Source organism: Beta vulgaris, chromosome 6 (assembly GCF_026745355.1).
Source record: "Beta vulgaris subsp. vulgaris cultivar EL10 chromosome 6, EL10.2, whole genome shotgun sequence".
In the NCBI taxonomy this organism is placed as follows: domain Eukaryota; kingdom Viridiplantae; phylum Streptophyta; class Magnoliopsida; order Caryophyllales; family Amaranthaceae; genus Beta; species Beta vulgaris.
This window is the reverse complement of record NC_079207.1, coordinates 7,679,056-7,819,846: the sequence shown is the minus strand read 5'-3', so window position 1 is coordinate 7,819,846 and position 140,791 is coordinate 7,679,056. Positions and strand designations below refer to the sequence as shown.

The following is a 140,791-nucleotide window of genomic DNA, read 5'->3' as shown; positions in this document are numbered from 1 at the left end:
CAGTTTGGAGATCCAAGGTAAACTTCGAAACCTCTCCACGTACTCCAGTAACCTGAAAACTTAAAAATGTCGATGAGAATTTGAAATCTCATACAAACTCAATTTTCTTCAGAACATTAGGATATATCTGTATACCAATGTCAAACATCTTGTACCAAACTAATCTACTGCAAATGAATATCACATCAGTGCCTCACACTCCAATTTAGAACTCAACATCACTGTCTGTCTTGCTACTATAATAATACTCCCTCAGTCCCATAATATAAGTCCCGATTCTATTTTTACACGGAAAATAAGGTAAAGTGGAATCTCGTCTTATTTCGATAAAAATATTCATTTTTATTGGAAAACACTTACATTATTATTTCTTTTTAACAAAAAATAAAAACTGAACATTAATGTTGCATGTTTTAATGTGTAGAGGAGTTTAATGGGGTAGAAGATTCCATTTTGTCATTAATAATAGTGCATTAGAAGCTGAAATTATGAGGACATTTTGAGAATTAAATTATTTTCATGAGGGTATTTTGGGCATAATTATTGATTGAAAATAGAAATAGGACTTATATATTGGGACACTTTATAAGGAAACAGGACTTATAGTATGAGACGGAGGGAGTAGCAAGCACATTACTATAATGGCAAAAATCGTCAAGCCATAAAAAACAAGGTATACTCGTCTGCTGCACCACCTCCCCTTTCCTTCTCAAGGGTTGCTAAGTTGTAACACAATCATCTGTCAAGCTTCAACTTATTTCTTCTTAATAACAATATCCCTCTTCTCATTATAGCTAGAGTTTACTAATAGGTGTTAGTCATACACTTGTAGGGAATGCTCGGCCATGGTGACAAAGAAGTATCATATTCAACACAGTTGAAGTAGCATAATATACCGAAAGAAAAGGTGCAGGGCATATATTCACTTATGATTGACTACCAAGCTAAGAGAGCTGCACAAGATGAAGCTTACTGAAAAGCATACAAGATGAACCAATGAAGGTACGGTCAGAAAATAAAATAAAATGCGTTGCTCCCATAATGCTAGTTTACAGATCCTTGGGTAAAGGCACCAAGGATCCCAAATATTTTGAGATGTGAGTCACAAATTCTTAGGTGGACATAATAAAGGCGACAGAGGGTGTAGTTATTAAGGGCCACCAGATCATCAAAGAAGACAATTGACCATGTAAAGTCACCAGCTTTTATGTTTCCAAACAATGCCTAGGAAGGGGTACATGTTCACCAATTTTAGATCAAAACAGCACTGGTACTCCAATGCTGTCCCTTAACTGAGACATAAGTACTCTATGATTTCAGAACTTCGGGATACCAGCTTTTATGTTTCCAAACAACTCCTAAGAAAAACAAATGCCACTATTATTTTTCAAGAGGGGTTTCAAGACATACCTCATCCTTCGTAGTACTACTGCATGCAACTATGTCACCAAATTTATTACTTGAATCGTCAAGTTTGGAAGATATTTCGTTTCTGGTAACCTGCAGTAATGGAGAATGGAAGTGACCTTATAAAACATCTAACACTCAGTATGATACACAATATAACCTGGCATTTACATTAGATCAGAGAATTCTGCAACAACAAAATTAGGGTCAAAGGAAATCTAAAACCCAAAATCTCATGAAGCATACAAGTTCAAACATTCAAGAGGAAAGATGGGAATGCCAAAAGTATTGAAGATATATATCCCTGCATAACTGACAAATACCGCCTCTACTAAAAACAAATTGCAATATCCAATTCATATTCCAAATTCTAGAAAATGACCCTGCGAGAGAACTTCAGATGGACAACTCAAAGACAAATAGACAACTATAGCACCATGGGAGGATAAATAATATAGATAATCAAAGGTGATTTTACTCAATATCGGCAGAATCCCAACAAGGGAGAAACACAAGCCTATAATTCCATCCAAATAAAAAAATGAGAGGTGATAACATGTGAAACTTGCCCTGAGTGAAAGAAAAACTTCATCAAGCTGCTTAGCGACAGAATTGCAGGCATCTGATAAGCCGCGCTTGGTGGCAAACATGAAATTAGGAATTTTCCAACCCTGTCAATGTTAAAATAAGAAATTAATGCTGAATGAGCAACTTCCTCGTCCTTACCTGTAAGATCAGTCAAGTAGCTGGCAGCACATGAGGTAACACATATAAACAAGTAAACAGGCTAAAGAGGGGAAATTTAAACATGTTGCAGATTATGATAATCCTCAAACACAATATAGCTTCATTAATTAATGCACCGTGTATAAGTGGAGCAGCAAACACACACAGAAGAGAGGACTGCCATGTTTAGTTGAGATGAGAGAAAAGGAAAAAGAGAACCTCAGGTAATGAACTGTGAATCAATTCATTCTACGTAGACAGAAGACCGGTTTCATTTCATATATACAAAGGAGTGCTAAGATGCAAGCACAAATTAACTCTCGTAGAGCAGGATGTGCCAACATATAATATACCATGACAAAAAAACACAATGTTACAGTAACAGATCTATGTTGCTTAGAGAGAGGACTACGGCAAGTGGCGAGTCACCAGTGGAGTAGATTATATGGCCATAGGATTGAGATTTTGCAAATCAACCATTAGAGTCTGAGGAGTTTCAGGAGCTTGCAAGGCAGAATTCCTAGTGATTCAAGCTCCTACAATCTTTGACATGCTATCAAATATCGTGATCTCAAGATTTGGACTTTGGAGTAAGGCTGGAACATCGGACCTCCCCAAGGCAGGAAATCATAATGGGTACCAGTTGTTGTGATTGACATTGTTGAGCAAAAACATTTTTAGAACAGGAACTCTTATCAATGTCATCATAATCATGAATGCAAAGCAGTACCCACCAAGCGGTGCTCAATTAGAGCTTTTCAAGATAATAAAGACATTACAAACGACGCTACTGATCAAAGTAGCAAAGAAACCAGATTTTTCTCAACAAATATAAAGATAAATCACAAAATCAAATAGATAAATCCGTGAAGTCTAAGGACACTAAATATTTGCAATGGGAGGAGAATATAATTTGCTTTGTACACACATAAAATTAGTCAAACGGATGGACAAGTCAAACTACTAAAAAAAAATCAAATATTCCTCAACCTAAATCAGGCTAAAAGAGGGTATCAAAACTCAGAGGGGTTCAGCCAATTCCTGAGGTATGCTGACTGCTTGTTCACCAAGAAATAACAAAACTGCTCTAGTGAAAAAATGAAACCTACATAGAGAAGAAGTGCTGCTTTGCCAAGAGTAAGATAGAACATTGACAGCTTGCTTCCGCAAAGCAGCTAATCTATCATTTGCAATATGCTTGATTTAATTTACTAATTCTATAACTTAACAAATTTCTGAACATGCAAATGGCAATAATTAGATCACTTATGCATAAATCTAGACAATACATAAACAGAACAAGAAGAAATCATCTGAAACAAAGAAATAAGAGATTATTCAGTTGCTCAAGTTATTTGGGCATATTGGCATTGGCTTTTGCTGAGGAGGAAACTCAATCAGTGGTCAAAAAACAGGCTCTTCCAGCAACAATCACACTATATTTTACCTTCCACCACACATATCCATAGCCAACAGCTACAATCACAATGATTACACCATATCGACGGCCACCTAAAACATAAAAGAATAAAATCATCAGCATAGACTAGTAAGAAAAGGACGTAACATGTACCATAACAGCCACCATTTGCCATATACAAATATTATTAAAAAAAAATTATGAGGAGACATGTTAAATGGCTAGATTTTGGTGCAGCCAGACAAGAATGCTGATTCCTCTCCTTTCAAGTAGGCCACCAAATAGTCAAAGGAAATGGCTTACAAAAGTGCCTTACAGATACATGAAAAGGTGGATTAATTCTCGAGCATAACCGTTCTTTTCTCTAAAGATGGGATTATATTTCTCACCATAAACTGAAGATAAATTCAATACGACAATAAAAAAAGGACCCTGAATCTACAAGAAAATTTATCAAGCCCAACTTGCATGTTACCACCCTAGGGCAAAGATAGGCTTGGAATGCCTTCCTCCAAAAAGAAAGGGGGCCTCATGCCCTTATCCTCAATCATTCATCAACGACTCTCAATCTCGCCATATCTGCATGTCAGATACTATACTCACAATTCCCAATAACATAGATCCCCTTTCTTGTTAGCTTGGCTCTCACCCACACCAGGCAACAAAATTGTGTTTATCTGCAGCTTCATGGAATTTAGGATATTCAGATGCTCATACTGCACATTACCGGTTTGTACACAGAGGATATTCAATGTTAATTCTCAATATTAACTTTAAATTTCTGTTCTCTCTCCACCCCCCCCCTCCCCCCCCCCCCTTAACCCCCTTCAGTGCTAGCAAAAAACCACATATAATTCATTAATTATACTCGAGCTAAACAAGCAATAACATGTTCTTTTTTCTGAACGGCACAGTAAAGAAGAGCTACCTGTTGCATTTGAAGTCACGATTGTCATCGTTCTGCTTGATGCAAGGAGCTGCAGCTCTTGTCTTAAACTATTTACCTGAAAAAACACAGAAAGTTGGACCATAATTCCAAACTTAATATTTCAGCTGACACCAAAAGGTATTAATTCTATCACATGAGAATATCACCAGCTGAGGATACAATAATCATAAGGGGATAAGATGCTAACTATTGGAGACACGAACAGGAATGGGGAGAAGGCAGTAGCAAATTCATTCACAAGAATAGTGAGTTAGTGACTAGTGAGGAAGCACAATCACAGTAAACAAAAAGATGGCACAATTACCATCCAGCATGGAATTCCTTCGAAGGAACCACAATGCAAATATTCCTTTAAATATAACTTCCCACAAATGAAGATTCAAAATGAAAATATGTTATAGCTATGCATTAAACATTAAGTGGTTTTCATTTTCTTCTTTTTTACTAAAACTAATTGTTATTGTCATACTCTTTTGTAAATTCACACCCACCAAAAGCCAGCAAAGTTATCTGGAAAGTCAGACAAACAACTAAGTGAAATAAAAAATAAGCAGATGAGGGGGTAAAGAAATATAAGAGTCCAGGGATTTGATATCCACCAGACATTCTTCAACTAGCAGTTGAGCACTTAGAAAACTAAACCTCGGAGAAAGACGGTAATTTATCTCGTACACATAGTCATTCAGTCAAGGCATTGTATTTTTAAAGAGGAGGATTTCAGAAAAAGCAGAAAGCAAATCTTCAAAAGTGCTTCAAACAGTAGGTAGCAAGGATAATAATCAGATCAAGGTACTGAATGTTTAGTTGTCAACCAGCCAAGAAAGCGAACCAGTCTAAGATAATTAATAAGGAAAGTGGTTTTATACTCTATATAACAGTAGCTTGCATCTTTATTCACTATGAGAAAACTTTATCCTTATTATATAGTATTAAAATTTTGAAAAAGAGGTATAAGCAAATACCTGAGCTATCAAAGCATCATTTCTTGGCTTGCTTGTTGAGGAGGCTGAATCACTTTGCTTTATTGGCTTCGTAGCAACCTGTGATAGATCAGAACACATCTACTTTATAACTCTCTAGCCTCTATAGACATACATGATTTTAAGATCTCTTGATGAATCATAAATGCTATGTGATGGTGGGGTGGACCATTCTGACCAGCTATATTCTACAGGAGTACAGGTACATAACAAGATAGTAATACAGAAGCAGAAAGCCCACATAATAGCAGAACAAGATGCAAACTTAAAAAAATACTATATGAAAAATAAATATAGAAGTAGCCTACAGCTGGAGCAGTCTCAGAGGTTTTAGAGTTATTAAGATTTAGAAAGGAAATATAAAAAAACGGCTTGATTAAAGATAAGCCACCTTTATGGCCCCTGAGATGACATCAGAGACACTGGGCATGCGCCCCTCTTTAGCTAGAATTGAACCCAGGATGCCTGCAAAGCGGAAGGTAAAATTATTAACCATGAACAGTTCATATTCAGAAACATCATTTTCTCACAGCCAAGCATTTCAAAAGGACAGAAGCAACAGAATATAGACAAATGTCATGCAACATTTTAAGGGACTTCCTGCAACTGTTTTCAGTCAAAAGATTTGACAGAGGAACTACAGAAATTGCAACGGTGACAGGCATATTAATTCCTAATTAAAACATGTAGTGGAAATTAGTACATATCTGTATAAGGGAGAAGCATGCGAATTGTTTCACATAAGAAGGGCTTGAATGAATACACACACAAGAGAAAGATATTCGAAAGACACCAAAAGGGTGTCACCCGTGTAAAAAAGTTGGGTACAGGACAAAAAATTCATGTCCTCTCACTAACATGGAGAGTTTACCTACAAATTAAAAAATAGTCAAGTATCGCTCATGATCTAAAGCTTGGCTACTGCTATACTTAAGCGTCAAAAAAAGGAACTTCAACCTTGATATATCATACAACCAACAGAAATCAGAAGAAAGACAGGGATGCAGTATTTTGCAAATATGATGGATAAAAATGCAGATAGTATTTTGTGAAATGAGATATCAAACTTAAGGAACAAACTAGCTCACGATAGTCAAGTACAGGACACTATTTAAGACTTAAGAGACTATCCACCCTCTTAGCATATATTATGCACTTAAGGAACAAACTAGCTCAAGATAGTCAAGTACAGGACACTATTTTAGACTTAAGAGACTATCCACCCTCTTAGCATATATTATGCCTCGTCAGTTGGCACCACGCACGATAGCTAAGATCTTCTTAACCAAAGAAACAATCCTACAAGCAAAATATACAAGAATTTTTCCATCACTAATCATCCCTTTAGAGAGCTCTATAACTATTATACCTTCAATTCTAATAACTCGACTCTAACGTCTAAAATACACGAATCAAGAGACTCCTACAGCTAGCAATACACACTCCATCCAGCAACATTTTGATTCACATTAGTCAGTAAATAACAGTTTACTCGTCATTACGATTTCACTGTCAAAACTAATGTAAAAAATGTATATAAACCTTCCAATGGACATAGATATATACACAGGTATGATCTGATCCTTCAAATAAATAAAAACCCGATTTTCATTTCTGCAAAATTCAAGGTTTCCAATAATATATACCATTATCAGCTAAGAAACAATCCTATGAAATACTACAATAGACTAGATATAACTAAATTATACATCCAATACCCAATTTTACTACTCAATAAAACAATTCAATTACTAGTTACTACCCATATCAGTATTTCTTACCAAATTGAGAAAACATCAAAAACCCTCTTCTAATAACAACTAAAATCAAGAATAAAACACAAAATTCATACAAAATGCCAACATTTTAGACTCACAAAGAGGATAGAGAGAAACCTGCACCAACAAGGAGAGTGAGCTTTCCCAGAGGGAGAGCCATTGCTGCTAAAACCCCACCAAAACCCCTAAAGAGTGATAATTGTCAACACTTGAGAAGAAAAAAAACGAGCTATTTTTTTCTTCTTTCACTTTGCAGAAAAACCCACGATCAAATTAAGAATTTTTAACTGCTAAAAACAGTCAAAGTTGCATTTTTTTTATACATAATTCTTTTCTGACTCTCTTTCTGATTGGATTTTAGCGAAAAAGTGTAGTGACTTGGAGAAGAGATGTTCATTTCCCTCTCCTTTTTGTCGCAGTATATAGGTTGGGACGTTGGAGGGGGGAATTTGCAAAATTAGGGAGAGAAAAATGATATAGTAATAATAGCGTTATATGTACGTTATGCGTGTAATGTATGTTAAGTTAAATGATGAATTATAATTGTTTTGTAGTTTATAAGCTCGAATTTTTTCTTTTTATTTTTAAATTTAAATCTCTATTTTATATGGGAAGAGGGGTAGGACACCAAAATATTAGAAACCCCATTTTACTCTCATAACATCTCTATTATAACTACTTCCTTTATTGAAAAAATAAAAAGAAAACTACCTAATTAATTAAAAATAAAAAATATTACAAAAAGAAAACCATCAAGAATTCAAATATTCTTAATTTATTAGAAATAATTAATAATTAATTTAATTTTTTTCATCTCCCAAAAAAAATAATTTTGTACGTATGTTCGCACGCATCGCGTGCATATAAAAACTAGTTTAAACAATGTTAAGTATTGTTTTTTAGGTAGGGGTATATTGGTCAAAAAAGACGGATCAAAGTCCTTAAGAGTTCTCATATATAATAGAGATATGGGCAAATAATAATTAATAAGTCAAAAACAAGCTATGACAATATAGTAATGCAAGTATGTAAGAAGTCAAAAAAACATTTAGCAAAGGATTATTATTATTAATAATAATAATAATAATAATAATAATAGTTGATAGGTGATTTTGTCATAGATTTTTAAAATAACACTTCTACCGTATTTTCAGTTATACTATATTGACTTTTGAGTTTGACACTATTTACAAATTTCACTCTAACTTTGTATTATTATTTTTACATAAGAAAAAAATGCATCCTTTTATTTACTTAGCCTTTTAATTTCACTTTAAAATAATTTTATCCTCCTCCTATATCCAAAGAAAATTATAATAGCAAGAACATGGGTTTTATAGACTAAAGTATACAAATCAATGAGTGCAGTTGTATCTTGTCTTTAATGGATGATGATTTTGATCTACATGAACTTGAATCAAAAGTAAGATTGTCAAAACAAAATTTAAGAAATTTGTTAGTTTTGTGCGATTGAAAGGAAAGTTTATTCCATATTTCATGCAATCAAACATAAAGTAGCATGTATTGTTTCATACAAAATGGACAAAACAAGAACAATTGTTTATTATAATTTGAGCGAAACACGTATCAATATTTCACGTGTTGACGGGAAATTTCGAGAGAAAATTGGGTTAAATTTTGGATGGAAAAATTCCCTGTGGCCCCCTTGCAATCTAAAAGCCAAGGAAATATTTCAAAGCACCTAAATCCTACATTTTGAAATATTTGCCAAGGTAAGCTTTGAAGTTCAGTAAAGCTTTTTGATCATTTCCTACAATAATCACGTCAGTTACATAGATGAGAACATTCAGCTGAATATTATTCCTAGTGAACGTAAACAAGGAATAATCAGAGTAAGACTGCTTAAACCCATATGTTTTCAAAGCAGTGGTCAATTTTTCAAACCAACATCTAGGTGCCTGCTTCAATCCATATAATGATTTTTCATCCTGCACACTAGATTAGAATTATTTCCCTGAAAACCAGGTGGAATTTTCATGTACACTTCTTTCTCCAAATCACCATGTAAGAAGGCATTGTGGACGTCCATCTGATGAATGTCCCATTTCTTTACTGCTGCAACGGTCAGGAAAGTACGTACAGTAGTCATTTTTGCTACAGGGGCAAAAGTTTCGTTATAATCAATCCCTTCAACCTGATGATGGCCAAATATAACCAATCGTGCCTTCAGTCTCTGAAGGTTTCCTTTCTCATCATACTTTTCTGTATATACCCACTTACTCCCCAAGGCCTTTTTTCCTGGAGGAAGTGGTTGTAACTCCCATGTGCCCTGATTTTCCAGAGCTTGTATCTCAACTCCCATGGCCTCACGCCACCCTTCATGTTTCATGGCCTCTTTAAATGATTTCGGAAGGCGCCCTGTAGTGATAGCTGCTAGAAACCTGCGATGGTTAGGAGAAAACTTTTCACAGCTAACATAACGTGTAATAGGATATGGGGAACCTGAGGACGTTGTCGAAGCAGGTGCCTGAGTTGATGAACTTTTTTTTCACTACTGTATGAGTAACAAAATCCTGCAACTTTTTACTCTGTATTTTGGTTCGTTTTCCTCTCCCCAAATCCTCAACATTTCCTGTTCTACACCCTCCTGGATAGGCAGTGACGGATCTTTACCAATTATTTTACAGGGGCCAGTAGACAAATTGAAAGTTAAATTGTAAAATTTTAAATAATGAATAAAAATACTAATAGAAACACATCAAAGTTTAAATATACTATTATCACAGGCTACAAAGAAGTAGTAGCTAATGTAATTATTCTACATCTCAATCCTTCAATTTTTAAGCAGTTTTGCTTATTTATCTGTTTGAACATTGTCAAATCTTCAAGGAATCAAAAACTAGCTTATATGTAAGTAGATTTTTAAGAATTGAAGGAAGGGTTCATTAGCAACTAATATCAATAACCAAATTGATTTCTTAAAATACAGCAAAAAGAAAAGGTGAGGTACACTTAAGCTTTATAATTGTTAGGGATAATTTGAGGGGAAAAAGTACTTATTATAGCTTGGAAAAAGGAGGAAAAGATAATAGAAATAAATGGTTAAATATATAGGGAGAAATAAAAGAAAAGAAAAAGGCCTTTAAAACAAAGAAAGAAAGAAGAGAATTTGAGAAGTACAAAACAAAGCTATTAGGGAGCAGGTTCGAACACGAATCATTGCAATGTTGCTGTACATTCCATCCATTTGCCGCCACCGTGCTAACTTATTATTGTGCAATGGTTACAATTGTGTTTTTTTTATCTGATATAGTTAAGGGGGGCCAGGCCCCGGCCCGCCCTAACCATAATCCCCCACTGTGGATAGGAGTCGGGTCATCTCCCACGTGAGGCGCCGTCTCCGGCGTCCCACCGTCCGCCAGGGGTTCCCCCACTGCCTGCGTCGCCCCACCCGCCTGATCTCCAAGAGGACCAACCACCGGTCCTGGGGTGTCAACTAGAGGCATACTCATCTCCTCCTCATAATAACGCACATTTTGAGGAACTTCAGGTGACACAGGTAAGGTGCAAGCTCACTAAAAGGGAATTTATGTTCAATAAATTTCACGTCGCGGGAAACAAAATATTTCTTGGTTTCTAAATCATATAATTTCCAGCCCTTTTGAGTGTAAGAATAACCAAGAAACACACACCTCCTGCTTCGACTAGCAAATTTATCACCCCCATGAGAAATATTATAGGCATAACCCAAACACCCAAAAATCTTGATATCTGTCATGTTAGGGGGCTCATCAAACAAGCACTCATATGGGGTTTTATAATTAAGCACGACGGAGGGAGTTCGATTTATCAAATGACAGGCTGCCTGCACACAATCCCCTAAAATCTTAAAGGAAGATTAGCCTGGAATCTCAATGCCCTGGCAACATTTAAAATATGGCCATGTTTTCGCTCCACTCTACCATTCTGTTGGGGGTTTTAACACATGATGTTTCAAACATAATGCCTTGTTGCAAAGAATATGGTTTGAGGCAATTAAATTCTGTGCCATTTTCACTGCGCACGTATTTAATTTTCTGGTCAAATTGTCGATCAATCAAAGCCACAACATGCAAAAACATAGTTTCAACCTCCAATTTATTATATTGCAAATAGGTCCAAACAGAACGAGAATAATCATCAACTAATGTCAAAAAATAAGACGCTCCACAAGTAGACTTCGTTCTATAAGGGCCCATAAATCACAATGAACTAATTCAAACATCCGACTAGCTCTACTATTACTCCTAGAAAAACTCGTTCTAGGTTGATGAGCACGAAAACACACATCGCACCCATCTTTATTGCAACTACTAACATCAGAGGAACTCACACACGGTAAATGTCGCAATACTTTCTCCGAAGGGTGACCCAAACGCTTATGCCAGATATCAATAGATGTCATGCCATCCACAACATTGATCTTCACCTTTGGAACTCCCCGGAAAAAGAAAAGTCCATCTTCCCGCTCACCCGCTCCAATCAACGTCCTCGTCCTGCGGTCCTGTAATACACACAATATTTTAGTGAACTGAACGATACAATTTTCCAAATCTACCAACTGCGGAATTGAAATCAAATTACAATCCAGGTTAGGGACAAATAAAACATTATATAGTTTCATATTTCCAGGAAGTATAACGTTTCCCTCATGGGTAGCTTATGCAGAACTACCATTTGACAAACCAACTGGACATCCAGGAATTTTCCGTGCAGCACATAACTGCGAAAACTTGCCTGTCACATGATGTGTAGCACCCGTATCAATAATCCACAAACACTCACCAGTCATACGATCTTTCGATTTAGGCATATTCAGCAAGTCCAAAAGGTTCTACCACTAGTCAGGTGAGATTCTTGCCAATCCTACACCTGCAGGGTCGCGCGATTGGGATGCAACAACCCCCCCACCGCCGATTTTTTCTTGAGAAGGACCGCCACCCGCCACGGTTTTATTGGCGCGGGCTGGTGGTATGCCACGACCCCCACGACCCCTACTCGTCCGGCCTCCCCGATGCGCCAAGCCACCTCGCCTGTCGCGTGGGAGATCTCCCCACCATTCGGGGTAACCAATTAATTCAAAACAACCCGTGATCTCATGGCCTTCAAGGTGACAATGAGTACAAAACATCGAATCCGTGGGTGAGCGTGATTTTGAGCGAGCATCAATTTTAAAGGCCCGCAAGCGCTCCTCCTGGGCGATTATCTGATAGGCACGAGCCACCGTGGGCAAAGGGGCCTGCGCGAGAAGATGAGAACGAAGAGGCCCATAATAATCATCTAGGCAAATCAAGAAACGATGCAGACGATCATCTACACGTTGTTGTTCAAGGAACCGAACAACCTCACATTGAGCACCCCCCTTAGTGCAGTGAGGCGCCACCTCCTGGGAGGACAACTCGTCCCACAGGAGAGTCAAGCGGCCAAAATATTCGGCCAAAGTTTCCGTCTTTTGCTGCTTACAGTCACTAATCTGCGATTTGAGGTGCCAGATCTGAGTGCCATCCAAAACGCAATAACGTTCCTGCAGATGAGCCCATAATTCATGTGTCGTTTCATAGAAAGAAACTGAGTTGCGAATAGAAGGGGAAATCGTGTTGAGGAGCCACGACACAATTAAGCATGGAGTGAACAATGCTCCAGTCAGCCAATTTTTCGGAAGTCGAAGGCTTCGGAATAGTGCCCTGCAAGAAGCCCAATTTACATTTAGCATTCAGAGACATGCGAATTGCACGTGCCCATTCATTAAAGTTGTCATCTTTCAACTGAATCGGAGTGATTAAGTTGCCTGGATTATCATTGGAGCCAAGAAAATAGGTTGGATTCGGTTTAGGGATATTAGGTTTGTTAGATTCCGTCATTACGACACGTCGAGGACGTGGGAATACGTGCGTAGAGTGGACGCAATGATCAATGAAGGAGGAGACTCGAAAAAAAAATTCGAGTACTCACGTTTTTTTTCCTCTTCTTCGTCGATGGTGGTGTGCAGATTACACGACCTGGGTTCGGGTTTGTTCTTCGATCTGATGATCGTGTTTTGTTTTTGGTTCGGGTTTTGAGGTTTTTTTTTCTCGACGATCTGTTGATCGATTTCGTGGGTGGAGAGAATTTTTCTCAAAGCTTTGGCTCTTGATAACATGTAAAGTTTAGGTTAATGTTATGTGTGATCATCTCATTCATCAATCAAGTATATATATACATCCTGCAGCTAAAGTCCTATTAGGAATAATACTTTATTCCTAAAATCTATCTTAAACATATAGATAGATATAATTCCTAACAAATTGGTTTAAAATAAAATTGTGAAATTGAATAAGAACCGGGGATGAACTTAGCTGAATTAATTTGGCTTGCAATTATATGAAATGAAAAAAAATTGGCCAATGAGAAAGGAAGGGTATAAAGGAAATGAAAAAAGGGAGAAAGAGGGTTATATGAATAGACTAATAGAGGGGTATACTGAGTATTTTAGGGTTAAGTAAATAAAGGTTACATGTAGCGAACTAGTGACCATAAAAAAAAAACCTCAGCTACAAATTTCCCCCATTTTCTTTTGATCTTTCTCTTGTCATCCGTAAGGATGTTTTAGGCTGGCCTCCTGATTAGGGGCTTGTTCCTAGTTTTTCTTTCCGTTACCAAAAAAAAAAAAAGATAGCGCTACCATTTATCTATATTTTCTTAAACAGTGACTATAATGACAATATTTCTTATCTCAAATGCTTCATCCTTTTTAAAATCCTTCATCCTTGACTATGCTTTTGTCGTTATTAATTTTATTACACGACTTGTCCAAAACATATATTCCTTTCGTTTCTTTTTAATCAACATATTTTCGTTTTTGGTTTGTTTCTTTTTAATTTGTACGCGGTTGCCTTTTCTATTATTTGTTACATGTCCCATCTACTTTAATATATCATCTTTTTCCATCCATGTTATCGCACATCTTAACATTTTAATCCACTTTTTCACTTTTTCTTTCATATTTAGTTCTTCTTCTTTGATTCTCCTCCAAATCAAAAGTTAGTAAACTAAAAATAAACAGAGTGAGAAGTATTTAGTAATTTAATTATTCCCTTCGTTTCAGAATAGAAATAATTATTTGTTTTTTGTACTAATCACATACCCCATATTAAACCTCATACTTACTAACATGCTAAATCAAATGTCAGTAAATAAGATCATATCGGAGTTGTTTTATTATATATTTTCAAAATATCAACTTTTTATATGTTTTACTAATTAATAATTAAAATTATAAATTGTATATTTGCAAGTGTGATAACCAACCTATTACACTCGGTCATAGACCAAGGGAGTATAAAAGCAATATAAACACTCTTAATATCACTATAAACGATGTAGTTTCCACGTGTCAAAAAGAATTAGTTTCATTATAAATTTGTATTCACTTCTCATGTAAGTGTGATTATGACAATAACATAATTATGTTGGGGAATTGCAGATGCTAGATTCACCCATATAATTGTGACTTTTGGAACCAAGAATTTAGGTGTAGCATGTTGTTTTTAATGTATTATTAGTACTTTCTTTGTTTCGTTTTAAATACAACAAATGAATATTTTATATCTTACAAATAATAATAACTCTTTATTGCATTTAAAACGAAATGGAGGAAGTACATGATCAACTAATTGCTTGTAGGTAAAATAATTAGCTTATCCTAAAAAAAACCCTAGTCCTCTCTCATTTTTCTCTCTAAAACCCTAGCCTCCTCTACCTCTTCTTCATCAGTTAGGGCGTGCATGATGATTTCATCATGTAAGCCTTTCGCTGTTTTATTTTTTTCATTTTCTTGCTTTATTGAAAAATTAGTATCTTTATGATGATTCTTCAAATCCTGTTAGGGGTTTTTAGTCTTGTCGTGGAGATCTCCTTCTCCCCTATGGAGTTGTGAGTGTAGTTTTTTGTTTTTAGTATAGAAATTGTTTTTATTGGTTGAAGTTCGAGACTCAACATGAAGGTATTGGAATCTCAGATGCGGTTAACATGGTTCGATCAAGAATGCTCTTCCCAAACTATGTCAGAATGATAGACTTCCTCATCAATAGCTGTTTGATTCAGAAATACAAGGGGCTGCGCTGTATTGCTCGATTTGGTTCATTAAGTTTCTTCGAAGACGTATTTAATCTTGTTTAATTGTATCTTGTTTTTCTTTAAATTGCTTCAATTAATGAAATTTCTCTTTAAAAAAAAAAAAAATTGCTTGTAGGTTTTCAATACTTTGTGTCTTTGCTAGAACCTTAAACTATTTATTTGTTGAGTGCGTCTATAACTAATACCACTACTTATACATTGCATATATATATACTTCTACGACAAATTCAAAGTTCTTTCAAGCAACTAAAGATATTCGGTATTCGTGATTTGAATGAACATTGCAAGACTATAATTTAAGCTAATGAATGAGATATATATCCATAGATAAGTAGTACTAGCACATAGAGTAAATTCAGTAAAATCAAATTAAACACACCTCTCTTAGCTTGTTGGAAGTCCATCTATTTAATTTTATTTGAGCTAAAAGAAATGATATGCTTAATATGATCAAGACCCTTATCGAAACAAAAAACTTCAAAAGGAAAATAATAAAGGAGTATTGCCAAAGATTTTTTTGCCCACTCTTTTATTTTCAGTTTTCCGGATAGTCTTATCCTAGAAAGCGGCCAAGCGCTGTATAATGACTCAAAATTTTTGAGCGCACAATTTGAAACCATTTGCATGATTGCATGAAGCCACAATTTATTTTAAATTTTAAAACACATTATAATTACTCAACCTATAAGAAAAAAATAATTCCACACAAATTATGAGAAAGGATAATTATAGTTTTTAATTACTAAGCATAAATACTTACTATAGAATAACGTATAAATAGCATACAAAATTGTAAAGATCGGCACAACATGTATTCATAATTAAAGGTTACAATTAAGATAATACTCCTCAACCCATAAAATCAAAAATATATATGTTACATTGAAGATCTTTCCAAACTCATTACATACATGGAATAAAAGTCATGAAATACATATACCAAAATGAAAAAACCAACAATTATGGAGTAATTACACATGATATTCCTCCAATTGTATGTTTTTAGAATTCAAAGGAATGTATTCCCCAAGATACCCTTCTAGATGATCAGCCAATGAAGACTTGTCAATATTCTCATGGTGATATGATTTACACACAAAATATATGACAGTTTGAACAACAAGTCCAAAAAGAAAAAGTAAAGTCAACAACAACAAACACAAAATTCCATAACCTAATTTCACTAAAACTCCATTAATCCTCCAATCAATCACCTCTGATTGCTGAAACAACATTTCAATACCCACTAAGCATATAGTGAAGATCAAGAACATAGCACTTGAAATTCCCATTTTGCCCTTGATTAAATCTTTGCTTTTGGTCATTGCTTGAATTCCATAAGTGTCTTCTAACACAGAAACAACACTAGCTAATTGCCATATTATGCTAATATAAGTAAATCCAACTAGGTATAATAGCAACATTATGCATGAACCTACATTTCCAACAACCTCACCATTTGGAAAAAATAAAATCAACCATATGAGAATAGCTATCATTGAAATTATGAACCAAACAAAATTGTATGCAAACATTATGGCAAAATTCCATAGCAAAGTGACCATTAGCCTCTTCCATACCTTAGGAACCACACTCATGATCTTTTTGAAGGTAATTTCCTTACCAGTATATATACAAGCAACTGTGTAGACGATTGCAGAGGTGCACAAGAGAGAAAATATTAGGAGGAACATGAAGTATGCAAGTTTGATGAGCCAAAATGCAGTCCATTCAGAGGTGATTAAATTTGAAATCTTGTTATAAGCCGCGCTTCCTTGAGGGATGTAATCTAAGGTAGTCGCATTGGTGATGATCTTGTTAGTAATGAAGGTGGAAAAGCCTTGATTAGCTAGAAAAATGCAAGAAAGGGGAATGATTAAGGTGAAGGTTATCTTGGTGAAAATTTTGGACCATTTAAAGATGATATTTGTTGATTCTTTGCATATGCCAAAGAAGTTTAAGAATTGTAGCTCTTCTTGTTCTCTATCCATGGATAATAATGTGTATGAAGCTTTCTTTTTGGCAAATTTAGGATATGGGATTCTTTTTGAACATTATATTGAAACTTGAAAGAGGAGTTTTATTGCATAAATGGTTAAATTCCTTGTTCGTTATTCAAAGTCAATGGCCAAAACGTATTGAAGAAAAGGTCTAGCATTGACTTTATTAGGTATAAACTTTTACTAGTCCTGTACCAAAACATGGACTTAGGCAAAGATGTAGGAATTATCAACGAAGAATCATGTTTGGTTTAACTAGGAGACACCAATACCTCTCCAAATTGTAATTATTTCCACTAAAACAGGAATAATATAATTATACAAGTATTATTATTCTTATACTCGTTACCGTTAAAATACATTAAAAAAAAGTTTATCAATGATTAGGCAGGCAACATGTTCGGGATGTACTTAAAAGCTTGGGAGAAAGTTGGAACATGATTATACAGAGTACATGGATAACATTAAAGTAGATGTGATCATGGGTCGGGGCAGGTTCGGGTCAGACCGCGCCTAAAGCAATTACCCATTGGTCGGGCCGTGCCAAAATTTTGTGCCCAAAACCCGCTGTTTCGGGCCAAAACGAATGAGCTTTTCGGACCAAAATCAGGCTAGGTCTGACCGCGGGCCAAAAAAATCTGTCCAAAATCCTGGCCGGACCGAGTTGAGCTGATCAGGTCTACTTTAAAGGCTTAATTAGTTAGCTAAATTTGTAACTTTATATGAATTTACTTTTGCTCAAACTTATTTAAATAAAAAAAAAGGAAACCTAGCTTGCTACTAATGAGGAGCACCAAATTAAGAAGGAATTATGTCATCCAAGGAAAACATATCATGGAAGTAAATTTATGCGACTAAAAATTAACAAAATAGTGTTCGTAAATTTAACCCTTAATTGATTGGCAAATTAAGATATTGAATAAACAAACAAAATAATCTCAAAGGATATCGGAAGACAATATTATAGAATTTTGTTTGCCAATTGCTATGTTTGATTCGTGTTTAGTTAATTTAGTTAGTTTTGTCGGATGTCCAACTCCTTTGAATCTAAAAACAAAAAAAAAGGCCGGTTTTCAATCATCAACATTATGCACCAAAAACTATCTATCGACGGTAGAAGCAAAAGGCTTATCGACATACCACTCATAAGTCCTAAGTTAACTTAGATAATCACTTAGGCTCCGTTTGGTAGGGCGTAAAACGTTTTCCCGTAAAATTGTTTTCCTCTATTTTCAGTTTTACATTGTTTGGTTGGCAAAAGAGTGTAATCATTTTCCCTTGGGGTAAAATTACTCTCCAATGATGGAAAACCATTTTCCTTTCAAAATGAAGGGAAAACTATTTTCCTTATCTCTTTTGTACACTCCTCTCACTACCTCCTTACTTTCCCTTCATTTTCCTTCATTTCATCATTTTTCTTACATCGAACCAAACAACGGAAAACTAATTTTGGAATTGTGTTTTCCATTGTAAATTGTTTTCCATGAAAATCATTTTACACTGAAATTATTTTACGTCCTACCAAACGGAGCCTTAATCAGACATCATCTTATTGTACTTGCCAATTAAGTTTGGACATTCACGTGCATGATAATGCATTTTCAAAACTAATTGTAATCCCTCAATTTACGGATATGAAAAACAAAAAAGACCAATTTACAAGTGAGTAATACGGCAACAGTCAACATAGAAAATAGAAATATAGAAGTATCATATTCATATTCATATGTGGAGGGGAAGGTAAGTTAGTGGGAAAGTGGTTGTTGCATTGCAAATTTGCAACTACGTAATAGAGATCTACGTGGTCCCTCGTTAATCTTGCACGCCCTTTTCCACCATCGATTTTATTCGACATTTCTTTCTTAGCTTGTAGAATGGGTTCCTCGTTGTAGAAACATAAAAGAGTATATTGAAAGACACATAAGAGTAGGAGGGTAAGGATAGGAGTTAGCTCATTTACAGGCCCGGTCCTGAGGGGTGTTTAGAGGGGCAAGGGCCTAGGGTCTAAGGATAAAAGGGGTCTAATCCTCTATATTTTAAAATAGCAGTAAGGGAAGAAAAAAAAAATTTAATTTCACATTGGGAAGTTAAGCCTGTAATTACGCTTGAACTTCACGCCTTCACGAACGGCTTCTCGCTTTCTCCTCTCTCTCACTCTGCTTCCAAGATCTAAATTAAACTCTTCTTCTAATTCCCAAAAATTTTCCCTAACCACCCTCGTTTAAACTTTCATATTTTCCAAAAATTAAGCTATTACTGTAAAACCACCTTGATCTTCGACTTCTCTTAATTATGGCAACGAAGATTTTTTTTACAATTTGAATTGGGATAAACTCATAAGTTTGAGTTTCAATAGTTATTAAGAGATTATGAAATTAAGAATATAAGTGTTTTCTTTCTGGGAAATTTTGTTGACGGGTGTCGAGGTTGGGGTTGCTCCGCCTCTATCGATGGGGTTTATTAGTTGTCGCCTTCTCGGATTCGTGGACGTCTTCAATTTTCCAATTGGTTGCTGCCTGTCGAACTTCTTAGCACATTAGTCAAGGTGTTGTATGGTAAAGGTTAACCATCGTTAACTATCATGCTGATTGTTATCTAATTGTTGTAAGTATATTACGTATCTTGCTGTAACTCATTCTGATTTCTGGATGAAGTTATCCTCCTTTTGTTGTTATTATAGTCACTTGTAATCAGCTATATATATTGCAGTGCTTGCTGTCAATATAGTACTTAAGATATTCTCTCATACTCTTATATTTTTCATCCTTTAATATTTTTGTAATATGATTTGAGTGTTTGATTTATTTCCTATGTGCAAATTATAATGCTGTTTAAAAAATATTTAAAGGGAAAATAAGGACAAAGAGAATTTGTTGAAGAGTTACTAATATGACAACCAGGTCTTATTGACAAATTTGTTGTTAGAAATATAGTTTATGAAAATTTAGATAATCCAAATGAGTTGTTTGAACAATTCCTTTTTTTTTGGTAAATGAGTTGATTTGAGTGTGCAGTAGAACCCATTTTTTAGTATCTTGTATTAAATGATTACATATGAGTTGCTTGAAAAAATTTTTTGGCAAATTTATTAGTAAAATTGCATCCGAAAAAATGGACTAATTATTTTGATAAAACTATTGTCATTCCCTTCAGAACAAAAAAATTATTGTCATATATATGTTATTATTTTACTCTATTATAAATTGCATATTATTTTTAAAGGGCCCCAATTTACTATTCTGCCTAGAGCCCCAAATAGTTCAGAACCGGGCTTGTAGCTCAAGTGGATAGAGCACTCCCTCTTGGCTTTTGAGGTCAGGGGTTCGGTCCTTACCCCCAGCATTATGCTGGGGTATTTCCTTTGCATGCTATGCATGCCTTACCAGCCAATGTACCCTTGGGCTGACTTAATTTCCTAATAAAAAAAAAATAGGCGTAGGAGGGTAGGAATGGCAAAAACTGGTCTAATTCGACAATCTGATTTGAACCTAATCCGAAATAAGCGGGGTATAGGATTTATATTTTTGACCCGTTTATATGATTAACCTATTTAATGAAACGGATTAAATTTAGATTGACATTTCCGACCTGAAAATGACTTGCTTTGAACTTATTAACTTAAACATATAGAAAATTCTCTAAAAAACATATCAATAAATTTAAAATTTGGTTAAGAAAAGTAAAATATCACTACAAAAGGTCGTAATCATTGCAAGAAATTCCAAACATGCATAGTTTCAATCGTGAACTTGCTCATTTAGCTTTTTAAGAAAATAATTATTTTTAATATAATGATAATTATAGTTAAATGGGTTATATGGGTAACCTGTTTATTAAATGGGTCAGATTAGCTAGGGTTGAGTTTTTCAACCTGATTATTAAATGGGTTAGATTTGGGTTGAGGGAATTCTGATCCATTTATTATCGATCCGAACACGAACACAACCCAACACGATCTGATTGTCATCCCTACATAGGACTATATATATCTTTTACTCCCTATGTTATTTTTTTTGTTTTGATATTTTTCCTTTTTTAGCATACATTTCAAACCATACTAGCTTTATTTTTAAAATAATACTAATAAACATGTTCTTTTTTTAGTCCACTTCATTTATCACTTTTTGAGTTTTCTCTCTCATCGAGTTGAAAAATCCGAATTCACTCTAATTTCACACCTTTTATTATTGGAAGACTCTAGTTTTCACTTAGGGCATATTCGACGCAAGCTTTTGAGATAACTTTTAGTGTTTATCTTTCAAAATGTTCAATCTCTCTCCTTTTTTTTTCTCCTCTCATGAATTCTAGTCTTCTTCGCCATTCTTCGCTAGATTGAATTAATTTGATAATCCTTAACGAAGATAACTTTTTTTTAGAAAAATGAATAAGAAATGGATCAATTATCCGTTTAAATGGGTAGGGAAGAAGGATATAATCTTCTTTAAATATGATTTTTCTCTTTTTTCATAAGTAAAATCTTTCATCCTCTTTAATTTTGCATTGATTTCTTCCCTAATTTCAAATAAAAAGAAAAAAAAAATCTGATGGAGTATTATTTTTAGAATTATAAATCTTTCATCATTTTTTTATGACGTTATTGTAATTTATCTTAACAAGTCAATATACAAGTAGTACTACTATTTGAATTGAAATTTAAAGTTTTTGTTTTTTGATCCATCAATACGTATTGTGTATTTTACTTCAAAAATTCAACTTCAGTGCTAGTTGTATAATCCCCTACCCTATACAAATTTGAACATTTATAAAGACCCAATGTTATAAGAAGTTGTTAATTAAATTCTTATGTTATTTTAATATTAGTCTTCTATGCACGCGATGCTTGAGTCGATTGTTTGGATTATTTATTCTTAATAAATTTCTTCAAATATAATTATAGAAGTGTGATTTATAATTATTGTTATACAAACTATTATAATTTATAAAGTGTTTAGAAATTGAGATAAAAATTTAGATGTAAAGTTTTGTAGTCAAATTAAATTTATATTTTTTTTATTAAGTAACCATTTTTCTCATTATATCAAGCTACTTTGTTAATGCTTATTTAGTTCATTATTGGCATCTTGACTCATCTATAAATTAGGAAAGAATATAATTGTACAAAATTTGAAATATTCAATTAAGTATATATTTAGCTAAGGACAAAAAAGACATTTCATTGGGTGACACCAAAGCTCCCCCTTGGCTTAATAGAGACAAAATTAGGCGTTATACTCCATCTGCTAGCTTTTTTTTTATTTTTTATCTACACATTTTTCTTTTTGGTTTGTTTTTTTTAATCTTCAAACTGTTGCCTTTTCTGTTCTCGGTAACATGTCTTACTACTTCCCCCTCTTCTTCCTTAGTTCTTCTTCGAAACAAAGTGAGTAAACTAAAAAGATAAGGTTCAACCCGCTTACCAATGAACCTGACACAAGTTTGACACGACTCAACCCGTTTATTAACTCCAATTTGAATCCTTCTATTTAATTATGACATTGAGACTACTTTCTCCCTCATTCAATTCCTCTCTTATTTGTACTACCTATGTTTCCTAAAGATCTTTCTTGTTACTGTTACTACAGATACCAATGGGAATCAAGTTGTGTGGGGTGTGGGGTGAGTAAAGTAGGAGAGAGAAAGTAGTTAAGATAAATAAACAAATAGAAAGTGGTTAAAGTAGGAGAAAGAAATGCAGTAAAATTGAATTAATAATGTAATGGTGGACCATATGACAGGGACATGAGAGGGTAAAAAAGGAAAAACAATTTCCAAATAAGAAATAAGGGTTTTCTGTCCCAAACTACCTTTAACTTTTATGTTTTTGCGAGAAACTACCTTATAAAAAAATTGTTGTCCCAAACTACCTTACTTTTACCATTTTGTTGTTGACAACTACCTTAGGCCGATTTCCGACGTTGACTTTTGTTTTTTCCGCTTTTTATTGTCACATTATATCACTTGACCTCTTCAAACCCTTTTTTTAGTTTTCCCCACCCTAATTTCCTCATTTTCCGGTGTGCGCGTGCTCTCTCCCTCATATCTATGTGACACTTTGTACCACCAATCCACCATTAAATTCCTCTTCTACTTAAACTAAAATTGAAACAATCACCCTCCTCAATTTTCACAAGGGTAATTTTGTTTTTCCCACAATTTTGAACTGAAAAAACAAAAGTCAATGCCGGAAACCGGCATAAGGTAGCTGTCAACAACAAAATTGTAAAGTAAGGTAGTTTAGGACAACAATTTTTTTATAAGGTAGTTTCTCGCAAAAACTTAAAAGTTAAAGGTAGTTTGGGACAAAAAACCCAAGATAAAGTAAAAGAGAGAAGATCTTTTAACAACACACTTAAACGGAAAGAGGGAAGATTTTTAGAAACGGAGGGAGTAATACATAAAGTTGGTTAGAGTGTCAGAGCCACTTTCTTTCTCATCCAACTGTTTATAATAAATTTAAGTCATGAGACTTATTTCTCTTTCATATATTTATTATTTTAGAAAATAGATTCCATAAATAATTTTTTTTGGTGTAAAATTACATAAATAACATACTTACTTACTATCAACCCATGTGTAGACAATTTATCTCTTTTCCATTCTTTTCTATCAACACATTTGTTGTTCTTTTATTGTTGGTAAAATATCTCATCTGCTTTCTCTTCTTTTTTCACCCATAACATCCACTTTTTAATATTGTAACCTAATTTTTAGTTTCTCTCTTATGCATTTGTACTTCATCTTTGATTTTCTCCCAACCCCAAAGTAAAGCGAGTAAATTAAAAAGAAATGTAAGAAGTATAAGGTAAGCAAACTAAAAAAAATAAAGAGGAAGTGTAATAGAAGGAGATTTTTATTAAATCATATTACATTCTTTATTATTTGGTACAAAAAATCCAAGCATAGACACATCTACTTATTAAGTGTGCCAACTATATAAGCAAATACAAAAAAATAATCACGATTCAGATATTTTTTCTTTGATTCATATGAGCCACAAAAGACAATACAAAAAAGAAGAGGAGGGGGATTCAAACCTATGACCTATCGTTCACAGCACCTCAATCTTAATCACTAGGCCGAGACATCCTTGATACGATTCAGATATATAAACACAAACCAAACAAGTAATTAAATTACCAATAAAGTGTTAAAATTACACAAGGCTCTGCTCTAGATTTGTGACTTCAGTATCCAAAGTAACATACTCACCAAGATCATTATCTAATGATAAGTCTTTAATACTCTCATAATTATTTGATTTGCACACCAAGTAAAACACTGTTTGGACAACCAGGACAAATAGGTTAAACAAACTCCACAAAACTAAACTTAATATTCCAAACAAAATTCTTGCCACAATTCCAAATCCAGCTAATTTCTGAATCAATATTAAAGTTGGAATTCCTAATAATAGGTTTAAAACCAACATAGCAAAGGCAATTCCCATTTTACCCTTGATCAATTCTTTGCTCTTTTTCAAGGCTTTGAAACCACAATTCTTCTCCATAACTGAAACAACATCACTCAATTGCCATGTCAAAAACATGTACAACATTCCCACAAGATATAATATAGCAATGATCAAAACTACTAATGATATCCCTATTTTTGGCACATTTCCTGAATTGTAAAAGAACATAATGGGTAAGATTACAAGTAACACAACAAACGTGTATGCTAGAATTATGCAATATCTACTTAGAAAAGTGATTATGAGTCGTTTCCACACCTTTGAAAATACGCTTATGGCCTTTCTAAAGGTGATTTGCTCGCGAGTATATATACAAGCAACTGTGTATGTAATAGCAGAGATGGAATTTAGAGATAATATCATGGATATCAGGCCCCAAAAAATGCCCCATATCGAAAATATTGAGTACGAAATATTGTTATAAGTTGGAGAAACGACTTGTTTGTTGATGTCTAAGGTAGACAAGCTAATATTGTTATTGTTTTGAGAAATGACTATTGATTGGTAGAGGAAGATGCAAGATTGAGGTAAGATAAAGGCAAGGATGATTTGGATGAAGATCTTAGGGCATGATATAATAATCTCAAGTGATTCGTTCAAGATGCCAAAAAAGCCTAGAAATTTAATGTCTTTTTGCTCACAATCAATAGGTTTATTTTGGAATGTCATTGTGTTTTGATGTAGTTGATGCAAATTGTTACAAGCTTTGTCATAGTATATAAATAGAGTTAGCTAAATAATACAATTAAGTCTATACGCGTATATCCTATACCTTGAAAAAACTATCCTAAGAAAGTTCCTCCTTGAGAGTATTGACAAGTCTTCAATCTTCTCTTCCATCCACATTAGACCATCAAATATGTGTAATATCAAGGACAAATAATAGAGTAGACAAAGTCCACAATATTACTGACCGACTAAAAATTCTGAAACAAATATTCTCCATCTAATTTAATTAATTATATATAGAGTCAAATATACTAATAGGAAAAGGCAAAAAGGTTTAAGAACGAGAAACAAGGAGAATAGACAGTGAAACCGTTTGATTGAAAATGTTGTTTGGTCGAGTCGTAGAGAATGCCTCTTTCTTTTTCCACCATTGTTAGAGATATGAGATATAATCAGCATCGGAAAATATACGTATGATATATTTTCCATATTGATATTACTAAGAGAAAGGTTTATTCATGTTAAAATATTATTTAGTGAAATAATTTATGGTTATGGTCCTATATCTTTTAGGAAGATTGTTTTCTATCTTATGTTTCTTATATGGTATGTCCAATGTTTTTTTGTTTTTTTTTGTAAGTTTCTTATTGTAAAAATAAGTTTCTTATTATAAGATACCCTTGCGTCTGAGGCTCTTAGCTTTTTCTATACGGTATGTCCAATGTTTTTTTTTTTTTGTAAGAAGAAGTGGCCCGAACCTCGCTCAAGTCTTAACGGGCCAGGCATTTGAGAGTATAAAAAAACTAATATGAACCCGGTGCACACTAATTAGTGTGCACCCGATCCATATCACGTGAGTTTATGATAGTGTATATTGATATGATATAGTGTATGCTAAAATGATATAGTGTATATTAAAATGATATAATGTATATTAAAGTGATATAGTGTATGTTAAAGTGATATAGTGTATGTTATAATGATGTAGTGTATGATAAAATGATATAGTGTATGTTAAAGTGATATAGTGTGTGTTAAAGTGATATAGTGTGTGTTAAAATGATATAGTGTATGTTAAAGTGATATAGTGTATGTTAAAGTGATTTAGTGTGTGTTAAAATAATATAGTGTATGTTACAATGATATAGTGTATGTTAAAGTGATATAGTGTATGTTAAAGTGATATAGTGTCACGTGCTTGGGCCTGGTCCACACTATTTTTAGTGTGAACCGGGTCCACGCAAGTCGGATTGTTAAGAGTAAGGGGGAAGGGTTAGGGAAATCCCTACACTCAAAGTGTCTCTAGTAGGAATTGAACCGAAAGGTTCTCTCCTTACGACTAGACTAAAATACTACTTGGTGTTTTTTCTTTCAAGTTGCACCCTTGAATTTTTAGTCGTTCTACTTTGTCCCCTTGATTACTTTTAGGTTCTATGTTCGTTTAGGGTACCCTCTTCGGAACACTGTCTCCAACTGCAGCTTTCGACTTCTTTCTGCTCACCCGTCACCACCATATCGGGCTAAACTCAGAAACTCAAAAATTATATGATTTCCTAAGAAAGACATAAAGAGTGGCACAAAGGAGATTTTATTCAACCATAACTTTGATACAAATCATTCCACACATACACTGATACACATAATTTTATGTACAACAATTATTTACTTTATCTTTGCTGTACAGATGACTTGTCATATTTTTTGAAAATAAAAATATCACATTATTACATATCAACATAACATAAATAGACTTTTTTCTACCCATAATTTTTTTTGAAATAGCATAAAAAAGTCGATAATCCCCACATTCTCCCTTAAATACCTTTTAATTTTCTTTAGCAAATGTTTTTTTATTTAAAAAGTGGTAGTCCGATCTTTACTTTTCTTATAAACTATCCACAATCTTTTAAGTAACATCTAATTGAAACACAGGAAGTATAAGCCAAAAAAATATATTTATATTATACAATATAATCGTCAAATAACTCGCTAATAACTCCTTTAAGTTACACATGGAGGCGCTCTAGCGGTATAAAATTCATCTTTCAATGAAACATATTCACCAAGATACACATCTTTACTTTCCTTATAAACTATCCACAATCTTTTAAGTAACATCTAAATTGAAACACAGAAAGTATAAGCCAAAAAAATATATTTATGTTATACAATACAACCCTCAAGTAAGTCGCTGATAACTCCTTCAAGTTACACATGGAGTCGCTCTAGCTGTATAGATTCATCTTTCAATGGAACATATTCACCAAGATACACATCAAGATGATCAGCCAATGAAGTCTTATCAATACTCTCATGGTGATAAGATTTGCACACCAAGTAAAACACTGTTTGGACAACAAGCCCAAATAGGGTAAAAAAAGTCCACAATACTAAACTGAAAATTCCAAAACAAAATCTCTCTACTATTCCAAATCTAGGTAATTCATCAATCAACATCATAGTTGGAATTACACAAAGATTTATGACCAAAAGAATAGCAAAGGCAATTCCCATTTTACCCTTGATTAATTCCTTGCTCTTTTTCAAGGCTTTAAATCCACATATCTTCTCCATTACTGAAATTACATTACTCAATTGCCATATCATAGTCATGTAGAAAATTCCCACAATGAATAATATAACATAGATAACAAGTATTAGTGCAAACCATACTTCAATCTCATATCCTGGCTTGTGAAAGAGCATGATGGATAGGATTATAATTAAGGTAAGAACAAATATGTATGCAAACATTATGCAAAAGTTGCATAGAAAAGTGATCATAAGTCGTTTCCACACCTTAGGAACCACGGTAATGACCTTTCGAAAGGCGATTTCTTTGCCTGTATATATGCAAGCAACTGTGTAGACGACAGCAGATATGGTAAGTAGAGACAGTATCATGGAAAATATGAAGTAGGCCGTTTTTATAAGCCAAAAAGTAGCCCATTCAGAATAAATAGAGTTGGAAATATCGTTATAAGTTGGAGAACCAACTCGATTCGTGTGTAAGGTGTACAAGTTATGGTTAATCTTGCTAAAGAGAAGTTTGGAGATCCAATTATTGGCAAGAAAGAGGCAAGATTGAGGAAGGATAAAGGCAAGGATTATTTGGATGAAGATTTTAGGCCATGTTAAGATAATCTTGAAGGATTCTTTGAATATGCCTAAAAAGTTTAGGAATTGAAGATCTTCTTGCTCATTATCTATGGATTTAATCTGGTATACCATTGTGTTTTGTAAAATTTGATGCAAATTAAGAAGTGAGGAAGTGAGGAAGTTTTGGAGTTTGATGCAAACTATGTATGAAGTATAATGGAGTTAGTTGAATACTAGTCAACCGTAGACTTGGAAAATCTTATCATGACTGAAATAAATTTGCTTGTTTCTTATTTGTGATTGTGATTTTTGACTTATTCAATTTCATTATGAATTTATGATGTACTATTATTATTTATTATTCTAGGTGTATACATCACCACTTGTTGGTATATCCAGCTACAATGATCCAGTTAAATTTGGCCTAATAGTAAAGAAAGAACCTTCCAACCTCAAGATTGGGGGTTCGGTCCCTATTAAGGATACTTTGGGAGAGGGTTTCCCCTAACCATCTCCCAATCTCAACGTATCGGCCCGAGTTGACTTACGAGAGGTGTCGATCTGACAGGGCTTTTCATCTTTACCATGAATCCCCAATCATCAAATAACAAGCTTTTCTTTTTCAAGTCGTTCATCTCTAATATCCTTCCGTTATATGCATGAATTCTTTATTATGAAGATTTTATTCTTTGCCTCGCTTTTATCATAATACTTGGAAACGAAGTGATATTTTTCACCACCAAAATGAATGATATATGTTGATATTCATATGAGGTTGAAATGGTGGGGTGGTGGTATCGCTTCCCACTTCATATTCCTGAGGTCTAAGGATCAAATCTCATGGGACTCTTATTTGAAGATTTTTCCCTATCTCCCTAAATGAGTCTCCTTCATCTTAATGAAAACTTTTGAATTTCGGTTGTTTGGTCCGTCCATGACCCTAATGTCAACTCAATATTTATGTAATAGAATTTAAGTCATTACAAAGTTAAAAACTTCTTTCATTTTTTTGTGATTTAAATTAATTGTAAATTGAATTAACTTTGAATTATATTTTCAATTTTTACTAAGATTTACTAAACATGAAAAGCAAAAAATTACCTAATATAATGGTAGCTCTATAACTAGTTAAAGGGCTTGTTCTCCCCATCTTATTTTCAGTTCAGTTCAGCTCTGGACAATATTTTTACTCTCACATATCAATATTCATTTTAGTTCAGTTCAGTTCAATTCAATTCAGTTCAGTTGCTTTATGTCGAAGAGAACATGCCCAAACTCGTAGTACTTCTAAAGAGAGACGAGTGCATCGTCTTGGACTAATCTCATGAACTTATGAGCCATGCCAAGTATTCAAGCGGTGTCAAGAAAAAACTGGCTAATTTTTCATAATTTCACACGAGCTCATGTTAGACATGAAACAAAGCTAAACTAAGCAGTCTTTTTCGTGCCCATTGGGCGGGCCATCATCGGACTTGTCCAACACTCTACCTTTACTTTAGGGCTTTGCTAAACACCGCCCTGATTTTTCCTATTTACGCCCTGTATTTTAGTACAAAAATACATGGTATTTTTTTTTAATACATGACATCCTTTCCTCTTTCCCTTTCTCCTTTCCTCTTTCCCTTTCTTTATTTAAACCCCCACATTTCCCATGTTTTCCACACATTTCACTTTTCACTTTCCAAACTTTGTTTATTGGCTTTCTTTTTCAAGAAATTTCCGGCATTGACCAAGGTATTTTGGCGGCGTTGACCAACATTGACCGGCGTTGACCAACATTGAGCAGCGTTGACCAATCAAGAAAAATTTCCTCCGGCGTAATGGCAAACAATGTGAGTTTTTTAGACCACGAAAGTGGTCAGGCGCCTAATTTAGGCGTCTTACCATATGGTCAGGCGCCTAATTTAAGCGTCTCACCATATGGTCAGGCGTCTAACTTAGGCGTCCAACCATGTGGCAAGGCGCCTAAGTTAGGCGTCCAACGGTATGGTGAGGCGCCTAATTTAGACGCCCAACCATATGGTGAGGCGCCAAATTTAGACGCCTGACCTTATGGTTAGACGCCTAAATTAGGCGCTTCACCAGTCCATATGGGTTGACAATTTTAGGCGCCTAACTTGTTTTAGAGTTAAGTCAAAGCATGATGTAGAATTTACATGTTGCTTAAAATATCCGTTTAGAATATGTAAAACAATAATATCTTTACATGGTAGAATATTTGTAAAAATTTACTATTTTTTGAGCTTAAATGTAGAATTTACATGAATATATGTAGATTTTTAGCATATTATAATACTTATACTTATATTTCACATGTATCACATGTAGATGTCTTATATGTAGATTTTTAGCATATATTAGAGTAGTTATATTTAAATTTCTCATTTGGTTTAACATAATAAATGTTCAATTACATTTAGATTTATACCTATAATAAGAGTTATATATAATTTTTAACATATTAGATGTAGAATTTACATAAAGTGATATATGTAGAATTAAATAATATTATAATAGTTATATTTTTATTTTTAACATGTTAGAGTAGTTATAATATAGTAGACATAAATTATTTAAATTATAATATTTTGCATATTATACTAGGTTAAAAGTTCATCCTAAATTATAAAAAACATGAAATATGAAGCAGTATTTTTTTTGGCTATGAATTGCTTACAGGCGTCCTAATTAGGCGCCTATACCGACGGTGAGGCGTCTAAGCAAGGCGCCTGCACCATAGGTCAAGCGTCTGCTCTAGGCGCCTGTACCACAGGTGAGACGTCTAATCTAGGCGCCTGCACCATTGGTCTGACGCCTCGTTTAGACGCCTGACGTATGGTGCAGGCGCCTTGATTAGACGACTCACCTTCGTACAGGCGCCTTGTGAGACGCCTCACCTTTGGTGCAGACGCCTTTATTGGACGCCTCTAATCTGGTTCAGGCGCCTAATCACCACTGCTGACTTGTATTTAGATATGTAATTTAACTATGTGATTTAGATATATAATTTATTAAATAGTTTCTATTACTTCTATGGTATTTACTAGGTTCCATATTCGAGCAATGATGGGGACGGGGTTAATTATCACGGTAGATTTCAGATAACTGATGCATTCTCAACGGTTAATGATGCGGTTAACCATCTTAATGAAATTGCAATTTCCATAGGGTTCGAATTGGTTATTGATTCGTATAAGCAGAATCCGACTGGTCCACTGCGTTGCTATTTGAAATGTTTTAGGGGGTCGAGATACTCGGGAAATAAGGTAGATCCGAATATTATGGTGCGACCTAATACATCGACAAAGTTTTGTGGATGTAATTTTATGATTAGGTTGGTTTTGGGGGACAAATGGCATGTGTCTATTCCGAATAGTGATTATGCTTTCCACAACCACGCATTCATAGTATATGCGGAGGGTCACAGACGGACTAGTGGGCTCAATGATGATGCTAGGCGGATGGTTAGACAGATGACTGATGCCGAGACCGCACCCAGAAACATTCAAGCTGCTGTAAATGAGGCATTCCCCCATCTTCACCAAACGATAAAGCATATATACAACGAGAGGTATTTTTACAAGATGGAAGGGCGTGAAGAACGGACTTCAGCTGAAAATTTTCTGTACCTTGCTGTTCGAAAAACTATGTGTATTGGTCATTACGGGATGATGATGGAGTGATCACTCATGCATTCATGTCTCATCCTGGTGGTACGAACGCATTTCGTACCTATCCAGGGTAGTTGGCATCGATTCAACATATAAAACGAATCGCTATGGTATGCCTTGCATTGAGATGATAGGGGTGGCACCGACAAATATGAACTTCCTTATCGCCTATGCCATAGTGAGGGATGAGAGTGCATACAGTTACCAGTGGGTGTTGCAGTGTCTGCGTATTCTAATTGGCGATGATGTGAGCCCGAGTGTCATATTTACAGATCGAGAATTGGGTTTGATTAGACCTATTAGGGAAGTTTTTCCAGCTGCTACTCATCTTCTTTGTACATGGCATATTAACAAAGATGTGGAGGCACGAGTTAGTAGATTATGTGGGGGGCGGAATTTGGAGAGCGATTTCGTGTTGGTCATTGGTGGAGTGTAGTAAATGCAAACACAGAACATAATTATGAGGTTGCATTGGGAAATTTGAAGTCTGCTTGGGCATGGAAGCCCTCCGTTATTAATTATGTTGAGACAACGTGGTTGAATCCACATAAGACCAAGTTTGCTAAAGCATGGACCAACAACGTGCTTCATTTTGGGAACACAACCACATGTAGGGTGGAGAGTGCACATGCAGCTCTGAAAGCGTGGCTACAAACTTCCACTTGTGCCTTGGATACGCTCTTCGCACGTGTTAATTTGTTCATAGATAGCCAGATGATCAAGATCAGGGATAGCTTAGAGAAATCTAGGGCAGAATTGGAAGACAACATATGATAGATCCTTTTCGTCATTTGGTTGGTCATGTCTCCCATTACTGTCTCAATATGCTGAAAATGGAAAACACTAAACGCCTAACCATGGGTAGGGAAGTGTTTGATTATTGTGGTTGTGTGCTTGTGTCTTCTTTTGGTATCCCATGTGCATGTGCCATACAACTTGCTATTAACGAAAACGGGGGATTGTATCTTGATGATATTCATCTTTTCTTCAAGAGTTTGGTGATCGGAGATGGTGTAAATGCATCGGATTACGCTAGTCAATGTGATCAGGATGTTGAATATCTTCAGGGATTACTTGATGAACTTTCTGAGGTTGATCCTGCGATTAGGAGGGGTATAGCAGCCCTTATTCGTCGGCAGTTACACCCAGAGGACGAGGGAGTTCAAGAGCCTCATGTAGTTACTTCTACGAGAGGTAGGCCTCCTGGTTCAACATCTACTAGACGTGACCCGAGTGGTTTCGAACATGCCCAGCACGAATTCCGGGATAGATCAAGGTCTCGTAGTCGTACTCGTACAACTACGACGACCCGATCTACTAGAGATGGAGGTACACATATTTACTGCAATTAACTTCTTTGATGACTTATTTAATACGTTTTTAATCAATCATATTTACTGTGTTAATTGTCTAACTCGTATTTATATAACAGATTCAAGTGCAGCAAATCCATCGACTCGTACTAGTGGAGATAGAGGTACACATATATGAACTGATTTGTTATGTTATTTATCAATTTGATATACAAAAATACTCGTAACTCTTATTTATGTAACAGATTCAAATGCGACAAGAACATTTGAACCGGAGAGATTTGAAAGAAGAGCAGATCCATTTCCTTACGCAGATAACGTACCCGATATCATCATCCCTTTTATAGTTGGGTGGAATGACGTCTTAGGTGATGGGAACTGCGGATTCAGGTGTGTTGCTGATGCTTTCAATGGTGGAGAAGATCGTTGGCCACACGCTCGTCAACACCTTTACAACGAAATTTCAATGAAAAAAATTTACGAGGATGTTTATGGAGGACGAGAGTACGTCGATAGAGCGAGAATTCGTATCATGCACACCAGAGGTCCTGCTCGTCGGGCACATTGGATGGAGTCTATTGCTGATTTGTATGCTGTTGCTACCTTGTACAATTGCGTTGTGATGTACTTTACAGTGGGGGAATCAGGTACTTTGTGGGGTTGCTGCACTATTCTACCATTGACTGCACCAGTCGAGGTCACACGACCATGTTATGAGTTTGTTATGGTACACCTTGGAGCACGTAATCAACACTACATCCGCTTATTCATGGCTCCTAATTTCCCGATGCCTCCAATTGCAGTACAATGGTTTGATTTGAGAGATGAAACTGTAGTTGGATGGGAGACTTATTATGCTAGCCGGATTAATTTATGGAATGTTCATCATAGCAATTAAAGTCGATATTATTATTGTAATTGAATATTAGAGTTAGTTCAAATGTAATTGTTATTGTAATATATATTAGAGTTAGTTGTAAGTTCATATTATTGTAATTAACATTGTACATACCTACTATTAAATGAAAGGACAGTTTATTAAAATCATGTTTGAGATTATTTTGCGTAGAAGTAAATAGATTTTAATCATAAACAAATTATACACAGTTATAATTAAACAATATTATTTTAAAAGTCATGTTAGTATATAAAAATTGTACAAATAATAGATAATTATATTGATATAAGATGCAAATGAAGCACTAAGTAGTTACATGAAATATCATAAAGTCATGAAATTACATTCAAATGGATAGAAACAATATATATAAAAAAAAAATACAGTAGAGGTCAAAATAGATTTAGAATAAAAGACGTCAACCTCATACAATAAGATTACTAATCATTGTTAAAATACATATAAAAAAATAATCACTTAAAACAATAAGTTCAAATAAAAATACAAATCTCATTAAATCGATAATTAGTTCAAATAAAAATACAAAATATGACTACGTTCTCCGACGTCGATCCACACCACGGGTACGGTTCCATGCCTCATACCATCCAAACAGTCCATCAAATAATGCTCGAATATCATCGGGCAGATCACTGGTGTCCCGTTCAATAAACGGGTCCATCATACCGAAGATCGAAGCTAATACCTGCATATAGTAGTATATAACAAAGTTAGTATTCAAAATATAATTTTATTAACACTTAATTTTAATAAGTAATACATTAAAAGATACCTGATCTGGAACCAAACCCTCAACATAATTTGATCCGGCTCCACCATCTGGCAACTCAGTCGGGTTAATGATGAAACGATGGGAGTACGCATCATACCACTGCATGTAAGCATCTGTCGCCATCGAAGGAAGTGGGGCCTTTGCAGACCACCCAACATAAGCTGTGAAGCACGTGGAAATAAATCCCATGTCTGTCGCTGTGCGATAAATGAGAAGTCTACCCTGTACCTATCCCAGCAGAAGGCCTATAGCAAGACTCCGGCTCCAAAATATGATGGGGAACCTCCTGAATGAATCCAAGCTGGCGTAAAGTACGATCTGGCATATACGGCTCAACGATATCCAAGTATCGCAGCCACCCGTAGTACGTGCTACGAGGATAAGCAGATACCGGACATATACCATAAGGTAACCAATCAGGCTGCATGTCGTTCGTCTGATCCAATGCCTGTCGAATACTCAGTAGTCGGTCAATCCCCCTGTTCTCATGCCGAACCTCCCAACTCAGTGCCGAAGCAGATCCTATAGGTCTCATCCTCCTAGTGCGGTTAGGCCGAAACATGGGAAAATACTCGTAAATCCATGCCTGCAATAGCGTGAGGCAACCACAAATCTGGGCTGAATCAGCACGACTAGCTATGCCAAGCTGCCTGTATAAATAGGCTAGTGTAGCCGCACCCCAAGAATACCGGCTCACATCCTGTGGGCTACAAGACAAAAACGACAGTGGCCAAGGACGGACTCGGTTACCACTCTTATCAACGAATAGAGTGGCACCAAGGAGGGTCAGCATATATCCTCGAAACTGGTGGGTCGGACTCCGATCCGGAGCAGAACATCTCTCTATCAAAGAATCAATGAATACACCACCACCGGACCAATGCGCCTTCAAAAAGGCGCTTCTCTCCATCCCAAATAGCTCTGCACATGAACTCTTCACGTCATCCCATGAACCAAAGTCACCTGTAATCCATCCATCTGATGGGATATGGAGGATAGAACTGACATCGTGTAGCAAGATACTAATCTCTCCAAAAGGGAGGTGGAAAGAGTTCGTATCGGGCTGCCACCTCTCGACAAACGCACAGATCAACGGCTGATCCAAATGCTCAAACATGATCTCAGGCAAGTGCCTCAATCCAGTAGCATCTACCATCCCCTGAACCTCGGGTGTCATGCTAGCGTACCACGCCTGAAGCTTACTGCACGTCCTCTCCCGGTTATGACACTTCAACATAGTCCTCTCATCCTCCCCAGCCCAAACGCGTGCCGCTATGTGGCCTCCAAAACTAGGTATGACACTACCGTCCAACGGCCCACCTGGCCTAGCGTCACGTACTAGCCATGAAGTGTCCTCCTCCGCCCCTTCCTCTTGCCCGGCCTACTACTCCCGGATCCCGGAGCATTGCACGATGCTCCATCTGAAGAACGTGCAAAACGACCACGAGAGGTACGTGGTTTGCATCCCCGAGACGGACGACCTTCCTCTGCGTCCGTTGATGGATGCTCCGGCTGACTATCGTAATAAGCACCCGCCTCCTGATCGTCCCCGCCATCGGGTTGCCTCTCCATGGTGAGTGAGGTCTCCACGGCTCAATGTCCATAATACTAGTAGGCAATGCAACAGACAAGGAAGAATCTCTGGTACTTCCTCCGTTTCTGCACCTGATGAAGACTGAGTGCTCCTGAAAAGCAACTCTCTAGCCTTCCTCGATGAGATTGTCACCCCTCTATCATGAGGATGACGATGACCCGAATCTGTAGGCAAACACTTTGCTTTGCCTTTGTCTCGCCCACTCATCTTTGATTAAACGTATAACATTTAATTAAATATGAATAATCAATTACATTCAATAATTAAAATTGTTCTCATATAAATATATTTCTACGCTTCATTAACTATATTTTCTATTATTTAATTCATTTTTCGCAATAATACATTTTCCAATTTTAATACACCATAATTAATATAATTTTGTAATTATTTTCTAAAAAAAAAATTAAAATTAACAGCAATTCAGGCCCCTAAATTAAACTCCCAAACAGTGGTACAGGCGCCTAAATTAGGCGCCTGCGCCACTGGTGGGGCGCCTAAATAAGGCGCCTGTACCATTGGTGGGGCGCCTAAATTAGGCGCCTGTACCATTGGTGGGGCGCCTAAATTAGGCGCCTGTACCATTGGTGGGGCGCCTAATTGAGGCGCCTGCACCAATGGTGGGGCGCCTAAATAAGGCGCCTGTACCACTGATCAGGCGCCCAACAAAGGCGCTTCCTCCATTGGTTAGACGCCTAAATTAGGCGCCCCACCAAAGGTGCAACCGCCTTAATTAGGCGCCTTTCCAGTGGTTCAGGCGCCTATTCAAGGCGCCAGCCTCAATTTTACCAGATTTCATACATTTTCGATGATTTCAAGCCTCTAAATACTCTAAACTACCAAGAAATTATCAAATACTGGAAGATTTTAATCAAACACCAAGAAATTTTAATCCTCTAAACTACCATACTTTCAATTTTAAAGGGTTTCAAACACATGCGATATATCAAATTCTACAAATACGATTTTTTTTAAAAAAATTATAATTTCAAATTAACTAACCTTTATGTCGCCGGAAATTCGAAGTTTTGTTGCCGGAGGATCTTGTCGCCGCCGCAACCTCGCCGGAAGTCTGCTCGCCTAGCCGGAAATTTGCTCGCCTAGCCGGAAATATGCTCGCCGCCCCGCAATAGTCCTCGCCGGAAAATTTCTCTTCTCGCCGGAAAAACTCGCCGGATGTTTTCTTCTTGGTGTTGATGAGAGAGATGGAGTAAGAGAGTGGAGAGAGAGTGAGAAGTGAGGGAGGGTCAAGAGAGTGAGAAGGTGATGAGAGTGGGAGAGTGGGAGAGTGGGAGTATAAAAATACTCAAATACATACATTTTTTTTTTATACAGGGCGTAAATATGAAAATTTAGGGCGGTGTTTAGCAAATGAGTTACTTTACCGTGTGAAACTTGTAACCCTATAGATGAGGTCTTAAATAGATGTCTTTGATTCATATAGACATATAGTCCGTCAAGTTAGTGATCCTTGAACTTTGAATATAAAATACTAGCATTTGCACGCGACGCGTATTTAGATTTTATTTAGACAGAAACTTGGCTTTTTTCGACATCAGTAAAAGTCAAAATTTGAACGTTAGACATACAAAGTATAATTGTTTTTAGTTGCAAAATTTCATTGGTTTAGTCTCTATCACTTAGTCTCTCACCAGTCTTTTTTTTTTTTTTTTTACTTTTTAAAGTTAAATTCTATGAAGAAAATAGAAATTTTATTGAATTTATTTTGATTTCTACTATTATAATTTTTTAATTGATTTTTAAATTAAGTACACTACTTCATAGATTGTGAAGAAAGTAGACATTTTGATTTAAAGTCGAAATTTTTGTAAGTATTGACATTGTAGTGATTGTAGTTTACAAGTGATTTTAGTTGACTTGTGAGTGATTGTTATAATTTTATTTTCGGTATTTTTGTTTGGAACCCCCTTTGGTTTGTAAGTGAATTTGTAATTTATAAAGGGAAAGGGGGTAAAAAAAAATCTCTTCATTCGGAGACACCATAGCTCCCCCCCTTCCCTTATATAATAGAGATTTTATGCTCACGAGTATGAAGTTTCACTCTTTGCCGGATTATACCTTTCACTCTAATGAGAAGTATAATGAAGATAAAATCCAAAATCCAATCTCAATTTATATACTAAATCCCCCATTATGAAATAAATGAATTGCTTCCCTCAAAAAGATCTCACATAAAATAGAGAAGTGGAAGTATTAAAACGTAGCTTTTGAATTGAATTGGTCAATTGGAGATGGAGTGTTGGAGTCTTAAAACCCGAATAAACAAGAGTACAAGACTAAGACTATATATATGCTCAAACTTCTAATACACGTGTTTATCAAAAAAATTACCAAGCTAAGCAGTGACGATAACAATAAACTTCATGTTATACAATACAAATTACAAACCTCAAGTAAATTACCAATAACTCTTCCAATTAAGTTACACATTGAGATGCTCTAGCTGTATAGATTCATCCTTCAATGCAACATATTCACCAAGATATTCATCAAGATGATCACCCAATGAAGACTTATCAATACTTTCATGGTGATAAGATTTACACACCAAGTAAAACACTGTATGAACAACCAACCCAAAAAGAATAATCAAAGTCCACAACACTAAACTTGAAATTCCAAAACAAATTCTCTCCACTATTCCAAATCCAGCAAATTTTTGCTGCAATACTGAAATTGGCAATGCACAAATGTTCATCACCAAAAATAAAGCAAAGGCAGTTCCCATTTTTCCCTTGATTAATTCCTTGCTCTTTATCAAGGCTTTAAACCCACATATCTTCTCCAAAACTGATACAATATTAGCCAATTGCCATATCATAGTCATGTAGAAAAACCCTATTGTGAATGGTATAGCTATGATCAAGCCTATTATTGGGATTACTATCCCTAATTGCACATCTTGGCCTTTTTTGTAAAACAACATAAGGATCAATATGAAAAAAACAAATGAAAAAACAAATGAGTATGCAAATATTATGCAAAATTGGCATAAAAATGTGATCATGACTTGTTTCCACACCTTTGGAACCACACGCATGACCTTTTTAAACGTTACGTCTTTGCCAGTATATATACAAGCAACTGTGTAAACGACTGCAGATATAGTAAATAGAGACAAGATCATGGTACATATTAAATAGACGATGTTTATAAGCCAATAAATGGTTTGTTCTGAGTTCGAAATATTGTTGTAAGATGGAGAATCGACTTGGTTGATGGATGAGGCGGATATGGGATGGTTAAGCGTGGAAATCCATTTGTTAGCTACGTTGAGGCAAGCTTGAGGGAGAATAAAAGCAAGGGTTATGTGGATGAAGATTTTGGGGCATGTCAAGATAATCTTATAGGATTCTTTGAAGATGCCAAAAGAGCTTAAAACTTCAAGATTGGTTTGTAAAACCATTGTGTTTTTGGATGGAATAATGGAGGAGATTGTTTTTTTCTTGGAGGTGAAATGGCCTTGACACAATGAATATATATAATGGTGTTCATGGAATATTTTTTGAACAATATTTTTCTTTGCTTCTCCAATAGTCTTACCCTATTTATTTTTTTGTTAACTATTCTACATTTCAACTACAATATGTAGTATATATTCAATGAAAGATTGTAGACTATATGTTAGTCAAGAGAAGATATCTTAAAATACATGTGTGGGAGGACTTGAACCTTGAACACTAATTTTATAAGAGATTAATTAATGGGGATGTTTGTCATGCTAGAAGAAAAATCCTTGATAAGGGGTGCAAGGTGCCATTTGGCATTTGGTTAAGTTTAGATAATTTTAAAAAATTATTATTGAATGTGACTTATTATGCTTTTTTATGTGAAGATGAAAATTTATGGATTATTAATTCTATTAAAAAATTTAGAGGCCTCTTTGGGAAATTAATTAGGCTTTTATTTGTGATTTATGTTGACTTGATCAAGTTATGTAGGGTCAAAGTACAACATATAACTTTTGAGAAGGTTGTTTTTCCTAGAATTTAAATTTACTAATTAATGAAAAACTTATACGACATTTATAATAAAATTAGCATTTATATAACAATTTTATTAAATAATAAAATTCTAATCTTGCCAACTACAATTATTGTAAATGAGATTTAATACTTAAGTATATAAGTCACATTGATATTTGATACATGCATACATCCTTACACGCTTATCTTATGATCCATTGTAGTTTTAAAATAAAACTAAATTCATACTAGCATCCAAAAAGTTAATTATGCATAAGCCTCATAAGTCATAAAAGGTTGCCCATACCCTTTACTTTGTCTATTTTCCCTCTTTGATGTTTCTTATTCTCATCTCATTTGTAGAAATGTCTTAGTTTCTCCCTCGATAACATTATGTCATAAGTTTTCTCCTAATAAAAGAAATATAGAGTTAAAAATTTGTCTATTTTCCCCTTTTCATATTTCTTGTTCTCTTCTCATTTGTAGAAATGTCTTAGGTTTCTCCCTAGATAACACTATGTCATAATTTTTCTCCTAATAAAAGAAATATAGAGTTACAGAAACTACATTCGATGAAATTTATGACTTAAACGGGTCAAGAATCAAATTAATTTAACTATGCGAGAAAGATGAAAAAATTATTATCTCGTGTTTCAAAATAAAATACAAGCACTATCAATTAAGACAGATGAAATATAAGGCAAAAATGTAGTGTATTTACACTAGTGCTCCATGCTACTCTACTGTTAGAGGTGATCACAAGTCGGGTCGGACTTTGGCCAAATAAAAGTAGCCATTTCGAGCCAAAGTCCCACGCTAAAACCCGCTAATTCAGAAAAACCCATGTTGATTATTTTTTTTGACGAGTAAGATGAAAGACCCCTTTAACTTATACCTCGCTCAGATTTAACCAGTCATATTTACCCGTCATAAGAGCCCATGATGATGATCTGTATAGATTTCCCACTTTCCATCTTCTCTCTCTTCTTCACTTGTTTCTCTACTTTGGAGTTGTTTGTAATTGTACCCCTCTAATCTTCATCTCCATACCATGTAAACCGCACCATTTTTCCTCTTTTTCTCTCTCCAAAACCACCAATTAAATCCCAAAATTCCCATCTTTCATCACAACCCATTTCATAATTCATATGGAAGATGAAAAACCATTACTGAGTACAATATTTAACCCTACAACCTTAATTAAACGACCAACATGGGCGTTTCTTTTATTATCTTTCACAACTCTTGCCGTTTTTTTCCTCCCTTTCACCACAAAAACGTTTTCTTCTCCTCCTTCTTCATGGGCCCATTCACGGCCCGACCCGAAAACTTGTTCTGGGTTCTTCCATGTGGGTCCCCCAAGGAAGTTTTTCATGTCCATCACTGAATTCGGCGGTGTCGGTGATGGAGAAACGTCGAATACATTTGCGTTTCGAAACGCTGTTGAGTTTATGAAACGTTTTGAGAATAAAGGTGGGTCCCAGTTAAATGTTCCTAAAGGAAGATGGGTTACTGGAAGCTTCAATCTTACTAGCAATTTCACACTTTTTCTTGAAGAGGGTGCTGTTATTTTGGGCTCTCAGGCATGTTAATTTTTTATTTTTTTTTATGAAATGTTGATTATTTGGGTACTTTAATTTTGAGATTTTTTTTGATTGATCCATGTTTGTTTAGATTTTGATGAGATGGGATTTTGTTGGTTTTGCTAATAAATGTGTTAAAGTTGTGTGCTTTATATTCAAAGTGATTTTAGTGTTTGGAAGTTATGATTGAAGGTTAAGTGATTGTTGAGTTTAATTGATCTAGTCTGAAAATAATGAAGATGAAGTCATACTGTTATAGCTGTAGTTCTTTTGCTGATAAAGGTGTCAAATTTATCTGCTTTATTCAAAGTGATTTTAGTGATTGGAATTTGTGAGTGAAGTTTAGTGATTGTTTAGTTCAATTGATCTAATATGAAATGAAGATGAAGTCATTGCTGTAGTTCTTTTTTTAAAGGTGTCAAAGTTATCTGCTTTATGTTCATAATGATTTTAGTGTTTGGAATTTGGGAGTAAAGTTTAGTGATTGTTAGATTAATTGATCTAGTCTGAAAATAATGAAGATGAAGTCATAGAAGTAATTCTTTTGTTAATAAAGGTGTCAAAGTTATCTGCTTTATGTTCATAATGATTTTAGTGTTTAGAAGTTATGATTGATGATTAAGTAATTGTTGAGTTCAATTGATTTAATGTGAAAATAATGAAGATAAAGTCATAGTTGTAATTCTCTAGACTAGATGTTATTCTTCTGCTTGATTTTTTTTTTTTCCAAAAAGGTATTTATATCAAAGGTTTTGGTTTTGAAATGTATAATTATACCTAGTGGTTGAGTTTGATTAGAAATTTCATATTTGGTAAGTTGATGATCTTGAATTTCAATGTTTGTCTAGATAAGAGTGTGAATTTACTTCAATTGTAAGATATTGATTTTCGGTTTCTTCTCAATCTTGTCCTGGAAATTACTATTTTATTCTTGTTAATTTAAGGGTTTGATGATATGATATTGTATTTTTCAAGTGGGAAATAAGTGTTGTATAATAATGCTATGAATAGCAATTAGATGTAATGATAAGGGGGCACTGCTTACATTGCATACATTTGAGGGTATACAGTGTAGTTGCCAAAATGTCAGTATAATATGGCTCACCATGTGAGTAGTTCATTTTTAAACTATTGTTTAGGATCTCGAGCTCCCCCTTTGTAACCTCTCTAATCTTTATTTGGATTTCTTTAATCTATGATATGGTTTTTGTTATGTATGAGCTCTCATGTCGTACCATACATGGAGGGGTATGTTTGTAACTTCCCATGAAGTTCGGGTTCACCATGTGATGATGATCCGTGTTTGTCTAATATTCTGACATATGTGGTCAAGCTTTTTGTTGAATTTATTTCACTTTTATTAAGGTGTGTTTTGTTTAGGAGTATTCTTTGGAACTCGGACTATAAAGTGAATATATGACTGTTGTGTTTTCACCTCCGTCAAATTTGAAAGACTTGTAGCTTGTTTGGTGCGGGGTCATGACTTGATGTAATGATAATGATTTGGACTATTTTATGTGAATGTCATAGTTCTGCATTTCCACTTACAAGTATGTGTTCGTCATTAGATTTTATTGCCACTCATTACCACCTCTAAGTAATGAATGTTGACGGAAAAAAGAAAAATACATCACTGATAGTGGATTTGCATTATCATGGACATTCAGCACATAGTGTACTTCATATAATTTTACCTACAAGTTGAGCACTATCTCTTCAAGTTATAACCTTGTAGAAATTAGCCTTGAGTAGTACTGTTCTTGTTTGAAAATGAGGGTTTTGAGCTTCCAAGTTCAGTTTGTGACACTACATATCAACTTTGGAACTTCTGTTGAAGATTAGGACCAGATCATTTGACTTGCTACTGTGACGATTTGATGCTTGGATTTAGACACTTGGTAGGGCGGAATCACTAACTTTTGCCCATGTCATTGTTCTAGCTGCTTTTTAAGTTTGTATATTGCTGCCTTTCTTAGGAAATATACAGCATTTCTTTTGTGTGCATATTGAATGTTTAAGTGCTCCTATGCCGGGATTGACTTTACGAGCTATTTTGCTTGATTAAGTTTGGGATTTGTTATAAGCATTGGTTATTTGGTTGTTTCCTAAATTTTAGTTTCCTTTTGAAACCAGTAGGACCCAAAGGAGTGGCCGATCATTGCGCCTTTGCCATCTTATGGAAGAGGGAGAGAGAGATTAGGTGGCAGACATATTAGTCTCGTACATGGAAACTCCATCAGCAATGTTGTCATTACAGGTATGAGCACCTCCCTGATGTATTCTAAATTATCTTAAGTCAAAAAAACTGATTAGTTTTACGTCATTATGTATAGTTGTTCATTATTTGTTACTGTTAATTTCATATTCTCTTTCCATGAGATTAGAATTGATTTTCTTGAAGGATTGAAGAAGGGTAAGATATTCTATTCACCTTTGCTTGTGTCGTGGTTCGTGCAAATTGAAAGAAATTATCTCATCTTCTTGAGGGCTGTGAAGAGAAATAACATATGGTTTATGGAAAAAAGCGAGAATCATTTCTTTCTTTTTTGATTTCTTCCCTGCTTGTATATGTGTACATCTTTCCGAGATAGTATCAATTATACTTATATTAAAGACCTAAATACTGGTGCCTAGTTGTCTACTAACTGCTGCCATTTACTTCCCGGTGTCACTTAGAAATGATGTCATTAGCAGAACTCTGATATATACATCTTCATGTGCTAGCTCTCAATTTTGAGGTACTAGTGTTTGCTTGCAGTGTCAAACTTAATTGAATAATATCCTCTTGTTTCTGCCGGAGTCGTGTATTTTTATAGGAAATTAATGCCTTTTCTAATCACTCTCTAATTGTTTAACCTGGTTTTGACCGACTTTTTGAAGTCATTTGAATGCTTATGTAAGATAAAGGACAAAGGATTTCCCCTATCTCAGATGAGCAAGTTAGCATTATCCAATTCCCTTGGAGTTGTATTATGTTTGTTTGAATAAGTTTTTCATGAATTCTGACTTGAAGCTCCGATTTTTTGTGTTGCTATTGGCATCTTTTGGTGCTGTTACCTTTTTCTACAGGACGAAATGGGACAATTGATGGACGAGGGAAAATGTGGTGGGATCTATGGTGGAACAGAACACTGGAACATACCAGAGGCCATCTTGTAGAGCTTGTTAATTCACACAATATCCTGATTTACAATCTCACTTTTCGAAACTCTCCATTTTGGACCATTCATCCTGTGTACTGCAGGTCAGTACAGGCTTACAGCTCCTCCATTCACATTTTATTCTTGGCTGAAACCTTGTACGATATATAGTCAAGATTCAAGAATGCAATGTACTGTTTAGGTTTTTCTTTGAATAGAAGTTGCCCTTAATCAATTAAAATTACCAAGCCTATAATTCTAAGCCAAATAAAACTGTGCAAATATTTTACCTACGAATTATACATGGAAACTACAAGTTCAGGATTATTTTCTTAACCAAAATCATCTGCGTTTTGTTCTTGTGCTTCAGGAATGTCGTGATCAGGAAGATGACAATATTGGCTCCTCTAAATGCCCCAAATACAGATGGTATAGACCCAGGTACTACTGGCTACTTAGGCATATTTCTACGTGTTTTTTTCTGTCTGCTGTCCTTTTTATGTTCCATAAATGGATCAGCATCCGTGAATGATTTAAGAGCGATAAATTGAACTGCAGATTCAAGCACGGAAGTATGCATTGAAGACTGTTACATTGAGAGCGGGGATGATCTTGTGGCCGTGAAGAGTGGGTGGGACCAGTATGGTATTGCCATGGCACGTCCCAGTTCAAACATAATTGTGAGAAGAATTTCTGGCACAACTCCGACATGCTCTGGTGTTGGCATAGGTAGTGAGATGTCTGGTGGGATATCCAACATAACAATAGACGATATTCATGTCTGGAATTCAGCAGCTGGGGTCCGGATTAAAACTGATGCTGGACGAGGAGGTTACATAGCAAATATCTCGATATCTAACCTGAGATTGGAGAGAGTAAAAATACCCATTAAGTTTAGTAGGGGTGCAAATGATCACCCTGATGAGAAGTGGGATCCAAAGGCCGTGCCCAAAGTTGGTAGGGTGTTTATAAGTAATGTAGTTAGCTTGAACTCGAAGAGAGCACCTGAAATACTCGGTATCGAGGGTTCACCCTATGAAGGTATATGCATGAGAAACGTGAATATTTCTGGCCTACCTGCATCAACTACATGGCATTGTGAACATGTATCGGGTTTTGCAACCAATGTATATCCACCTGCATGCCCTGAGTTATATGTTGATAGTTTTTCATCATCGTGCGGGCTCTCATAAATGTCATCATACTTCACAAATGTGTGTGACTTGAACCATTTTCCTGCTGTTGATCTGAAAAGGATCAATGTGCCGAGAATCTAAGATGGTCGAAATTGAGCTTGAAGACATCGTTTGATATTATCGTAAGGGTTTATTTTGGGCTGATTCGACATCACTCAGCAACTTCCAAGCCAATTGAGCGGGCTTTCCTAACACTAGAAACCCTATCATTCTGATGGCCGATTGGTACCATTTTTCTGCCTGGTGCATTATGTATGATTACTAATGTATGATTCTTTCAACCATTCTTTGCATGTTTCTTTCGATAATTGTGGAACATTTTGCCATCCCTTGAAGAGGGTTTGATTAATATACATGTACATTTGGAGAGTAACATTCGTGGACAAGTTTATTGTTTATCATTCACTAGTTTCCACCTACTGATCCTAACTTGACCTCAATTGGAAAGCTTTGTTTGAATAAATAAGCGCCCATTTGCAATCACTATTAATTTCTAGTTTTTGGCTCAAAAATCTTGAAAGTAACATGCCTCAAGAGTGTATAATGAACTTTAAAATTAGTTATATGCATGTCAATTTTTGTTCTTTTTGAGCTTTGATAACGAAGTTTTGAGTATAATTTTTGTAACTATGATTTATAATTTTCAAGAGGAGTTTGAAAACGAAAATAAAATGATAACGAACAGGCCCGTATGATATGTAGACTTGTTAAGTGGGTTAGATTTTAGTGAAGTTTCATGATCTCCATATATATGATATGTAGCTTGGTTAGAACAATGGCAAAATTTGAAACAAGGAATAGTTACATTTCACAAGAACTCAGTCCATGGACTAACACACTAATAAATACTTTAACACCTCTCCTTTGCAAGTACATGATACATGAGATTGGGACTAGTAGATCCTTCATCAATAAGGGTGAAATGAATTAGAAGATTTTGTACTTTTCACCATTTCCAGAAAACGTTCGAACCGCACTTGTATTTGTCTTTCCCTTCGCATTCCAGAGCTAGATCATCAGAGATGAAGGGTACTTTCTGTGATAAAATCAACAAAAAGGAGTTATAAAAGGTTTCATACTGCATGAAATACTGTCTGACTGAACTGTATATAGTGTGTTTGAGAAGAAAAAGGATGGAAAACCTGTAGCTTGGCAAGATCTTGGCAGCCTGTGAAATTCTGTGGGAATTTACAGGTTCCAAATTGCACTGTGAAGGCTCTTGCAAAGTTGGCCCCTGATGTTGCCAACCTCTTCTTGTCATTCAGTTCCTGGTTGATAAAACAACAAACTGTGTGTTACAAAATCCGGTATGAATCTTACCAACTAAATTAGCTGACATCCATATAAAATGCGCGAAACAAAGTCAAGAAAAGGGAACCAACCTTGTTAGCTTTGCTCTTCTCAAGGTACTCTTCAATGACTCCAGCATTAGCAGAGGTGGAGAAGGAAGTAGCAACAAGGGCAGCAGCCAAGCCAAAAAGGGCAGCTCTTCTTCCATCAGTAGATTTCTCTTCCTTTGAGTTCAAGGATTGTGCCTTGATCATAGGCAGTTTCTCACTACCACCCAAAGATGATGGTGCTACACAAGGCACTGAAGATGCCTTTGAGCTAAGCTCTACACCGCCTGCGCCGGAAATGGCATAGCTGCATGCAAGAACACTAGAATTCATTGAGGCCATTCTTTCTAGGAATTAAACCTTACAAAGTGGTTGCAAAACTTGTTTTTTGTTTTTGTTTTGGTTATTATGTTATGATGAGTAGAAAGGTTTGGTTTTTGTTAGTTAGGAGAGAGAGAAAAAAGGATTATGAAGTGTGATGTGGATGAAGAGTAATTAAGAGTTTGTGGTGAGAGTGTGGATAAGGTGAGATTGCCTCATTCTCATTGGCAAATCGCACTTACAAACTATTGCTTGTTGTAGCCAAGTATCTTGGGTTTATGGGACCCCCTAAATTTAAAGCATAAGAATCAAAGTATGTGCTTCTTATTTCTCCTTTTGGGGTTGAAATTTTGATCATGTGTTGACAAGCCTTGAAAACGAGGGGGACATGTTCTTAGATGTAAATAAGCTCATTTTATACTCAAGGGGTTTATCCAAAACAATATGTGAAAATCCATACCATATCTATAAGATTGATTTCAAGTAAATCAATTAATGGTAGTATAATAAATTTAGAATTTCCCCGTCAAAAAAAAAAAAAAATTTAGAATTTGATGTGCTTTTTTTTTTATCAGGAAAGATAAACCAACTCAAAGGCTGGGTAAGGCTAAACAGCCCAGAAGTAAATGCCCAAAATATTGTTGGGATGAGGATTCAAACCCTGGGCAATGACCTGAAATTTGAGGTGATATTCTACTGAGCTACTACCTCTCCCTCTAGAATTTGATATACTTGTATTAGATCATGTTTATTCGAAAAAGTAAAAACTAGAAAAAGCTTCCAGAATTTTTGTGGTTTGCCAAATTAGCATCAAATATATCACATCCAAAATTCTCAAAATGTCTTTTTTTTTGTTTCTTCAAGATCTACCAAAGAGAACAATCCGTGAATCGCCGTGGACTAATACTAATTAGTTTCAGACAGAGTAATTTCGAGTTCAGCACAAGTCGATTTTCAACTTGTGTTAGGAGACAAATCATTTTTAAAATCTGTAAAAAAAAAAAAATCGAGTCGAAAATATATGCTCAAGACTCTAAATTTTATTAGCAGGATCTCACCGGATAATATTTGTCAGATCTGATTAGCATTCGCATTCTCACAACTCAGAAGTCATATGTATGGTTATAATCCATGAAATTTGAACACCTCATATTACTAATACTCAGCTAGTACAATACACAAATTACAAAGAAGTCAATACAGAATATTAACATCGTCTTGGGTCACAAAGAATGGAAGGGACTTTCGAATATCAAGCACCGAAAACAGCATCTGCTACTCTGCATTTCTGCTGTGACGAAAGAAATTTTGAGAGATATATGATATCTACATCCAACCTGCTAAACCTAACTGATCAGCAACATTGTACATTACAAGTTGATTCCAAACTGGCCCAAAAAGGCGTTCTCCTCCAATTGAAAATGTTAACGCCCATGAAGACAGTAGGATTGTGGCAATTGAGAATCCTACAGCAGATCCAACAACATCTGGAGGAAGATACAATTGAATGATTAAGCGAATGACCCTAAAATGATGCAACACTTAGTAGAAAACAGCAGAGAAGGCTGCTCTGAATCATTGATTCTTGAAGACTCATCTAAACGACCTAACTGTTAAGCAAAAAACAAGCAATGAAAAAACATGAATGACCCTGCCTGCATTTTGTTTAGCCGATTCTCTAACTATATATTGTCCTTATGGATATAATTGTCATTTACTCAGTCTGTAACGTGTTACATGCCAAACTGTTAGGCATTAATTCTTGTTCATTCTTAAATAGAGAAAAGTTTACTTATTCTACATAAGCAGGTCCATAGTGTTGTTTTTCTTCCACCAGCACAAGGGTGGGGGAGCTTATTCTGTCATTTTTAGCAGTTGCATGAAGGAGATGAGCATTCAACCATAATTTAAGAAGAAACAATTTTCCAGTAGAAAGGCCCACTCTCTTCCTTTCTGTCTCTCCCCTATTTTGCTAAACATATCCTTCAACCGAAGCTTGGGATACATCAATGACCAGAAGATACCTGCTCAAGCCTCAATTCAACTCCCTCTTTCATGCTACGTTACCTACACCAGAAATATCCTCTAACAAACCACTCTGTTACCATCCTCTATCACCAAGTATCAGCCGTAAGCCATGAAGCCCATCCTTTACAACGGCAACAATGTCCTAAGTTTTATTGCCTATCAGATCTCAATCACCACAAAACTTACAAGGCTTCCCATCACTATGGCATCTTCAAAATGCTTGACCAATTAATAAAACCACGAAAAAGTAAACCTGCCAGGTCAAATTTGAAAACCACAGTGTACTAGTCCTTAATGAAGTAAAACAAGGCTCAAGCATGTTGATTGAAAATATCCAATTAACGTCATTGATGGTGTTCGTAACGCCAGCTTGAAACAGAACATTGCTATCTCAACAAGTCAAACTTTCCTCCACAGAAATTAAGACTCTCTCACACTGGCATCTGCACAAAATAACTCCACCAAAAGCAACCTGATAACAGGAGTATCTTTCTGCTTATCTGAGCTTCCAGATCCCTCAAATTTTCTTACTGATTTGTGTAAATCTACAAAGCTATACAGCCCAAAGTCCCAAACAGCACAAGAACTCAGCTATAATCAAAAGTTTTAGTTGCACACTTGCCAAATTTCTCAAGCGGCCTAGGCTGGTTAGCACTTATATATACATTGCTGACGGCAACTGCGTACTCTCTACCCTTCTAGGACTACAAGGAATATCAAGCAACTCAAGGTAAACTCTTTGTGTCTTCTTGTCGAGCCAAAAAATCCAAATCTTACTGTCTAGGATTACCATAAATGCATATCATATGCCCCCATATAACAACATATTTTACACTCTCTCGCACCCTGAAGCAAGACCAGGGTATCTCTTCTCAGTCAATCTCCAAATGTAACCTCCAACTACATTTAGAGTTTGTGTCTCTAAGAGATCCAAATCAAAAGAAATACTGAAGACAATTATTTATGGTACTCTCACAAATCTGAGACACCTTCAATGATGATGATGACAGACCATTAATCCCCAAATCACAGCACCTTTAATCTTCCTCATTCATGCACGCATGGATATTCAGCTACAGTATCACAAACCACAACCACAAAGATTCCATCATAGCAACACTCATTGACATCAGATCGGACCTCCACACATGACATAACCCAAGAATATCACAGGTTTGAGATCTTCCAGAATCTGGACTAACAAAAGTTGTGAGAATGACAACCCTATGAGATACATTTTTCTTATATCATTTATTAGCTTTGCACCTACCTATCTGAATACTCACTCTCCGAAGGTCATCAACCCAATTTAAGATATATCCTCTATATTCGTAAAACCAAGTTATCTCAATGACTTAAAAGATATCCTTTATATCACATCTCACTGATTTAAACCCAAGATCAAATGCAACAAGGACATCAAAGTGCTGAAATCAATAAGGATCACCACACATATAGTTCAACAATAACCCAACTGATCAAAGCGGTTATACAAGGTAAAAGAAACATTTGACAAGATCATCAGACTTAAACCATATTACCACAAGGGGTTTAAAAAGGCTAATCAATAATTCAAGAAACCCATTAAAAACCAAGATGGATATCTCGCTACATTGTGCCAATGAGAAATATTTTGGTACGGGTGAAGGCAAGAAGTTTAAAAATAATCAATGCACATGCACATCCTCCAAACCTATAACATTCCTTGTAAGTATTAGTTTACTATATTCAATACTAACCACCATTATAACCCTTTCAAGGAACTACTTGGACGAGACTTACTCATGAACAATCCGAGATAGGATAGATAATCTAACAAACCGAATTCCAACTTCCTCCTACAAAAATATAAAGAAACAACATCTTGCTCATAGAAGTTGAATTCAAATTAGAATGCCTTTACTTAATCCACAATTTCAATGACTGATTCAAGCCACCATTAAAAAAAAACACATGAAACTGGAAAAAATGAAGATGAGAAAGAGGGTAAGGGGACATTTCTCATTTCAATACACAAACCCAGTTCATATCATCCTTGGAACTGAAATGGGTCCCTAAAATTCTCAGTGAAAATTTCATCAATCATAAGCAAATCAATTCATAATCCTCAAACCTAAAATGGGCAGCTAAAGTTTTCAATCATAAACTCTCACATATCTCTATTATATATAGCACACCAATTTCCCATTTCAAAACAAAAAAAAAAAAAGGAGGAGAGAGAAAAAGAGATGTTACATACAGCGACGAAAAGAAGGAAAAGAGGAAGAGTGACGAAGAACAGGCCAAAAGTAGAAGCAATTAAGAGCCCAAAGCCAAGGAAGAAGTAAAAATCCAAACTTGTAAAATCGACGAGCATAAATCACTGATTCTTCCTCTGAAAGCCCAAGTGCTCCGTCAATTGTCGGCCATCGAGGTGAATTGCTGGAAATGTTGGGATTTTGGAGAGGGAGAAAGGTTGATTCTCCTGTGGATGAAGAAGAAACCCCTTCTCTTGATCTCTCCATTTCTCTTTACTTTCTCTTTTCTCCTACCAAACTTTCTTGTATGTGTGTGACTTGTGAGTTGTGACTTTGGTAGTCATGTCATTATGTGTCCTATCATCCGGAATGTTTTGGCCTAGTGATTAAGATTGAGGTGTAATAAACGATAGGTCATAAGTTTGAATCCCCCTCTTTTTAAACAACTACTCACTTTTTGTATTCGTCCGTTCTAAGTTTTAACAACAAACTACTCTGAACTCTCTATCGAAAAAACAAACTATTAAGGTTTGGGTTCAAGCCTTAGGTATGAAAGAAATCCCAGCAGGGAGGAATGATGCCCTTTGAGGTACCCATGCAAACTCCAATAGGAGATTAGTCTACTCGTAGAAGGTGGTGGAAAACTCCTCGTTATATATTATTGTTGTTAGGGTTTAAATATCAGTCCAAGTATACACCAGGTCTAGATAAGGATATGTAACGGATAGGTCCAAGGCCCTCTACAGCTATTCTCGACTATCAATAGTTCATTTGATATCAAATGAAAGGTAACTTAACTAACTAAACAAATACATATATTTGGCAGTTCCTTCTACTCTCTTGCTTTTCCATTGCTCAACCAACTGATTTAAGCATCGGAGATGGTTGGTTCATAAACCCTCCGAATGAGTCTTCTTGTTTTATTATACACATCCATCAAACTTACAGGTGACGGCTTGATCCAACATTAATCAAACTTACACCCATTTAGCAAAGTCCGACTTGCTACCCACGTCTAAACTATTACTTTTTAGCAGAAACAATTATTATTTCACAATATTTACTCATGTCTCTTTTGGTGCTAATTTACTTGTGTGAGTAAACTCTTGGGTGTATTAAGTCAACAATTGGGGATAGATATAATTTTCAATAATCTGCAAGATAGATCCTTTAAGGTTGTATTTTTATAAGTAATTATATTAAAGTGTATCCTATAAATTGTAAACAAAATTTAAAAGTTTATTGAGCAGAAAAAGTATCACCTTTTTATTATGATTTCACATAAATACGATCATGATTCATGAGATACACATTTGATTTATTGCTCATTTCGTTCCTTAGTGTTATTGAGTTATTTCCATCTATGACAACACCAAAAATCAAGAAAATTGTTCTTATCAAAAAAAATATGATGAAAAATGTGAGAGTTTGTTAACATTGAGTCTATTTTTTTTACTTTGAGTTAGAGATAAAAAAAAAATTGTTGGAATTACATATAGAACAAAGTGGATTTATTTGGCACAGTGAGAAAAGGTAAGAGAGACAATAAATTTGTCCAAACTAGAATAAAGTGAAAGTGAAAAGACCGTTGAGGATCAAATTAATAGGAAAAGTGGACAGAACTTTGAGGATAGATGGAATATGGTAAGAAAATTTCTACTTGACTAAATTTTAGTTAGCTAAACAAACAAACAAACAAACAAACAAACAAAAAATCAGATTGTCATAGTCCCCATTTTGTAAAGCTATAAAAATGCGCCTTCAACTTATTAGACAAAAATTTAGCTATCTAAAATTTAATCAAATGGTCACAAACTTTTAATAGTTTTTGGTTCAGTGAATTGATATTCAAATAATTATTTCTAAAATCTTATCATGATTGTAACAATTGTGTTGCAAATATATAGTCAGGATTCTTCTTGGGAATGATAATAGAGCATAAATCTCACCATTGATTGGAAAAGAATGTTGTGGTGAACAAATGTGAACTTGAATCTCACCATTGATTGGAATAGAATGTTATGGTGAAGAAATGTGTCCATGATAGATACTGTGGTTAAATATCTTTTGTATAATGAAGAAGAATGCTTTAGCTTTACACAAAAAAAATCTAATCCCATTATAAAATAGAGTAGTTATTTTAAAATTTCGAGTTATTTCTTACATAATGTGTCTTCCTAATAACATCATTTGAGAGAATTGAAAAAATTGGCGAAAGTTAAAAAAAGTAATACAATAAAGAAGATTTTATAGTTCTAGTAAAATCTCGAGTTTTAGTTTGTCTAATTCTCTTCGCCTACGCTATAGTTCGTGTCATATAAGCTAAGCTTTCCCTTTTTTCACACTTTAGGGGAGGAGAGTGGAGTAAAATGATATGAGTTTGAACTGAGAACATGTCAACTTTTTACTTCCTTGATTGGCTGAAATAGCTCAACTTGTGATTACATTCACACTGGTCTTCGACCATTCAATTCTTTTACAAACTTCCTTTGTGGCAAAAATACCAAAGGATTAATCACAAGTTCACAACAACACTCAGAAAGAAACAAACTAGAGATACTTGATCAAAGATGTGAAAAGATAGGGCCAGGACACAAGTAGTGTCTTAAACTATACTATACTAAGAGAACATTGTATTCGAGCAGCAATCGATGAAGCAACCATGCATCTTCCTTCATTATACAAACTTAGCTAACCTGTACAAACGAATATATGATCGATCTTCATTAGTTCCTCTCGAAAGGATGCTCAACTCATTAGCCCGAGATACGATTTTAATCAATTAACTACACGTTGAGTTGGGATTCCAATGAACTATCCCGACTGAGATTTTTCCTTGAGCTTTGCTCGAGCGAAGAACACCCCAGCTAAAAGACCTGGAGAATGCAAAAGGAGCTTATAAATATACAGGTCAAAAAGACACAACTGCAAAATTGATTTCTGATGGAAGTCGTCTTACCAAAAAGGATGCTTGTAGAATTCTGCAAGCTAGTTGGAACATGGAACAAAAGTATGCCAGTAACTGAGAGAGGGATTTTGTTGAGAGAACCCACCAGGCTGGAAATTGCAGAGAACATCAGTAATTGAAAATTCATTAAAATTCTCTTCATGCTTATGGTAATTCATAGAAAAGCTTAAGATTCTTAAATGAGTAGGAAGCACAAGGTTTCATTTAAGAACAGGACTTTTAATCATAGAATAAAATTATCGTTTATGTTCCAATTGTTTCTTCTCGTTCTTTTGCTCTGTTTTCCTATTTTTCGGTTCACAGAAAAAACAGAAAAGCACAACTTCTTCCATCTCCATGCAACATTGACTATCCGTAGTGCAAAGATACAATTCAGGTAACTTTCCCCTGTGTTGCCCTGAGGTCTAGTGAAATGCCATTTTGGTTCCCCATGATTTCACAGATTCCAATTTGGTGATCTGACGTTATAGAAAAAATTTACTATAGTTCCCTGAGGTTTAGTTAAAGTTCACATTGAGTTTCACTAATTCCATTTTAGCGCCTTGGGATTTGAATTATTGTTCACTAATTCCACTTCATCTCTTAGCAACATTCACTGACCCTAGTGTACAATACAATTTAAATGTTTAGTAGATCGGTCTCCAATGAAGATATATGAATAATGCAGCCTACCTGTAAGTAGTAGCTCCTGTTTGATGAAGAAACCACATAGAAGTAAAGCTGATAGCCAGGCCGAGAAACCCACTTAGTGTTATCACCAACCAAAAGCTCGGCAGCTTCAGAAGCGGGCTGTCAGTAAAATCCAACAAATGAGTCATGGAAAGTTACAAAAAAAGATTGAGGATTATACAGTTAAGGTAGCATTAGAGTCCTATATCATCCAAAAAGTAGAAATAATCTATTAACGTCACTTATAATCCCATTTCTGATACTGCCTAATGCACAGCACCACAAGCAAAGGTCCTCGAATCAAAAAAGAGAGAGACAAAATTGACACGATACCTTTTACTACTTAAACTGAGATCACTCTTATTCTATTTATAACTTCAAAATAAAACGATTAAAAGCAAAATAATTATACACTCCCTTTTCTATTCACTTACCTATCTGTTGACATAGGTTAGAAAACTTTGAATGTAAATTTTCTCTACGTTTATATCAAAACATCATCATGGCTTCTTTACATAAGTCGTTAGATTTGTAGTTGAGCCCCTTGGCTGTGTTTCCCTAATAAATGCTTCTCAAATGCTCTAAAAGTTCTCTATAATAGCTACACCACTTCCAGGGAAATCAAATGGGAGTTTTGAGTATGTCGACTAGATAAAAATAATCTATAAGAAATCAAGAGAGCTTAGATTACACTGTAGTGAGTGTTCTAGAAGTTATCTTGCATAAAAACACTGGAATGCAGAGGAGCCATAGCTAGAAAATTGTGCAAAAAAACAAGATAGAAGTATAAAAAACAAGATAGAAGTACAATAAAACAAGATAGTATGTCTTAGGTTTATGGCATGGCTTTATAAGACATACTCCCTCCATTTTCTTTTCATTGTTACACTTCGCTTTGGAGAGAACCAAGGAAATTGTGCAAAAAAACAAGATAGAAGTACAATAAAAGAATGTTTGGTTTTGGGAAATGCAAAAGAAGCATTGAAATAACGTAGGAGAGAGAAAAATAGAGTAGGTGAGAAGGTTTTGGGTGGATTATTAAAATGGGTGGTGGGGTATATGAGGTGGAAAAGTGTGAAATTTTAATGTGATAGGTTACCATATAAGGAAAAAGTATAAGTGCAACGATTAAAAAAAACGGACTAAAGAGGAAAGCGTAACAATTAAAAGAAACTAGAGGTAGTATATCACTACATTAGAGCCTCCCTTCTACCAGAGCGAGAGTTGTGCTTTCTGCATTAACCAAACCATTACAAAATGGTAAATACATATGATCCACAAGAGAATTTCTTGTTCCTCAAAACCTTGGATATTCACTGTAAACCAAGGTTTGTATTAGTTATTTAACAAAGGACAAAAGGTTGGTCGTGCTTTTAGCCCTTTATGTTTGAAATAAATCATAACACCTTAATGCATTCGAGCATCTTTACATTATCAGCTCCTCTCAAACTCTGATAGCTATACCTATATCAGCAGTCATAAAAGAATCAACTGAACTGACATTGCAAAAAGTATATGCCAATCAATCCACCATAATTAAATTTAAAGGGAGGAAGAAAACTGACACAAAATCGTCAATAAATGTATTGTAAAGGCAGTAAAGAGAACTCACGTTTCATACAAATAATCCACCTCGTTGAATATGAAAATAAGCAGAAGACCCAAAGGCAATGAGAGAGTGTTATTTAACAAAACCATTGTAAACTCGTTCAAGTTTCCTGATCGGGTGACTTGCTTTGCTGTGTCCATGACACGTCGTAATGTTAACTGTAACAAAGCGGGAATAAATGCTCAATAATGACCCAACATTTTGACAAAAGCATTAAGCACAACTCCCAAAGGATGCAAGGGGGCAGGAAAAACAAGCTTTAATGAGGTGCAGTGGCCAGCTTTGTTCACCAAATCGCAACTAGAAAAGGGATGCAATGGGATTTATACGCATATAAAAAGTGATCATATACTAAGTTGAGCAATATTCTAGTCCACAGATTAAGTCCTTTCTAGAACTCACAGCTAATTGTCCCTTATAACCATGTTACTCGTACTCAGGTACCCATGTCCGACACAGGAACATTTTCAAGTGTCCGACTCAGCCGTTCTATGGAAGTTTTTAGCTTTTTTGGCCCAAAATGAAGTGTGGAAGTGTCCCACTCATGTCCAAGTGTCAAAGATCCGACAAGAGTACTTGAGTTGAAATAAAGAGTCCGAGTAACATACATGAAGAGCGTGTATGAAACACACAATTTGTTGACTTCCCTTCAACAACTTTTGAGGTTCAAAAGATAAATGTAATAGAGCACACATTGCATTGTCTATTGTTACCCAAAATTTGACAAGAACTTTACGCATAATTTTCAAGAAGTAGAGGAAAGAAAGAATCATTAATGAAATTGGTGGCCAGCATTGTTCACTGGATAGCAACTAGATCATAACTTCCAGTAAGAGACGCATATGAATTGAGATCATATACTAAGCTGAATATGATCCGAGGGGCACTAAAGAAGTCATTTCTAGAACATAGTTTGTTGACTTCCATCAACTTGTGGAGTTGAAAATAATTTGTTTACTTTGTCAGACCACTAATCATGTAAGCATACTTCAGCATATGACAAGATGGACATACTTCAGCAGACCCAAGGAAAAATGGAGAAGGTAGTAATGTAGTTGGGTCAAAAAAAAATCAGGGATCTGATTTCAAAAAAGGAAATCATCTTGAGTCGAGGGTAGCAGAACTCTTGAGGTTTTTTCTTGAGTTCTTGACTATAACCTTAAATTCATCTTAATCTCTTCAAAAGCATTTACCAAGAATTTTGTGACTTAGACTACTGGAACGAAGGTGGCTACTGAAGAGAAGACAATTAAAACAAAGCAGCTGTAACACTAAAACATTCAAAGGCGAGAAAGTTCATGGAAAAAACAAAGACTCAAATTTTATAGGATACACATAAAAGATATCACAGATATAACAAATCAAAATAGAGAAATCAGATGAATCAAAGAGGAAAGACAGGTAAGGAGGGGGGGAAAGATTCAAACAGATACATTCAGTTCTTGCATTTGTAGCAAGTTCTACTCGAAAACAATTGGATGATGACAAAATCATACTTGACATTCTTTGTTTATACCCAACAACGTAGGAACACTTTCTTGATTTTTGTTAACTGATTAGAGGTTGCTTGTCAGGCTCAACTGACTTGCAGGAAAGACCGATAGAAACAAACTACTCAAATTATTATTAATTATGAAGAGAAGGGCCTTAGGCATCTAGAGAGAGATAATTATATAAGCCCAATGAGATGCATGACAGGCAACTTGAGATGAAATTCATGAACACGAACTGTATTGAAAACTCACGGAATATGAAGCAGTAAGAAAGCAGTTGAAAAATTGCCACGTATAGCCAACAGCATGGAAGGTTAGATCTGTGATTCCTCCAGATATGGCTGAAATAATCTGCAGAAAGCCAAGACACAGTTCTCAATTTCCTAACGCATAACATACATAATTAGTAATTACATAGAAGACAAAAGCATTAAAGAAGGAAGAACACAGATAACAGAACATCAATATGCTATAACATTAATAAAAAATGCTTTCAGAATGAAATCAGTGCCAGACAAGCTGAACAAATTTCAGAAGAGAGATATACCATCAAGAAAAGAGCTGCCCAAACTCTGTTATCATGATGTTTCTGAAAAAGATACATCTCGCCAACGGCAGTCATTACATTGGTGACATTCTTGAGGACTGTGACCATTGCAACATTAATGTATTTCAAGCTGCAAAATGACAGTAATTGACTTCAAGATGGGAAAATGCATTACAAAAAGTAAAGGGATTGCACTGTATACTGTCACTGACTAGAGGTGATTGTTATTTACTCACCTGAACATGCTTGTAATAAGCATCCCAACAAAGATGACATTCACAGGTATCCAGACCTTAATTAACTTCCATGTCAAGGGCTCTGTAGATACAACACCCAAAACGGACAATGTGGACACAATGATTACTGAAACAAAGTTCTGCAACAAAAACAAAGAAAAAAAAGGCAGTTAGATTTTGCAAACTTGCTATATTGCTTTTGCTTCTATTATAAATTCAAATATGAGGCCTCCCAAGATTAGAACATATGGTTTATTCATGCATCCAATAGGAATACGAAAATGGTTGAAATTACCTGGTACAGCATTAAAGATATACCAGCATTGAAGTTGTAGCTGGACAAGACAAATTTATTAATGAGTATCATGCTGCAGGACGAAATGCAGTAAGCCGTCCCAGACAATAAGGCCTGGTTAGGTATCTTAAGAGATTTGCTAGTTCGCAATGTTCTATCTTTCTCTTTTCCCAATATACCATTTTCCACATCATCTTCATTTCCAGAAAGCCTCGTAGACAAAATTGGCCTAGATATAAGAAGAAACACAGGATCAACAATTTAGTAGACTCAAGCTAAATGAGCTAGGCAATGTCTTCACAAATATTAATTAGAAAATACCAAATCTTTCAGAAATCTACACAAGACGAGGAATCTTAGATACTATAAACGGGAAGAAACATAGAACAAACAAAAAAATATATTGGAACACAAAAAATTATACCTACAGAGACAAACATGTTATATTTCTTTGTAATCCATTTTCATGGAATATTCCATTGAATGCACGCAATTAAATCAAGGGAAACAGTCTATCTGCTGGCTGCAAAAATAGATTAAGATTGTTTAAATCAGACCCCTTTTCTACCAACCCATCTCAAACCTGACCCAAAGGCAGAAGCCTCATTAGAAACACAAGCAATAGAATGAAAAATGTAAAGTTGTGTGGTGACAGAGACAATTAGCTTGGACCCACAACTTCTTGCTTAATGTATTATCTTCCACCAGGACTAGATAGTGCAATAATTTCATAATTGAGTGTCACAAGAGGAGTTCAAAACTTTCGGTTTACTTGGTTTTGATACATTAAGGACGGAATTTATTACCCAAAGATGTGCTCTCAATCCTCCAAGTGAATGTTCTCCCCCATATGTCTCTCCTTTGTGCACTTCTGATTCTATTCAAAATTAATTGTTTACTCATAAAAGTGACACTTGCATCACAATAAAATAAGAGGTCTCTCACTAATTTCTACTCATGATTCTCCTTTGCCGTGTTACTGTATCCATATATCTGGAAACTGAACAATTTTGGTTTGTTTTTCCCATCACAGCAGAGTGATTTATTATTAGCAGAGTAGAAGACATCTAGGACTTGTGAAGTTGACAATTAAGCAAATTGAAACCTCATATTAAAGCTTCTCATTCACCACAACCGCCACGGCCCCCCATGGCATAATCTTTTACTACCCTTTTATGATGGACAATCAGGTCAAAGAGTAAAATCAAACAACATATTAGTTTCTTCTGTTTTTTTATAAGACAAACAACCTATTATTAGCTCAAACTCAAGTTTCACAAACAAAACCACAAAGATGGCTTTTTCTATCTGAACCTTCAAGTAACTCAAGCAGTTAGCAGTATAGAAACCAATGTTTTAATACAATAAATACAACAGTACAAATGTGACAAAAACCTATGGAAAAATTAGTTGAAACAAAAGATAAGCAACACATAATTTCCCAGCAACAAATCTTTAATTATACAATTGCATCAATCAAGAAACCCTTCTTACATTAACCAAAACCTAACAAGGAAATAAAGGGCAGTTTTCAAATTGAAACATAGAAAACACAATCATCATTAAAAATCTCAAAGAACACTCAACAAGAAAAGGAAAGAAGTATTACCCAGAACCCATTTTAAGCCAAAAAAGCTTAAAAGCTGCTCAAACAGAAGGAAAAGACCAACACCATATCCACAAAAAGTTCAAATCTTGCCAACCAAAACCCAGAATTTTATGATTCTATCAACTAAAAAAACTTAATACACTAGCTTATTTGCCACTTAAAAACGCTATAAGAATGTCAAGAACTAAAGAAACAACCATAAATCCTTCAAAGTGGGGTTTAAAATGAGGGGAAAAAATCAGAGAAAGAACTCTCACCCAAATTTGGAGTTTAAAAAATGAAGAATTGGGTGTAATTTTCAGTTGAAGGATTGGACAAATGGGGAAGAAAGTGATGTGAGAACTCCTGATATTTAAAAACTGGATTTGGTTGTCAAATGTTCATAAAAATAATGCGGGGAAATGGTCAATGATAGGTTGGTCAGCAAGCATTTGTTGTTGGCATTGAATATTATTGGTAAAGGAGCAGCCAAAGAGTGTGAATTCTGAATACTCCGTCTCCCGCCCCCTTTCCTCTCTAGTTGAGGTCTGCCTAGTTTTAGGCCTTGGACAACTTTGGTTTTCTTTTCCTATGTTATCCAAACACGGATTGAGCGTATACTCGGATATGAGTGTCCAAGTATCCGATTCGGTTATTTTTTAGAAACAAAATCAAGTTTTTAGTTTTAAATGAAATATTGAAGTTAAGTGTTGTCTTAGACATGACACCCCGTTTTTAAGGTAAATAAAAGTGTCAGAGTAACACTGTTCTATGTTTCTCATTTTATTTCTTCTTATAATTTGACAAGGGCTGAATATGTTGACCTTGTTTCTTTTCAGCGTATATGACTATTTAGTATCTGTAATTATAAACAAGTAAAAGTTATTAAAGATCGGTGTTTGAAAAATATGTATTGAGATGAGTTTAATAAGATTTCAATTGAGTATATTTTTTTCTATGTATGAATTGTGAATGATAGTTAGTGTAAAGTATGTGAATAGGGAGCAGATTACAAATGGTATAGATTTAAGAAAGTTTGGAGGGAGTAGCAGTTTTGTCAATGGAATTATACAAAAATCATTGGTAAATGATAATATTGTGAAATTCTATATGGTTATCATGTGTTTTAAAAAATTATATATGGTGGAAAGAAACTAGCTTGGTTTCCTAAATTGACCCTTGATTAACACTTATAACAATTAAATATTGCTTTTGGATATTAATATAATGTGGAACATCTAATAAAAATGTCAGATTGCATCGATAGCTTTATTTCAGCGTTAGTTTCTTTGTCCTTAAGTCTCTCTTCTTGTGAAGTGAATTTTTGAAAATTCAGTGTACTTCAAACAAATTTAATTCAATTTTGTTCATTTTAGATAAATTTCTCTCATAGATTTACTTCAATTTAGTTTAGAAAACAAAGCCTCAAGTAAAATTAACTCCAAAATTGCAAAATGCACATGGTGCACACAATTGTTGAGTACTATGCTCACAAGTCAAATTTAGCACGCAAATGAATGTTAAGTCAAATCAAAAGAACATCTTTAATTTTTAATAACTAGACCTAACGAACTTTAAGTCAACTCATCAAAAGAAGGTTTGTAATGCTAGAGAATTAAATCCAATTATGATGTTCTATTTTTCATAATGTTAATCGCAATACAAAATTAAGTTCAACCAATAAACATTTTGAATGAAAACACATTTTGAATTTTGAAGAACGTGCAAATGTGCATTCATAACTCACAAAACGTTCAATTAACAACAATATATGTTCAACCAACAATAAAAGTAAAATACTAAATTTATATTCATGTTTGAATTTTCAAAATAAATTTTTAAAATGTTCATTGATAAGTTGCAAATATTAAATTTACATTAATCTTTTGAATTTTAAGTTTTTAAAGTGAACATTTTGATTGAAGGACTCGAAAATGTTCAATTAACAACAGTATTATTATATGTTCCTCTCACTTCATTATAATATAATGTCCATGTGAATGAACCTTGTATATTTTGATTTTTGCATCTTAGAGTGTTCATAAATAGATACCTACATTTGCAGTCAGCATAAAGAACAACCATGACTCGACCTGAAATCTGAATACTCAATTGTCAAACACCATATTATTCCAGGTCGGTCATTGGGTACACGAGGCCCGAGTTAATCAAAAATCATACCTTTTTTTTTAAAAAAAAATATCAAACATCATACATGATACAACTAGTACAGGGGATTGTTAGATATCGCCCCAAAACTACTTAAAATCACCTCGTTTCCACTTTGAATTTACTATTTTACCCTTCTCTTTTTTCAACTACTGGCCACCACCCACCCCGTAAAAGAAAATGATTTTAATTGGGGCCATGGGTCGAATGTGCTGGCCAGACGTTCGTCCTTTAGCCCCTTTTTTTCAAAATATAGGTGGTTGACGAGATGGCGGTGGAACTTGAGGCGGGGGCTGGAGGTGGTGGTATGGAAAAGAAAAGGAAAAAAAGGGTAAAGTTGGAAATGTTTGACGAAGCCGGAGAGATGTTAAGCAATTTTGAGCCAATGTTTAGCACTTGGATACAACTGTGTCTATGATCTAATTTGTGTGCCAAAATTTAGACAAGTCTCAATTTCCTCCATCCCTCCACCATTTGCACTACAATTCCATCTCTCTCACTCCACCATGGGAGCCACCATCTCCACCACCACAACCCCACTTTCCCATCAAACCCTAACCCTAGTTCGCCACCATCAACTCCGCCATTTCGCAAAATGGACGCCTTACAAACCCCTCCCTAAACCCAAACTCCATCAAAAACTCCGAGCCATCAAAACCCTAAAATCCCACCTCCAAGATTCCTACTTTATCTCTCCTTTCCCCTGCCATGGCTTCTCAGCCAACAAATTCAAAACCTTAAAAACCCCTCTTCCTTCTGACCCATCTGCTGCAAAGCTTGTTTTTGTGAAGAATTCACTGGTTTCAAAGGCCTTTTCTGGGACCCAGTTTGAGGCATTGGGGAGTTGTATGAAGGGGATGAATTCTCTTCTCTTTGTTAAGAAGGAAGATGCTGTGGGCCCTGTTATGGGTGGTGTTAAAGCTGCTGTTAAAGATGGAAAGATGGAGTTTAATGATTTTCCTGGGGCTGTTGTTGGTGGTCAGCTTTATGGACATTTGGATTTGGAGGTTTTCAGGAGTTCACCTTCTAAAATGGAGTCCCATGGGATGCTTCTTGGCTCGCTTTTCGGGCCGTCTTCGACGTTGATGGCACTTGTGGAAGGGTTTGCTGCTGGTGATGCTGCGGCCGATGCGGGTGCTTCTGATGTTCCTGCTGAGGGTGAAAATGTTGCTAAGGATGTCCCTGCTCAGTGACATTGCAATAATTGAGGTATAGCTGGTTCTTAGTCATACTTTGTGCTAGTATTTCATGGTGCTTTTTTAAGAAATTTGATTGATTGTTGACATTAGCTAGTGATGATCTTTAAGATAGCTTATATTATGTAGAATGAGTGGTAATGCAAATTCAACAATGCTGATATTGTATAAACATATGCATAATGTATTCCAGAATCCAGACCATTTGTGAGAATTATTAGAAGTTATTATATTGTTTGTTTGATTATTTATTGATTCAATGTTTGATCATAAAACTAAATGACTGAGGAAAGAAAGCAACAATGGAAGTCATGTTTACTTGGAATTCTTCATGTTACTAGCCTTTATTGATGGGCATGTTGCAATCAGGATTTATATCTTTAGTTCTTTTAGCATTTATTGTTCTTATGGAACCATGATTGTTCCTTAATCGATGAGATGACCATTGGATTTAGCATGTAAGCTACAGTTGTGAATGGTAAGTAGTCCAGGATCCGGAAATTTGCTTGCTTACATTCTGTAGGAGGCCCGACAACTTGATAATATAGGTACAAGTTGAATGATGATGGATTATTATGAACACCTTACACGTAGAATCAATAGATCAGTGTGATGTTATGATTGTTATCTAGTACCTGACCATTCTATTCGTCCGTGTCTGATCATGGGTTATGACTCTTGATTGTAGAGTGTTGTCTCACGCTGTTATAGTTTGCACTTGGTTTAGTTATCACAAGTTTTGGGATTAACAAGTGAAGTATATGTGTGCCATCTGAATTGGGTCCACATTTTGAACATGGGGTCTTGATTTTGTTTTCTGGGACTCCTCTCATATTTCAAAATATCATCTATTGCTTCTAGTAAGTATGATGGCTCCGTTAGATTGGTGGAAACAGTTCGGATTGGAAGAGCCATTTGAAGATCAGCACGACGGTGGGGTTCGGTAGATTGGCCGTATAGTGGCGTCGGAAGTTTGTCAATGTTGGGGAGCAGATCATACAGCCTTGCGCAATTGCGCCTTATGTCGAGAGCAAACTTGTCTTTGGACCATATTACATGACCGTGTAGTCATATTCTCTGGAAATGTGTTTGTTGACTTTGATTAGGAAACTATTTATGCCCTAATATTAATACGATGTTTAGTTGTTTGAGAACATAACTCTTATATTAGTGAGTTGTGAGAACCATAAGAGAGAAACTCCGAAGGTTTATGAGGAATGAACACGATAGGCTTATACTACCTCCGTTTCAAATTAATTGTTACACTTTGACATTTTACACTATTCACAAATTGCACTTTGACCCTCGTTTGTGATTTATACGTGAATAAAAACATAGTCATGTGGGATCTTGTTAGATTCGTATTAGTATGTATTTTATTAATATGTACTTTTTATAATTTTTACAAATACAAAACTAAAGATACATGTCCTCAAAGTTTTGCATTGGCATGCGTGAAAAGTGTAAGTGTAACAATTAATTTGAAACAGAGGTAGTATATGATACTCTACAGAATATTTAGATATCTTGATTTTAAAGTTTTAGTGCAGATTTGGTTGACTTTCTCCCGGTTCTCTAGCTTCCCAACCTTCTTGTGTTCTTGTTATTTCCTATCTATCTCCCTCTTAGCAATTACTACTGCACCTCCTGGCCAACTTATTGGAATGCCAAAATTCAAAGTGTTTCATGGATCAGCTAGTCTCCTTGATCCGCCACTCTCTTATGAGTTATAAGCGACAACTAGTTCATGTTTATTATGGGGATTTTGGGCTTATAGTTGTGCTCTAGACTTTATTTTGAATCCTTATGTAATTGATTTTTCACATTTTAAGAAACCCTCCCTTTTATGTAACTTTTTAAGTATGACTAGGGCACAGGGCACTTTTGTCATTTTGACTTCAATATAATCAACTTCAACCATCAAAAAGGGATGATTGTTGTCTTTTCAACTTTTGTTATATTATAAATCAGATATAAATTTAGTGTATTCCATTTGAGATGATATTGTGAGAGTCTTGATTAGCTTTCTGCTACCATCTGACAGTAGCCAATGAGTTGAGCCAATATGCCTCCTGGGTGATAGTCAAATACTCAAATATGATTACTCAGTGCAATTGGAATGTTTTCTATTGGAGTTTAATGTATGGAATAGTTAGAGATATTTTTATAGCCCTGTATACCTTGTTATGTTGCTTTTCAAATGTATACATATGGGCCATTCATTGAGAATGAGGAAGTGAAAGGGTGGTAAGCCCTTCAATCTTTCACCCAAGTTCGATTCTCATCAAGGGGGTTTGGGGGGTTTGGGGTAGGTTGTACTTAGGTACCTTGTGAGAGGACGTTAATATAATTTATCTTAGCAGATTAAAAAGAAAAAAGGTTCTTTCGGTAGATTGTTACCCTTGGTGGACAGAAATCGTGATTTTTTTTGAGTAACTTGGAATTTGAGAAGTGTAAAGAGAAGGCCTAGAGCAGTTTATATACTGGTTCTTAAAGAGTTTAATTATGTTGGCATTTTTGTTTGAGCAAGTCTTGGAAGAGACCGTCTTACGTCACTCTTACCTATAATGTATAATGTTAGTGTGAATGATAGAATTGACTAATGTGCTGTCCAAAATCTCTTTTTTTTTTTTGGAAAACTTAATAGTTATTGCTAGGCATTACTGAGATTCATTAGCGGGTACAATAACTCTACTATTTGTATAACAAATTGTTGGGAGATTTTGTGAGATTTCTGGTGCATTTGTTGAATTGTTCCTTTTTCCCTTTTACGTTTCCTCCTTGCTGCTCTCCTTGTTCTGTTCTTTCCTGTGAACTTTTGGCTTCATTCAATTGTCAACTTATTATTCAATAAACCTAGAATCTAGTCTATTGAAGGAATATTTATTTCGGATGCACTCGATTAAGTTGGGTAGATCCAATTAAAGTCTACAAATCAACCATAGCATCTTGCCTTTTTGCTTCTTGTTTTGATCAAATGCCTATTGCTTTGTTCACCGATGCAATTCTCAAAGTTTATGTCTACATTTTCTAGTTCCAACCGTTAATCGCACACTGTATGATGTGTATACTTTTGTGCCAATTTTTACTTTTGTGCCAATTTTTTCGGGCTTTGCCCAATCTTACCTTGGATATGTGTGTGCATGCAGGACTTGGTGATATAATTTTCTTGCATATTTCTTAAGAAACAGAGAACTTTTTGCAGGAGCAGATGGTAAAAGAGTTGTAGCAAAATTCTGGTGAGCAGGATCTACTTTCAGTGGCAATGCAAAGTGTTGGATCCCTGTGTACTGTTATTATAGATGGTTTCTACGAGAAAAGAATTTGCAAATTTATGATTCTTTTTAGGATTTACATTTCCTTTCTCAGATAAATGCGGGGTTGATATACAAATTAGTTGCCTCAATCCTGGAGTTCCTTTGTAACTTCTCTCTCAAAAGCATACCAGATCAAAATGGCGGTCTTTAGCCATTCATTTCCTTTCTTACAGTTAGTTTTCAGGGAGCATCTTTCTTTCCCATTTTGTCATACAGGTTGCTGTGTGGTGCTAGAGTGTTCCTTAATATGGATTTTTTTAGGAGGAAGGGAAGCTTTTTTTTGGAATAACAATAATCCTTATGTTCTCAAAAGATTGTAGTGCATGTTTGTAAAAACTAGCAGCAAAGCAGAATAGATCTTCAGCAAATGGTGGCATTTTATACTAGCAAAGCTACAATCACCAAATGTATATTAAGCCATGCACACGGTCATATTTGCATGCATGTACTATAAACAAGTTGCCCGTCGGTTTTGGTTGCATGGTCGCGTTAGAAATTGTAAGCTTTTCTCTAGTAGAGTGGCAAAATAAAAGGTTCAAGAGCAAGAAGTTAAAAGTGGTTCTTCCCCCTAACAGGTTTACAAGAGAAAATAATCAAGTTTTAGCTTGAAACAAAAATTAAACTGGTAATAGATCCTCAGGAATTAATTTTCTCAATGTACAATGCTTGCTGTCTATTGATAAAATCCAAAATCGCCGAAGGATCGCCATTCTTCACCACTCTCCCATCCTCCATATAGATTGCACCATCTGCATATTCAAGTTCTTCCAAGCGATGGGTCACCCACAAAGCAGTTACTTCTCCAGAGCTCGTCAGGGAATTCTTCACTGCTTTGATAACTCCGACCTATCGATTCGAATGAGGATCATCTTCAGTTCATGAAACTAGGTTTTTTTTTATGCAGAAAGTATTTGTAAAACAATACCTGATCACTTTCATCTAGAAATGTTGTGAGCTCATCTAGCAACAGTACTTGGCATGTTTCAGCTAATGCACCTGCAATAGCTACCCTCTGCTTCTGACCACCACTGAGAGTTTGCACTTGCCTCTAGTAAATCATTGAACAACTCATTACTGCTCAATTTTAGGCACCCTTGAAAGCTCAAAGATTATTATGCCAGAAACATACTTCTGAATACTCAGACATGCCCACAGCATCTAACGCTTTTGCAACCTTGGATTTAACTTCTTCGTAGGTCAGATCAAATTTACCAAGGCCAAACGCAACATCAGCTTCGACAGTCGGCATCACTACCTGTCAAAGATAACACCATTGCACAATATAAACATGAAAACTGCACTAGCTTGCTATGGTGTTTTTTATTTCGTTGTATTAAACTTTTGCGGCTCACTGGTTCATAACCAAAAAAGTTGGGCGTACAAATTCCATCAAAGGCTCAGGGGTTCAGCCTTTACGGATTTACACTGCACTACAATACATCAACATCTTCCCAAGCAATCTTTCAAGTATATCTATAGAATTTCAAGGGGATTCTCAGGCCACCCCTTTGGCCACAACCGAATACATTCATCTTAGTTCTCTACAGCTAAATGATACATATGCGAAATAAGATATCCTAGGAATTGTTTTTCCCATGTAGTAGCTTTTTTAGCAAGTGTCCAAAGTTGTTTGGTTGATCATAAGAAGGAAATGGGAACGTTTCACTTACCTAAGACGCTCTATATAAAAAAATTCCTCCTTTTTTTGTGGGAATTAAAACTTCCTAGACGTTTTTGCAAATTTTTCCTTGGTTTTTTTTATACTGACCAAACAACTATTCACTCATTCACTAGCTTTTAAAGAATTCATGTTACTTTTCTCCCTAATGTGTAAGATATATAGTAATCATATAAAACCTAACTTTGGTAGGACTAGGAAAACATATCATAAACTAATAATAATACTATTAAATATTATCTCTAAATAAACACTTCTAGATAGATATGTCTAGATAAACCCTTCTAGATAGTCCGAGTAACACAGGCACACAACTACGACTTGTACACCGTAACATTAATACTATTAACTAACACAGCAACAAAAAAAAGCAAGCATGAGCATAATAAAAATAATTCCTACAGAAGAGCCTATAACTGACCTGATGATCTGGGTTTTGGAAAACAAAACTTTTGGGCTTCTTAACATAAACACTCCCATCAGTTGGTTTCAACAGGCCAGCCAATATCTGCACCAACATATATGAACCCAGAAAACCATAAACAAACCAAGAAAAACCCAGCTACATGAACAAAAATCAACCCAAAGTAACATAAAATTAACCTTGAGAAGGGTAGATTTTCCACACCCATTAGGTCCAAGAAGCATCCATAATTGACCTGAAGGTATCTGAATTGAACAATTCTTAAGTATTGGCAAACTTCCACCTTGTTTGGTTTTAATGGAAAATTTCAAGTTTTGTCCCCAAATTGCGTAGTTTTCTCTTTCAGTACTCAAGTTTCTGTAATTAGGAGAATGTAAAACAAACAACCCATCAAAAATCAGAAGCAGAAGAGAACAAGGAGAACTACTAGTACTAGGTATTGAATATTGATTAGTGCGTACAAAGTGTTCGACGAAATGTCTAGCTGAAAGATTAGCGAGAAAGATGAGAACCTAGTTGTAGACACTGTAGGAGGAAGTGCGGCAGGTGGTGGTGGTGTGGCGCGCAGGAGAATGGGCAAATTCATTTTACACCTTGCCCACTCTACTAATTACTAGCTGTAGGAATAAATAACAAGTTCAAGAATTGTAAGTTTTGTCTTCTTTGAAAAGAATATGAAATCAGTGTTCCATTTGCTAAATACTATATCCGTCTCATAATATAGTGCTTGTTTTCGACCAATGATGTTTTGGTCGAGTGGTTAAGATTGATGTGTTGTAAACGATAAGTCATAGGTTTGAATTCCATTCCATTTCTTTGTACTGCCTTCGAGGCTCATATGAATAAAAAAAAAGATAGAGTGCTTGTTTTCTTTTTGTACAGTGTCCAAGATATACTTTGACCTTTGATATCTTTAATTTTGTATTAATAAAAAAATACGCTAAAAGTTGATAGTATGAAAGTATACATTGAGACGAAACTAATGGATCCAACATGAATATGATTTTTATATATTGATGAGAATATTTGGTCATAGATTTTAAAGTTTAATTTGAAAGAAAGAGAAATAAGCATTATATTATGAAACGAATGAAATACTTTGGTAGTACTTTTTAGAAGTTTTATAGATAATATACTTTTACATGCTAATATTAGGGTAAGGCTACATGGTGCCTTGTTCACCAGAATCACCACTGAACAACGCGTGGAAAGACCAAAAGATCCTTAGTTTAGTAAATTGAGATGACTTGAGCCATCTAATCACATGTGTAAACTATATTTTGTACCTCCAAAGTCTATTTCGCGAAAATGAGTTCTTTTTCATATGAAGAAAAATGTAAAAAGTTGACATGATAGGTTACCATATAACGAAAAAGTGAAAGTGTAATAATTGAATGGAATCGGCTAAAAGAAAGCGTAACAATTTAAAAAAACAGAGGTAGTATATACTTTTCACATACCAATTTTATACATATACATGATTTTACAAAAATAAGACACAAAAATTATTTTTATCAATCTATCAAATTATATTTAAACAAAGACTGGGACAAAAATAAAAGAAGTTCCAATCCAAATATAGCGTATTTTTTTTTGCATAAATGAGTAACTAAAGACAATGACGTAGACATAATCCGATCTCAAGTCTTGAATACCACTCCACACAAGACTTTATCAATCAAATTAGATGACATCCACCTCCAATATATACTACTATAGTGTATGCATAACAGCATAAGCATAAGACTTCTACTCTTATGTTCCAAATCACCGTAATTCATTGAGAAGTTTCTCAAAAAGAAGTGTAAAAATGGACAATATTTAGTCATTTGCCATCATACATAAAGCGCCAATTCAACCAATTTTTGTCTTTAAAATCTGGCCCTTAAAACTCAAACGATTGAAGATAACTAATTTCTCTTTTTCCCATTTCTTATCTAGAATGTACAACCAAAAAAGAGTGGCCTTTTATAGCCTTCAAAACTCTGTTCCTCTCCTCTTATGGCTTTCTCTACAACTCTTCCAAACCCCCAAGCTTTCTCTTGCTTCTCTTCTTTCCCTAAAACCACTAAAAGTATCTCGTTTCGACGTCGAATATGTGTCAAAGCTGAAGCTGATAGTACACAGAAACTCACAGAAACTAAAACTCAAGACAGTTCCAATGACAAACCTCCCCCTAAAAAGCCCCCAAAGCCTGTCTATTCAAGTGGGTGTATTGTATTTTCTTCAATTCTTTTTAGTGCTACTCGAGCGAGTCGATCACAATTTGAGTTGAACTCTAACTCAAGTCGAAATGGGTTCAACTCCAACAAGTTGATCACCAATTGAGTTGAACTAAAATAAACTCAATATGGGTTCAACTCGAGCTCGATTTGAGGCTTATGAGCTTTCAAAAGTATCTGACTCGCGAGTTGGCTCAACTCATTAATAATATATTAGTATCTGACTCGCGAGTTGGCTCAACTCATTAATAATATATTAGGTCATGAAGCCCTTTACTATCACATAAAAATATTGGCCTAGTAAGGATTCATGGCCTAATATATTGTAAACTGTCTACAAAACAGATTTCATATTTCTTTTTGTTCATGTTTGGAACAACTTCTTATAAAATATGGTTAATTAGCTGACTTAATTCCTTCTTATTGATTTGGGCAGTGAAAAAAGGCCAGATTGTAAGGGTGGAGAAGGAGAAGTACCTTAATAGCATCAATGTGAGTATTTTTTCCTCAACAAACTTCATTTTGATATGTTAATTATAAAAAAATTGTTTTCTGGCTTATAATTTCATTGTATTATGAAGTATATTTATTCAAAAACATTGAACTTAAGATTATATGAGAATCCTTTTTTAAAAGACCATTTCTCTAACAGATTGTAAGGATTTCAATGATCTTCGTTTCGAGTTTTATATGCAACCGATGAATGAAAACATGTTTGTGTTTTGTGAATGATCAGTATCTATCAGTTGGACATCCACCATACTACAAAGGGCTGGATTACATTTACGAGGACCGTGGAGAGGTAAAGCTTTAGAGTACTTGAACTTAATCCTAGGAACAGATGAAGTTTGTAATGCAGAATATTCTCTTATATAGCAACTTTATTTGTAACACAGATCCTGGATATACGCTTTTTTGAGACAGGGGAATATGCACTTGTAAGTAACTTAAACTTTCTTGATATTATTATGATGAAGAGAAAAACTCTATTGAGCCACATTCTCTTGTGGATCAACCAAACTGGCGTACAGGATTTGGCTCCTTTGAGAATGTGGAGAAGGAATGATGGAATCCCGAATCCCTACTCCAACAAACCCTTAGGCGGGTTTGATCCCATGATGTCTTGAACTTTTGATGAACATCACTTACTACTAGGCCAAGTACTACTTATTATTAAGCATACTATGAAGACACTCCCAAAACGTCACCCCTAAACATAAGTATAAGTCACCTCGGTTTCACAATAAGTTAACTGTTAGACTATCTAATCAAGAACTTGTCTGCTTTAATTTGTGCATACTTGGATGATTCGCGTCAAGTGAAATGGCAAGGTACAATGTATGCTGGGATTTGGGAATTTTAGGAATGTTCAAATTGTTAAAACTCGGATTTTGTGAACTTGCAGGTTTCTTGGGTTGGAATACCAACATCACCAGCTTGGCTTCCTACAGATATGCTTATAAAGGTATTTACCCTATCTTGGCTATGTACATGAATTCTGTAAATCATACAAGTATTTCAAGTTTTCATCTTCTGATGAATTATGTATATGTGCAGTCTGACAAACTTGATTACGAGAGGATGTGATACAGATATTCAAGAACCATCACAACAGTTACTTTCTTGAGGAGAAGAGTTCATTTACCAATCAGCGACAGTTAAATTTTGAAAAATGTAATATATGACCCAATAAAAAGGCTATAAATTTCAAGTTAAAGAGTGAATTTCATAAACTATAGTCTGTACCTGCTTTGTGATATCAGTCTCATAAAGAAAAGCTAAATGGAGTACTTGTTCACCGAGTAAATTTACCAAAATTCCCCCTCCTCACATATTCAGCGGAGAACTGTTTTCCGTATAGCCTAACAGCTAACTCCAAAGAAAAGTTGGTACCTGAACCAGTTGCAGAGGAATAAGAGGATGAGATATGAGTCCACAGATTACATCTCAATCAATTTAGTATTTTCTAATATCAAAAGAGACTCAACCTTCTCTTTCTTAGTCTCATACTCTCATTTTCTCATAAAGGAATAATAATAATAACATCCAATACAATAAATACAACATCCAATACACATCTATACTTGATGATTTCAAATTGTTACTCCTATTTTTCACATTACTCAGCCACATGACACCCTCCATCTCAGCACTCACATGGCGCTATATGATACATCATTTCACTTTTGGTAAACTTGTGCCGCATACAGGGTAAAACTAGTTCTTATCCAGAAAATGAAAGAATACTCTGTGCTATAATTAAGTTCTTAAAAAATTTGTACTATACCCCTAATTACCAATTCTAAAGTTATAAACCCTTTCTGTTCTTGGGCAAATGACAAATCTTTACAGGAACAGGGTATAGGAAGAATTAGTCCTCATTCTTCAATTGTGATGGAATATTAACTAAATCTCGAACTGTCTTTTGGCACGTTTTCTGGAATTCATAAGTTTGACCAGGGAAGGAAGAGGTCGAGGCACAGGTACATGCATAGACCTATACAGCCTCTGCAAGTTGTCACTGAACCCATTCGATCCAACATAAGAATTGGGAACAGATTTACAAACTACTGCATCCCTTCTTAACATGTCAGATTCAAGATCAGCATCTTCCACGACTACTTTGTTCTCATTGGGCCTGTCAATTATATTTTGCATATCATCAGAAGATAGTACGTTCTGTTTTACCTCCTCTGTGGCCACATCGATACAAGAATCTTCTGCACGCGTACTTTTAATTTCTTCAGCCAAGATGCAAGTTTCATAACCAAGTCTTGCTCGTCCAAATAAGGTTATTGGTGGCTTCTTACTCGGAAGAGGCAAACTCAAGAGCTGATCCTGGTTAATCAATGCCTTTGGTACTTGCAGCTCAAGTTCTTCAGAAGCCGCAGTATTAGTTGTTACCGCAGCAGAAGAGAACCCATCAGTACTTTTTAACAATACATCTGCTTTTAAAGAAGCTTTAACAGTAATATCGAGAACCTTCCAGAAACGATCATCAGAAGCTCGATTGTTAAAGCAGTGTTTCTTAACATACTCCAGCTCCATAGCTCGACACTCAGGAGTTGTTGAAACAACCCATTTAGGAGATAGAAGTTCCATAGCCCACTCCAATTCTTGTCTGGAGGAATGCATAGAGTAGCAAACATGCCAGACACCAAATTGATCCTTCACTGGAATGTTTGATCTTTCTAAAATTTTCCTTTCCATGACTGTAAGCTCAGTTTCTTCACGTGCATACCATTGTGCTGAAGGTCGTATTATGAGAGGTTCGGGCTGCATATTCTCACGGGCCTCTGCAATTTTCTTTTTTGCTTTTTCATACAATTTGGGAAAACCTTCAAACAAGTGGAAACGAGAAGAAGGATCCTCGGAAATGATTTGTGGAGCTATAAGTCCCAAAGCTTGGTAAAAGTCTGGGTGCTTGGCTTTATCAACATATATCTTGGACCCAAATGTTTGAAAAACTTTAACAAGTACCTCTTCCTGGCCAAGCATATTACAAGTAAGGTATACAGTCGGGACATCAGGATGTTTCCATATGCAATTAATAACCTGTTTCATTGCATGAACGCCGACATGTTAAAGATACTAAACAATCATATATTGAAATCAAGTGCTAAGAGATATTCATATCTGAAAACAGATGAAAGGAAAAAACACTTCGAACTCATCCAGACATACACTTCATGCACAAACATATATAGGCTCTGAAGTTTGAACACACCCCATGGGATGGTCCCACACCCCCCCGACCAACACAAAGAAGGGCAAATACATCGAATCAGCCTGCTTCAATGAATAAGCTATTGATGGACAACAATTTTACAAAAATACCTGCTGAAGAGCAGATTGCTTGCTCGGGATGTCCATAAGACTTTTGCCAAATGTACAGTCTAGGAAAACAAAATCAAGTTGAGAACTGGGCTCCTTCCCTTTTCTCGCAATATACTTCTCTGGTAAGTTCTGCAGACATTCGGGAGTGAGTCTGCAGTCTCCAGTATGAAGAATATTGCCAAATAAACCTTCAAACAAAAACATCACAGCCCCTGGAGTTCAAAATTCCACATCAACAAGTACAAACTGTCAATAAAGCTTCCCGGATTGTATTCAGATAATGTAAACATATTGAAGTAATTGAACTATAGTAAGAAGAACAGGCATTAAACACGGAAGCTCAAAAAGACAAAAACTATAGAAAGTGGAAGCTTTTACCACAAACCACCAGGCATGGTCACCACGAGTAAACCTTTTGCTGAAAACACATGATCATGGACAGTTACAGTTTGAAGATCCAAAAATAATTATAGCAACCACATAATAAACATGATTGTCATTTTCACCTCTCATCGAAAAAACATCAAGCAGCTTGACTTTATGTCAATCAGAACGTATAATTACTCCAATCAAACTCAAGCAAAAGACAATACCAAGTAACTCAGTTTGCAAACATCAATAGCTGTTCTAGCTGAAGTCCATTGGCAAAACAACACTGAACACATCAATAAAATTGCAAGTTCTAACAAACTCAGGTCACAATCAATCAATAATATAAAACAAACTAACCACAATCAGAAAGATATGGTTAAAACAAACCAAATTGACACTTTACCAAAACTGCACGATCATTAGAATCACTACAAATTCATCAACATAAGTCCAAAATTATTTTCTTCTTTCATTCCTAGTTACATCAAGAATCAATATCACAAACTCATTGAATATTTAAATTCACCATATAAAAGATCAACAAAAACCTAACAAAAAGGACAAAATCATATATACCAGGGCAATGATTGGCATCAAATGCAGTAACAGTGAAAGCCCCATCTGGATCATCAACAATTATCGACTGTCCGACCTCAATTTCAACAAACGACTCATCTAGCTGCAAAAAAAAAGGAAAAAAAAAAATCAAAAATTCAAAAATTACCGCCAAAATATAATACAATGAACAAATTGAAAAAATACAATTACTGGGAAAACCTGAGGAAAGTAGCAGAGAATTAGGGATTTGGTGAGAAGAGTAGAGTAAATTGGGAATGAAAAATAAGAAGTGATGTTAGAACAGTGATCTTTATGAGCATGAGTGAGAAAATGGTGGCGTTTAAATTTGGAATTGGGGGTCCATGTATCTACTGAGAATGGTAATCCTCTTGGCATTTCGATCGGCATCTTCTTCTTCCTTTGTTTTCTGGAATTGAGGAGTTCTGATGAAACCCTAGAAATGGCGGAAATTGAGAGAGAGAAAAAGAGGCTTTGGGAGGAAACTGAGGAACTGAATTGGGAAAATTGGAAAGGGAATAAGGAGGGAAACCTTCAAACATGCGTTTAAACAAATTAAATTTTGGAAGAATTTTGCTTAATGTGGCGGTTATAATTTGATTTCATTATTTTTCGAATTTTTCACCATATACCTCTAACTAATTTCCATCATATCACATAAATTATATAGTGAAAGTATTGGGTCAGACCGTCTGACCAAATACTTACTGTCAGACGGGCTGACCCAAATGAAAAAAACGTGGCTTTCTTCATGCCTGCAGCGGCATTTTCGCCATCAATCTCTTCTCTTACTCTCTCCCTCCTTCTCTTTTCTCTCTTTACAAACTCCGTGTTCTCAACCTGTTATTCAAGTCGGCAATACATCTCACGGGAAAAGATCGGAATCTCTTGATAAGCTGGGTAGACATAGGCAGGATGATGAGTTAGAGATAGATCTTTTAAAGATATTATCACAACAAAAACCTGATCCACGACCAGCCAATAATGGATTAAGATCCCCATCTTCGGTCCATAATTATCCTGCTGAAAACATTCATGTAAGATCCATGAGCAAGAAGCAAGAGGATGTGACAGATGGATTGAAGAATTTCTCAGCAAACTTCAGACTAGCAGAAATGTCGTGATGTTGAAGAAGTGTATGTGATGAAGCTGATTGTGATGTTGAAGATGAAGCCCACTAATTTTCTTCATTCTTTTCCTATTTTCCATTTTCAGTTAGACTTTGTTTTGTTTCAGTTGGACTTTGTTTTCTTTCAGTTGGACTTTCTTTTCTTTCAGTTGGACCAACTGAAAGAAATAATGGGCCAACTGAAAGAAATAATGGACTAACTGAAACAAAATGAAGACTACCTGAAGAAAAATGTAGACTACCTGAAAAAGAATAAAGACCAACTGAAACCCAAGTAAGTCTAACTGAAGCACAAAAACCCACTGAAAAACAAAGAAGACTAACTGAAAATAAAATGAAGACTACCTGAAAAAAAATTGGAACCACCTGAAAAAAAATGAAGACTACCTGAAAAAAAATTGGAACCACCTGAAAGTCGTCCGACCAAGATTATGGTCGGACGAGTCCGACACAATACGTTCTCAATTATATATCCCATGACTTTTCAAAACTCACACATATTTCATATTTTCTTTGGTTCACTATCTATCTTTAGGGTCGGATCTCTCCAACTTATTTTCAGTTCAATTCCTGATTTTTTTATTATCATTACTATTAGTTATAATTTAATTCAGTTGTAATCAGTTTAGTTCAATTCAGTTGTTTTATGCCCAAAATATTTGGCCCTTAATGACTAACGATTGATTACATTTTTATTATTAACCCCTAATTTTGTTACTAAACCTTGATTAAACTTTATCTGACCCATTTACCTTAATAAATCATCATTGGAATACCACATGTGGCCAAGAGAAAAGCGAAAAGGGTTATAAAGTAAGAGATAGAGGAGAATATTTATAGTACACCTGGGTGTACCATGCTCATGGTACACCCAAGACTATTTACTCCAAATGCGAAAAATGAACGAATGAGCAAAATGAACAAATGAGCAAATAAACAAACATTTCTACTCATTTAAGAAATGAACACACACTTTTATTACAAAATGAGCAAAATGAGCAAATGAGTAAATAAGCAAAATGCCCATATGAGCAAATTTGGTGTCAAATGAGCACTTGAAGTTCTAATTTATTACAAAAATATCCCTGGGTGTACCATGCTCATGATACACCCGGGTGTACCATGAGTGAACTCGAGATAGAGGGGTGATAAGTGATTTTTTAATTATGGTCAATTAAAGTTGATTCAAATAGAGGTCAATTAGAATTTAGTAATGGAATTGGGGGTCCATGACTAAAAAAGTTAATGATCCTTGGACTTTAAGAGCATATGGTGTATTTAAGATAAAGTAGAGAGAGTATATTGTAAATTTTCAAAAGTTTGGGGGTATAGAGTGAAAAAGAAATTACTAAGGGGTATATCTTGAAAAATTCATTTTTTTACTAATCTTATATGCATGTATTGCGCCGATACGTGTATTGATGTATAGAAAACACAATTTGTAAAAAAAAAAAAGTAGCATTAAAAATTTATATCATCACTAAAATAACGATATTTTTTTAAAATAATTTAGATATTACATACATAGGGTATTTCAATCATTCCAGGAAAACACTAAAGTCCTTAAGTGTTTCTTTATAGAATAGAGATACGAGAAAATTGAATCTTGATTACCAATTATCTTCATTAGGTCAATATTTCGATTTTTTGGTGAACTTTAAATCGTTTTAAGGTAGAGGTATATCTTCTAAACACATGGTCAACCAATTAAAAATAACATCTGATGCAAAAATATTGGCTCTTTGATCTATCTTGATAAAAATAATAATAAAAAAAAAAAACAAGAGCCCAAAGTAATCTAAGTTGACAACTGTTTTGAGAAAATACCATCAAAGTTGAACTGTGCATGCTCAATCCAGTGGATGTTGGAAATTATATAATCATCATGCTCTTTGATCAAGTACATCTCAACTTGTCAAAAAAAAAATCCAGTGGATGTGCTCAATCCAAAGTTGAAAATACCACCAAAATACATCCTACCCACAGTTTTGCCCAATCTTACACACACTCTGGGTTGTTGTGGGTTGTGGTCGAGACGTACTTTGGTTGAGAAGCACAACCCTCAATTTTTTACCCATCTACGATAGGCGAGTAGCTGTTAAAAACTCGAACATCAAGATCGTAGAAAGTTTAACTCAAGTTTAATGCTAGATTGTAGTAATGATCTTTTGTCAGATTTCAGCAAGTTTTTTTGGTCTTGAATAACACAGGAATGCAATGCATGGTGTAACAAGAACAAATCAATGTGGACATAATCATTCAAGATGGCTTGTGAGATAACAGGAACCTATAGAATTTTGATGATAACCTCTGAAACATCACTACACTTATCACAGACATAGATATCTCTCCCGCACAAACTATTGGAAGGTAATTTCCCTGTTTTAGCTTTCGTCCTAGTTTCTCAGCTAATAAACACACATCTTTTCCAGAGATAAGAGAGAGAGCACAACTTCTATATACAACAATACAACACCGAAGAAATTTACAGCGTGATGAAAACCCGTCTGTCTTGGCTCAATTAATTTGCGTGATCCAGCCGCAGCAGTAGATCATACCATTTTTGCAGCTTAAGCCAGCAAAAGGATCTTGTTGCTCAGCTTTACAAGTTAATAAACAAAACAGTTGTAGAGTGATAGCCTTCCAACTTTCAGCGCAGTGGCAATCTGGTGAAGAAAAATGCAGCAAACCTCACTTCCTTTTTTTTTTACTGAGCAACTTCCATCATATATATACATAATACATGGGTGAGAATGAAATAATTAATATCTTCTGGCCTGGACATTCAAATAAGCCGCATATGATTGGACCCACTTGGTGTTGTTTGGGTCTTAAATGTGCTCTCAATCCATGGATCAAGTGTGAAGCCTGCAGTTGTACGTCCTCTTGTAGGAGATATCGAGTGATCATTTATATTGTAGCTGCTTTGCCCTGGCCAAGCATAAGATGGGTGAGGCGGTGAAAGAAGACAGCTCTTGGAGGCAGGCACCAGTCTATGTAATGGACTTGATGAGGGTGAAACCGGTAGCGACATGATTGATCTTGGATTATCCCTAAACCCAGAATTGTCAGATTTGAAACAACAAAAACATCAAATTTCTTAATACATTCCTGCCAAAAATTATGGAAGCGAAAAAATACCTTGCTTCAAAGATTGCAACCCCTGGCCTTTTGATATTATCCGTGTCATAGGAGCTAATACTCTTTCTACGTGGATGTATTTCCAAGGGTTGCTGCAAATAATGTACCACAGTCCCCAAGTTAAATTCTCAAACTAATCAAAGCAAAACTTATACTCTCTTGTTTGTAGAATCAGTTCAATTAATACAAGTATACAGCTAAACCCAATTTGAAAGAATCACTTTGAAGTCAGCAAAAAAAGAAAATTCCCCGGAATATTAGTAGGTAACCTTAAGGGCCATTCAAACAACTGACATTATAGCCACACAGATCTTGTTAAAATTTTACGGCCCTTTTGGTGGGCTATACTGATTGGCCGTGATGGCAATGGCAATGGAGTCGTATGTAATTTGCAAGGAAAATTCCCAACTGATGACCGCGTCAATGGAGTCTAACCTCCAACATGAAGTAATTTTCTTCACAAATTTTCATTCCCTCTAGAGGTAGCACATCTAAAGTGGTCATGGATGGTAATGCAAGTTTATGAAGAAAAACACATGCTTGTGATGGATTCTCATTACCATGGACATTGACATGAGTATTTTTTCTTACAAAAGTTGACTAAAATTCACACCATTAACGCCATTTATAGCGCCTAATAAACAAGAAGTTAAAGTAATTCAGCTGATATTTATATGACACTATAAGTAATTCAATTAATCTTCACCTACCTGTATTGGAAGTTAACCCTTTTGAAAGATTTTAAGCCCACTATATACAATATGAACTCTTTCTTACATTCTTCAAAACATAAACGAACATATTACTCCTGCAAGACCCCTTCGCCCCAGCATAACAATTTTCAACTTTATCACATCATACCAGTAAGGAAAATGTACCCAAAAAAATCATATTGACAACAGCCATTACATGGTGAATCTTCTGAGAAGAGAATGGCAGGGTCATAACTAGCCATAAGGCACCATAACAAAAGCGTGTAAAAAGCAATTGTCTTGAACTTGGTCCTAAACAATTTGAAATTAGAAATATCTAGAAATTGAGAAATGTAAAATAAATGACACTGGATATTGAAAGTTTGCAATCAATGACGCTTACATGCATATTTTTTGTAAAATGAAACAATCCCATTTTTAAACCCACCATAAAGAAGGTAACAACTTTCCCAAGAATCAAGATAATAATGCAATAATTTCCCACTTTCTTAAACAAACCTTTAATGCCACTGATATTACTAGGTACTTCCTTCAAATAGTTTCCAACTTTCCAATTACTTGATCTAAAGCAAAACCTTTTTTTGCAATATATAGATTATGATTTATGAGGTTATTAGCTGCAAGTAAGCAAATATACAGAAAACAAGATATACTACATACTCCTATGTTATTTTCCCGCATTTCATAGAAAATCACTAGAAATTTAGGACACAAGTTTCCATACACAAGGAAAATTTTGCTCCAATCCTGTAAAAACAAGTTTGTTTGCAAATTCTTTTGAGATAATAACTTAGAATTGAGAGTAAACAAAGAATCAGAGTGGAGGCATCTAGGAGATCTTACTGGCTTGCGTCTTCCATCAAATGAAAATGCAGATGCTTCATTTGTAGCATTAGCATTGAGGGCCCTTCCTACAGATTGGTCTCTAACAAAAGGATGATCCAGCAACTGTGAAGCTAAGGGGCGATCAGCTGGATCACGCTGAAGGCAAAGATACAAGAAACTCTTAGCATCACTTGATAGGAAATCAGGAATTTCTGGAATATCTTTGCTGTTTCCAATTTTGAATATTGCTGCCACCTGCAAAGCAAACATGATAAAAGATCTGGCTTCTGCATCTCTACTTTGATTTTGACTGGGAAGATTCTCAATCAACATATATTTCATACCCCTTCGTATTGGCTCCAAGGTGGTTTTGCCATTGCCATTTCAAGAATAGTACATCCCAAACTCCAAATATCAACTGCAAGGCTATACCCACTCTTATTCATCACTACCTGTGAGCATACTAAAATGTAAGCAAGAATTCTGTTGAACAAGGAGAAAAAGAATAAGAGATTGCAAGCAGCTACCTATCCCTCTAAAAGTTGCAGAAAAGAGTGAAAGGGGACTACAGGGAAAAGAAGCAGGGAGGAAAAGGGGTGGAGGGAAGGGGAGGAAATTTACCTCAGGGGCCATCCAGTAAGGACTTCCTTTAAACGAAAGAACCGAATGACAAGACGACATCTGCATCAGACAATTCAAACACAGTGAGAAGTAGAAGGGAATAAAAGAAACTTATAGCTGATATCTAGGAGCCTACAAGCTTGAGAAAAGGAAGCACAATGAAATAAAAAACTTTTCATTTAGATATTAGGCAAGAGGGCCATGTTGGAGATTATAATGCTTTTGCAGTGGAAGTACTCATTGAGTCATTGTTTATTACATTTCTTGCCAGAAAGATCATGAAGCCAATGCAGCAATTCCGTTATATACATCAAATCAATTATCATACCAGTGCTCACAGATCTTAAAAGCATAGAAGGGCAACACTTACATGTTTCGCCATGCCAAAATCGGCAAGTTTGATTTCACCAGTAGGATCGACCAATATGTTTGCTCCTTTGATATCCCTATCAGCCGTTTTGAAACATGATGTCAACAATGAAATCTCTAGGTGCTTTGAAAAGTAGAAATTCCCAACAAACACTATGCAGAAGAGGCTATTCACACTTCACGTACCTATGCACTGTGGTTCTACTATGCAAGTAAGCAAGGCCACAGAGTATCTGTCTGGTGTAGTTCTGGATAACAGGTTCCTTGAAGGGGCCATATTCTTGAAGTAATTTGTGAATAGACCCACCGGAGATATATTCCAAATAAACAGACAATGTGTCTCCAGCCTGGAAAGGGAAGAAATTAATTTGCTGACTGCTACTGACTACAAGAGTTATACATGCTACAATTCTCTTAGCAATATTTTTCACAGTTGGGCTCCCAAAAACACGAGGAACGAAGTAGCTCTCAGATATAAAGACAGATTGAGCACAGTATCAAATAAATATTAAATAAGATACAAGACCGAGCAAAAAGAACAGGATAACGGATTGCATTATACAGTTTCAATAATGAGACGAGTTGGGCCATACCAGCTCACTGCCGTAGTATCTAACAACGTTTGGATGTGAAAGCTGACTTAACAAATTAATTTCCTGTAAAAGCAAAAGTAAAGGTAAGCCAAAACTTGCTTGATATCAAATACTCAAGTTCATAGGCAAGTAAAGGAAAAAAAAAAGATGAGAAAATAATATAAAGGCTACGAGAGTTAGCTGGAGAGTATGTAAATGAAAGACCTGGTTGAGTTGCTTCAGAGATTCTCTTGAATTCTGATCATCTGAAACAATTCTCACTTCTTTTATCGCACACATATGTCCACCCTCACTGCCAAGGTTGGACAAGATTAAGGCATAAGATAAAAAGTGCTCAAAGAATGTATAGATTTGAGCGAGAGATAACAAACATGTTAGTACTACAAGGGGACCAACAATATGCCAATAAATAACAAAGTAGTGTTTAGTAGAAAACAAAACCACAAATATCAAAACTAAGAAAGAATCATGGAAAAACTAATATGTAGGAGACCAAGTGAGAACAAAATAAAACGTCAAGCCACCAATTACAATAGGGTGGAAGCATGGAGGAAATTTCTGAAAATACTCTAGCAACCTAAACCACCTCTGCGTTCAAGTGCATCGTGCAATTATAAACTTTGAACAATTTTCAATTTTAGGGCAGGGAGCTTGGTGCACTGGCCCAAGAACATAGATTATTTATTCCAACTACTCGACAAGGTAAAACTTTCATGTACAAGAAACACTTTGAGTAGAAGAGAAAGTTCCACAAAGAGTCACCTACATAAGGAAGCACAATACCCATTCTTACAGAAAATACATATTGTTTTCGAGGCAGAGCATAAAGACACTAAAAGAACATCTAAACTTCGAGAAACAGTCTTGCCTAGCAGCAGATTGTGTAATAAATAGAACTTGAGATCCTAAGTTTTTCATGTAAAGAGCACGCAAAGACACATACAAACCCTCGAAAGGAACTCTCATCATATCTCAATTACACAACCTTGTGGAGTAAACCTACACCAAACAAGGCAATAATAGGAAGACATGAGACACCAAGAATGGGAACTACGGCAGAAGCAACAAATACTACTATATCCTATTTATATTCTTATTTGTATATATACTAAGAAAGTAATAATTTAAATAGTTCAGAAATGACCTAAATCACAATTTCAGTACATTGTAACAATATGTGTGCTATAGGGTAAAAAGCACTCTCGAGACAAGAACAAGTAATAGTACAACATTACACACAGGTTAACCAACCTTCCATTGCCATTTAAAGATAGAATAGCTACTAATAGATAACCAATGTTATTAATGTAAGAAGAAAGCCAAAGTAGAACCAAATCTTTCACAGTATGGTAAGTGAGGTTCAAATGTTCCAGACGCCCTGTCAAGAAATTTTTCCGAATAAGTTCGGACAGGTTTTAGTTTGGACAGTTCCCATCCTGTGTTTCTGTGGACATCATATTTTAATTAAACCAAGCTCCCAAATTGAACATCCTTGAAAGTTGAAACTACAAGATGATTACAGTTATGCTAGCTCTTAAGACATTCGGAAGCTTCTCACTAGAAGAGACAACAGCCAAATTCAACAACAATCACAAAGGACGTGGGTCCTTCTGAACAAGCCCCTTGCCTGCATTGATCAACAGCCTTAATGCATATAAACTCTTTCACTTCACTTTGCATGAAGATGGAAAGTTTTAATTGTACTCCCAACAACTTTAGGGGACGAGAAAAGGTTAGTGCAAAATAGGATAGATTGTCCAAGACATACTTGAAAACCTAGGTGCACAATGATTCACCCAACAATGATCAACTTTGAACAGCACTACCCTAGCCACGTGATGGCTATAGAGTTGCCATCCCTTGTTATACTGAGACCAACTTAGGTAGAAGAGCCAATACAAAGACCTAGGTCCTTCACTACTGAGAACACAAGGAATTAGAAACGAGCAACCTGATCCGAAAAGAAGACTCGTCAAGACCTTGCACCAAAACTATAATAGGCAAATAGATTTCAATCGTCTAATCAGGAATTAATAGCATAATTCTAAGCAAAACCTATAGAATATCCTCCTATCTATCCTACAAATAAATTAATTCCGGATTCATGTGTCTCAAATGCAGAGTCCAAAATGGTCCCTGCATGGAGAAGATTTGTATATACCTGTTAAATCCAAGGTAAACATGCCCAAAGGTTCCCCTCCCAAGAAGCCTTCCTTTCTTCCATTTTGATAGAGAGTTTTGAGTGCTCTCAGTGAAAAAACCAGCTCTTCCATTGGCCAAGGAGGACGGACTAGTAGGAGAACTAGGCGGCAAGGGTAAACGATGGGCTTGACTCCTCCCTTCTTCTTGTCTTCCTGTTGGAGATTCTGTGTTCAATCCGGCCAACCGTGGATGAATAGGTGATGTAGCAGCTGTAGCTCCTCTTGATCCAGGACCGGGACTCCTCGCCCTTCCACTGTTTAATGCATCATTATGTATCAAAAATCACAATTCTAACAACTTAATGTTTTAATAAGCAGTGAAACAATTCAAATTATAGAAAGTGTTCACACATTATGCTCCATAACTGAAGGCTGCAAACTATAAAGAACTATGACAGCATTATAAAACCACCGTTTCAGTAATCAAATTGCATCCAACAATACAAGGAATTTGATAAGAAGATAACTAAAACCACAAAGCAGAAACACAACGTCACCAGAAACTAAATGAACTACAGGACTGATATATGATACTCTCAGTCATATTATTGAGAAAGACAAAGGAAATGGCAGATTCAATTTCCACAATTCAGATGGATTACTGCCTAAGCACAATAATCCACTCTACATTCATAATCACCAGAGTGAAACTAGCAACTCCTGGGCCGCGTTTTAACTAAACCTAAAATGTAAATATCTACCCCCAACTTTACAATAATCCACTCTACATTCATAATCACCAGAGTGAAACTAGCAACTCCGGGGCCGCGTTTTAATTAAACCTAAAATGTAAATATCTACCCCCAACTTCTTATTTCTATCAGTACCTGATGAAATCATCTATATGAAGCAATCACTCCATAATAGCAGGAAATGGTACTAAAGTCACTTCTATTCTTCTAACATCACCATGTTATTATTTTCTATGAACAAATTTATCCATAAAAAGATGTAAAAGCAACCTAATTCACTCTCACTCCTCTTCAAACCACAAACTAAAAAAGAGCAAGAAAACACAGCTCACACACATCAAGGATCACACTCAAAAAAGCACAACTACAACTATAGTCTACAATCCCAAATATTCATACTTTACCACACAAATCTCAATCAAATCACAAATCCTCTCACAGATCAAACAACAACATCAATCACAACAACAAAAAACCCTAACTTTGAAAACCCTAAAAATCCCAAAACAAACAAAACTAACCATCTTTAAACACAAACCTGAAAACCCCAGATTGGGGTTGATCAAGAGGAAATGAATGATCATCAGAATTCGAACCAGAAGAGCTAACACTTGAAATGGATGCCGACCCAGAAGCTATCAATCCACCACCATTTCCATGATCACCAACAACAACAGCTGCAGCTGCTGCAACTGCAACAACCCCAGAATTAGATGGTCTTGGAAGAGGATGACCCATAACTCTTTTATCACCACCATCTGATTCAATCCCAGATGAACCACCTCCAGAACTTCCAAATTCCCTACAATTATTATGATTATAATAATTATTATTATTACTATTGTTATTATTATTTCCCCTTAAATGAGGGGATAAAATCCCACGACTTGACTCCTCATAACTTCTGGGTGATTTCTTATTATCAGAATTTGTGGGTGATATTGTTGTTGTTTTTGTTGTTGATTCACAAAATAAGGTTTTTTGCTGATGATTATCTTCTTTGCTCTTGTTAGACTTACGACCCCACCAAGCAGGCATGTTATTGAAGAAGAAAGAACAAAAACCCAGAAAAGAAAATAAGAGAAAGAGTCTAACTTTGAAGATTAGATTGATAAACAAAAAAAAAAAAAAATGATGTTAGTGGGTATTTTGAGATAGAATTAGAGGAATTTGGGGAAAGTTCAGAGGTGGGTGATTAGCGTGGATTATATGTGCGAAGAAGGAAGAAGGAAGAAGAGGGAAAGGAGACAAAAGAGAAAAGAAAAGAAAGGAAAAGAAATGTGTGTGTGTGTGTAAGAGAAGAGAGAGAGAGTGGGGTGGTTGTATGATCTTTGTATTTTATGTATCAATATGATAGAAAACTTTATATTATTATCATCATCGTCCTCGTCAATCATCATTGATCATACATCATAGATCGTAATAGGTAAAGGAATTTGGAACTTTATTGGGTTATTACTTCCATATTTAACTTTGTAGCAGCCTTGCCATTGTCAAGAAACTCATTTATCTTCAAACATTTTTACTATATTAATCATTTGACTAGTTGTGGTTGTGCGACGTCTAGATAGTGTATACGCTTGTATGACATAGGCCATGTTTGGTAAATGACTTTTTCATTGGCTTTTGGCTTTTGGCTTTTCAATTTGGTCAAATAGCCAAAAAAAGTGTTTGGTTATTGACTTTTTGGTTGGCTGAAAAGCTGGCTTTTAAGCCAAAATGAAAAAGTTGTCTGGAGCAGCTTTTTGGATTGGTTTTTGGCTTGTTGGCCCACAAACTCTCTAATAAACAGCCAACAACCACACTTAATTTTGCCAAACACTTTTGCAAACAGCTGGCTTAAACAGTCAACTTAAAAAGCCAATACATACAGCCAATGCTCCCAGCCAGTCAAACAAGCCAACTAAACCAGCCAAAAGCCAACAGCCGATTGCCAAACAACCCCATAGAGTATGGTGCGTATATGTATATGGCTATTAAGTCAAATGAAGACATGTATATGGCTAACAAGCTAAATGAATGTGTGTACATCTGTGTTGGCACATGTTCATCAGTATGTATTGAATTGGTGTTTGTGTTCATAATTTAGTCTTTCATGTTTATTGTATGTATGATTCTCATCCTACGGATGTGTGTATATCATATATGTACTAGTTTGGGGGTGGTTGTGGGTCGTATATGAATTGGGTCGTAACAGATCTATGTATCCTCTGAGTAAGGCTCGTGTTTGGTTGGTTTCGGGTCATGTGTTTGGTTGAATGGGTCAGTTACTAGTCCTACAAAATCCGCAATAAGAGAGAGGTTTTTCGCAAGTAATAATCATGTTAGATCATAAAAGTAATGTGGTCACATTATTTGTCGGTTACTATCAAGTCATGTTCGGATAGATACAAGTCTTCATTGCATGTTTTACGATTAGCCAAGATCATTAATCAGACAATTACAACGATTTCGAGTCGGTTTTCCATATAGGGTCGATATTTGCATCTTCTATGCCAATCTTTGATGTCCTAGCTAGCTAGATCATTGGTTCATGCATCTTACATGTAGTATAAAATTATGATCAAACTTTTATATCTCGTAATTTCAATAGGTTTTGTCTACGTAATAAAGCACAATGGATCGGAATAGCAACAATTTAGATCAATTGCTCTCTACTAACAATATAATGAAGATCCACCGAATTCAAAGCAAAATTGGAGTGAAGGATAGGTGGTAGCTCAGTGGAGTATCACCCGAATTTCAAGGCATTGCCCAGGGTTCAAATCCTCATCTCAATAATATGTTGGGGCATTTATGGGCTATTTAACTTTGTACCAACCTCTGAGCTGGTCTGCCCCTGCAAGCTAGTAGCCTAGTAGGGGTTGGTCTTCAAACCAATTATCTTTTCTATCAAAAAAATGCAAATAAATGGAAGAAAGAGAGTTAATATATAGGTAGACATGGCAAAAGCCCCACGCCATGTCATAGTGGTGCGTGGTGCACCAATGTCGTCGTGGTGGTGTCGCTGTCCTAAATTAAACCCACGCCATACCCCTAATCTTTCTAAACGTTATACAAAATACCCTTATACAAGATATCAAGTACAATATAATTGGGGAGCGAGTTCCTTACCCTGTGGGCCTTATTAGTTGACTAAGGTTTGTGATATGTTCTAAGCAATTGAAGGCTAAGTGTAGTTTGGGGTAGGATTTTTTATTAGTAAGGATATATTATGTGACGTTTAGAAAGTTTAGTGTTATATCGTATAGAATTCAAAAAGATCGGATACACGTAGAATTTCATAAAACTGAAGAAAACAACGTACAAAAATCACGAGATAGATACACCATGTTTAGGGTAACATGTTCAAATGTTTGCATTAATGATGTTTGTAAATTTTGCGAAGAGGCAAGTGTGAAGTCCTTTGCATAAGATGATAGTTCTTTATTTATAAGAATAGATACTGAGATTATTTTTTAAGAAAGAACAACTTAACTCATCTCTATTATATATATGGCAATACATGGTGAACATAAAAAAAAATAGGAGGATAAAATAACTAACTATTTCATTTCAACAAAAAAAAATAGGAAAAAGAATTACGACATTGAGAAACAATTTTTTTAAAAAACAAAATGTTAAGACAATTCTTCCATACAATTAATCTAATTTTTTATATGTTTTCGCACACATTGCACATACAAGACTAGCTTACCTATGACACGATAGAACATATATTATTAGAAGATCATATATACCATTTAGTAGGAATTGGGGTTGCCTAACCCCTCAAGTAGTGAGTTTTCGCATCTTCCCTAGCAAGGTTTAGGATTCAATTCATACCCCAAACATTTGCTTGGAATTAAGAGGGAGAGGGGTGTTGGAGGTGTCTGACTTGTAATGGACCTCTGGGTGAGAGTCTTGTGCAAATACAGTCTAGAGGAATTTTTCTTACTAAATTTTTTTTTAAAAAAAATACAATTTAATTGAAATGGACCACGTTTCCCATGAAAGTGACATATTGCAAGTATTGTGTATTGAAAAGTAAGGCAATAATTTGACAATAGATGTGTATATATATTAAAAACGAGTCGGGCTAATAAGAAAGTTTTGTTAGCTAGCCTTGATGGCTTTTACAATGATGTTTCTGCCCTTACTTGCTAACTACGGTAGAGTTTTTTTGTTTTTTTAATTACTATTCTTATCATTGTTATTATTGGGATCAATTTTATAACTTATTTGGGGGGACCTTTTATTATGATTTTGAGCATTAATTTTAAAACGGAAGAAAATATTGTTGTCATGAAAGAGAAATGCATACCATTTCCATTTTTTTCTTGAGCATTTGCTTTATACTGTATAATTTCTTTTGGACTGAGAGAAATCGATCTAAATCTGAAATTGAACGGAAAAAATAAAATTGTAACAGTATAAAGTAACTAACCTAATTGATTGATAATAAGTCTAAAAGAACAGGATCCTAATCAATCATGAGATCGATGACTTCAAAGTTTGAGTAAACGAAAATATAAACTGAGTTCAAATTTTCTGTCTCACTTTTTTGTACCATCATATGTATTAAAGTCATGTCATCAATATTATCATGGTCTACATCATTACATTATTTAAATAAACTTTTTATCTAAAAAAATAAGGTAAATAATAATAATATAAACCAATGAGATAATTAAGTGGTATACGTAATGATATAAATGAGCGGACAAGAGTTTCTTTTTTATATAAACTATTAAAATTTACATGATACGGCTAACATCTATCTCTATTATATAAGCCAAGGGAGGAGGTGTGGTGTCCTCTTTTGAAGTGCCTAAAATACCCTTAATGATCTAATTAATGGAATGAAAAAAATTACAAAAGCAAATCATTTAAAAATTCTCATTCCAACTTGCCATTTAAAACAAGTTTAAAATGGTATATGCATCAAATACTTCAATAAAAAATTAAATGGACAAAATATTTATACCTTATAAAAATAAGATGGCATACATAACGTACACATGAAAAGTCTGAACATTCACTACCTTTGATACTCTTTAATTCCGTTAAACCAACTCATTATTTTTGTTCTTTTTGTTCAATATTCATTCACAAAAATTAATGTTAACAATCACTCACAACCTTTTTATTTTTTTACATTAGGAATTAATATATCTAAATTCATCTAACTGTTGAATTTTTCACATTTAAGTTTAATCATAAATAAAATACGAATGGAGTATCTAATAGAATAACAAATCTTGAAATTAACGCACGCATCGCGTGCATATGAAGGCTAGTACAAATATATTAAAAGGCATTTGTATCAAATGAACGGTGTGACGTGACAGTCTTCTCAACCTTCTAATACATGTGTTTATTATAATCTCATTTTAAAATATTAATCATTACTAGGATTTGAACACATTACCTTTGAAATGACATGTGAGAGTTTAATCACTAATCCACTATAATCCTAATGTTAAATATTTCAAAATAAAATATAATAAATATAGAAGTCATATGATAAAGTAGGTATAATAAACTTAAATTTAGTCATACTTGTACCAAAAAGGTAAAATTTGAAAACTGAGAACAAATAACTAGAAACTATTTTTTTGGTTTCCATATTTTTGTTTTTGATTTTCAAAAAAAAAACTAAAAACAAAAACAATAACGAATGACCCTTAATTAGTATCTAACTTCGTTAATTCCTCTCCATCCGCGTCTCATATCTTGCCTTAAACCCGCAATTTGTTTATGGTACCTTACTGTAAAAATTTTCGTGGTTATAGTAGATTATAGTATAGTATATTAATGTATTGGTTGCAAAATATAGAAATCAAATCGACTGATCGATGACGCCAGTGAAGGTAGAGGAACCAATGACGAAGCCGTCAAAATTAAGTTTTACACTCTACCAAACGGACCCTTAGAGCATCCAGGGAGGGGAAGATGCTGCCATTGAGCATGAATCACAGATGGGGACCTGCAATAAGAAAAGAAAGAAACAGTGAAGAAAAAATTCATCATAGGCTATAGCAAAATCAATTAAGAATCTTCGAATGGTAAAGACACGAATTCATCATTTTTTTAGATTGATAAACACATTATAATTAAGTTTTTGAACTTATACGATAGAAAGTTCAAAATTGACTAATAGTAGGCCGAGAAGAATATAAGTAATTTATAATCTCGCTCTTTGAGTGGCAAAACAAGGCATTATTAATGATTTTCTTTATCTCTAAATTTGACATTAAAGAGAGATCATTAACTAGTAAGGTCCTAACAAGGAGTATCCGAGACAACATGATGCTATATATATAAGAAAAATGTGTAAGGACAAAGTATCGAATACGTGACCTCAGAAATGAAAAATAAGAGTTTAACCATCAATACACTATTACTTTGTTGTCTAATGTTTCAAATAAAATATGATGAAGTCCTATAATAATTATAAATAACTAAAAAGACTTAAATAAGTATATACATCTCTCACACTCTTATTACGTAACTTACAAGAGAATATTGATATCATATTCTCTTACCACAATTCATTTTAAGATATTGTTTCAAACTCAAAACTTTCAATTTTTCTTTATTTATCACGTCGTGACATGAATTTTTCAATTTCTTAATGGACAAAAAATACGAAAAATAGCAAGATAAATTATGAAATTTAAAAATAATAACATATTTGTTTATTGTAATGGATCCGAGACATCACCTGGACAAAAAAAAAACTAGTTTAATTTAATTGGAGTCCGGATCCTCTAGAGTTTTCGTGAAACTCTACAAGGTAGAGTTGTATCTGAGCCATACATTTTAAAATCAAAGGCTCATATTGGTGAAATGGAAAGATTTATGGGTAGATTTTGATGAGATAAAATAGGGGGAATTTTGGAAAGAGAATATATGAGCCATTGATTTTTTATTCAATGGTTGATATTGCTCAAACTCTACCTTGTAGAGTTATTTTACAACTCTAGAGGATCCAAACACATTTAATTGAGTATTATTTATCCAAATGTTATTTTCTTGTAATAAAAAGAGAATAAAATGGAGAAGAAAAGCAGGACTTCCACTCATTTGTTGTTCCTACACAGTTATTAAGACAACTAACTAACAGACTTCTCACTTCTAACAGACTTCCCACCACTCTCTTCTCTCCCTGTACCCGAATTTTGTGTTCATCCACAAATTTTCTCACCTTTCTCTCTCCTTCTCTTTCAAACCTCCAAAATTTCCCCCTCTGTTTTTTCATAAACTTGATCATCTTCATTTCCATGGCGGAAAATTCCTGAATTTCACACAGTGCGTGTTTATCTACTTCCATTGCTACCTTATCTCCAGTAAGTTTTATACCCTCACTCTAAACCTACATTTTATTTTTATTTTTTTTATTTTTCCCGCGAAATTCTTTGATTTTCGGCGATTTCATTTCATTTAATTCTAACTGCATTTTCGATCGTATTACGTGAAATTTCCATATTCGAATTTTGAAATTCTCTCGAGTTCGTTCAATTTGATTTCTATTATGTTTATTTTATTTATGATTTAGTTTCCAGCAGATTCCGAATTTACAGCGAGTAATTTTCTGTATATAGATTTTGAAACGCGTTTAATTTGATGTAATTTGTTCTGATTTCTGCAAATTTGTAGGTTTTGTTTACGAGTAACAGAGGTGAATTTAACAGAGAGATAAGGTAGAAGAAGAACAAGAGGAGAGAGGAAATGGCGGCATCGCACGACTCTGGACCGCAGGGTCTGACGAGGAGGCCGTCGAGGAACACAGCGATAACAAACTTCTCGACGGAGGTTTTCGATCACGAAGTCGTTCCGTCTTCTCTCGTCTCCATTGTTCCCATTCTTCGTGTCGCAAGCGAAATCGAACCTGAACGTCCTCGCGTCGCTTATCTCTGTATCGACATTGATCATTTCTTTACTTTGTTTTTAGTTTGATTTTGTTTCTGATTACCTTCTAATTTTGTTTGATATCTGATTTGGTTTAATTTGTGTGATTGATTTGGGGAAAAAATTACTCAATTAGGTCGATTCTATGCGTTTGAGAAAGCGCATAGGTTGGATCCTAACTCTACTGGGCGTGGTGTGAGGCAATTTAAGACCGGTCTCTTGCAACGTCTTGAGCGGGTACTGTATTTTTTCTCTCTCCTAGTTTTTTTGGCGCGCTTTGCTCTGTTTTGTTTGAATATTTACTGCTGTTAAACGTAAACGGTGAAAACTGAAAAGAGTATGCTTAGTTTTTAACCATATGATGCATGAGGGTGAAATTAGATATGGCTCCATGTTCTGTTGGCGGGTAGTGTAAATAGTAGGACCATAACTACACTATAAAACTGTTGGAAAGTTAGGTTTTTTTTGGTCATAAAAAGATGAAGTTAGTTTCACATTGGTGGAACTTTTCAACTTTATAGTCCTATTATCATCTCTTTAAACTAAAAGGGGTATTGTAATAGTGATATCTTAAAAAAGATGTTTTATTGACTATTGTTTTATATTCTCTCTAGATTTTATTAGTTTACCTATTTTTTGGGACATATTTGCCGAGACACTAATTTGAACTTTAATATTTTTAATTTTCAATAAGCAAAAATTACAAAAAGTTGATTTGGATAATACACATTGAAACGAATCCAATAAATATTTTTTCTTAAATACAAATTACAAGATATAGTTAAAGTCATATATGTGAATAGTGTAAAAAGTCAAAACCGGTGTACTAATAAAAATCGGAGGTAATAATAGTTAATATATTTAATAGTCAACTTATTAGTGGTTGGGAATTGGGATTTGCTTATATTTCGATTTTAAGATATTTGCTTGGTACGAAAATATGTCACATTAATTTTAACCTTTGTTTATTACTCCCTTCGTTTTCTTTTGTTCTTCCTATTTGGAATCTTTATGTGAGAGAAAATTGATCAAAATAGAAAGAACATTCGGAAATGAAGTGAGTATAAGTTAGTTAATTATTCCGTATAACTAGAGCCATTTGAGTTGTTTAATTGACGCAAATAATTGAATGGTTTTCTCTAATATGACATGAGCTTATAATGAGGAAGTAGATTAGTCTTTAGAAGTTTGACTCTTTTTTAAGATAGTGCACAAAATTTAGATTTTTAGATTAATAAAAGTATATCTATATGAGAATAATTTATAAAATATAATATTAAATTAAGATACTTTTAATATTCTTTCTCTTATCATCCTCATTATTATTTTTCATTTTTATTTATAAAAAGTTGTTTGATTATATTTCAATACGAAAATAGATTTACTATAAGTAATTAAGTATGTCAATTTTAACTATCTTTACTACTTTTTAAAGTACTATTTATATGAGAGCAATTATGCATGAAAACAAACATAATTATTAGAAATGGAACAATTTGATAATTATATTATAAGCGGGAAATTGTCCATAATAGTAAAATTAAAAATGTGAAACAAGAGTTGAGATTCATAGGCTCGATGATTCATAATGATTAATTCCGATCATTGATTTTATTATTTATTTTTCATTTTCTTTACCTCATATGATTTTTTTTTTTGAGGGGACCATATGAATGCATTTGAAAGCTCCTATATTATAATTTAAAAATTATTAAATACAACCTTAATGCTTCCTCCGCTATTATAATTATATTATAAGCGGGAAATTGTCCATAAAAGCTCGATGATTCATAATGATTAAGTTTAGTGTTTAACTTATTTTGGAACGGAAGAAGTAATTGGTATTCAGAATAACCAGTTAACCACTAGTCACTAGACTACCACCTGCTCAAAAATATGCCCTCTTGATAATGCCGGAAAGACACAGTTGACGTCCTTCAATGGTGTATGGGAGTATTCTCCTCTTCCTTCACGAATGTCCCGGGTGATTAGGAGTAGCACCTTTCTGGCTCTCTCTGACTAATGAAGCTGGTTTAATTAGAGAGACTAGAAAGTTGTACGGCCATAAATTATTCTGTGTGTAAAACCCAGTAACAGCAAACTCAATACTGGAAAACTTATTGAAATCAGGACAATGCCTCAAGTTTTCCTCGTCGCGTCAAAAAGACTGATGCCCGCGAAATCGAGAGTTACTATCAGCAGTACTACTCCCAGTATATTCGAGCTCTGGACCAAGGGGAGCAGGCCGACAGAGCCCACCTTGGGAAGGCTTATCAAACTGCTGGAGTCCTTTTTGAAGTCCTTTGTGCCGTCAATAAGACCGAAAAAGGCGAAGAAGTTGCACCTGAGGTTGGTTTTTTCAATTTCTTTAGTGTTGCACTTGCACATTCCCTGTTTGATAAAATGCCAGAGCTAAAAGTATGAATTAACTGCAATATGTTGTGGGTTGTTTTTAGATTATTGCTGCTGCGAGAGATGTGGAAGAGAATCAAAACAAATATGCACCATATAATATACTTCCATTGGATGCTGCTGGGGCGTCGCAATCGATCATTCAGCTTGAAGAGGTGCGTCAAATTGCCAATTATTCTGAGTATTTCATTGAAGAGCTGCCATATTGTTAAGTTTTAAGGTCAACCAATCACCAAAATAATATATGTTGGTATTGTATTGGAAAATCAACCCAATTGTAGAAACTTAGTTTTGAAGAGGGTAGAGTTATTTCGATTATATGGTAGTTTTTGGTTTCAGTTTTTTGTTTTGATTGAATTTCTAGCAATCCATTGAACTTAGGCTACCATCAATGACTATAGGAAGTTATATTGAGAGAAAAGTTCACTTAAAGAGAGAAGTATAAAATCTTCTTTACAGTAATATTCTATCTCGAATTATAAAGCTTATAAGAGTGTCTGAAATATGATCTGATAAAAATCATGCCTTGGGGTTATCATTGGCTCAGAGGAAAACATAGCTGAAAATGAGATGTTGCTCATTCTGTGCACATGAATTATTAGAACATGCATTACTACTTGGGGATAAATTCACTTGATGATCTCCGAGTTTGCTACCTCTGATCATGGGCCATCTACCACATATAACAAAGTTGGATTTTGTGTTCCCACTTCATTCTATCTTTGGTATCTGAAGAGTATGCCAGTGGATTGATGGTTTTCTTCCATCATAAAGTAGTCATTATATTATAAGATACCTCTAATTTTGCAAGAAACTACATACTTTTCCCTAGTGTGTTTCACATGAATATTTTTTACATCCTCTTGGTGTGCTCTTCCAGTCTTGAATAGTAGTACCTTTTATTTTTGGGTGAGGGGCAGCAGGACTGAGTGAGTAACTATTTACACAATCAATGGAGAGACAAGGTGAATTTTGCATCCCACGATCTAATTTTCCTACTTATTAATTAAAAAGACAAAGAGTCATTCTGTATCGAGAGGAATCTATCTGTCCATTGTCTGTCTCTATTATGCGAATTTAATCTATTGCTTTCCGTTTACCAGGTTAAGGCTGCTATCTCTGCATTGTGGAACACTCGTGGCCTAACCTGGCCACCTGCATTTGAGCAACACCGGCAGAAAACCAATGACTTGGACCTTTTTGATTGGCTGAAAGCTATGTTTGGATTTCAGGCATATTCTTATTGTCTACCTTGTGTGTTTTTCTCCCATTCCCTCTTCCTTTCAAGGGAATGCTTAGATTTGGATAAAGAGATAAGGAAGGACAAAGTGAAGGAAGATGGGTGTAGCTGGTTCAGATACTAGTGGTTAACAAGGGATGGGGGAATTATTACCCTAAATATGGGGGTAATATGTTACCGGGGGGGTGGGGTGGGGAATTGTTACTCTCGCTCGAAGGGTAACAGTTCCCTCACCCTTTTCATCTTCCTCAATCACTTCATCTTCACCCATCTTTGTCTCTTCAGTTTCTCTTGTTACCTTCTTAATTCTTTACCCAATCAAAGCATGCCCTAACAATGCTGAACTTGTTAGTTGGAAATGAAACATGGTGACAAGTGATTCTGGAAGTTGATCTGTCTGATTTATGCAGAAAGACAATGTTCGTAATCAGCGAGAGAATCTGATAATACTACTAGCCAATGTTCATATAAGGCTAAATCCAAAGCCTGAGCCTATGAACAAGGTTGGAATTTTACTTACCATTTTTTTTGTGTGTACTGTTACTTTTTCCTGCATATTTGGTGCTGCTATTTTGACGTTGCACCATAGTGAAATGAATGGAAGATTTTAGTAACTCTCACATTAGTGGATTTTGTGTAATCATTGTCTTTGTAGCTTGATGATCGAGCTGTGGATGCTGTAATGAATAAGCTCTTCAAGAATTACAAGACCTGGTGCAAATTTTTGGGTCGAAAGTTCAGTTTAAGGTTGATATACAAAAATCGCCATTTCACAAATACAAAGTGCTCAAACTTGAGGAACATTTCTATTATGTGATCCTGCCTTTGGATTTAGCTGATTCTTTGGTATATTTCCTGCGAATATAGGCTACCACAAGGTCAACATGAAGTTCAGCAGAGGAAAGTCCTCTATATGGGTTTATATCTTCTTATCTGGGTCGAAGCAGCTAATGTGCGCTTTATGCCAGAATGCCTGTGCTACATTTTTGATAATGTAAGCACTATTTTCCGGTTAACCGACTGTAAATCCTATGAATATTGAATGTAGAAGTAGATTAACACATGTTATATTCTGATGTTTTAGATGGCATATGAACTCCATGGATTGCTGGCTGGAAATGTCAGCATTGTGACAGGAGAGAACATAAAGCCCTCCTATGGGGGGGATGATGAGTCTTTCCTTCGAAAAGTTATCACACCCATCTATCGTGTTATTGAAAAGGTAACTCAAGTTTAAAATGAATAATCTTTTAGGTGCTGTAGCATTGGTTTCTGTATTCAAGTGCTTGTGACGTTCCAGGAAGCCCAGAAGAGCAAAAATGGGAAGGCAGCTTACTCTGCTTGGTGTAATTATGATGACCTGAATGAGTATTTCTGGTCGGTAATAACATTTTCATGGTTGACACTTATTTCAAACCATTCTTAGTGCTCACATCTTTGATAATCAGTTTTCCTTTTGACCAGGTCATCAGATTGTTTCTCATTAGGCTGGCCAATGCGTGATGATGGAGAATTCTTTAAATCAACGCGTGAAACTGTTAAGGTAGCCTCAAGAGTCACTATTATTGTACTGATATGTGATCAAAGTTGACTTGCTTCGCATTTCTGGCACGTTTTAGGGACGAAAGGTCTCCAAGGACAGCTCTAAGGGAACGGGAAAATCAAACTTCATTGAAACCAGAACATTCTGGCATATCTTTCGAAGTTTTGATCGTTTGTGGACATTCTATATACTAACTCTACAGGTACTTTAACACAATAAATTGGGTCTTTAACAAATTCATCATATAGTTGCTTCTAAATCTAAAGATCGATTAGTAGCAAGATTAAAACAACTGTGTTGCAGGCAATGGTGATCATTGCGTGGAGTGAAGCCCCACTATTATCTATTTTCAAGAAAGACGTCTTATATCCTGTTTCAAGTATTTTTATCACTGCAGCTTTTCTTCGCTTGCTTCAAAGTATGTCACTCTCAGATGGACTCTAAAATGCATTAGACAGTAATTTGCATGTGTTCATGATGTCTTAGGGAGTATTTAAGTGCCACATGTAGAATTTATAGGAGACATTTTAACATTTGAGCATAATAATTTCTTTTCTCCTGCGTAAACTATTTTCTGTCATTAAGTATTTAGATTTCAAAATAACGTGTTAATATCTCTTTGTTTCAACATCTCTTCCAATAGCACTTGTTTGTTTTAGAAATGTAGAGCTGTAAATTTATTAATTTTTCTATGTTTGTCTACATTGTGAGAGAATATGAAAATGGAAATATGTGGAAATCTTTTAGTTGTATCTGGTTTATTTAGTTTCCTACAGATGGAAAATTCTAGAGTCAGAGGCAATATATATATTAGCATCTCTATTCCGCTTTTAGTAACTTAGCAAAGGTTAGTCGTGTTAATTACTTACTTTTCAATAGAAGTATTGAACAATTAAACAATTGAAAAATTATATATTTCTCAATTTCCCCCAAGTTTACCTTTCTGTGTATATCTACCCTAAAATGATTTCCAAATGTGGACAGAGCATGAAAATTAGCCTGCTTCTTAACAAACGATTAGACAAATCTAGATAAAAAGTGTTGAGATCTAAAATAAATAACTATAAGAAAATGAAACGTGTATGTAATATGTTGCATCTTCTAGATATATGTAACTATTTGGTTTGAATGTGAAATTAACCTAAGTTATCCACAATGATAAGCGATTAGCCAACCCATGTCTCAAAGATAATATGTGAGACTCTCCCAACGTGTTCGGTAAGCGGTCATAAGTGATGTTAATGGTAATGTATTTTTGTGTAAATTATTTAGGGACTCCCATGTTAATATTCATGGTAATGCTACTACACCCCTAAACATCTCATTCTTCACAAAATTTCATTAGCATCCATTACCACTTGGAAAGGTAGTATTTAACTGTAATGGAAATTTATAAATAAAATATATGTTTGAGGATGATGTTTCATTACAATGGATATTGACATGATAGCTCTCTTATTGAATTACAATAAATCATCACCATTACCACCATTTATTACCGACTATCAAGTTAATCGTTGAAGATTAGTCATGCAAAGTTAATCATATCTTTTCTGAACCGTTCTTTAGCTTTTTTTTTTGCTTTTTGTAACGTACCTTGAGCAGTTCTCTGAATATGATAAAAAAAACAGAAAGATGAATTTGCACATATTTCCTATAAAGATCTGCTATCTGTCCGATATACTTATATCCACAGCAGATTTTTTCTAAATTCAATATTTCATATCAGCTTTTAAAGCCTTTTCCTGTGCATTTTTCTGATGAATAAAGATAACATGCATTTGTCTTATGTGCTTTATTCTGTCATGATGAAATTAGCATTTACTTGATACGCGTTACCATCTGGCCCAATGCTTCAGAAATCATATGTAGAATTGTAGATATAAATACTTCTATGATTCTGCAAATATTGTTTTAGGGTTGCTGTATTAAGTAAGGTTGGTGCTTTCGATCTGGTTGTCAGCAGAATTTTCCCCCCTATCTGTTTTATGTGTTGTAGGTGTTCTGGATGCTGTCATCAACTTCCCGATGAAGCGCAAGTGGATGTTCCTGGATGTGATGAGAAGTATATTGAAGATAGTTGTTAGTCTTGCATGGGCCATAGTTCTTCCACTCTTTTATGTACATTCCTTCAATGTAGCACCTCAGAAAATCCGAGATCTTCTATCGTTTCTCGGGCAATTGAAGGCGGTTCCTGCTCTGTATATCATGGTGGTAGCATTATATTGTCTTCCAAACATACTCTCTGCAGCACTGTTCCTTTTCCCAATGCTTCGACGTTTTATTGAAAACTCTGATTGGCTCATTGTACGGCTACTGTTGTGGTGGTCACAGGTACTTTAATTCTTTCTCTCTTTGAAATGTGGGAACATTTTGTTCGATGGTCTAAGTTAAGACTTGAACGTTGTTGAGTTGGTAACACTCAGATATTATTTCTTTTAAAATGCTGAAATGAATAACCATCTAAGTATTAGAGAGGGGTGCAACGGAAGCCCATAAAACTCAAACAGGAAGCATGACTTTACGTTAGTATATGACAAGAACACTATAAATCTCAGCATTGCCGAGATATGGGCTGTCCTTATGGAGACAACTATGCCTCAAACTCTTCTGAACTATGATAGACTGTCAGATAGCTAAAATATATACTTCATACCAGGAGTGTAGCCTATGTATTTTACACAAAGACTTAATGGGAAATATTTAAAAGTTTAAAGGTTCTGAAGATGAAAGAAAAGACCAACATTTTCAATATCATTTTATCTAATCAAAATATCATAACTTCATTAGTGTGGAAATGGTTGCATGATCAAATAAGCCAGGTGTGCTATATTCTGTTTGCTGGTATTTGATCTTTTCATTGCAATGATAAGATAGGGTTAGGACGTCAGATTCACTTTTTCAATAAAATGTATTGAAAAGAAAAAAATAGTAACGAGAGAAGCTATTTCTTTTTTAAAATAAATTTAGCTTAAATATTTATGCAAAAGGATGGAAGTTGGATGGAGATGTGGCTCATAAAATTAAAGCAGGTTGGTTGAAGTGGAAGAGTGCCATGGGGTTTCACTGAGAGATGGAAAACATACAACCGATTTCTAGTCTGTCTGATAAAAAGGTGAAAGGTTTTTTGTTTGCTATGATATAGTACTTTTCAAAGTGATGAGCAACTTTATAGCAATATACTTTCTTTGTTTCTTTTACTTGCAGCATTGGAGCATGGCACAAGTATATAGCCTATATAGCAGAGGAGAGAGACAGAGAGATAAAAAAAAACCCGATTTGCTAGGGGAGAGAAAGAGAGAATATATTGCCAATAATGTCAATGGTGCAAGTATTATGCAACTTCCTACTATGAAAATTGTTGCAAGTAAAAGAAAACGGATGAACTAACGAATAACAAAACTTGAATTTAGTGTCTTATGCTTGTTAATTTGGTTTATATGCAATTCAACATGCAGCTAGCTTATCTCCAGCAATGGTACACGCTTTTATGACCTCTATACGGGAACTCAATCTGCCAATTCCTACTCTCCCATCTACTAGTGTACCATAAATTTCAGCCATCTTATCTTAGTTCGACAGAGATGAGCTTTTGTAACTATTCAGTTGGTTTCATATGGATTTACATGGAGCAACTCTCTGTTACTGATAAGAGATAGATGGGATAATTATTTAATATTTTTTATGCATGATTCACAACATGAACATATCTGGTTCATTTTTGTTTTTGATGTCCATCGCTGGTTTGATAACGTTTCATCTAGTAGGGGTTTTTTAGGACTTGAACAGATCAAGAAGAAAGTCCAATTTAAATGCTAATAGGAGCGAGGTGTAAATTTGCTTTCTGCTGAACATAGATAACATATTTTCCTTATTTAACATAAGGGGGAACATAAACAGGAAGGATATATAGACAACTTCTTGGCAGCCATTAGATGGCTTTATAATATGTCAATTACTATTTCTCATGCATTTCATGGCCATATATGGATGAAATTGCATGTTTTCTTTTCTTGTTCTTATTTTTTTCCGTTAATAAATCTTTTTGCTTGTTTGCAGCCTAGAATTTATGTAGGGAGAGGAATGCATGAAAGCCAATTTTCTCTCATAAAGTGAGTCTGATATAAATAATTCTGTAAGGGATTCCATTAACCCTCAAACTTCCTATTGGTATTCTAGTCCATTTAACTACACATATTGCAACAGGTATACGCTGTTTTGGCTTCTTCTCCTGGCATCAAAGATTGCATTCAGCTATTTCATCATGGTAGGCTTTTGCTTCTTGAATGTTTGTTCTTTTTTTGGAGGCAACAGATGTTCCATTCAACCTATCATTGTACTCTTTTGGCAGATAAGACCCTTGGTGAAGCCAACAAAGGACATCATGGACATCAATAAAGTTGATTATCAATGGCATGAATTTTTTCCCCATGGTATCCGAAACTTCCTTTTATGTGCTTTTCTTTGGAACTCCCTATTATGACTTCATTCTGATGTTTCTCTTGTTACTACAGCAAAACACAATTATGGTGCAGTTGCCTCGCTCTGGGCTCCAGTTATCATGGTCTGCAGATTGCTTAGCGCCTTTGCTAACAATCATTTGTTCTCGCATTTCTATGCTTTACGTTTTATATGATGTTATTCTGGTAACATCCATTCTTTAACCGCGCAGGTTTATTTCATGGATACTCAAGTTTGGTACTCTATATATTCCACAATTTATGGTGGTTTTATAGGAGCATTTGACCGTCTAGGAGAGGTAATCGCTATGAACTTTGTAGACTTTACTGCACTTTCTGCCTTTTTTCGGGAAAGGTGTTTGTGGCTGGGGGGCTGGGGGGGGGGGGGTTATCGTATAAGCTGCAGGAAGTTTGAGAATAATATTTCCTAGGTACTCAAACTGTTAGCAGAGCTTATTTCTTCTTTCCGTTTTACTTGCTCTTCCTATGAATTGTCTGTAACTTTTACTCTCCCATCTCTGTCCCACTCTTTCTATCCCCATGCTTTGGGTAGAACCTTCTTTTGTCAAGAATTTGATTAACAGTGTACTTGATGCTCTTTTAGTCTTCTTGAAACATGCAAATCCATTTAGTACCCAGATCCTTGATACTATAGACAATTGCTGTAGGATCATGTATAGCTGATTTCTGTACTAGCTCTTTGTCATATAGACATGTGATTATTATTCTCTTCCTTCTTCACAGATAAGAACTCTTAGCATGCTAAGGACAAGATTCCAGGCACTACCTGGTGCTTTCAATGACTGTTTAGTGCCTTCTGATAAGTCACGCAAACGAGGTTTCTCTTTATCAAAGCGATTTGCTGAGGTTGCTATCCTTTTCTCTGTTATTACTGCCAAAGGTTGTTCAGGAGAAAGATTGATAAATTTGGAAAGTTTTGTTACTCCTATTCCTATAGGCTAATGCAAGCAAGAGAATTGAAGCAGCTAGATTTGCTCAGCTTTGGAATGAGATTATATGTTCTTTCCGGGAAGAAGATCTTGTTAATGACAGGAAAGGCCCCTCAACTTATACCTTTTTGCTGTTTTCTTTCATCCTACTTGCCATGTTACTGAATCATATAAACCATTGTTCAGGGAGATGGATCTGCTGCTCGTGCCATATTCCTCAGATCCTAGTTTGAAAATAATTCAATGGCCACCTTTTTTGCTTGCAAGCAAGGCAAGTGTAGTATGGAATACCAAAGATATTTATATTAAGAACTAGAATTTCACCCTTTTGACGACTGATTATTTCACTGCTTTTGCAGATTCCAATAGCATTGGATATGGCTGTTCAATTTCGACCAAAGGACTCTGACCTTTGGAAAAGAATTTCTGCTGATGAATACATGAAATGTGCGGTGATTGAATGCTATGAATCCTTTAAGCAAGTTTTGAACATTCTTGTTTCAGGAGAAAATGAGAAAAGGTTAATGTTGATACTTTGTTTATCATACTTCCTTCGTGTGTCGGTTTTTCTTTAATCTTTTCCTGATCTCACATGATAAACTTATCATTACTCCCTCCACTTCTCAAAAAGTTTGCTTTGTGTGTTAAGAGTAGTCAATGGTCAAAGGTTAATGTTAATGCTTAAATTATTATACTTCGTCTTTGTGTTGTTTTCTTTTTCTTTCTTTCATGATCTCACACGCCAAAATTTGATCATTACTCCCTTTGTTTCTCAAAATTTTTTGTGTATGTATTAAGAGTAATCAGTGGCCAAAGGTTAATGTTGAAGCTTTATTCATGATACCTCCAGTCTGTGTTTGTTTTCTTTTTACTTCCCCCCTGATCTCACTCGCCAAACTTTGATCAATTTCTCCCTACGTTTCTTAAGAAGTTTGGTGCGTATATTGAGAGTATTAGATGGTCAGAGGTTAATGTTGATGCTTTATTGATTATACCAATAAACTTGTCTGAAAAAGTACTTTCATCATTTTTTCTTTTCTCGATACGCCGTGTGTGCCGTAATGATGAAAAGGAGGAAGTGACTTCCGTTGTAAAATATTGGTAATATATATAGATTTATGAAATTGTGAAAGTAAGTATATAAACAAATCTAACAATATCATTTTCATCACAGGAATCAATATAATTCTTACCTAATTAATTCGAGTCGAAGTTTGCAAACTTTGGCATTAGAATTTGAATCAGGAATTCAGTACTTATAATTTGGAATGAAGGTATTATATTCGGAAAAAAAGTTCAATATACCATTAATGCTGCCTTATATTGATCAAAAGTTGATTTATCAATCATTTTTCCTTTCGCTCTTTTGTCTCCTCTGCTTGTCTAACCTCCTCTTTGAGAATTGCCAACTTGAATATCTGATTATCTTTTGAGTTTTTAACTTATTCTTTTTAACCAAGGTCCGGTGCTTGTTTCTTGTGCTAAAACATATTTGATCTGATATACTTGTATCCTGTGCTAATGTGGTCTTCATAAGAAATCATCTAGAATATCCTCTTGGATTGTGATTACATCTTATGCTTGAGTAATTGTTTGACAGGATAATTTCTCTAATTATAAGAGAAGTAGAGGCAAACATTTCGAAGAATACACTTCTTACAAATTTTAGAATGAGCGCTTTGCCCACCCTCTGCAAAAAATTTGTAGAGCTTGTGGGATATTTGGTGAGTAAATAATCAGTTGTATTGCCATGTTTCTATCTATTTTTGTCTAGTGAAGCTCATTATGTTTTACCATGTTCAAGAGAGATGGAGATTCTTCGAAACGGGACAGTGTGGTATTACTACTGCTAGACATGCTAGAAGTTGTTACTTGTGACATGATGGTGAATGAAATTCGGTAGTGTACCTGATTTTAACTCTTTATGCCTGACCTTTATTATGGAAAATTCTCATTAAATCGATATATTATCTCTGTTTGATAACTTATTAAGTGTCATGGTGCTTTCAGCGAGTTGACCGAACTTGGGAATAGCGGAAAGGACGGAAATCGACTTTTCGAGCATATAGTATTTCCGCCTAAGATTACACCACAATGGGAAGAACAGGTTAAAACAAGATCTTTTAAATGTGTCATAACATAGGTTTGTCACAAAATAATAATACATCTTGTTTGATTTACTGTTTCCAGATACGACGCCTCTATTTACTTTTGACTGTGAAGGAATCTGCCATTGATGTGCCCACAAACCTTGAAGCACGAAGAAGAATTGCATTTTTCACAAACTCATTGTTCATGGATATGCCGCGAGCTCCTAAAGTTCGTAAGATGCTTTCATTTAGGTATGCTGTTTAATCTCATGAGAAAGTTCATACATTGGGAGGTCTATTGAAATTATGTTATATCACGAGATACTACGTAGCATAGTGGATTATTTTATTTAAGCTCAGTTGGCTACCATTCTCAAGTTATCTATGCTGGTTGCATACCATCCTTTAATGAATCCATAAGATTATTGCACCTCTGTTGAGTAATAATTGTGATACATACTCAATTTACTGTCACTTATAATCCCCGCTCCCCTCTCTGTTATTTTGCAGTGTTCTGACTCCTTACTACAGTGAGGAGACAGTATACTCTAGAAATGACCTTGAAATGGAAAATGAAGATGGTATATCCATCATATACTACTTGCAGAAGATCTTTCCAGGTTCTGATATTGGCAAATTTTAAATAGAAGTCTCTATATAGAATATCTCTTCTCTATTTGTGGTAGTAGACTGAGGTTGCTGATTATGCAATTATACTTATTTTGTAGATGAATGGAACAATTTTATGGAGAGAGTCAATTGCAAGAAAGAGGCCGAGGTTTGGGAAAATGAGGAGAACATTCTACACCTTCGGTATTGGGTTTCACTCAGAGGGCAGACTCTTTGCAGAACAGGTATGCATTATGTGGTACCTACTCTATTTCATAAGAATATTTCTTCGTTCTCTCTTTCTATATATATGAATATATATATATATCTTCTGAATGCAGTTCGAGGGATGATGTACTACCGAAGGGCTTTGAAACTCCAGGCTTTTCTTGACATGGCTGATGAAGAGGGTATGACTACTATTTCTCAGTTGCAGCTCAATTGCTAGTTTTTTAGTTGTGGGAGCCTGCTACTAAGGTTTTGTTCTTTCGACTTTCGCCTGAATATGCTCATCTTAGATTATATTAGTTGTGAACTGGACTTGGGTAGCTCTTCTCTGACTGGAACTTATGGGAACTTGTTTTTCTGAAATTTTTCAAAGATGAAAAGAACAAAGCATAACAGCTTTGGAATGTTTGCAATGAATACAAGTTTCAATTAAGATGGTATATCAATTAGTATTCCGCTTTTTTAGTTGTAGTCCTGAAGATCAATGATTTTTAAAGCAGTTTTGATACACAATGATTTTCCTAATGAAGGTCCTACTCAATTTAGGGTGCGTTCTGTTCAACTTAAAAAATTAAGTTTCAGGTCCAATAAGTTCAGATAAGTTCAGATAAGTTCAGATAAGTTGCAATAAGGTCTAATAAGTGCAATAAGTTCCAATAAGGTCTAATAAGGTCCAATAAGTTCCAATCAGGTGCAATAAGTTCCAATCAGGTGCAATAAGTTCCAATCAGGTTCTAATAAGGTCCAATAAGTTCCAATCAGGTCATAATCCAATAAGTCCATTTAATAACATTTGTATTATTGTCCACTATTTTGTTATTCATAATTTCATATCACTATTAGCGGATTATGTTATTATTAGAATTTTAATTAAAGTACCACAATGATTATATAGTATTATATTATTAGTGTCTATTATTTTATTATTTATTTGTATTATGTCTATTATTTATATATTTGTATTATGTCTATTATTTATTTCATATTACTATTAGCTGATTAGTTATTATTAGAATTTTTTATTAAAGTACCACAATGTTTAGTATTATACTTGATTATTGTCTATTATATCTATTGAATAATATTATAATCATGGTTAAATAATTAAGGTTAACAATAATAATAATAATTATTATAATTATATATGTATAGGCAAATATATAAATAGTAATTTTTTGTTATAAAATAATTAATAATCATTATTTTTAAAGGACATATATAATTATTATTCCAAAAAAATTTTGAGGGGTAGTATTTACGTTATGGTAATATTTATGTTATTCATGTCAATGTTTTTGTCTAATAAGGTCAAATAAGTTTCAATCAGGTTCAATAAGGTCTAATAAGTTTCAATCAGGTCCAATAAGGTCTAATAAGTTTCAATCAGGGTCAATAAGTTCCAATCAGGTCCAATAAGGTCAATCAGGTTCAATCAGGTCCAATAAGTTCCAATCAGGTCCAATAAGTTGAATCAGGTCCAATCAGGTTTAATAAGTTCCAATAAGTTCAGTTCAGGTTCAATAAGTTCAGTTCAGATAAGTTCCAATAAGTTCAGGTCCAATAAGTTGAATAGAACGCACCCTTAATCACAGAATCCTATCACTGGGTGCATTCCTTTCAATATTCCCTGTATTTCATGATTTTTCTTAACAGAATTCAACTCAAAATAATAACAAAGTATGCCTTTTTAGAATCCTGTCGACATGATTAGGCACAAAATTTTGTGGACAATTTGGTTTTTGATATTTCAGTGCGATCTAACGACTGGAAAGTTTCAAAACAAAGTTTAAAATAGGGTTTCAAAGGAGCTTCTTCAATTTTATGCTATGTAATTGAGATATAATAGAAAACAAAATAAGAGAACCATTCTAGTTTTGCCTGTACCAGTATTATATGAAAAGATCTTAATAAGCCGTAATTTCCCGGAGGTAGGCTTATCTACTCAAGATGATACCTGGGGGTAGTGGCTGATCTTCATGGTTTAGCTACTGCTTCATCTACTGGAGATTATGCACTATACACCCTGGTGTACCTAAAGCATGGTACGCCCCCTCTCATTCTCCTCCATTATGTGCTGTTCACATGAGTTCATGGGTGGAGAATGTGAGAGGTCGTATGCATTTATTTAGGAGTAGGATGCAAATTGTACATATATATATATATAGATAATAGGCATTTTAACCAGGATGATTTTCAAATTCAGTAGTAAATTGGCCAGCTTTTGGGCCCGAGATATATTGATGTTTGAGTCTTTGTGTTGTTGATGGGCAGAGATCTTGCAAGGCTATAAGGCGGTTACAGAACCAATGGAGGAGGAGAAGAAAAGTCAGAGATCCCTTTATGCACAATTAGAAGCTGTTGCTGACATGAAATTCACATATGTTGCTACATGTCAGAACTATGGTAATCAGAAAAGGAGTGGAGATCGCCGTGCAACGGATATTTTAAATTTGATGGTGAAGTAAGTCCTACTTTGCAAATATAATATTAATTTCAGTAAGCAAAATCCAACATCTTATCATGCTTTTGTATCTCCTTGTTCCAGTCACCCATCCTTGCGTGTGGCATATGTGGATGAAGTTGAAGAAAGAGAAGGTAGTCAAAAGTCGCAAAAGGTATATTATTCCGTACTGGTGAAAGCTGTTAAAAATCTTGATCAGGTAAGCATACCCCTTTTTCCAGAAGCAGTAAATGAATTTATAAGTGTACCATGGTTCATGGAGACTGATTGAAAATTATTCTACAGGAAATATACCGTATAAAGTTGCCTGGACCAGCAAAGATAGGGGAAGGGAAGCCTGAAAACCAAAACCACGCCATAGTTTTTACCAGAGGAGAAGCCCTTCAGGCCATAGATATGAACCAGGCAAGTATAATTGGACTTCGTTGCATATTTTGGATGAAATAGACAGTATAGTAAATGCATTGTACTTATCGCAGGATAATTACTTAGAAGAAGCTCTGAAAATGCGTAACCTCCTTGAAGAATTCAATGAAGATCATGGAGTGCGTCCACCTACCATTTTAGGTGTTCGTGAGCATATCTTCACGGGAAGGTAGGATGTTATCTCTAGCAACCAAAAGTTTCTGTACTCCAATCATTCTTTGATATTTTGATTCATGACAGGCGTATCATTATGTCTTCCTTGCAGTGTATCTTCCTTGGCTTGGTTTATGTCTAATCAGGAGACCAGCTTTGTTACCATTGGACAAAGAGTTCTCGCAAGACCATTAAAGTATGCAACCTATTAGACTATAAGTAATTAGTATCTGTTTATATGTCTTATGAAATGATTTAGAAATGACAGGAGATATGGAGACAAATCAACTCATACTGTTTGAACTGCATTTGTTATTTGTTAATATATTAATATACAATAAATCTAGATGTTAATGTCACAATATAACCTGTCATGCTACATGACTTGAATCTATCATCATATCGTTATGGAGCACAAGAGTATTGCATTCTGTAATATCGTCTATAAATTTATGATTTATTCTCTCTAATAATTTTTCTGTTTTGTCGCTTTAACTGTGTTTGCAACTTTTCTCACTTTCTTTAATGATTTCAGGGTCCGGTTCCACTATGGCCATCCAGATGTCTTTGATAGGATCTTTCACATTACCCGTGGTGGAATGAGCAAAGCTTCTCGTGGTATCAATTTGAGTGAGGACATTTTTGCTGGTATGATCCTCCGCTCTTTCTTCTTCTCTCTCTCCCTCTCTCTCTCCCTCTCCCCCCCCCCTCTCCCTCCCTCCCTCCCTCCCTCTAGGGCTGTTTGCTTTTGTTCCCAAAAATCATGTTTGTGTGCGTTGTTGTTTTGAGGTAGTTGTTAAATTAAGACAGCCGTTATATTTATCCCATTTTTCTCGTATGCATTTGTTGTAGGATTCAACTCAACATTAAGGCGTGGTAATGTTACTCACCATGAGTATATACAAGTGGGAAAGGGACGAGATGTTGGGCTCAACCAAATCTCATTGTTTGAAGCAAAAGTAGCCTGTGGTAATGGGGAGCAGACACTCAGTCGAGATGTGTACCGGTTAGGTCATCGTTTTGACTTTTTTCGCATGCTCTCCTGTTACTTCACGACAATTGGATTCTATGTCAGTTCCATGGTAAGCACTTATCACACAACATTGTGAAATTTTTGGCTGAAATTCTTTGATTGTGTGGATCAATAATTAACTATACCAATGTGCATGAGTGCCCTCAATCTACCATTGGGTTACACATATGATGAGCAAAATTTCATTAAGATAAACATAAAGTCACCAAATTTAGAATGCAAAGAAATTTAAGACCTTGGGAAGTTGGGAGCAGTACGAAGTAATTTGAACTGCAGAATCTAATATTAGGAAATCAACCATGTGAAAATATTCTAATAGTAGCAGGTTTTGTATGAACCTTCTGGAAATGCTACTTGATTTCCTTAACATACATATTCAGTAAAAGGATAACAATTTACCTGCTTTATCCAGAAGTAGAAGTGAGCCTATCGTATGTGATTTATAGCTTCTAAAAATGTGATGAGGGATAACTTATTAATTATGTAGTAAAATGTCTTTTTGGTGCATATGTGAAGACTTGGCAAAAAAATGGGATTTGGGTTTTTGGTGCTAATCATAGCAATTTCGTCTGCTCAGCTATTAGAAATTTAGCCTTTTGTTACAACTACTATCTGCTCATCATGATTTGCTGCAAGACCTGATGGCTACCTGTTAGGCTGTTAGTCTGTTACTGACCTTCTAATATAGTATTTGCTACTGTAAGACTTTCGCACGTTTCTTTAGCAAAGGTGCATCCTCCTTATTTCTCGTCTTGTATGCTGGGTGTTCTGTGGTTTATTAACAAAGACATATTGCTGTTCTGTTCCATTGGATGTTGCTAAGACATATAGATGATTGATTGTGAATATGCAGATGGTTGTCCTTACTGCGTATGCTTATTTATATGGAAGGCTTTATCTATCTTTGAGTGGCTTGGAGCAGTCAATCATTAGGTTTGCTAGGGCCAAGGGAGAAACTGCCTTGAAGGCAGCCATGGCTTCAGAGTCTGTTGTCCAACTTGGACTCCTAATGGCTTTGCCCATGATCATGGAGATAGGATTGGAGAGAGGATTTACAACTGCATTGGGTGAAATGATCATCATGCAATTGCAGCTAGCATCTGTTTTCTTCACTTTCTCTCTTGGGACAAAAGTTCATTATTATGGGCGTACCATCTTGCATGGTGGAGCCAAGTACAGAGCCACTGGACGTGGTTTTGTTGTCCGCCACGAGAAATTTGCTGAAAATTATAGAATGTATTCAAGAAGTCATTTTACAAAAGGGCTAGAGCTTATGATGTTGCTTATAGCTTATCATTTGTATGGGTCAGCGGTGTTTGGTTCCACAGCCTATATACTCGTGACTGGCTCCATGTGGTTCTTGGTCATATCTTGGTTATTTGCTCCCTTCATATTCAATCCTTCAGGTTTTGAGTGGCAGAAGATTGTAGATGACTGGGATGATTGGACAAAATGGATTAGTAGTCATGGTGGTATTGGTGTACCAGCAACCAAGAGCTGGGAGTCATGGTGGGCTGAAGAGCAAGAGCACTTGCAATACACAGGATTCACTGGACGGTTCTGGGAGATTGTTCTCTCTCTCCGATTCTTTCTATATCAGTATGGAGTAGTGTATCATCTGCATGTAGCCAATGAAGACACAAGCATCATGGTGAGTCTGAGGAGAAACAATCTTTAAGGTTCAAGCTCTTTTTCCCAATTTTGAAATGCTTTCCAAGTATCTTGCTTCTCCAAAAATGCTGTGTTAACAAGCAACATTTAAGAAGTAACAAGTACCGCGATTGCATAGTGCTCTTTACCTAAGTAAGATATTCTGTTAGTTAAAACTTCACATATTACACAACTCTAAACTTAAAAGCCAAAAAAACGAGAAAAGAAGAAATAGCTGTTGGCCATTCAACTATATTAGTTTGTGACATCATGTAATTGGGCCTTAATCTTACTTTTCAAAGTCACAGGGTTCAGTGAAGGTTAGAGGCTAAGTAGTGTTTCATCTGACTTGTTTTCCGATAAATCTTTGGAATGACTTCTCTCTTTTGTTACTTTCAGGTTTATGGCCTGTCATGGCTTGTGATTGTTGCTGTGGTTATCATTCTAAAGGTAAAAACTTCGAAAAGTCCACTCTGATGCCTAAAACTAAGTTGTTTATGTTTATCCCAATGTGGATATTATTACTGAACCCCTAAATTTTGGTAATGTGACTGCAGATTGTATCCATGGGTAAAAAGAAGTTTAGTGCAGATTATCAGTTGATGTTCAGACTTCTGAAACTTTTCCTTTTCATTGGCTTTATAGTCGCGCTAGTAGTCTTCTTCTTATTCTTAAATCTGACAGTTGGAGACATATTTGTTAGCTTGCTGGCCTTCATGCCTACTGGATGGGCTCTTTTATCAGTATGCTCTCTCTCTACCTCTTTTGTTTTATCTATTATTCAACCATTCTTTTTCTTTTTGTGCCTCTTCTTAATGTACATTGTTGTGCACCTAAACTTGAGATGCATTACTAGCAATAACCACGTCAAGTTATCCTCAGCTCTGTTGTTAACTAGGTCTTAAGCAAATTTTCCAACAAAATAAACTTGTGTATTCCAATTGATCATTTTCTTGCTAATTCTCCTTCCATCGTTATATCACTCCCTTTATTAATGTTTGATATGTACTTTATGATATTCTTGTACAATGTTTGTCAACTTGTTAGAACAGTTCATTATGTTTTAAAGCTACATATATGATATATGTTTGGTGACAACAGACATCTCCCTGGTGTCTCATACATCTAACTATATATGAACAGATATCAATAGCATGTAGGCCGGTGGTGAAAGGCATGGGAATGTGGAGTTCAGTCAAAGCCTTAGCAAGAGGCTATGAGTACATCATGGGGATTCTAATTTTCACTCCAGTAGCAGTGCTAGCTTGGTTCCCATTCATCTCCGAGTTCCAGACGAGGCTGCTGTTCAACCAAGCTTTTAGCCGAGGGCTGCAGATCCAACGTATATTGGCTGGTGGAAAGAAGCAGAAATAAACACTCATCTATGAAGCGATCACTCTGTAATTCTTGCTGAAAAAAAAAAAGATTTTTCCTGCAGGAAGACATGATATATCTGGTGTTTATCATGCTAGTATATATTGGCAATTGGGGGATGCCGATGTTCAGCACTTTTCAGAAAATACCTATCGGCACCGAGATCTCGGCCAGAGGCTCCACTTTCTAATTGATGCCCCCAAGCCGGAAAATTTGTTCCTCAAACTTGCTTGAGCTCATCAAGATCTTCAATTCATTCTTACTTTTGTCTATCAGCTCATGACTTATGCTCTTCTTTTTTTCTCACCCATGTATATATGAGCTTGGATTCAGATTAGTTTTCATTATTCTTCCAGCTGTATTCTTTGTTGGTGCAAGACTATCACATCTTTTGGGTCATTATAGGATTATTTTCAAATTAAGGTTCTATTGTGGACTTTGTTCTGATTGGCCGGCTTCATAATCATAAGCAGATTTATTGTATCATGAAACTCTAAAACTAGTAAAGGTAGTTTTGGAATCACAATTAGCTAACAACTATTTAAAAGGTATAAAACTCTAAAAATCCCACCAATAAATTATTCCAATAACTTTATTGGTCATTTCACCTAATAAAGTACCAATTAGTTGATAATTATCTATCAAACACTTTCACACAAATTGATAATACAAACAACTAGTCATAGTTAGCTAAAACAATAAGACAACAAATTTTTGTGAATAACAACAAATTCTATTGTTGCTAGATTGATTTGTTTTTGTAGTGCAATGAGATTATTTTTTACCAATGAGAGAAAAAGCTCGGCTAACCTCCTATCTAAGAGGCCAACCTAAAACGTCCTTTTAGACCGGAAAGAAAAATCAATATTCTACGGAAGGAAGAAAATAGTAGGATTATTGTAAAGTTTCCCCTTTGAAAGCCATAAGGTCCGTCACTCCATTTTCATCTCTCCCTTGATAATAGTGCAGTGAGATCATGAGTATACCGTTCTAATTTCTAACAAAAGTGTATTTGTATTATTGTAGCTTTAATTAAAAACAACCAAATATAATTATGCTACATTTTTTCGTAGTTTTATACACTTTTTTTAATATTCACAAGGTATATGTAGAATAGTCACTCATACTACATCTTTATATCATCAAACAAAATATAGTTAACATCACATGCAAAACACATAAGTATGACATTATTTGTTAGACATTAGTTTACACGTATTTAACCTATTAGTCAACTTTAATTAATTTCAATCATATATTTTCACTAATAAACTTTGCATTTTAAGTCACTCAATTGATACCACAGCCTTGTGGCTAACATTTTTATTTTCTACGTCAAAATTGGTAGGAGGCTTGGAGCAATAATGTAAACAAACTGACAAAAAGGCAACGAATGTTGGGATATTCTTCAAGTTTTATGCCAAATCAGTGGAATTCCTATATTTGCGGGTGTCAAAAGTACTGTTGATTCAAGGCCCAAAGGGTAAGGTTGAATTTAGTTCTCTCTCGCTTTTCTTTGCCCATTGTTCAACAATTAGGCAAGCTGCTGCCATAGGTTGGGATTTGGGAAAGTGCAACTACCTTGGCACTGAGTTCACTCAAGGTACACCCGGGTGTACCATGAGCATGGTACACCCAGGGGCATTTTCGTTATTAATCAAAACTTCAGTGGCATTCTCGTAATTTCCGAGGCTTATCATCATCTTCCTCAGCAGCAACAGAAGTTAAACTTTCCTCAGCATCTTTCATGGAATGATGACGGATCTTCCTTCATCTTTTGGAAAAGCATTTGCTTTGTGAAATTCAACGCCGGCGAAGCAGATTTCCACCGGAGATTCGATCTTCTTTCTCGCTCATTTCTTTCTCACTCTTCTTTCTCGCTGGAATCACGAAATCAAAACTTGGAAATTGAAACTTCAATTCCCAGATATGAGTACTTTGCATTTTACTCATTTTTTTTGTTTGTTGTTGTTTTGCTCGTTTTCTTCGATTTATTTTTGCTAGTTGTTCGGAGTGAAGACTTATGAAGTGGAGGAGAGAGAATCAACCACCATTGTTGAGGTGTTTGTTAATGACGGATTATAATTGTTGTGGGAGGAGAAGAGATAAAGTAGTTTGTTCATGGTGGTGGTGGTTTAGAGCAGTCCTCATTTACATAATTTGTGCTCATTCAAGTTTGCTCATTTCTTAAATGAGTAGAAATGTTTACTTATTTGCTCATTTTGCTCATTTGCTCATTTTGCTCATTTTGCTCAATTGCTCGTTTGCTCATTTTGCTCATTTTGCTCATTTGGAGAAAATAGTCTTGGGGTGTACCATGAGCATGGTACACCCAGGTGTACTATAAATATTCTCCCTTGGCACTATTGTATACTTGTACCATTATACGTGCTCTAAAGGGTAAAAAAGAATACTGTTTTAATAGAATACATTATATTATATGTACTCTTTTTATATTTTTTATCTTTCTCACTTAGAATCTTGACACTATTCACAATTAGAGGGGATCTTTTAAATTTTTCTCAATATATAAGAAAAAAATATAGTCATGTGGGGTTTTTGTTTGATTCGTCTCAATGAGTACATTATTAATATTCAATTATTATAATTTTTATTAATATATAATGAAAGATATTTAATGTAGAATAAGTGCATTGACAAACATGCAAAGTCAATGTAGGAAAGATAAAAAAATACAGAGGGAGTATACTTTTAAGTGAATTTGTGTATCTAGATTCTAGATTGTTAATTTCTTTTAGTATTGATTAGATCTGATAGTACGAAATATATAAACGGCTTAATATGTACTCCCTCCGTCCCAAAATATAGTTCTCATTTTTCTTTTTTCACGGTAATTTATGCAAATAGAATCTAAGAGAGATAATAAAGATTTTTTGTTTATTTAAATAAATATTGTATGAGAAAAGATGATTTTAGAAGAGATAATGGATAATAATTGGTGAAAGAGCATTAATTGTAACATTTTGGTTTGAATAAACAAAGGAAAAATCAAATTCAAGAAGCAAATAAATGATGGGACATGGGTTTTTCTAGACAAATTACGAAAAAAATGTGGAATTAAATATAGAAACGGGAACTATATTTTGGGACATCCAAAATGAAAATGGGAACTATATTTTGGGACGGAGGGAGTAACTTATTTAATATAGATCAGATTAGAGTTGAGTTTTTCAACTCATTTAGGGCGTGCTTTGCGCTTTTAGGTAACTTTAAGTGTTTAAAGATTGAATATAGTTTATTTTTTATTATTCATATATTTAAACTAACAACTAGTTTTACAGAAACCTAACTATCACAAAAGTTATTTTCATAGTCGAACTCTAACAACTAATATTAGTTGAATAGCTAACAACTACTTCTACTGCTAATAAATACTGCCACAACTACTTTTGCTGAACATACTCTTAGTAGATGAATTTATATGTAACATTTAACTCGTTTAATCATTTAATTATTAACACTAACAAATACTCGAACCCATCTCCAACCCTAAACAAAATGACGGAGGGAATACATTACAATAATTTAAATGTTGACTTGGCAGTAAGAGCAAACACAACAAGTAAACTCTTTTTTTCCCCACCCCATAAAAAAAGGTACAAACATAAAATCTCTTGCACCACAAATATAAATAATAAACCTGAAAAAAGAAAAAAAAATATGACGTGTGAGGAGAGAGAAAGAGTATGTGGCAACTGGCAACTGGCATGAGTTCAAGATTGAAAAGGGCCCCACTTCAACTCATGAAAACTAAATTTTGACGAATTTCTCCCAAAATTTTCCAATATTTTTTTTATTGATCTTCTTCTTCACCCTATAGTTTTCCTCACTTTTAAGGCAACCACTTCAATTCAAAATCAAATTCTCTCATCTCAATTTCTCATAATTCAACCTGTTTTTTTTTTCTTTTTGATCTTCAATTATAACCCAGAAAAACCCAATATTTCAATTTTGGTTTCTTATGAAGTTATGTCAAACCAATAATTAACCACCCAAAAAAAAAAAAGAACCTTTTTTTTATTTTTTGGGTATTTAATTTTTGGTGGGTATTTCATGTCTCGAAGATTTAAGCCAAATGCTGATGACAGTGATGATGAAGAGGATGATAATGGTGAAGACAACAACAATGGAGTTTTTGAAAAGAGAGAGAAAGAGAATTATAAGAGGAAGAAAAAGAGAAGATTTTGCAGTTACAAAAGAGCCAAAAAGGTTGTTCTTTCTCCTTTTAGCAAGTTTCATAATGTCTACAAAAGATATAAAAGGTCTACTTCTTCTCATGAAATTCCTAATTTGTCTAGTAGTAGTATTAGTAGTACAAGGAGTGGTGGAAATTATTCTTGTTGTTTGTGTATTTCAATGCCTCAAACTTTGGACTCAGATTATGAGGATACTGACCCAAATCATTCAAATGTTTGTTATGGATATTATAAGTCTCTGATTGAGAATAATGATTTCTATTCAAAAGAATGCAATACCCATTTTGGTGATTGAAGGATTGATTGAATTATTCATGATATATAGTGAGTTTATTGAATTAAGGCTCAATACCCATGTTGGTAAATTGTTTTGTTTATTCATCTTATACAATGGGTTGATTGAATTTAAGGCGAAATTCGCATTTTGATGATTGGTTGGTTCATTACTTCATTCATTATGATGATATGAAATGGGGTTTTTGTGTTGTGGCTCAATGAACTTGAGCATGGCAAAATTGTGATATGGCCTTCCTTTGGGTGTTTTCCTATGGATGGAGAAAGTTGGGAAGTTGTTACTTTTTATAAATGAAGATTATACCTATTTCGATTTCGAATGTAGTTTTAGTTGCATTCTGCATATGTCTGGAGATTGCTGAATTTTGGATCAGACTGAGGCGGAATTTGATGGATGCACATATATTTTGGAGCTATGGATACCTTAGAGGTCCTATAGGAGGATAGTGTAAGTAGACAGTAGTTCTCATCTCCCAAATGGAGGTTGTGAGGTGGTTAAATTCGTCAATTGCAATTTAGTTTCATTAGTTGATTGTTATTATTTTTTTCCTGCTATACTATATGATTATTTTCTCTGCATACAAGTTCTCAGTTGTATATTTAAATCTGTGAATGAATAAAATCTGTTTTCATGTCCTTTTTTGTGCCGTATTACTTTTCTCTTTGCTTAATAAAGCTTCTGTCTGTAGAATCTTAAAATATATGGGTGGTGAATATGTTCTGTTTTGATGATAAGTATGCCAGGCTCTTACTGTGGTAACAAATCTTTGAGGAAATGGTCCCATTACCTTTACTTGAGTCATTGATAGTTGACATAGTACGATTCCAATTTCTCCTCATGGGGTTTGGCATCATTGAATTAGATTATCTCGTGATTGATTGTCGTGCTCTATATACCTTTGATCATGCTGAGAGTTCAAGCCGGGTTAGAAACTGAGAATTTAGGATTAATGAATGCTATTTTTATTTTGATTTACTTTATGCATTTTTATTGATGCCAGACCTTTACCTTTCCATCTTTTGTATTGGTGTTATGGTGTATTGAGAGCTAAGTAGACAGCCTTTGGATACCACCCCACTAGACTTTACCGACTAAGCTAGCTGACAGTCAATGCCAGGCTTCTTTAGTCAAGTGTAAGCAGCTAAAAACTTATGTGAGTTTTTTTTGCTTCTCATAGAGAATCTTTTGGTGACTGCTATGGGCTTCCTTTAAATGAGCAAGAACCTCGCTTCATCCCTCGATACCTGAAGGAAAAAGGAATGAGCCTCTCATCATGTCCCTCTTTAGTTTGTATTAGGACCGTCTTAATTATAAATACATGTGAAAGAATGAAGTATGAAGTTGGCGTACTTTGTATCTCCCTAACTTTTGTGAACAGTCATCCATATTGTGTGTAAGCATTATGTTTATTGCAAACCCATCCAGCTGCAATCTTTTTGTTTCCATTTCTCTTTCCTGGTTTCATCACAAACATCAAATAGACGAGTTTTCTTCCAAATTCTACCCTTCCTTTTCAATTTTCCTCTCTGGTACTCTATCAGAAGAAAAGTTAGATAGCGGACATTCTCTTTGGAGATAGGCAGTAGGCACTACCTTCAGCAATAGGCTTTACTCCTTCGACTGCGTGAAAGATTGGCTCTGAGGAGCTAAATGCTTATCAGCCTTGCCAGCAGATAACAAAACTTTTAGTGAATAATGTTCAATTGTTAAGGGATTAGTTACAATCTTTTATTGTGATTTACATACGCTGCGCTACCCTCAGGCAGGTGTGTGTGCTCTACATTACCATATAATGCAGTTGCTCTTTGAATAGCTTACAGCAGTTTATCCTCAATGTCCTATTTGGAAGCTGGCAATATAGTCGGGAACATAGTATGTAGTACTACATTTTATATGCAACTATAACAGCAATTTTTTGCTTTGTTGAGACTGCTGAAATTTTGTAACTCCTTGGTGGTTTATGTTAGCTTACTTATGGGGCTTCTATCAATTGTTGTGGCATTTAGTGTGTGCTTGAGCCTTGAAGCCTTATTGGATGTTCCTGCCATTACATGTGAACATGGCAAAGATAATCGTTGCTGGGAGAAGTTTCCTACTATTGCCATGTGTTCGGGTGAAGGAATACGGAGAAGGCGAGGGAACTGGGAAATGAGAGTGGGAGGTCTATTTTCCCTTGTCGGGTTATTGACTGATCTCGTTTTAGTTCAGTTTAGCTCAGCTATTTTTCTTTCACAGTTTTCCTTCAATTCAGTTTAGTTTTGCTCGTTTCAGTTCAGTCAACTATTTTCGTCTTACCTTTTTCTTCAGTTCAGTTCTGCTCGTTTCAGTTCAGTTCCAAAAAAACAGAACTTAGTAGGGAAATCAACTCATTCATGAGGGAATTTTGTAATAGAAACCAAATCTAGTGATTCTAATTTTGGTCGATAGTAAAGATGTCACTCGCTAAGAGAATCCCATAGAACAAAGAGAAGAAAAGTTTTAGTACTTTTTACGTCAGGTGTCATTTTGAAGAATCCAATTTCCTAAGTATCTACTAAAGTAGCTAAATTAAGTTTATTCCGCGTCCAACTTTTGAACATAAAATAAAAGCAATTGCCAAAGATAGCTTACGCTTACACGACTACACTCAAAGCAATTGCGAATTAAGCCTTAAGGATGTATACTCTTCATCTTTAGAAAAAGAGGATTGATATTTTGATGGAAAACACTACAGTCCACTAATAACTCGCCCATTAGTTGCGCATTTTTTACCGACTCAATTTCAATTTACATGTAGGTTTTTTTTTCCTATATATTTCCTCCATTTTTTAGTTATCCTATTTACTTTTCGTCACTATTTTATCAGCCAACTATATAACGTTATTATACATCTTTATATAAGAAAAACGTAGCTAAGTGAAATTTCGTTAGATTTGTAGGATTGCAAATAAATTTTTATAATTTTTAGATACTAATAACGTATTGCAAACAAATTTTTATAATTTTAGATACTAATAACGTTCAAATAAATATCTCGACAAACGTGAAAAAGCAATCAGTGCAACTGAAAAAACAAATGGAATATATTTTATTTTGTAATATCTTTTTATTATTATTATTATTATTATTATTAGGAGTAATTATTATTTTAAATGTACACATTGGGAGAACTTTTGAAATTTTACATGCTTTCGTTGATTCCATAATTGTTATGTCATTTGATTTTTTGTTAATAAACTTGACCAACAAATTTTAACTAGAATATATGACACATATTTTGTTGTTAAATTTTATTGAAAACACATTTGAGTATATAGATTTTGTTGGCTTAGTATATATTCAAGATGAAGTTTGTATAATTTATACTCCTACCAAAAATGTTTGTATAATATATACTAATAAAATATTGATTTTCATACGTCTTGACTTACTTATAATCGATTTAGAAGGTAAAATTTTTAAACGTTGGTCTCAATTTATATGTTTTTATGACTCGCTCGAAGTGCTTGAAGACAATAAACGTTTAAAAAACTTACCTTCTAAACCGATTATAAGTAACCCAAGACCTATGAAAATCATAAGATGATATACTTGAAACTTGTAGAGAATAATTCATAGTTGAGACTTAAATAAGAAAATGGGTAAAATTGAATCTCCTCAGGTGATTTTTTCCTAATTTTAATTTTAGTAACTAATGTCAATAATGAACACAAAACCCAGTGCGTTGAGCATGATACATTATACAGAGCTATATGGACTAGTGATATAATAGAAGTGAATTAATATAAAACTAGTTATTATGTCCGGATTATGCCTTGAGTAAGAAAATTTTCAATTATTAAAATTGTACTTTAAAATGTTAACACTAAATACAACTCAATCTAGTGGTTAAAACTTGAGGTTTAGGATTAAAACCTATACCATGTAATTTCTAATTTTTTTTTTTATTGTACATGGGTTACATGTAGGGCATGTTCTCCCCAGCTTATTTTCAGTTCTGTTCAATTCAATTCAGTTCAGTTCAGATCAGTTCATATCAGTTCAATTCAGTTCAACTCTTGACAATACTTTTACTCTCACATATCAATATTCATTTCAGTTCAGTTCAATTCAGTTCAGCTGTTTTATGCCGAAGAGAACAGGCCCTAAAAACTCTTTAGAAAGAGCATCACGCGACACAATTCCTTGTTTAGAAACACCTTTTAATATATTTATATATATAGTCATATAGATATGACTTGATCTTGGATTTTACCCTGAAGAACCCTAAAAATTGCTGAATGCAGCATCACCAGCATGTATTTGCCATTTAAAAGTTAACGTTGTTCAGCTTATATTTTCGTTTTGCATTTTTCTTGTTAAGCATTTCTTTGAGATCAGTGGATCACCGGGTAATTTGGCCCATGACAAGAAAACGACATCACTTATTCAAGAGTCAAAGGGGCCAATAACCAATTGGGTGCTTCGACTTTGGAAACTCATGAGTCATGATGTTGTATTTAGGGCTGTTTAATATCGAATATTGGATTCGATCCGATCCGAAAATCCGGATATCCGAAAATTTCGGATCGGATGAATATCGATTTGAATTCGATTTAAAATTTTCGGGTCGGATCACCGGGTTTTCGGGTTGACATTTCTGAAAAACTCCGATCTGTATCCGATTTGAAAACCCAATTTTTTTCGAATATACGATCCGAAATATCCGGAATCTTAAATCGGACCGGATATCCAAAATTTCGGATCGAATCGCGGATTTTCGGATCGGGTATTTTTGAACACCCCTAGCTGTATCCACAGGTGCTTGGGCTAGATCGATTATGTTTTCAATTTTTTATGAAAAAAAAATTGTATTTGAGCACATTAATTTTAATGTTACATACTGTACTTTGAAATTAATCGAAATTGTATGTAATTTTAAACAGTAATATAATAGTAGTCCTCTTTCAAAGTTATAATTTGATATTTATTTGAAATTTGAAATGAAAATCATGAGTTGATGAGTAAATCTACTAATGTTAATGATATATCAAGTAAGTAATATGAAAGTAAATATATTACTGAGCCTTCATTTTATAATTTTGTCCTCAATAACTATTGCCATAACATTCAATATTTAACACATGGAAAGTAATCTAAGTAAATAGCTATTCATATTTTTAATGATCAATAGCATTTATTAATCATAACTTGTTTTATTTATTATTACATCTTACTCTTATAATTTATGGGTGGGTTTCGCGAGATAGGTTGGCCTAGTTCGTGAGCTTGTCTGATTTGTGGTTTCATCTGATTTGTTTGTTAGGCTGGGTGGGATGGGCTCAACGGTTTTCCAAGCGGACTTTCATGGAATGGGTCCAAAAGTTCTCAACCCACGATCCACACGAGGCGGGCTGGATCGGGTCGGACGGTTAACCATCTCTACTTGTTTATTTCTAGGTTGGTCATATAGGTCCAACATATATAGATGCATAATACAAATGAGATGGATAAGGCTTACGAGGAGGAGCAACATACCATTACTTGTTACTACATATATATATTTTTTATTGGATCAAAAACATATATATATATATTTTTAGATTTGTGCAATTTGACTTTTAAGCTTTTCAATGCAAAAATTTGATTATTAACATCTTTAGTTACAAACAAGTAAAATCATAAAAAAATATTGATATTTGAAAAATTAATACGAATTCAATAAGATCCCACCTGATTATGATTTGCATTAGGTTTAATTAAACTGCAACTGATAGTCAAAGTAAAATATGTGAATATATTTTTGTTTTTTAAAAAATTGGTAAGATGAAAGACCCTATTGAACTGATATCTCACACAGGTACAACCAACCAGGTTTGCAAGCCAGTAAAATGTATATATATATATATTATATATATATATATATATATATTATATATATATATATATATATAATATATATATATATATATAAATATGTCAAAGTACGAAATGATTAGATTAATAAGAATTAGAGATTAGTAGTAATTGTAATGTACCCCGACTCAAAGATTAGAATTTTCGCGATGTCAAAAAAGAATACTTCCTCCGTTTCATAATACTCGCTATACTTTCCATTATGGAAAGTTTCATATTACTTGCTACACTTTCATTTTGGGCAATAAACTCTCTTTATCTCTCTCCTCTCACTTGCGTCTCTTTTCTTTTTACTCTCCACTTCTTTCTTCTCCAAAAATTGTCTAGAAATCCATAAATTAAGAAGTGTAGCGAGTAATATGAAATCGTAAAAGTACAATGGAAAGATTTTTTTGGGGACACATTGGACATAAGATGAGAGTCATGAGAGAGGGGTATGGGATGAGGGTCCCTGCTGGCTCAGTGACAGTGAATGAGAGATCGGACGTACACGTGAAACAGTGATGGGGGGTTTCCTCACAGCACAGATTCTGAAGCTCACTTGCGTGGATTTTCTTATCCTTTACTCCCACTTCCTCAAATCTTGCCAATTTTAGCCCATGTCCCCATGTCCCTCATCCCTCAGGCCCTCACCCCTCATTCATCATTGAAAGAAAAAATTTCATGAAATTTTCTATAAAAAATTTGATAGTAGAATCAGATTTAGACTGGATTAGTATTGTTCACCTATCCCCTAAAAAAAAAAAAGTATTGTTCACCTAATTAATTAATAATAGATTAAGATAAAGAATTATTGTCGGTTTTCTTTTGTTTTTTTCTTCTAAAATGGAATATGAAAGTAGAATAATGCAAACCCATAAAAGCTCTTTTACTCTCTTACTTTTGGGTCTTGAATTTTGATAGGAGTAGAGAAAACTGTTAGGATGGTTATTGAGTAAAGTATGTCATGTGGGGCTATTTTTGGGATATATAGGGTAAATGTGACAAAAAAGTTGTTCAAATAAGAAATATATATATTTGATTTTTTTTTTCGTGAATAGTGTCAAATGGAGTATTAGTTCCTCCAATGCGCTGAACTTGAAATTAATTCCATGAATACTGTCCACATAGGACAGCACGCGAGAAATTTTATTTTCGACAAAGCAAAACCGCTACTCAAAGTAACGGTTAACTTTAAGTTAAGTCGCAATTGTTGGTAGGGATTTACGATGTAAGAACCGCTACCGGGTGTAGCGATTTAAGACGTAAAACCGCTACTCAGTGTAGCGGTTTGTACTGTGAATCACCACGGAGCGAAAAGGAGGAAACACAAGGCACGTCAACTTGCTGCATCCAGCACATAGGTCGTGCGTGGCACGCAGCAGGCTTGCGTTAAGCGCTGGCTAGTCGCGCTCCACAGCACGACCTGTGCGCTGGACGCAGCAAGCTTGCGCCTTGCGCAGTTGGGTTGCGCGCCACGCACGATTGTGATTCCTTTTTTTTGTTTCGTGGTTCTGATTTGTACTAAACCGGTACTTTGAGTAGCGGTTTATATGCGTGTCTCATAGCTTCTCTTAGTGACACAATATAACCGCTATTTCAAGTAGCGATCAACTTCACATTACTGGTATTAACCGTTACTTGGAGTAGCGGTTTTATTAAAAAATCAAAATTCTGGCGTGCTGTCCTACGTGGACGGTATCTATGGAATTAATTTTAAGTTCAACGCATAGGAGGAATTAAGACTGCATTTGACATTATTCATGGAAAAAATTCAAATATATTTCTAACGAAAACACCATTTTTTGATTTTAAAAAAATAAGTTTTGACGTCAAATAAGTTCAGATTAGCGCTAATTAAGATTCAATAAACACTAATAAATTATGATCAGTTTAGGAGCATTTTGGTGCAACATTTTTAGGCTCTAAGAAACAAAATCAAATACATATTCTGCTTTTTCTTGTTTGGTTCAACTTTTTACTCTTTTTTTTTTTTTGTCGGGATCAACTATCTACTCAATCCATAACCATTACGTAGTAGTAATGGATTCACTTATGCTGGAAAAAAAAAATGGATTCACTTAGTTTGTTACATTCCATTTTCCCTCAAGTAACAAAATCCATTTTGTGACTGGTAATAGTTTCCTTTCCCTTTTTTTTTTCTGAAGTTTGAACCATATACTCAACAAAAATAAGTTTATTACATGAACTTCTATACATCGTCCCACAGTTACTTAAAATCGTCCCAAAAAAAATTAAAAATAGCAAAGTTGCTTGAATCATATATCCAAAGGAGGTTTACATTTATAACCCTTTTTCTTTTTTTTTCTTCTTAAATCACCACCACCATCCCCCTCACTTCCTACTTGGCTGCCACCACCACCTACTCATCTCACTCCACCACCCTCACCTCCATTAAAATTACCCCTCTTGCAAGTGTGGTTATGAAAATGAGAATGAGAGTTACTTCAATTACATATTATCGCCTGTTGGCTGCCTTACCCCTCCTGGCTTAACCACCACCACCTCCGCGTCACGCCGTCAAGTCACACACAACCACCACCATCTTCGCCGTCACGTCGCACACAACCATCTTCGCGTCACGTCGCACAGAATCACCAATCGAAAGCCGTTGAAATTTTTTCATAATGTCGAACGTCCGGCCAGGACGTTCTGGCCATAGGGCGAACGTCCGGAACGGCTTGGGTGGCTGTGTTGGAGGACTAGGTGATGCGGTGGAGGTCGTTAGGTGATGGTAGTGGGAAGGTAGGTGGTGGGGGGTGGTGGGTGGTGTGGAAAAGAGGAGAGGGTGAAATGACAGTGGGAAGGTAGGTGGTGGAGGGTGGTGGGTGGTGTGGAAAAGAGGAGAGGGTGAAATGACAGTGGGAAGGTAGGTGGTGGTGGTGGGGTGGTGGGTGGTGTGGAGAAGAGGAGAGGATGAAGTGGCAGTAGGTTGGTGGTGGTGGGTGGTGTGGAAAAGAGGAAAGGGTAAAATGGTCCATAAAAAAAAATTTGGGGCGATTTTAAGTAATTTTAGGGCTATGTTTAACAATCTATTCATCTCTTATACTTCCTCCGTTTCACAATAAGTGAAACACTTCCTTTATTTGACATATCCACAATAAGTGAAACCAAGCTCTAAATAGTAAAAATAATTCACTCCTATTACAAATATGCCACCAAAAAACAAGAGGGGACCACAACCTATTTCATCACTCTACTTTATTGTGATCCCACTTTTTCTCTTTACATTCCTTAATATGTGTGTACTTTCTCTATGTTTCACTTATTGTGAAACGAAGAAAATATTTAATTTCATTGCCTATCAATTTCGTGACTTGAACCAAACTTGCTCTATATAAACTTGATAATAACTTCATTCAAATAAGATGAAGCGAATACACCTAACACCATAACAATATCAAAGTTTACCCGAAAAGCCAAAGGGGTGGCCCCATATACCATCCTTTACTTGCCACTAGTGGAAGGTAATCCCATTCTAAACATTATCCGTACACACTTTACTCTAGTTAGTAATGCCACCCATGTTACAATAATTTGATGCTGGGGCACCTACTTTACAAGTTTCCAGACTAGAATAACATCATTTTCATTTTCTTCTCTTATCATATAAGCTTTCTCCCAAAAAATTGACGCAAATCTACACTTGCACTGCCAACAATGACCAATCAAAACTCTGTTACATGTTCTATGTTGATTGGTATTTGTAATTGATCACTTTAAACCCTCATTTTTGTGTCTTTATAAACCCTTACACAACCCCCAATTTCACCCCTTTCTTGTAGAAAAAGCAGAGCTTTTGCACAGAGATTTAGACCCCCCAAATTTGGAATTATTGAGAATTTTTGTTGATGTGGTCCCTTGTTTCTTGCATCCCAAAGGAGGATCATGTTTAAGAACAGTGAATATTGAGTGATTTTCTGGGGAAATGATGTTGGAAACTTAGAATTTAGCATCTGGGTCAAGTGGGTTGAGTTGGGTACTTTGATTCTTGCTTCTATTTCAGCTGAAAGTTTCCATCTTTTTTTTGGGGGGATTTTCTTTGGTTGATTTGCAGCTTCAGTTCAGATATTTTACTGGGTTTCTTCACTTTGAAGCTTTCTTTTGCTAAAAGGTTAGATTTTTATCCTTTCTGCTTTATGGTACACTGAAAGAATCTATTCTAGTTCTGCATATTTTCATTGATTAAGGTACTTTAATTTGCTTGGACTTGTTTTACATAATGACTAGTTTATGGGATTTGTAATAGTTTGGCATATGTATGATAAAGTTGTGATCTTTAGAGTTAATTTCCCCTAAAAGAGTATATCCGTACATGGTGTGATTATTTCCTTTTGCTGTCATGTATTCATGTTTATGGTGTTACAGGCTTTAAATGTATGTTTTCAGTAGTTAGTTATGACTTCTGCACATCAGACCTAAATTTTAACTGAATTATTCTGTAAGTAGTAGTGCTATATTAAATATTAATGAGTTATGCTTTAACAAGTGGAGATAATATTTAGCTATGTTGTGTCACTGGCTCACTGTTCCAGTCCTCTTTGTTCTTTTGATTCATGATGTTAATTGTTAGGTTTAATATTGTATTAAATGTTTTATAATGTGGTAAAGAAAAATATCTCATTTAGCTATGTTTGGGTTACTGCTGCTACCCTCTATTTCGCTTTAGTTGCTGATGCCGGTCTACTTCTTTCTGTGAGGTTATAGTTAGGTCAACAAGAGGATGTAAAGCAAGATCAGATTAGCAGATGTTCAGTGCTAATGAACTTTTCTGTATTAAACTAAACTTAGTTTGTGTTTGTGTTAAAGTGAACTTATCCCAAGTACTAGGGCATGTAACATTTTCAATAGGATTATATAACACCGGAGTTCTTTCCACCATAAGATGATGGTATGTGCTCATAAGATTGTACTTCCAGTTAGAGGATGAGAACCTGGCCACATATCATCTTTCTCACTACATAAATTTCTGATATTTGTAGCCAGAATTTCCTACTTTTGGATGTTTTCATTAACTTGCATTTTATCTTGGATCCTTTTTCTATGTGACAGATATCATTGTTGATTTTACTTATTATTAAATTTTATCGACATTCAACAAGATGTCTTCCTCAACGCCAAGTCAGGGTTCCAACAATTCGGGACGTTCAAAACACAGTGTTAGGATTATGGCTCAAACTATTGTTGATGCAAAGCTTCATGCAGACTTCGAGGAGTCTAGTAGTGAGTTCGATTATTCCAGCTCGGTTAGAGCTACTACTAGCTCTAGTGCAGGAAAACAACCACCAAAATCTGACAAGGTCACCTCATCATATCTCCTCCAGATACAGAAAGGAAAGCTGATTCAGCCTTTCGGCTGCTTGCTTGCCCTCGATGAAAAGACCTTTCGGGTGGTTGCCTATAGTGACAATGCCCCTGAAATGCTAACAATGGTTAGTCATGCTGTCCCCAGTGTAGGCGATCATCCAGTAATTGGGATTGGAACTGATGTAAGGACCATTTTCACTGCTCCAAGTGCTTCTGCCCTGCAGAAGGCATTAGGGTTTGCAGATGTTTCACTATTGAATCCTATCTTAGTTCATTGCAAAACTTCTGGGAAGCCTTTCTATGCAATCATCCACAGGGTGACTGGCAGCTTAGTCATTGACTTCGAACCAGTGAAGCCGTATGAAGTTCCGATGACAGCTGCAGGTGCCTTGCAGTCTTACAAGCTTGCAGCCAAAGCAATTACTCGTTTGCAGTCTCTGCCTAGTGGAAATATCAGTAGACTTGTTGATACCATGGTTCAGGAGGTGTATGAATTAACTGGATATGACAGGGTAATGGCATACAAGTTTCATGACGATGATCATGGGGAAGTTATTTCAGAGATTACAAAGCCTGACCTCGAGCCATATCTGGGCTTGCATTATCCGGCAACTGATATTCCACAGGCAGCACGGTTCTTATTCATGAAGAACAAGGTCCGCATGATTTGTGATTGCCGTGCAAAATATGTGCAGGTGATCCAAGATGAGAAGCTTCCTTTTGATTTAACTTTATGTGGTTCAACTCTCAGGGCACCACATGGTTGTCATGCTCAATACATGGAGAATATGAACTCTATTGGGTCGTTGGTTATGGCTGTTGTTGTTAATGATGAGGATGAAGACGACAATGCCTCTGCTCCTCCACAGTCCCAAAAGAGGAAGAGGCTATGGGGTTTAGTTGTCTGCCATCATACATCTCCTAGGTTTGTTCCATTTCCATTGCGGTATGCATGTGAGTTTCTAGCTCAAGTATTTGCAATCCATGTAAATAAAGAACTAGAATTGGAAAACCAATTCCTTGAGAAGAAGATCCTCCGTACTCAGACCCTCCTCTGTGACATGCTGATGAGGGATGTTCCTTTAGGTATAGTGACACAGAGTCCGAACATAATGGATCTTGTTAAGTGTGATGGAGCTGTCCTTTTATACAACAATAACATATGGAAAATTGGAGTCACTCCAACTGACTATCAAATACGAGATATAGCCGTGTGGCTTTCCCTTGATCATCAAGATTCCACGGGGTTGAGCACAGATAGCTTGTATGATGCTGGGTACCCGGGAGCGCTTGCTCTTGGTGATACTGTTTGTGGTATGGCTGCTGTGCGGATAACTTTGAAAGACATGCTCTTTTGGTTCCGTTCACACACTGCTGCAGAGGTTAAATGGGGTGGTGCAAAACATCAGCCAGGTGAGAAGGATGATGGAGCAAAGATGCACCCAAGATCATCGTTCAAGGCTTTCCTTGAGGTTGTAAAGAATAGGAGTGTACCTTGGAAGGATTTCGAGATGGATGCAATCCATTCATTGCAGCTTATTCTGAGGAATGCATTCAAGGATAAGGAGGCGGCAGACTTGAATACATCTGTAATCCATTCTAAGATAAGCGATCTCAAGATTGATGGCTATCGAGAGCTTGAAGCAGTGACTGGTGAGATGGTCCGTCTGATTGAAACAGCCACTGTTCCCATTTTTGCAGTTGATGCTGATGGACTTGTTAATGGTTGGAACACCAAAATTTCTGAGCTGACTGGTCTTCCAGTTACAGAAGCTGTTGGAAAACATATCGCAGCACTTGTTGAAGATTGTTCGATTGATACAGTCAGGAACCTCTTGCAGTTAGCACTCCAGGGTATGTCTTAATCTGCTAATCTTCAATTTATATTGTTTATGACTCATCTGGTATGTGCTGGTTTTTCATGTATAATCAAAACAACATCCTTAAACAAGAATAATTAGGTTGTAGCTGTCATAGCTCAAGAAAAACTAATAGAACACTTGAAGTCTTAAATCTCAAAACTGGCAATGATTTTGAGCATGGCCATAGACTTGTTATAAATTATTCAGAGCCTAGTATGCCCATCAACAGACATCCTAAAATCTGGCAACGATCACAATTATTTCCTGTGTGCATAGCTGCATATCCTAAGGATTAGACCCTATTATTTGTTGTTGATTTTTCTTCTTTAATCAGGAAAAGAGGAGAAAGATGTTCAATTTGAGATCAAAAGACATCAGTCAATGGTAGACACAGGTCCCATCAGCTTAGTTGTGAATGCTTGTGCAAGCAAAGATGTCAATGGAAATGTCATCGGGGTGTGTTTCATTGCTCAAGATATAACTGGTCAGAAAACAGTTATGGACAAGTTTACACGAATTGAAGGTGATTACAAAGCTATAGTACAAAATCCAAATCCCTTGATTCCCCCAATATTTGGAACAGATGAATTTGGATGGTGTTCAGAATGGAATCCTGCAATGTCAAAGCTAACAGGATATAAGCGAGAAGAGGTTATGGATAAGATGTTACTCGGGGAGGTTTTTGGGACCCATAAATCATGTTGTCGTCTTAAAAATCAAGAGGCATTTGTAAACCTCGGTGTTGTACTCAATGGTGCTATGAGTGGCCAAGATACCGAGAAAGTCCCAATTGGATTTTTCACACGTACTGGGAAGTATATTGAATGTTTGCTTTGTGTTAACAAGAAGTTGGACAGAGAAGGTGCAGTCACTGGTGTGTTTTGCTTCTTGCAGCTGGCTAGTCAGGACTTGCAACATGCACTCCATGTACAACGATTAGCAGAGCAAGCTGCTTCAAAGAGGCTAAAAGCATTAGCTTACATGAAAAGACAGATAAGAAATCCTTTATGTGGAATTATGTTCTCTAGGAAGCTGCTTGAGGGTACCGACTTGGGAGAAGAGCAAAGGCTGCTTCTGCACACAAGTGCTCAGTGCCAACGCCAGCTTAACAAGATCCTTGATGATTCAGACTTGGATTGCATCATTGATGGGTATGAATTTGATTTACCAATTATGCATGTCTTGCTGTATAACTTATTCTCCCCTAATCCCCCGTTCTCAAATAATTGTCATGTTGGAATTTTGCTGTCTCCAGTGTTGATCTTAATATTTGTGATTACATATTAGTAAGAAGTATCAAACTTTAATGAATAGAAAATATACATTGAAAAAGTTTCTGATAAGAGTGAACTATAATTAGATACCTATATTAGTAAGAATTTTACAGTCAAAGATTTACAAGTTTGACCCAGAAAGTAGGATAATTATTTGGCGACGGAGGGAATATTAATATTCTTGCTTCCCATCTTGTAGAAGATTGTAGCTGACTGGCAGCTTTTCTAAGGATAAATGTTGGATGAAGGTCTATGTAAAAGTAATATATCGCTGTTCTGTTATGATAGGTACCTTGAGCTAGAAATGGTGGAGTTCTCTATGCAAGACGTACTGGTTGCCTCAATAAGTCAGGTGATGACAAAGAGCAACGAGAAGGGAATTCGAATAAAGAGCGAGTGTGGAGAAGAGTGCATGAGGGAAACCTTGTATGGGGATAGCGTAAGGCTCCAGCAAATCCTGGCAGATTTCTTGTTGATCTCAGTGAATTGTACACCTGCTGGAGGTGACGTTGGAATTACAGTTCGCTTGATAAAAGATAAGATAGGAGAATCTGTACAGCTCGGGAATTTGGAGTTTAGGTAATGCATCACCAACACCTTTAATTTGATTGAACAGCGATACTTGATTCCAGGTTTTATTTACAATACTGTTCATGTCTGGAAAGTTATTGATTGATAACACCTCTCCTAAAACTCGCAAAAAGAAATAACCATAACGATATTGTCTATCATTCTACCTTATTTGGAGATACCCTAGTCCTTTTAACTAATCTCATGCTAGTTATATGCAAATTTCATACAGCTAGACCTTTTGAAACCTGCATTTCAGCTGGAATCTTTCAGTTGGAAGAAAGTTATCTAAACTGAAAGAGTGCTTTGTTAATTTATAAGTGTGTTTATCTTATAAAAACTATTTATTTTCCGTCTTAACAATACAAAGCTTGAATTTCTTAAGCGTTTATGTTCCCATCTAGAAAAAAACAGCAGGGACATAATACAGGCAGAAAAGTGAGATTCTGTTGTTTTACTGTGAGAAAAGGCTATAAAAGTAGCGAAATTCCGAACGTTTTCTCATGAGAAAGTGACTTGTAAATTGTTATAAAATAGGACATCAATCATAAATTACAGTCAACTTCATGATGACATTAGAACAGTCGGCATCTTATCAGCACGGAGTGAAGGACCAGGAATGAAATTCTGGTAAACTTGACAGTGAAAGTATACAGTCAACAGAGCTTAAATTATACGTCTACATGCATCATGTCTATCTCTTGTTTCTTGTGAAAAACTAATCATGAATTTCATCTTATTTACGATGGTATAATTTGCACTGGCATTTTCCCGAGCAAGCTTTGCATATTCGTATTCTACATGAAGAGTATGTCTTACAGAATGATTTCCTTGATTTAGGATATTACATACAGGCGGAGGAATATCAGAAGAATTACTAGGCCAGATGTTTGAGAGCACCGGAGATGCAACAGAAGATGGTATTAGTCTGCTAATAAGCCGGAAGTTAGTAAAGCTAATGAACGGAGATATCCAGTATCTAAGATCTGCTGGGTCCTCGACTTTCATCATCTCGGTTGAACTTGCTGTAGCCGACAGATTAACGCAATAATTTGATAAGAGTTCAAAATGGAGTTTTTTCGGTCTGTTTAACCACTCAATAAGGGAAGATGAGCTAAAACAACAAGAGAAACACAGGAATGGACTAAAATTTAGGTAGTCAGAAGCTTTACTGTCCCTGAGAAGTAGCCTTTTATTTTTTTCTTTGTTGCTGTTGTCTTTTGCAATTTTCATCTTTGTTTTCTCTTAGAGTTGGCCTTCCATAACTTTGTATATATTGAATGGCAATCTCATGTTTTGTTGGTTACGTTCATTTGTTGCATGTTTCCTTGATTCATTTTGGGGAGATATTTCGACTCCCAAGAGTTGGTATTCTGTACTCTATAATGGTGTTTCTACCAGAACTTTTGACCTCTACTTACAACAAATTAAAGAGACATTGAACAAATCTATTGATGCACATTTTTGACATCAATTAATGATAAGATTTCAGTTTGCTACGCGGATTATGTAAATAAATTGTCTTTTATAACCATTCTCTAATTTCAACTATTATTAACTAATCTGTAATTATCATGAATGAAAACCTTGATCAGCTTGAAAGACATCTTATGCATTATTTTTTTTACATCGTGGAAATTTGCATGATACAAAACGAAATTGCAACCTGATGTTACGTTATTACAACCAAACATTATTAAACATAAAGCAAACAGATACTAAGTGTGAACTTCAGTTGCTCTTACATAACTTATTGGTGATCCAATCCAAATAATGAACCTTAACTTGGCGGACTTTTGGTGGATTTGGGTAATATGTCTTGCAAAAAAAGACCTAATACAATGAGAGCGAGTTTGTTGAGATGCATTAATTAGCTCAATTGAATTCGCCCACCTTTAGATTTGAAGATCCGATCCCGTCATCCTGAAACCAAAAGATTGAACCACAACAAATATTATTCCTAGCTTAGAAGGAGAATTGCCTCTATCTTACCCAACACTTGGACTTCTAAAGCTACTTGAACCAAACAATGGCAAACTTCAGAAGCAACTTCACTATAGACCAGATTTCCTAGATCATCCCTCGTTGTAGGAAACCAAGATCTTTCTAACGCCCACCTAATACTACTAAACTAGTATCTGGGCCCGGACCTTACCCCAGCTTGGTATTGCGTTTTCGAACTTGATATGCATTTTTTTCCATTCCCACTAAAATATATATATTAAGAAAAACTCAACATTTAAAAGATACAGATTTAATAATGTGGACACTTAAAGCATGATTAAAAGTTGGTTGAGATGGTAATTGTATCATGTTATAATAGCAAGAGGTCATGGGTTCAAATCTTGTTGCAAGCTAATTTTACTTTTGTTAATCGACATAGCTTAAACTATTCACTTTATTCAAAAAGTGGTATGTTCTCTTCTTCATATTGAACTTGAATATTTGCCTAATTGAGGTAGAGGTGGTGGAATATTGGTATCGCTTCCCATCTGTTATCCCTCAGGTATAGGGATAAAACCTCATATGACTTATTTGAGTAATTTTTCATATCCCCCTCCCCCCCCTTTCAAGTGAGTCCCCTTCATCTTACCAAAAAAAAATGCCTAATTTTAAATTAAAATTAGATGGTCTCTTATAAGACCGATTCTTTATGCACATAAGTCACAATTTTTTTGTTTCTATCTCTTTGCTTTCTTTAATTCCACAGTCTCCATCAACATCTTACTTATTTTAGAATTGATGATGTATGACATTATTATGGTAAAACACTAAAACTAGGGGTGAAAGTTCGGTGTGCGGTTTGGATTAGGGCCTAATCCAATCCGATCCGAATAAAATTTGGATTTCAATTTTTCAATCCGAATCCAAACCAATTAGGGTTTGAATCCGATCCAATCCAATCCGAAATTTCATACTCTAGATTGGATCCGATCCGAAAATCCGAATTTTTTAAAACTTTAATTTTTCGATGAAATAAATTAAGCACAACAGCAGCCTAGTAGATTTAGGAAATGAGGAATTAAGTGCAGTTAGTGCTTTAGGGGAAGGATTGAAGTTCTATGTGTATTGGACTATGGAGTAGGGTTTTTTATAATAAAAAACCAGTTAAGCACTTAAGCCCAATTCAGATACATAATATAAGGCATATTACTATTCGGTTATATTGGATTTTTGGATCCAATTACCCTCAATCCAATCCGATCCGAAAATCCAATTTTTCAAAAATTCTCAATCCAAATCCAATCCGAACACAGTTCGAATCCGATCCGAATTACTAATTTGGATTGGATTGGATTGGATTTTGGATTTTATCCGAATAACTTTCACCCCTAACTAAAACTCCTATAATACACAAAAGTTTACATATTATAGATTCGTACATGAGACGAGGTTACAATATACTTCCTCCGTTCTTTTTATATTACAATAATTACTATTTTGGATAGTGTCACATGTATTGTGACAATTCCTATTTTGGTATAAACAACAAATTTAATTGACAATATTGTCCTTACTTTATATTATTAAAAACATCATTAATTACTCACTTTATCTTATAAAATAGCTTTTATTTTCTAAGGATGATTTCTCTCCTATTCCAGTTAACTAAAGAGTTACATTTATGCTAAACTACTCATTTGTTCCAAATCCTTAAAAATTGCGTCCAAACACATTGTTGTAATAGAAAAAGAATGAAGGTAGTATTGGTTCGGCTAAATTTTAATCGGATTGGTTCATCCTTTAGTTTTTACTACTTATAACCTTCAATTTTGGCTGTTTTTTGGGACCTTTTTGAAGGTGGTTCCGAGCCTACCCTAAGCTGATAAGATGTAGAAAGTAATGAATCCTCTCTCATAGAAAGTGAGCAGGGCCTGATCATATTTACTCCCGAAACAATCCTAGGAAAATCGACGTGACTTGTGACGTTGCGCCGGGTGCTTGGCACCATTTCTGCTGCCTCGAAAAGCCTTTGAACACTCTATTTGTTCATTTCTCGTGAAACCCAAAATTACCTTGCAATGAGTGTAAATACATCCATATATTCGTTCCAAGCCACATGACTTCTTTCTAATGACCTCACATGTCCTAGGAAGCATCCCGTGGCGTTCAGAGCTCGGGCCCCGGGAAAGTCTGAAAGTGTGTATTATAACCCTTCAATTTTGGCTGTTTTTACGACATTTTTGGACTTCTCCGGGCCTGAACATATTTTCTCCTGAAACATTCCTAGAAGTACCGACGTGACTTGTAACGTTGTGCGTGTGCTTGATACCATTTGCATTGCCTTGAAAAAGCTCTGAACACCCCATTTGTTGATTTCTCGTGAAACCCAAATTTGCCTCGAAATGAACGTAAAGGTGTTATATATATATATATTATATATATATATATATATATATATATATATATATATATATATATATATATATATATATAATATATATATATAATATATATATATTATATATTCATACTATGCCACATGACTCCTTTTCAATAACCTCCCATGTCGCTAGGAGGCATCCCGTGGCGGCCGTAGCTCGGGCCCTGGGAAACTCTGAAAACGTGTATTATAACCTTCAATTTTTGTTGTTTTTGTAACTTTTCTGGATTTCTCCGGGCCAGGTCATATTTTCTCCGAAACTTCCAAGGAAAGCCGACGTGACTTGTAACGTTGC

At 35.3% G+C, this 140,791-nt stretch overlaps 19 protein-coding genes across 28 annotated transcripts in view; 7 read left to right on the top strand and 12 right to left on the bottom strand.

Moving 5' to 3' along the window:
- Positions 1-7,710, bottom strand: part of LOC104895409 (uncharacterized) — a 10,189-nt gene extending 2,479 nt beyond the window's left edge. For both annotated transcript variants that reach the window (XM_010681907.4, XM_010681908.4), the window contains exons 1-8: positions 7,378-7,710; positions 5,874-5,947; positions 5,465-5,542; positions 4,482-4,557; positions 3,581-3,645; positions 1,977-2,078; positions 1,411-1,500; positions 1-52 (exon numbers count right to left, since the gene is read on the bottom strand). The exon at positions 1-52 is cut by the window's left edge and continues 23 nt beyond it. In XM_010681907.4, the coding sequence (XP_010680209.2) occupies positions 1-52; positions 1,411-1,500; positions 1,977-2,078; positions 3,581-3,645; positions 4,482-4,557; positions 5,465-5,542; positions 5,874-5,947; positions 7,378-7,420 (580 nt within the window). In that variant the 5' untranslated portion in view covers positions 7,421-7,710. The remainder of the gene's footprint in view (positions 53-1,410; positions 1,501-1,976; positions 2,079-3,580; positions 3,646-4,481; positions 4,558-5,464; positions 5,543-5,873; positions 5,948-7,377) is intronic.
- An 8,522-nt stretch (positions 7,711-16,232) lies between these two features.
- On the bottom strand, positions 16,233-17,459 carry LOC104895408 (hypothetical protein). Its single transcript, XM_010681905.4, has one exon. The coding sequence runs from the start codon at positions 17,364-17,366 to the stop codon at positions 16,347-16,349; it is 1,020 nt and encodes a 339-aa protein (XP_010680207.2). The 5' UTR covers positions 17,367-17,459; the 3' UTR covers positions 16,233-16,346.
- A 9,992-nt stretch (positions 17,460-27,451) lies between these two features.
- Positions 27,452-28,845, bottom strand: LOC104895612 (uncharacterized). Its single transcript, XM_048646050.2, has one exon. It carries the CDS (start codon positions 28,744-28,746, stop codon positions 27,724-27,726), a length of 1,023 nt encoding a protein of 340 aa, XP_048502007.1. The 5' UTR covers positions 28,747-28,845; the 3' UTR covers positions 27,452-27,723.
- A 1,513-nt stretch (positions 28,846-30,358) lies between these two features.
- LOC130591738 (uncharacterized) lies at positions 30,359-32,297 on the top strand. The gene is made up of 2 exons (XM_057395550.1): positions 30,359-30,446; positions 31,662-32,297. Exons 1-2 carry the CDS (start codon positions 30,435-30,437, stop codon positions 32,295-32,297), a joined length of 648 nt encoding a protein of 215 aa, XP_057251533.1. The 5' UTR covers positions 30,359-30,434.
- Positions 32,298-32,360: 63 nt separating this feature from the next.
- On the top strand, positions 32,361-34,651 carry LOC104887837 (uncharacterized). The gene is made up of 3 exons (XM_048647219.2): positions 32,361-33,614; positions 33,718-33,762; positions 33,844-34,651. The coding sequence occupies exons 1-3, from the start codon at positions 33,056-33,058 to the stop codon at positions 34,494-34,496; spliced, it is 1,257 nt and encodes a 418-aa protein (XP_048503176.2). The 5' UTR covers positions 32,361-33,055; the 3' UTR covers positions 34,497-34,651.
- Positions 34,652-34,696: 45 nt separating this feature from the next.
- LOC125498231 (uncharacterized) lies at positions 34,697-35,478 on the bottom strand. Its single transcript, XM_048646051.2, has 2 exons — positions 35,290-35,478; positions 34,697-35,202 (listed from the first exon to the last, which is right to left on the bottom strand). The coding sequence occupies exons 1-2, from the start codon at positions 35,476-35,478 to the stop codon at positions 35,050-35,052; spliced, it is 342 nt and encodes a 113-aa protein (XP_048502008.2). The 3' UTR covers positions 34,697-35,049.
- Positions 35,479-35,506: 28 nt separating this feature from the next.
- LOC130591737 (protein MAINTENANCE OF MERISTEMS-like) lies at positions 35,507-36,466 on the bottom strand. Its single transcript, XM_057395549.1, has one exon. The coding sequence runs from the start codon at positions 36,464-36,466 to the stop codon at positions 35,507-35,509; it is 960 nt and encodes a 319-aa protein (XP_057251532.1).
- A 2,860-nt stretch (positions 36,467-39,326) lies between these two features.
- LOC104895611 (uncharacterized) lies at positions 39,327-39,731 on the bottom strand. Its single transcript, XM_010682170.2, has one exon. It carries the CDS (start codon positions 39,729-39,731, stop codon positions 39,327-39,329), a length of 405 nt encoding a protein of 134 aa, XP_010680472.2.
- Positions 39,732-41,799: 2,068 nt separating this feature from the next.
- Positions 41,800-47,161, top strand: LOC104895407 (probable polygalacturonase). Its single transcript, XM_010681904.4, has 5 exons — positions 41,800-42,452; positions 44,589-44,709; positions 45,522-45,696; positions 45,963-46,033; positions 46,151-47,161. The coding sequence occupies exons 1-5, from the start codon at positions 42,018-42,020 to the stop codon at positions 46,783-46,785; spliced, it is 1,437 nt and encodes a 478-aa protein (XP_010680206.2). The 5' UTR covers positions 41,800-42,017; the 3' UTR covers positions 46,786-47,161.
- A 411-nt stretch (positions 47,162-47,572) lies between these two features.
- LOC104895406 (photosystem I reaction center subunit N, chloroplastic) lies at positions 47,573-48,599 on the bottom strand. The gene is made up of 3 exons (XM_010681903.4): positions 48,171-48,599; positions 47,931-48,056; positions 47,573-47,824 (listed from the first exon to the last, which is right to left on the bottom strand). Exons 1-3 carry the CDS (start codon positions 48,465-48,467, stop codon positions 47,735-47,737), a joined length of 513 nt encoding a protein of 170 aa, XP_010680205.3. The 5' UTR covers positions 48,468-48,599; the 3' UTR covers positions 47,573-47,734.
- A 964-nt stretch (positions 48,600-49,563) lies between these two features.
- On the bottom strand, positions 49,564-53,036 carry LOC104895403 (probable gamma-secretase subunit PEN-2). Its single transcript, XM_010681902.4, has 2 exons — positions 52,714-53,036; positions 49,564-49,933 (listed from the first exon to the last, which is right to left on the bottom strand). The coding sequence occupies exons 1-2, from the start codon at positions 52,976-52,978 to the stop codon at positions 49,773-49,775; spliced, it is 426 nt and encodes a 141-aa protein (XP_010680204.1). The 5' UTR covers positions 52,979-53,036; the 3' UTR covers positions 49,564-49,772.
- A 2,050-nt stretch (positions 53,037-55,086) lies between these two features.
- LOC104895402 (GDP-mannose transporter GONST1) lies at positions 55,087-62,633 on the bottom strand. 2 transcript variants are annotated; one of them, XM_010681901.4, is made up of 9 exons: positions 62,138-62,633; positions 60,529-60,757; positions 60,234-60,373; positions 59,998-60,127; positions 59,703-59,801; positions 57,961-58,115; positions 56,352-56,468; positions 55,671-55,768; positions 55,087-55,587 (listed from the first exon to the last, which is right to left on the bottom strand). In XM_010681901.4, exons 1-9 carry the CDS (start codon positions 62,146-62,148, stop codon positions 55,526-55,528), a joined length of 1,041 nt encoding a protein of 346 aa, XP_010680203.2. In that variant the 5' UTR covers positions 62,149-62,633; the 3' UTR covers positions 55,087-55,525. The 2 variants fall into 2 exon arrangements, with proteins under 2 accessions (XP_010680203.2, XP_019105685.1); XM_019250140.3 differs by having other exon boundaries at positions 62,395-62,631.
- A 2,066-nt stretch (positions 62,634-64,699) lies between these two features.
- On the top strand, positions 64,700-68,968 carry LOC104895401 (50S ribosomal protein L10, chloroplastic). Of its 2 annotated transcripts, none has more exons than XM_048646053.2 (2): positions 64,700-65,494; positions 68,687-68,968. In XM_048646053.2, the coding sequence occupies exon 1, from the start codon at positions 64,792-64,794 to the stop codon at positions 65,476-65,478; it is 687 nt and encodes a 228-aa protein (XP_048502010.1). In that variant the 5' UTR covers positions 64,700-64,791; the 3' UTR covers positions 65,479-65,494; positions 68,687-68,968. The 2 variants fall into 2 exon arrangements, with proteins under 2 accessions (XP_048502010.1, XP_048502009.1); XM_048646052.2 differs by having other exon boundaries at positions 68,631-68,968.
- A 379-nt stretch (positions 68,969-69,347) lies between these two features.
- LOC104895400 (ABC transporter I family member 10) lies at positions 69,348-71,592 on the bottom strand. Its single transcript, XM_010681899.4, has 6 exons — positions 71,413-71,592; positions 71,080-71,257; positions 70,898-70,984; positions 69,928-70,053; positions 69,724-69,846; positions 69,348-69,644 (listed from the first exon to the last, which is right to left on the bottom strand). The coding sequence occupies exons 1-6, from the start codon at positions 71,484-71,486 to the stop codon at positions 69,435-69,437; spliced, it is 798 nt and encodes a 265-aa protein (XP_010680201.2). The 5' UTR covers positions 71,487-71,592; the 3' UTR covers positions 69,348-69,434.
- A 1,230-nt stretch (positions 71,593-72,822) lies between these two features.
- On the top strand, positions 72,823-74,920 carry LOC104895398 (hypothetical protein). Of its 2 annotated transcripts, XM_010681895.4 has the most exons (6): positions 72,827-73,106; positions 73,559-73,614; positions 73,859-73,924; positions 74,019-74,060; positions 74,528-74,587; positions 74,680-74,920. In XM_010681895.4, exons 1-6 carry the CDS (start codon positions 72,902-72,904, stop codon positions 74,707-74,709), a joined length of 459 nt encoding a protein of 152 aa, XP_010680197.2. In that variant the 5' UTR covers positions 72,827-72,901; the 3' UTR covers positions 74,710-74,920. The 2 variants fall into 2 exon arrangements, with proteins under 2 accessions (XP_048502012.1, XP_010680197.2); XM_048646055.2 differs by lacking the exon at positions 74,019-74,060 and having other exon boundaries at positions 72,823-73,106.
- A 104-nt stretch (positions 74,921-75,024) lies between these two features.
- LOC104895399 (uncharacterized) lies at positions 75,025-79,475 on the bottom strand. 3 transcript variants are annotated; one of them, XM_048646054.2, is made up of 4 exons: positions 78,616-79,475; positions 77,908-78,010; positions 76,960-77,171; positions 75,025-76,677 (listed from the first exon to the last, which is right to left on the bottom strand). In XM_048646054.2, the coding sequence occupies exons 1-4, from the start codon at positions 78,658-78,660 to the stop codon at positions 75,529-75,531; spliced, it is 1,509 nt and encodes a 502-aa protein (XP_048502011.1). In that variant the 5' UTR covers positions 78,661-79,475; the 3' UTR covers positions 75,025-75,528. The 3 variants fall into 3 exon arrangements, with proteins under 3 accessions (XP_048502011.1, XP_010680198.2, XP_019105684.2); XM_010681896.4 differs by lacking the exon at positions 78,616-79,475 and adding an exon at positions 78,109-78,573; XM_019250139.3 differs by lacking the exon at positions 78,616-79,475 and adding an exon at positions 77,338-77,377.
- A 2,329-nt stretch (positions 79,476-81,804) lies between these two features.
- LOC104895397 (mitogen-activated protein kinase kinase kinase 3) lies at positions 81,805-89,505 on the bottom strand. Its single transcript, XM_010681893.4, has 11 exons — positions 88,730-89,505; positions 87,460-87,753; positions 85,503-85,590; positions 85,299-85,361; positions 84,892-85,052; positions 84,707-84,782; positions 84,337-84,396; positions 84,060-84,167; positions 83,734-83,970; positions 82,178-82,269; positions 81,805-82,089 (listed from the first exon to the last, which is right to left on the bottom strand). Exons 1-11 carry the CDS (start codon positions 89,227-89,229, stop codon positions 81,822-81,824), a joined length of 1,947 nt encoding a protein of 648 aa, XP_010680195.2. The 5' UTR covers positions 89,230-89,505; the 3' UTR covers positions 81,805-81,821.
- An 11,397-nt stretch (positions 89,506-100,902) lies between these two features.
- LOC104895396 (callose synthase 5) lies at positions 100,903-117,140 on the top strand. Of its 4 annotated transcripts, XM_057396053.1 has the most exons (32): positions 100,903-100,958; positions 101,037-101,113; positions 101,201-101,279; positions 101,356-101,481; positions 101,583-101,697; positions 103,279-103,613; positions 105,339-105,391; positions 105,486-105,546; positions 105,631-105,712; positions 105,794-105,843; positions 105,952-106,038; positions 106,484-106,606; positions 106,698-106,793; positions 106,877-106,960; positions 107,049-107,209; positions 108,290-108,413; positions 108,494-108,588; positions 108,700-108,796; positions 108,880-109,031; positions 109,290-109,399; positions 109,508-109,633; positions 109,730-109,798; positions 111,888-112,077; positions 112,162-112,276; positions 112,363-112,482; positions 112,557-112,672; positions 112,769-112,852; positions 113,192-113,304; positions 113,509-113,738; positions 114,543-115,340; positions 115,739-115,789; positions 116,483-117,140. In XM_057396053.1, exons 3-32 carry the CDS (start codon positions 101,232-101,234, stop codon positions 116,711-116,713), a joined length of 4,242 nt encoding a protein of 1,413 aa, XP_057252036.1. In that variant the 5' UTR covers positions 100,903-100,958; positions 101,037-101,113; positions 101,201-101,231; the 3' UTR covers positions 116,714-117,140. The 4 variants fall into 4 exon arrangements, with proteins under 4 accessions (XP_057252036.1, XP_057252037.1, XP_057252038.1 ...); XM_057396054.1 differs by lacking the exons at positions 108,290-108,413; positions 108,494-108,588 and adding an exon at positions 115,897-116,082; XM_057396055.1 differs by lacking the exons at positions 100,903-100,958; positions 101,037-101,113; positions 101,201-101,279 and adding an exon at positions 115,897-116,082 and having other exon boundaries at positions 101,447-101,481; positions 101,583-103,613.
- A 13,325-nt stretch (positions 117,141-130,465) lies between these two features.
- LOC104895394 (phytochrome A) lies at positions 130,466-137,418 on the top strand. The gene is made up of 5 exons (XM_010681889.4): positions 130,466-131,213; positions 132,152-134,260; positions 134,603-135,419; positions 135,831-136,121; positions 136,953-137,418. The coding sequence occupies exons 2-5, from the start codon at positions 132,202-132,204 to the stop codon at positions 137,161-137,163; spliced, it is 3,378 nt and encodes a 1,125-aa protein (XP_010680191.2). The 5' UTR covers positions 130,466-131,213; positions 132,152-132,201; the 3' UTR covers positions 137,164-137,418.
- Positions 137,419-140,791: the final 3,373 nt, after the last annotated feature.

Bases quoted from the DNA above. Each gene is read 5' to 3' on its own strand.
- LOC104895408 (XM_010681905.4), bottom strand. From the start codon at position 17,366: ATGGATAGAGAACAAGAAGAGCTACAATTCTTAAACTTCTTTGGCATA.
- LOC104895612 (XM_048646050.2), bottom strand. From the start codon at position 28,746: ATGGTATACCAGATTAAATCCATAGATAATGAGCAAGAAGATCTTCAA.
- LOC104887837 (XM_048647219.2), top strand. From the start codon at position 33,056: ATGATAGATCCTTTTCGTCATTTGGTTGGTCATGTCTCCCATTACTGT. The intron at 33,615-33,717 runs GTACACATATTT...TTTATATAACAG, and splicing joins CCGATCTACTAGAGATGGAG to ATTCAAGTGCAGCAAATCCA. The intron at 33,763-33,843 runs GTACACATATAT...TTTATGTAACAG, and splicing joins TCGTACTAGTGGAGATAGAG to ATTCAAATGCGACAAGAACA.
- LOC125498231 (XM_048646051.2), bottom strand. From the start codon at position 35,478: ATGGGATTTATTTCCACGTGCTTCACAGCTTATGTTGGGTGGTCTGCA. The intron at 35,203-35,289 runs GTATCTTTTAAT...TACTATATGCAG, and splicing joins AGGGTTTGGTTCCAGATCAG to GTATTAGCTTCGATCTTCGG.
- LOC130591737 (XM_057395549.1), bottom strand. From the start codon at position 36,466: ATGACACCCGAGGTTCAGGGGATGGTAGATGCTACTGGATTGAGGCAC.
- LOC104895611 (XM_010682170.2), bottom strand. From the start codon at position 39,731: ATGACTATGATATGGCAATTGGCTAATATTGTATCAGTTTTGGAGAAG.
- LOC104895407 (XM_010681904.4), top strand. From the start codon at position 42,018: ATGGAAGATGAAAAACCATTACTGAGTACAATATTTAACCCTACAACC. The intron at 42,453-44,588 runs GCATGTTAATTT...TGAAACCAGTAG, and splicing joins CTGTTATTTTGGGCTCTCAG to GACCCAAAGGAGTGGCCGAT. The intron at 46,034-46,150 runs GTACTACTGGCT...ATTGAACTGCAG, and splicing joins TACAGATGGTATAGACCCAG to ATTCAAGCACGGAAGTATGC.
- LOC104895406 (XM_010681903.4), bottom strand. From the start codon at position 48,467: ATGGCCTCAATGAATTCTAGTGTTCTTGCATGCAGCTATGCCATTTCC. The intron at 48,057-48,170 runs GTTGGTTCCCTT...TTTATCAACCAG, and splicing joins AGAAGAGCAAAGCTAACAAG to GAACTGAATGACAAGAAGAG. The intron at 47,825-47,930 runs GTTTTCCATCCT...ATTTTATCACAG, and splicing joins AAGATCTTGCCAAGCTACAG to AAAGTACCCTTCATCTCTGA.
- LOC104895403 (XM_010681902.4), bottom strand. From the start codon at position 52,978: ATGGAGAGATCAAGAGAAGGGGTTTCTTCTTCATCCACAGGAGAATCA. The intron at 49,934-52,713 runs GTATGTAACATC...ATCTTCCTCCAG, and splicing joins TTTTCCTTCTTTTCGTCGCT to ATGTTGTTGGATCTGCTGTA.
- LOC104895402 (XM_010681901.4), bottom strand. The intron at 60,374-60,528 runs GTAATTTCAACC...TTTTTGTTGCAG, and splicing joins TATCTTTAATGCTGTACCAG to AACTTTGTTTCAGTAATCAT. The intron at 55,769-56,351 runs GTAGGCTGCATT...TGCAATTTCCAG, and splicing joins ACAGGAGCTACTACTTACAG to CCTGGTGGGTTCTCTCAACA.
- LOC104895401 (XM_048646053.2), top strand. From the start codon at position 64,792: ATGGGAGCCACCATCTCCACCACCACAACCCCACTTTCCCATCAAACC.
- LOC104895400 (XM_010681899.4), bottom strand. From the start codon at position 71,486: ATGAATTTGCCCATTCTCCTGCGCGCCACACCACCACCACCTGCCGCA. The intron at 70,985-71,079 runs GTTAATTTTATG...ATGTTGGTGCAG, and splicing joins GAAAATCTACCCTTCTCAAG to ATATTGGCTGGCCTGTTGAA. The intron at 69,847-69,927 runs GTATGTTTCTGG...ATGATTTACTAG, and splicing joins GCATGTCTGAGTATTCAGAA to AGGCAAGTGCAAACTCTCAG.
- LOC104895398 (XM_010681895.4), top strand. From the start codon at position 72,902: ATGGCTTTCTCTACAACTCTTCCAAACCCCCAAGCTTTCTCTTGCTTC. The intron at 73,615-73,858 runs GTGAGTATTTTT...GTGAATGATCAG, and splicing joins AGTACCTTAATAGCATCAAT to TATCTATCAGTTGGACATCC. The intron at 73,925-74,018 runs GTAAAGCTTTAG...TTTGTAACACAG, and splicing joins TTTACGAGGACCGTGGAGAG to ATCCTGGATATACGCTTTTT.
- LOC104895399 (XM_010681896.4), bottom strand. From the start codon at position 78,297: ATGCCGATCGAAATGCCAAGAGGATTACCATTCTCAGTAGATACATGG. The intron at 78,011-78,108 runs GTTTTCCCAGTA...TTTTTTTTGCAG, and splicing joins TTCTCTGCTACTTTCCTCAG to CTAGATGAGTCGTTTGTTGA. The intron at 76,678-76,959 runs GTATTTTTGTAA...GCAATGAAACAG, and splicing joins AGCAATCTGCTCTTCAGCAG to GTTATTAATTGCATATGGAA.
- LOC104895397 (XM_010681893.4), bottom strand. From the start codon at position 89,229: ATGCCTGCTTGGTGGGGTCGTAAGTCTAACAAGAGCAAAGAAGATAAT. The intron at 84,783-84,891 runs GTACGTGAAGTG...AACGGCTGATAG, and splicing joins AGTAGAACCACAGTGCATAG to GGATATCAAAGGAGCAAACA. The intron at 83,971-84,059 runs GTATGAAATATA...TTTGCTTTGCAG, and splicing joins CTTGGAGCCAATACGAAGGG to GTGGCAGCAATATTCAAAAT.
- LOC104895396 (XM_057396053.1), top strand. From the start codon at position 101,232: ATGCGTGATGATGGAGAATTCTTTAAATCAACGCGTGAAACTGTTAAG. The intron at 108,589-108,699 runs GTAGTGTACCTG...TGGTGCTTTCAG, and splicing joins ATGATGGTGAATGAAATTCG to CGAGTTGACCGAACTTGGGA. The intron at 112,078-112,161 runs GTAAGTCCTACT...TCCTTGTTCCAG, and splicing joins ATTTTAAATTTGATGGTGAA to TCACCCATCCTTGCGTGTGG.
- LOC104895394 (XM_010681889.4), top strand. From the start codon at position 132,202: ATGTCTTCCTCAACGCCAAGTCAGGGTTCCAACAATTCGGGACGTTCA. The intron at 134,261-134,602 runs GTATGTCTTAAT...TTCTTTAATCAG, and splicing joins CTTGCAGTTAGCACTCCAGG to GAAAAGAGGAGAAAGATGTT. The intron at 135,420-135,830 runs GTATGAATTTGA...CTGTTATGATAG, and splicing joins TTGGATTGCATCATTGATGG to GTACCTTGAGCTAGAAATGG.